We start from the raw sequence: 142,935 nt of genomic DNA, 5'->3' as shown, positions 1-142,935 counted from the left end.
TTCCCCCCACATACACGCACGTTCCTTTTTTAGTGCATATTTTTTGAGAGGATGACCATTCTTTCCCACATATTGTGAAGGTCACTTAACATATGCCAAATGAAACACTCTCCTTTCAGAGAGAAAGGTTTAGTTTTCCATTATTCACCCAGTTCAGGCTTCATGAGTTTTCATGTTTCCTCCTCAAACACAAGTACTTTCTTCCCTTCAAACTGCTTTTAGATAAACTGGGCATAAATTCTGTTATCTGCAAGTACTTGGAACACAGTCCCAAAGTTGCCTGCATATAATGGTCTTTCAAGCTTCAGAAATAATTGCAGGACACGAGTCATTTAAAAGACTTTTAGCAGCCAGGCATAAAATCATCAGCTGCAGGACTCAGCTCACATACCCAGCAGTAGCACAGACTGATTTATTTGACTCGTTATTATAAAACGAGTTATTATTAAACTCCCTAGAGAGGATATTCCACAACATCCCAGCTCCAACACATCACTTAATAAAGCATTTCCGTATTTCCTCCAGAGCATAAGTTTGGTTGACACCCCCTAAACACACACTGATCCAGACTGTATTTAGGGTTCAAGGAACTGCACGTAGGAACCACAAGAGGAGTCTACTTTTCTTGGGTCTTTCTGACAACAGCAGCGTGATCTTGGGATCTGTGCAGGGACACACTTTAAACGGCAGGGACAGAAACCCTAGGGAAGAAGGGGAGGAAGGAAACAGAACAGTTTTGTGAATTAAGTCAGCCACATTAGCACAGACACAGAGCTACTCCTCCACACAGACATCTCTTCCAACATGTTTATTTCCTTTTTTACCCTCCCATTTTTAAGTTTGCACACTGGTGCAATAGAGTAGGTTTCAAACACACACACACTAGTAATTTTATGAGGCTCATTTCATAAGAGATACAAAAGTGGATGAAGGAGAAGAGACAAAAATTCCCCCCAAACCAGCACCAAAGTTAAAAGTTAGTATTGGGAATACTAAACTGGCAGTATCGATTCCCTATCCATGGCACTTTGCACCATATGACCATTCACACTTCTCAAAACTGGAGGAAAAAACTGAATTCCACTGCCCAGCCCAATTGTCCCTGTTCCCAAAGAAGCTAGACACCAGCCCAGGAGTCCCACCTGCCCAAGTTTCACAAGTTTAGGGGAACTGATCCTTTAATTTCCAAGCCCACATTTACTCCTGGCCAGGAGAAATGGCTTGAAGCACATCTTTGCCTTCTGCCCTCCCCAAAGTAGTGAATTTCCCTGCTCTTCTTTTGGATACTACTGCTGTGACTGATGAGATCTATGGCCATAGCTACACTCTGGGATGTTTGTGAAACTTTCACAAGCACCAGCCAGCATTTCCTGATGTACGTGACAATGCAGAAACAAGGTCCAAGCGCCACAGTTTTCTGGGAATTCTCTCACCCCCCTCCCCCCCACCTCAGTTGTTTTCTCCACCAAAGAATGCTTGCAGGATTAGCCCCTACATGAAGGAGTGAGCCCAGCACAGGAGGCACGTACAGCCAAGCAACAAGTCATCAACAGCCTGCTGCGTGTGGCAGCCTTTTGCATGAAATCCACTCACAGCGAGCCAGCACTAGCCAAGCTTGCAAGTAGGGTGCATTTCTGGAGATCACAGGCCATTTACTGACCTCTGCATTAGCATCCAAGTCACCCACAGCAATTAGGCAAAGTAAGAACGCCTCGGTTTTGTGACTCAACAAGCTTTGGCAACCCTCTCCACGCCACAGCCCTGCTGCGGAAGGAGGGTTTTCTCCTACGTGCAGCATCCAACAGGTTTGGAGAAACAGCTCTTTCAAAGGGATGAGTTCTCAGGCCATTGGTCTGATACTCGCTGTGTGTTTATGGTTCTACCTCTGAGTTTTGGTTTTGCCCAAGAACACGCACACCACGACAGATTTCCCATTTAGATAGTCACTCTTGAAATAGTTTCAAACCCATCTACTGATGCTGTCATTTTGGAAGCCCCAGGTCTCCGATAGCCCATTTTGTAGAGCTCTTTCACCTATTTTCTTCCCTTTTATGCAAAATGAGAAAAAAAAAAAAAAAAAAGTTTCTTCAGTTTTAATCTTGTAAAACACATTATGCAAATTTATGGGTTTTATGTAAGATGATGGCCTGCGGCCATATCACCCCTGGCCCCAGCTGTGATCTCGTTAGATCTCCCAGCCCGAACAGGCCAGGGCCTGCTCGGCACTGGCTGCGAGACCTCCGGAGCAAGCCAGGTGCTGCCGAGGGCCGGGCGGTGCTTCAGTAGGTGGCCCCCGCCGCTGTGAGTCAGCACCCACGGGTGCCTCAGCACAGCCCGGCCACTCTGCAGCAGAGCACGCGGAGACCGAGGTGAACCCCAGGTCTGCTCACAGAGCATCCCCATGCATCGCAAGTCCAGGGGAAAAGCCTCAAGGTTTTTAGGAAAGCAACAAGGGAGAACAAACAGCTGATCACAATTGCCTTTTTGTGCTCACATCTTGAGCTACCTGGGGAAAGTGAATGGAAAGGAAATCTCATAGCTGATTTCACATGTTTCTCTCACCCTCAGACCTACATTTTAACCAGCACTCAACAACTCATTTTCATCTTAGCCCTTCTGATGCAATTTATTACCCAATACCTTGCCAGCAAATTAAAAGGAAAAAAAAAAAAATCATTTAAGCTGTAATGCTGTTGCTCTTTAACATCAGCATCAAACACTCAAAAGTATCAGGCAGAGATTGTTTTTACTTAAAATGTTAGCAAAGATCACTCTAATTTCTTTCCCTGGACTAGCAGTTTTTTTTCTGGAATGAATCCCTGGAAACACTGCAGTGAAGCTAACAAAGGCACCTCAAAACAGCCTTACCAGGATCTTATCAACTTTTATCTTCCACCAGACAAAGCCACTAACTACAGCTGTTTATTTACTGGGGCAACACAAAGATTTCATACTATTGGAACTAGAAAACAGTACTTGAGGCTCTGAAAAGGAGACCCTACCACTTATCTAGAAGCATACATAATCTTCCTCCTCCTCCATCATCCCAACGACCTCATACACATGCAGATGCACCCTGCCTACAGCCGCTGTACAATGCACCCTGTTACCAGACACCCACAGCAGACTTGAGACGTTACCTTTGCTGAAGCAGTGGTGCTGGTAAACTCTAAGGAAGGAGCTCAGCCTAAGAATACTCAGAAATAAACGTTTCAGGCTCTTGGCTGCAGCACTGCTGAAGTCAATAAACCCCAAACCCAGCTGATTCCCCACATTTAATCAGATGACCTCATAGCCTAATTTCTAAATGTGCTTTAGCTGGGCTCCTCTCACATGTGAGGTCTGGAAAACTGTAATCTCTGCAGTAAGGCAAAACGGTAGCTCTAAGTAATGCCTCCATTCACATTACACCCTTGCCTGAGTCACATTAACTGGTTACAGCCTAGTTAAAAGCTATAAATTTTTAACTTAATATAATAAGACCTTAACTGTGAAAGGGCTTTTTCCTCTTATGAGGGCAGGGCCAGAACCTGTCTGCACTGATGTTTTCAATAATATCCCCACTGGGGTTTCTTGCTTGAAGTTGTAAAGCACCAGAGCCTTGTCCAACGTGCTTTTGTGTTAAACCCAACCCAGGGTTTGAGTCCTAAAGGTTGCTTGGTTTTGGATCTCCAATGCAAGACCCCTCTGCTAAGAGGTTTGGTGGCCATTACTTTCTGAGAAATGAGCCCTTATAAGACACCCAAGGAGACGTGTCTGAATATTGGACAGTGACTTCTGGCAGTTCAGGACCTGCCCTGGGTCTCACTGACGCATTGAGCCATCTGGCTTCCCTTGCACCTACGTGCACCTTGATCTCAGAAAACGCACCTTTTCCTGGCATCTCCAGTCCTGAACATCCTCCAGCTTCTCTCATGTTTTCTCTGGGTTTCGCCACACCTTAGCCTTAAATATAAAGTACCATTTTGGGGTAATTAGAGATTCCTAATTAATTAGAGTTATAGATTTAAGGATTCAAAGCTTGACAAATGAGCTCAGGTAAATTTTGCAGCACGAGTTGGAGAAAATTACTGGCCCGAGCTACCTGCCCTGCCCCTGTGCTAGAGGTTAATTACCATTTCTCTTGTACAGCCAAAACCACGTGCGCATCCATCCCAGCCTGCTCCAGCTCACAGTCCAGCACACAGCTCGGCTCCAGCACCAGGCTGCGCCAGGGCACAGGCTGTGCTCTGCCCCTGCCCCTCTGTCCTCCAGCAGACAGAAGGGAGCAGTGGCTGAAGATGACCCCGTACCTGCAGCCCTGGCAGCATGGCCCACGGGTGCAGGTCTCTTCTTCACCCCTCATGGCTGTTCCAGGTCTGTAGACTTCCAGCAGCAAGCAGAGGTGCAACAGCCTGACACAACATAAAGGGCATCTTATTACCTTACAATGGGCAAAATTTCCATTTCACTCAGTATGCCTCAAAGCCTGCATGGCTCATGTTTTGTTCTGGTTTGTTTGTTTTTGTTTTATTTCTTTATTTCCTTTCTTTCTCTTTGGAGTTGATGTGATGCACAGGAGGAAGGACAGGATGAGGACTGGGCAATGGTAGCTCTGCTCCCAGATAGGCACCCTCACACCAGAGAATTACAAACACAGTTTCCATCCTTTCTGTTCAGCATATTTGTGTATATCAGGGGTGCTGGCATCATTTTAGGCCACTTTCTGATGTTATTGAAGAACTCTTTAACTAGGAATCTGGTTTGGATTACAACGGTCAGCTGAAGAACTACACCATTGAGCCCCACTTGGTATCAGTACAGCACTATCATGTATAGACACCTTAAGCTGCTTCTTTTCCCTTAGTTTTAGGCTATTTGACCTGGAAATACAAACTCTAAAGCTCATCTAAGAAATTAATTCTGTTATCTCATGTATTGCAGATCTCTGAACTTTCTGAGCTACTGGTAAACAAGAATTTGAATTTCATGGCAGAGGGAGGAAGCGCCAATATGATTACGTGGTTGGAATTTAAAATCACGGGCAAAAATATAGATCCATTGGAGTTCAGAGAATGTGTCACAGACCAGTAGGAGCCTGTGAGCAAGGCCCTCACAAAAGGGTTAAAAAGGGTTGTTTAGCTAACAGAGAGAAAAAATAGAATATTTGTGGCCAGACCTTACACAATAACGGCCCATGGAAACCATCTGGAACATCCATGTAAGACATGCAAGAACATCCAATAAATGCAAAAACGGTATCAGAAACTGGGAGAAAACTTATTTATATTTCCCTCTGAAAGTGAAAATGAAAGGAGAAGGCAGCCAATGGTACAGAACAGGATTTAATAATTTAATTATATGGTTCCAGGATAGGTCCAGTGTAATTTCTGCAGAGATGGTTATCCGTGCAGCTACGTGGATAGTGTGACGTTAGGTAATAGGCAGCAGCAACAGCCACGCACCATAGAAATGTTATAAGAGACCACAACTGGTTTGGATAACACACAGATTTTGCAAAGACACGGTGTATCTGGCTGTGGCCAGGGTTTAGGAGCAAATTCTCATTTGCATGGCTCCATCTGCACTCCCTGTGGCTCACCACCAGGCCTTGGGTCACACTCCCAAAGGGACCCCAGAGCACTCGGCAAAATTGGCTCCAGGTTCCCCTTACAGAAACCTGGGACTGTCACCAGACACACCCTGTAGTTTGGGAATTTCAGAAGAAAGAAACGAAGAAGAAAAGGGCTGCAACAAATATACGAAGCAGGCTCTCACAGCAAGAGAGACCCATTTGAAGATGCATTGCTGCATTTATTTGTAATGAAAAGGTCTGAGGGAGCAGAGGAGCAGTAGGGCTGCAGCAGAAGCAGGCAGGATGAGACAAACTGTTTGCAAACAGCAGTGAAACAAGTGAAGGGTAAAGCAAAAACTGAGCTGAAATTGAACTTAACTGAAATCAGTAACTAAATTATGCCAGGAGTTAAATCTTTTTGCTTGTTTTCTTCAGTACCAGTAGCTTTCCATCATTATTTCTCTCTGAAACCATGAAAACTAGAAAAAAAAATATAATAAGATGAAAGCAAGACAGCTGTGAGGTCAAATGATTTCAGAAGCTGGGGCCATGTATAATCATATTTGTAATTAATTATCAGCAACAGCGAGGCTGCCGCAGGTGAAAGCAAGCAGCTCCACTGCCTCCTGCAGCTCCAGCACTGCCTGGGCAGACCCCAACATCCTGCAGATTCACAGCTGCTGCTGCTGGACAGGCAAGAGCTGATTAATTTTTTTTTCTCCCACAAACATATTGTATATTGAGTGACATAAATTGAATTATTTTGTGGGTATGTATCAAAATACTTTTGTGGAAAGTTAGTACTTAAAATGGACCATTTTGACTTCATAATTTTTGTTTTTTAAGTTCTAATAGTTTAACATCATTTCCCCACATGAACACCAAATTAACCATCATTTCTCTGGGAGAAGGGCAAGGGACGAGATGAGGCATCAAAGTCATTTAGATATTCAGTTTTCAAAGGAAATGAAAAGCTTAACTCAGCAGAGTGCTGCATTCAGCCTTTTTGTTTTAGCCAGCTCAGGAGCAGCCTGGTAAAAGCAGTACCAAGCAGAGATTTGAAGATCAAGGAAGAACAAAACAAAACACTTTCTGTGTGTTCAGCTAACTACTTTTTAGCTTTCCCAAGAAGTTACTAACCTATTACACGTTCCTCAGATTAATCATTTCAGATGACAGACAAGTTCAGGTCAGAGTTTAGCTGTGAATGGAGCAGTAGACATTGTCCTTTCGTATTACTGGCATAGCGTTTGAGGTAGTTGAGTCTCAAAATAATGTACCATCTAAAACATACAGTAGAGGAAAAGCATTAAGGTAATGGAAACTCAGTATTTCTAGTGTTCCAAACATATAAATAGAACCCAAGTCAGTACATTAGACAATTGACTGGCTTTGCTTGAATGCACACAGGAATAAATGGAAACATCCTTATTTCCTATCCCAAGGGGCAATTATTTCAGAGCCTGGTTTTGTGCATTAATAAAAAAGCAAGATTCCATTGTCTGTTAGCTAAAATATCTTACTATATATGTGGTATAAGCAGTCCAATAACAGAAACGGAAAAATAAAAAAGAAACAAAAAACACCTAACATTGCATTGTCTAAACAACAGTTGTCCTTTAGCACTTATCATACCTTGCATGTTTCTGTATATATCACTGAAATATAATTATGTATTTGGGGTATACTTTAGAAGTTCTGTAAGCCATCACATGTCCTATGTACACCTGTGGCTACAAATTGTCCAAAATGCTCTTTTCTCAAATGCTACAATGGACCTAGCAAACGCAGACTGGAATTTCACACCCCTCTAGAAGAAAGCTGGATTACGACTCAAAAAAAGACACTTTTTTTTTTCCACAGCTCACCACTGATATAACAAATTCATTCATTTATTTGAGCTTTCCTATCTTTTCTTCTTCCTACATGCCTTCATTAGTTTGCCTTTAACTTTTAGAGGCAGAATACTAAGAATATGGAATTTATAAACAATGAATTTGAAAATGGTACATATTGCCCCTTCTCCACACCTGTGAAAGAAACAATGCTGTGATCTGAACCAAATTCTTACTCGCAGTTATATCCAGTGTGCCCATTTGTAGTGTTTGCCCTAGCCATGTGCCAGACAGATCGATCTGGTGTTGAAATGTTGAAAGCATAAAGCCCAAGTTCGTGTTCCTCCTGTTCTAGAGAGCACTGAATCATTTCTCGTTGGAAAGGTTTGGCTCTTTTGTATCCGAGACACTGAATGCCACTGCAAGCCTCAGATCCTGCCTCACCACCACCACCACACAGAGTATGTTGGAGATTTTCTGCAAAATGCTGTAAAATTCCTAACAGCAGTAACAGTGGGCTGAAACCAGATGGTAGATCTATCAAATTTCACATGCCAAGATTTTGCAAATATTTATCATTAGAGACAGATTATTCTAATAAAGTCAGATTCACTGGAAGACAAAGATGGTAAGATTGACTTTTATTTAGAGGAAGCCTTGCAGTTTGTGTTTAGATTTTAGTTTGTGTTTTATTTAAATAGGCAGCTAGCATGATAATGACATCTTAGGAAGAAAAAAAAAAAAAAGGATTCTTGGAGATACATAGCATGTTTAATTGAAACCATTAGTTTTACTGGCAAACAGCTCTATATTTCTGTTCTGTTAATCTGAACAAAGTGCTGCAATTATGACTCAATACATAATGTCCTCTAGTGCTACTCACCCCACATTCCCAAAGTATAGAAAGAAAACAAAACCGTTTTCAGTTAATAAAACATTCCATGCTTCTATCCAGAATATTTTTATTATATGGTTATCATATACATCAGAATTATATTGGGAACATTTACAAATATGTAAAGATAGTTCAGAACCTCCATTATTCACATACACACTAACTCACACACTCATTTTGCATGTCTAGTCAGTTATCAGGTGAATGATGCACAAAATTATTGCTTTGTGAACATACACCTCAGATTAGATTTAATCTTCAGTGGCAAGAATTGAGATATTTTTTAAAAAACAAGTCTTAAATACCCTGTATAACATACCTGTGCATAAACCTAAAGATATGTTTAGCTTACCCATTACCTTTGAAATACTTACCAAAATTAAAATTTGAAACCCATTTATAAAAAAAAAAAAAGTATTAAAAAGTTCACCATTATTTACAAATCCGATTAAATTACACATAAATAAATATTTACATTCAACACACTGCTTCCCTTAGTACACATAAAGCCTCCCTGGAAATATTTTTTGGCCTTAATAGGCAAAAAAAAAAGTTAAAAAAAAAAAAAAAGTTATGTGCCTATTCTTTCAAGTTTCCCCCCCAATTTAAAAACAAGACAATATAAATATGTCAATAAAGCTGCAATATCCTTAAACACAGAAAGTGAATTTTCTAAAAGCGTTTTCATTTTCATCTACTCCTTGTTAAAAAAACACCAAGATAATACCAACTGCAGCCAACATTACTGCAGTTTTTAAAAGCCTGAATATTTCCATAAAAATAAGCATGTCAAATGCCATCAGATAATTTTACGTTTACCAGGGTTTTAGTACTCTCCTATGGTAATCTGCAAGTAAAGGGAGGAAAAAAAAAATAATAATAATCTTACTATTTCCAGGTGTTTATAAAAAAAAAATTTAATGTACATAAATCTATATACCATTATTTAATACTGCTTTATTGTTACTGTTGCATTAAGAGAGACCTAAAACCCTGATATTTTTATCTGATAACAAATTGACTTCCATCTAAAATCCGTATCTTAAAAGCTATACACGAAGCTGGTCACCTCTAGATACTTAGATGTGGAAAAGAAATCTAAATATATCTTTTTGCATATTTCCATCCAAACCCTTATAGCACCACTTTTACAGCAAAGGATGTCAATACACCTGTACCAAGTACTTATCTTCTGGTAATTGCTTCCACAGATAAGGGATACTGCAGCTTTTAGAAAGACTTGTCTCATGGATCCAGGAGGAGTGAAGATCCTGAATAAGATGATTTTTTTTCCTCGTTTTCCCTTTCTTATTAAAAAAAAAAAAAAAGTACCCAAATTTCTACGTTCCCCCGGCAAGAAGATCCCAGTCTGTGTTAAGGAGGAAGAGTTTAAAGTCTGGTTTCTCTCCTTTTATTTCCTGTGCTTATCCATTTTATCGATGGTTTTGTTGGTTTCTGCAGGGCTCTGGTCGCCAGCGTTCATGTATGTTTTGTCTGCTATTTTTAATGCTTCATTTAGGTAGTTCTGGACGGATGTCATGGCAGCACAGATGGCAGCACTCCCAAAGCCATGTGTGATCAGGCTAAAATGAGTCAAACAACCCTGGATGCCAGGGTCCAAAATGGGACTAGGTCTTGTGTTTCCAAGAGGAGTTCTGTCCTGAGTGAGGAGGTCTGTGAATTCCTTACAAATCTGCCTGTAAGACACAAAGTGATCTTACTTTATACCGCAGTAGGAATTTGTGCACAAGCAAATAAAAATAATGGGAAAAAAAAAAAAATCCACATCAACTATTTGGCAGTTACGTGGGAATTAAAAGTTTTCAGAAATTCATTACTCCATCAACAGCAAGACAGCAGCGTTCACAGTCCAAAATTAAAGCTCATTTATTAGCATTAGCATCTGACAAACCTTCTGTTTTATCTGTGTCACACAAACACATCCTCACACTGCAGAATAATCTCTCCACCTCTGCTGTCTGGCTCGACATCATTTGCTCTAGATTTTCAGGCAGGGCTGGGATGTAGGGACTAGTTTCTGTGAGAACTTCCACAGCTGTAGTTATATGATTTAGAGAGACTAAAGCAGCTGAAGAGGAGATTCGATCTAGTTGTGCATGGTGTACGTACATCCCCTCTCTCATAGAGACCTAGGCCCTGATCCTGCAAACACGAACACATATGCCTGGCAAAACACGAATGGTTAATAACGCTCCAGCATATGTTGTTTGCTGCCTGTAAATCTGTTCCCTTGATGTGATTTCACTTGAGATGAGCAATCCTAACAGAATCATCACTTTATCAGAATTTCTCAAATCACAAACATCTTCCAAAAGATGCCTGCTATTAGGGTTAATAACAATACCAATAACAATCCTAAAGAGCCAAAGGGCTCATGCTCAGTAAGAAGCAAAAGGTTCAAGCTATGACAGAAATAATATATTACTACGAAATATAGTCTTGATAAAGGAGGTCTCTTTTTTCAGGGAAAGATGGATTAATTCAGCACCAGGAAGAATGTGGAACCCCTGCATGGGGCAGGATTTTGCTTGCCTAATCCAAGCATAAAGTCAAAACAACTCTTCTCATCAGTTTAACCAGGCTTTTCTCGGATCCTCTGCACAGTGACGGTGCTTTCAAAGGAAGAAACTGCACCAACCCAAACCAGAAAACACCTCAGACCAGGATGGATCATAATCTAAGGCCTTTGGTTAAACGTCAGTGTGGGAAGGGGACAGCGAGCTCTCCAGCCACTGGTGTAAGATAAGCACAGCTGAACACAGGTATTTCCTACCAGGGACCCATTCAGTACATGCTCTATATACAGGTACAGTGTCTGCAGAACAGCTCTAACAAAGCTTCTCCTTTAGCCTTCCCTCCCCTGTTCACCAGGATTTACAGTAAGAATTTTGTTAAGAACAGGGACTTCTCCCATCTACTAAACATTGCTTTTCACTGAACTAAAGATCTTCAGCTTTGATACCGAAATGGGACTACTCACACTTTGATCCCTAGAGTCCCATAGGGGAATGCTGTTGCCAAAAAAAGCAGCTACAAGGACTCAGTGGGCAAGCTTGCCTTGCACCCGCTGTGCCCACCAGTAACTCTCCGTGGAGGTGCACGTGCCCCTGCCTCTCTGGGCTGCACACACGCAGGCAGGGCAGCCACCAGCTCCCAGTCCCATCCCAGTTCACACTCCCCTGCCACACCTGGCCCCCAGGTCCTCAGCCCTGTCTCACCCTAGGGACATCTTTTTCCTAGAGATACCGCTACCCTGGTAAAAGGCTCAGATTCTTTTTTCTTTTTTTTACTACCGTTTAAAAGAAAAACAAACAAAACAACAAAAAAAAAAAGTGGTCCAAACTGCTTTAGAATTACCATACAGGGTTATTATTATTATTGGTTCAGACTAAAATAACTGCTGTCATAGTTGAATTCAAACCAAAACCAAGCAAGAATTGTTTCCTCTCCCTGATTAAAATTACACATGAAAATGTAGCAAACTGTCCACAACCACAGATACTCATGGTCAGACAAAACCACCTTTAAAAAAAGAGGGAAAAAAATGCAAAGCCAGAAAACTTACTTTGCAGCAAGAAGCATATTCTTCCTGTTTGCCATTTCGTTGCGGCCCATGTGTGGTCTAGTTAAATATTCGGCCACTGCTTTGGAAGGAAACTCTGTCTCGCATACATAACCGAAGTCACGGGCAAGATGTACAGCTTCACCTGGCATGGGCAGAGGGGAATAGTTATTAAATGTTGCAGTGCCTATTTATTATAAGGAGATCGGGGAAATTAAGCAAAGCAGAGGAATACACTTCAAGAATTTACTCTTTTAGAAAGGGACACTTATTTTCTACCATACCATTCACTACCATTTTCTAATCAATAGATCAGTGTTTCTTGATAAATTTGCATCAAGAAAAAAAAACAAAAAACAACACTACGTGATGACAGCTATGAAAAAGAATTCCCTTCCCTTTACTGGAAAAAGCTTTTCTTTTGTTTCTATGCAGATTCACTGCTTAGCAAGGACTAGAATTTAGCCTATAACAAATTTCCCACTGATATTTAAAAAAAACTTGCAACTAAATTCCACCCATGTAATGATTTTTAGTACATTTTCTAGCTCCTTTAAAACAACAATGTTCATATAAAAATAAAATTGGAAGTTTTATAACTACACAGCTTTTTTCATTAAGGCAATTCCATCATGCACAGAAACACTGGGCTGACATCATCAGGCTGTACCTGTAACACACACGTGTGCGTGCGCACGCACATAGCCTCTCGGGCAGCTCTTAAATCCAACTTCCAAAATAAGGTTTTAAATGGAAGTTGCTGTATTATTTCAGCTCATTCAGAAATGAAATAACAGCAAGGTATCATTGGATCATTTGTCATGTTTCAATTGCTGCTTCTACTTCTATTAAGTTGTACCACAACCAGGAGCTGCTTTCAACAGCAGCACAAAACATAACCCCACACAGCCACGTAAATACACCCTGCCGTCAGCTTAACTGAGAGGGTCCACATAGCATGTTACAGATTAAAGGGGCTCCAGTTTCCCATCAGGAAGTCAAAAGCTATAAATCTCACTTTATATGCTTGTTTATGAGAAAAGCTTCTGAGGATACCGCGGAGGTAAGGCCAGGCATCACAGGCAGCTGCCGTGGACTTCAGGTTTCCCAGTAGGGAACCAAACCCCGCGATGTGCCGGGTTTCACCCCTTTCACCTTCCCTTAACAAAACCCCAGACAACCTCAGGAAACAGACTGGACAACCGTTTCGCAGAGCCCGGTGCCCAGGAAGGATTGATTGCATCCCAGCCTGTGGCTGGTACTCAGCACAGCTGGGAGACCTGACCGACAGCAGGGGGGTGGAGGAGCCCCCCCAAAGGCACTTCGTCGGGTACCTGCTGCCCTGTCCCCAGCACGCTCACTGTTAACTATAAACACACAGAACCCCCTCAATCGAGTTCATCGACTTCCCAGCCCTTCCACGCTTTGCCTGGAGGACAAAAGCTGTACACAAGGGAAAGGAAGTTTATTTTTAAGACACGTTCAAGACTGACCTTCCACCAAAGATGTCAATAGTGTCACATTTGCAGCTTTCCTTCTACCAGCTGGAAGGTTCAAGCCAATTTTATCCAGTTTTTCCCTTAATGATCTGCCACCATTTTTAGATTTGGCTCTGTAATTAGGGGGGAAAAAAAAAAAGGCTTTATTTATCTTCAGGGGACTTTTTTTTGTTTTGTTTAAAAAGAAAAAAGAAAAAAAAAAAAAAGATGAGAAATTCCAGTTACTGACATTCAATAGGGTTCTACTGGGGGTAAGATAAAAGACAGGCTCTCTTTTCAAGTGACCTACTTTTAAAATGCTTTACTACAAACCAGCCAGGATGAAACACAGCAGAGGTCAAAATCAAAATGTTTCAGACTGCACCACCAAAACCAGCAGCTGTAGAATGATCACAAACCAAATTAAAAGTGTGTGCAAAAAAAAAGTACACGCAAAGTCTCCTTGTAATGATGCAACAAGATCATGAGATTTAATCCAAAAATCATTCCACGGGGAGACAGTTCGTCACAGGAACAAGAAAGCTCCACAAGCAGTTTTAAGAGACAAAAATCCGATTTTCAACAGCGAATGAGAATTGCTGTCAGAGCTGTTAATAGCACTTCTCCCCGAGAAGTGGCAGAAGTGCAAAGAAGTTTTATTTCCAAAGCCAATTAGGATTCAGTGTTGTTGGGCTTCTGAAAAATCTGAAGTTTGATAAAAGGCTTTTTCTTAGCTCGTCATTGTGCTAATCTGGCTGCAACCACACACACCAGGCGCAGGGGGAGGAAAAAAAAAGGATCGCGAACAACAGCCCCGGTGCGGCCGGCTGGGAGCAGGGGTCGCAGCCTACCTTCTGAGCACTCCTCCCAGCAGAGAGGCGTTGAGACACTCCGGGGGCGAGAGCCGTCTCTGAACCTCTGCTACTGTCACTTTGTATTTGGACGTGGAGCTGAGGAGGGAGAGCCTCCCCGGAACCGAACAGAACACTTCGTTGGGGTTTATGACCATTCCGATTAATCCATCCTTTTGGCAGGGGAGACTCAGAGCACTGTTTTTCGTTAAGGAAATGGGACCTGCAGGAGGGAAAGCAGGATTTTTAGGGAAGGGAAAAATAAATACGGAGTAGCAAGTGAATTTTCTTTGCACGAGGACAGACCGGGAGATGGGATTTCGTTTGGCACTAAACGCTCCCCACGACCCAGTCCCCAAACACCAGCAGTCCTCTCCACGCTCCCAGTCCAAGGAGCTGCTGAACACAACTAAACATACTTCTTAAAACAAAACCGGAAAAAAAAAAATAAACAAACAGGGCACCCACAAAAAATAATAAAAAAAAATGTGGCATGCAATTTAGCGGGTCCAGTCCTACAAAAAGCCCGGCAGAGCTGCACACAAACCCGCATCCTTCGGCTGCTGGCAGCAGCCTCCCGAGCCGGGGCGGGAGAAGCCTCCTAGCTACTGCCGAGCTCCCTCCTTCCACCTCACAGAAGGCGCCTGCGGAATTTAATCCCGGCAAATTCGTACCAGACAGCACAACAGGGCTGAAGAACTGAAAGCAAACGCCCGCTGGGGAACGGCTTCAGCGGCTGGGTGCATAGGGCCGGCAGGGGCTGGGCAGGGGGCACAGCCACGCACCCGTCCCGCAGCCGTCCCCCGCTCCTCCGTCGCCCACCCGCTGAGCCCCAGCCGGGGGCTGCTGGCGCCGGTGGGAAAGGGTTAAAAAGAGCCGAGGTTTGCCTTGGTCCCTGGAGGGGGCAAGGGCTTTGGTGCCGTATCTGACAGCGGAATAATTCTCCCATGAGCTAAACGCAGCAATCAGCGCTCTGCCAAACACTTCTGCTTTTCCTCAGTTAGGTTTTTGTTTGAAGTCTTCGGAAGAAACTTCCACTGATTTTTTTTTTTTTTTTTTCAAAGCACGAATTTGTTTAAAAACAAAAGCAGAAAAAAAAAAAAAAAAAAAAGCAACCCAACCCTACAACGACCGTGCGCCTAAATTGAGTCAATACGCCCTTCCTCCTCGGGACCCCGGCCACAAAACCGCTCCGGTTACGGGTTATCCGAGCAGCCTCACGCCGACCAAGTCCCTTCCCGAGGCTGGGGAAGAAGTTAAAGGGCAAAAAAAAAAAAGGAAAAAAAAAAAAGGAGCCCCCCGGGTGCTGCTCCCCCAGACCCCACGGGCACGCTGCGGTGGCCGCGGCAGAGCGGCCGGGATCCCCCCCCCGGGGGCTGCCCCAAGCCTCGGCCGCCCCGATCCCCGCGGGGACCCCCCCCCATAACCCGAGGGGGCGGCGCAGGGCCCCTCACTGACCTTTCCTAATGACCGTCTGGTCATGCATTAACAAGTGTTGGTCCTCCACGTTCTGCAAAGAGAAAGGGGAGAAAGTTGTACACACCTCGAGAGCTACAGGGCGGGGAGGGCACAGGGTTTGGGGCCGGACGGGCAGCGGCTGAGAGGCACCCCGAGGTGTGGGGCATGACTTTGGGGCCAGCAGGACGGATGAGGAGGGGGATAAGGCTCCGGCAGCCGGGGATAGAGAAGGGGGGGGGACGAGGCTTACCTGCACCTCCTCCATCTGATGGGCCATGTCGTGGAGGCCCAGGTTGTCGGCCAGGGCGGAGGCGTCGAGGCCGTGGCCGTGGGGCAGCAGCAGCTCGGAGCGGCGGTAGGTTTCTCGACGGCCCCCGGCCGAGCCGCTCTCCAGGGCCGAGAGGTGCGGGACGAGGCCGGGGCGACCGTGGGGGGCGAGGCCGGCCGGCTCCTGGCCCTGCCGGGGGGGCCAAGCGCCCTGCTGCTGGCTGGGGGGCGGCGGCGGCGGCTGGTGCAGGGGGTTGATGGAGAAAGGGTCCCCGAGGTGGGAGTAGGGGTCGCTGGACTGCGAGTAAGGCAGAGGCTGGTAGGGTGGGGGGAAGTAGGGGGGCTGGAAATCGGAGGCTCCCGAGTGGGAGAGCGGCGGGGCCGGGCTGTACAGGTGCTGGCTGACCGCCGAGAGGTGCGGGAGCCGCGGGTTGCCGTTGCTGCTGCCATCGTGGCGGTCCTGGAAGGCAGACGGGGAGGGGGAGAAGGGAGGCGGCGGTCAGTGAGGGGTGAGGGCTGCCGGGTCCCGGGGGGCACAGGGAAAGCCGCCCCGCTCCTAACCGGGGGCTCTTCCTTTTTTTTTTTTTTTTTTCCTCCCCATGCAGTTCGTGTAGGAAATGAGCCCGGCTCGCGGGGAAGGGGTTAGGGACCAGTTTCCACCGCTGTCCTCACCACGAGGCACTCAACTTCTCCAAAGAATCATTAAAAAAAAATAATAATCCCAGTCAGCGGCGGGGCCCGGTTTAGCCAGCCCCACGCTGCCCCCATGGGGTGGCGGCTCCGAGCCCCGGGCAGGGCCACCCCACGGCCGACGGCCCCGCTCCTCCCCTCGCCCCAAAGCCCGGCAGGCACACATTAAATGTCCACACGGACCCGATCCTGGGGTCCAGCGGCTTCTGGTCGGTAAAATATCACCGCTGGGTGATGAGAGGCGAACGAGGTCCCAGCGAGGCGTGAAGCGAGACCTATAGCTCGCCTGCCGGAGCCGAGGGGGGGGGGGCATGGCCGTGTCAGAGCCCAAAACCCGAGAGCAAACCCTACAGGGGGTAGGAGCCGCTCCCACCGGGGATAGAAACGTGGGGAGGGCGGCTCGGGACGGCTGCAGCCCTGCCTCGGCTCCTACCTGCCCCTGCTGCCCCGAGGGGGCTCTCCGGTTCAGCCGGGGCTCCCCCCTTCTGCTGGGGCTCCCTCCTTTTACACGGGCACCCCCGCTTCTGCCCGGGGCTCCCCACTTGCCCAACTTTTACTTTTCCGACTCGTTCCACAGGGCGCAGCCCTGCGCCTGCAGGCGCGGCTGTGTGCGTGCGGGGAAGGACAGGCTCCTTCCTCCCGGCTGGGGATGCCGGGGTTTTTCCCCTTTTTCCCCAGGATTCGAGGGGGGAAAATGGTTTAAAAAAATAAGCAGAGCAAAGAAAAGCAAAGCAGAGGCTCGGGGAATGGAGGAATCTCGGCTGGAGGCGAGCAGGGGGCGCGCAGCGGCCGGGGGGCTCGGGGCTGCCCCCACCGCCCCCCCCACGTTGCCCACCCGCCCCCCTCGCCGCTCTTCTCACCTCGCAATCCTCTTCATACTTGACATTATCTGCTAGTTTCCACAACATGGCGTCCAGCCTCCAACCCAGGTGTGCGGTGCCGAAAAAAAAAAAAAAAAAAAAAAAAAAAAAAAAAGCAGCCGAGAAGCTCAGCCCCCCCCCACGGGCGGTAAATCCACGTCGGCGCTGGGGAAGAGGAGCTGCCCCCCGGACGGAGCTCAGTTGTTGGCAGGCATGGAGGCTGCCGACGGACTAACCCGCCGCTCTAATGGTCACTCGGGTTTTTTTCCCTGCCCAGACGCCCTTAATGGCAATAGATTATCATAACTCCTCCCCAGGGATGGCTCGGCACCCGCGGCCGCCAGCCACTCAGGAGGGAGCGCGCAGCCCCCGGCCCCTCCTTCCGCGCTGCGCTGCGCCCCCGCGGGGGACGCGCGGGGCTGGGGGCACGCGTGGGCACCCCCCGCAGCAGCGGGGCCGCCCCCCGAAGTGCCCCCACGCTTCTTTTTATTATTATTTTTTTTTATTATTATTTGTATTTATTTTTTCGGGGGGGAGGTGTAATGGGTGTGGATTTATTTTTTCTCCACGCACACGCGTGGAAAGGATTTGTTGCGATCCACGCGGGAAGCTGCAGCGCCCGTACCCCCAAAAAGTGCCACGGGGCCGGCGGCTTCTGGGCGAAATAAATCGGGAAAAGTTCCTCGCCGGAGCGTCCGAGCGCCAGTCGGAGCGCAATTTGCATAATTGTCAAGAGTTTTGACTTACTGATTACAACTTGTAAGCTACCGATGTTTAAGGTATAATTTCCTTAATTAGCCGGCGAGATTATTGCAGCTGCCTTGGATCCCTCGTAGGTAAAGCAGCCCTGATTCAGCGTCCCCGATGCGAGGCGGTGCGAATCGCGGCGCTGCTCTCTCCTCGTTGTTATTTCAGCCCTTAACGAAAACCTCCCTGCCCGAACTTCTCGCCACAACTCGGGGCTGGGGAGCCAGGTGGGAGGCGAGCCGCGTTCTGGGGAGCTGGAAGCACGCTTTCATCTGTGCTCCCCAAATGCTGCCCTGCCAAATTGCCACCTTTCTGCAGCCATTTGATCTGCGCGCTTCTGTGTGTCAGACAAAATGAACATCGTTTGCAAAAGCAACGACTTCTCCCAGTGTTTTAAGGTGCATCCGGATCGCTGCTCATTTACATGAGAGGAGCAAGTGTTTGTTTATTGTGACAGGGACAAAGGCTGACGCTGGCCGGGGCTGGCTGCGGAGATGTCGGCTATCTGTGTGCCCGGGGAGCTGCTGGTAAAGGCCCGAGCAGAGCCACGGTTCACCCCTCAAACTACACCACCCCCCTCCTTTTTTTTTCCTGAGCATTACAGAAGAAAATAATAATAACAATAATATTAAAAAAAAAAAAAAAAAGAAAAAAAAAGAAAAAAAAAAGAAAAAAAAACACCTACCCACCTCCCTCCGACTAAATGAACGATCTAAAAATAAAGCGAGGAGGACGGGGGTGCTGCAAGTAACTGTTGGAGGTGTTATCTGCCTTATCTAGCACGCAGGTGCTGATTTGCAGCCCTCGCATTAAGCCCATCATCAGCAGGGACTCCGCATTATCATTTTTGGTGGAGTCTCTATTTATTTTTTTAACGACGGTGTTTTTCTTCCAGGGATGTTTCTTTGAAATGCAGTTCGCGACGATTATTAGCGAGTGTGCTCGCGCTGCTCCTGGCGTCATTAAGACTAGGAATCTAAATAATAAAAGACAGGGGGAGCTTAAAGTTCATTTGTATTAAAGGGACAAGATGGATTTAAACAGAAACGAAGAAGGGGGCCGTCGAGCTTCCCAGGTTTGGGAAGATCAGCTCTCCTCCTCCCAGAACCGTCCCGCACTGTGTGTAACAACGTCGGAGATTTTTGTCGGAACCTCGGATTTTCCTTCTGCTCGGAAACGTCGCGCTGATTTTCTCATTCCTGAGCATTTTCAAAGTCTGAACACCTCTGTTTTGTTTATTTTGGTGGCCAGGAGCGCGCCGATGAATCCAGTTTCTCCTTATTTGTTTACACACATATATCAAATACATATAAATAGAGGAGTGGAAGAGGATGAGGGGGTTAGAAGAAATTATCTAAACAAGGCGCCCGAAATAACCACTTGGCTTCCTCGAAAACAAACCAAGAAAGCAGACGAGGAGCTAAAAGCAGGGAAAGGCGCTACAAACTTTCCCAGACATCACTCCCTCCTCCGGCTCCCCTCGCAGCGCCTGGGGGTTCAGGGGCTCCCCCTGCACCCCCGGTGCTGCTGTCGAAGGATGCTCTGCGGCAACGCCAGCAAACGGCCCCCAGCCGGGCACCTCAGGCCCTTTTTTGGGGGATAGGAGAGGAAATAATGCTTTGTGAGCGCCCCCTCCCCGAAATGAATCCCCTGCATTGTTGCTGAGCCCGGGGTTGCGGCGGCCTCCCCGGGGCACTGGGAGCCGAGGAGCAGCCATGGAGGTGGCTCCTGGCAGGTGGCAGCTCAAAAAAATACAAGTAAATAAAAATAAGTGTCCGTGTTTTGCGGGCATCGCCTATTTCCGAGAAGAAGGGGCTTCTTACATCCCGGAGGCTGCCTGCTCCCGCACACCTCTCCTTTTACGAGGCTGCACGGTCCCGTGGGGGCCCATAAAGCACCCCAGGTGTGAACGCGCTCTCGGGAGGGGAGCCAGAGCCTGCTGCTGATCCCCTGTCGCTTTCAGTAGTTTTCCTATTTGGCAGCAATTACAGGAGAGCGTGGGGATGCTAATTAGCTCCATCCCTCTTCCTCTAAAAAAAAAAAAAAAAAAAATTATTTAAACGCATGCATATCTGGATCCCTAATGAGGCTGCAGCAACCTGTCCGGATTGTCGCCTCGGCTCCTGCAGAGCTTTACAAAGGGAGCCGCTGCCCCGGCCCCCGGAGACTTTCCTGTAACTTCCACACCGGGTCCGGGGGTGGGGGGGCAAGAAGGTGTCGTGTATCGTATGTCGTGTGTCATATGTCGTGTGTGTGTCCCCCTCTTTCCCCCCAGTACCCCGCAGGGCTGCCAGGGACAGGACCCCACTGCCCAAAGCCCCCCGGAGAGGGGAGCAAAGCCACCCCCAGCCCCGGGAGGATTTTTTTGGGGTCCCCCCCATCGTATATTCGCCCTATATTCGCGGTCCCCGCCCCGCAGGCCGGCTCCCCCCGGGCCGCGCCGCCGCCGGGATATTTTGGGGCGGTTTTGCGCCGCTCTGCTGTTTCCCCTCCCCTGTCCTCCCCCTGGGGGGGGGGCCAGGGAGGCATTCCCCGTGGGAGCTTCCCTGACCTGCAGCAGCCTCTTCCTCGCCCTTTGCCCCCCCCCCGAGGGAGGGCAGCGGCCGCCCGAAGGCTCCGGGCTCCACCGCCTGATCCCAGCGGTGCCCCGGGGCCCCCCCAGGAGCTGGCAGCGGTTTTAACCCCCCCCCCCCCCCTTCCACCCCAATCCCTCCCCGGGTGCGCAGCGCGGCTCTGGGCATCCGCCCCAGCACCACAGGGGCAGCCGGAGCCCCTCCGGCACCGGGAGCATCCCTCGGCCCCCGGCGACAGCAAAAAGCAGCCGGGGGGGGGGGTGACGGGGATGAGCCGTCGGCTGCCCTCGGCCTGCCCCCGCTTGTGCAGGAGGAGAGGAGAAAGTGTGCCCACGGCAGGGCTGCTGCCTTCCCTGGGCATTTCTCTGCACCTCGGGCTCCTCATCCTCACTTATGGGAAGAGGTAACGGTCCCTCGCCAGGCTCTGCCAGGGAAAAGGGGGGGGGATCAGCCCCAGGACCTTGCATCTCTGCCCAGGGATCCTGACAGACCTCCTGGAGCTGTGACATGTTGCCTGCAGTGGTGCGATCGCTCCTCGCTGGAGGGATATTCTGCTTTATTTTTTTCATTCCCTCCATTTTCCATCCAGCGGGAGCAGCAGTGGCATCGGCTCCACTGCTGTCAGCCAGAGCGCTGCTCCGAAGGAAGTTGTTGCTAGACCGTGTGTGTAATTGGGCTCAGGTCGTTAGAGCAGGAAGCAGACTCCACATTAAAAAATAAAATCAGGACACCACAATGCTGACTGTGAAATCAGGATACATATATTGAGTTATGCTCTTTTCTGAAAGCAGGAAGAAAAACAGCTTTTGGCACGATGCGCGTCATTCATACTTTAAAAACTAAAGCTGTGATGGGTTGTACATTCCTACAGCTAATTGCTTATACTACAAGAAGAATAAAAGCTCCAGTACCACAAAAAGAAAAAATCCCATAGGCAAAACCAGCAGAAAAGCAAATATTTCAAATACAAGCACAGAAACGAGCTGAAAAAAACATTGCTCAGCGCAATTCAGGCTGCAGCTGACACGATTCCTTCAATACAAGCCTGCCATTCCTTTTGCCCTTTCGGGAAAAGGAGCAGGCATTGTCACCAAGCTATATTTGCGCTGTAAAAAACATGTCATTAGATGCTCTCTTTACCCTTTCCTCTGCTTTCAGGGCATATGCAGACTACACGATCCCTTAAATGATGCACCATGTTTTAAGGAAACAACTGCTGAGGTGAAGGTTTGGGGAAGGTTTCTCCACTGATAGAGATGGGCACCAGTACCAGGGGTCTTTTCCATCTCATCTTGGAGGGTTCTGCAGCCTGGTACTCAGCAACTGTTGTTTTTAAATTATCCACCCCTACACACACGTGTGTATACACACACATCAGGTTTAAAATCCGAACAGATACACCAATTAAACTTTAAAAGTTGGTTCTGAAGACATACCAAAGGAGTTTAGCAGAGATTCAGCCAGTACCTGCGCATAAGAAAGGAATTTACAGAACAGCTCACCTTTTTTCTACTTACCTTTCACTCTGCAGTCATCTTAAAGGGATGATGAAATCAGAAAACTGACCTCGATGTCAAGAAAATGGGTCACGTGGGTTGAAGCTGAAGATTTTGCCCGTGGGCAATTTAAATAAGCAAAGAAAACAAATTCACTTACTCTTTTACTTCTGTAGTCTAGATTCCTGAAAACCTCTAATCCCTCTAAATAGCCAGCCTTCCTCAGAGTCCTCCACCCAAACCTGGCTGCATAAAATCTGAAATGTATTGCACACAGAGGAAAAGCATGGAGGGAAAAAAAAATAAACTTTTAGGGACAAATACAAAGAGCCCAAACCCTTTGACTTTTTTATTGCTTAGCAGCAAAGAAGAGCACAAGGCCACTCTTTTCCCTTGTATATCCCCATGAATAGATTACTGCAAGTGTTTGCTTAATTGTGATGCACTGGAAAACACAGAGGTTTTGCTGGCACCATGTTTCCTCCTTTGTGGTGTTTGCCCATTGCTGATAGCTGGTGAGCTGCAGCACTGCTACATGGCAAGGGGAAGCAGAGCTCTGTGGGAAAAAAAAAAAAAAAAAAAAAAAAAAAAAAAAAAAAAAAAAAAAACTGCTGGCAAAAATTACATCAGTCAAAACTCTACACCTAATGCACTCTGTCATTTATAATCACACTAATAAGGCACCAGTGAAAGGCTGTCAGCATTACAAAATATCAGGTGCCAGCAAAAGAACTCCAAATTCTTCCAAACCTGCTCCAAGCTGCATTCTCAAGGACTGGATTTTGCAGGTGTAGCTGCAGAGACAGGAGTCCGCAGCGACGTTGCATGGTAACTGTAGCAAACATCTGCACGGGAAGATTTTTTTTTTAATAGCTCTACTTTTTCCAAGCGAAATTATTTGCAAAACTTCATGCAGTACTGTTGCTGCAAAGACACAAAGGAGATACTGCAAGGTGTAAGCATTCACACCACTTAGAAGCCTCTTATCTCTGTTCCCCTAATTGCATGCAGGTATGATTGCAGAGGGACACAGATTTGGGATGTCCCTTCCACTAAAAACCTCCTTGCTATTCAGTAACACAATGGAGGCAACACTCTGTGGGTGCTTCAGTCCAACTCCAAATTCAGGCAGCCTTTCAGGCATCTTTGGCTTGGGATTCATCATCTTTTCTGTCATCCCCTTTCCTGCACACATGCACTCATGCTCCAAGATGTCCCATCCCTGCTTTTGTTACCGGAGTTTTGCACGGGAGCAGCACTGCAATCAGGGAGCCGTGGCTCTCGTGCCCAACTCCCGGCTCTCTCTTTGCCTACGCTAAATTTCTACCTGCTGGAGTAAAGTGCCCAGCACACAACAGTCTTGAGAAGCCTAAATGCAGTAAAAAAAAGGCGTTTGCTAGATTTCCAATCTCTGCCAAAAGTGTTTCAGGGGAGAGCCAGGTGTTCCTGTCCCGGTGGGTTTAGGAGCCCCTGTCCTGATGCCACCCAGCAGTACAGTTCCAGCAACTTTGGATCTTTTACCACTAGTACAAAAATCTGTCACTGCAAAGCACGCTGCTCGCACAAATTCACTCTCCCAGTACCAATGTATTAAAAAAGATGTGGATATTATCTTGGTACTGGCAGCTTTATGCCGCATGAGATGCCTTTTGCCCACATCTCTGCATCCAGATGTGGTCCACCATGCTGTCACCAAAACAAACTCCCCAAAATGGTGATACCAACATTGCCTGGAAGCACATGCATGGGCTAACTCAGCAGGAAGGCAGCCATGGGGAGTGCCTGGTCCAGATGAAACCTGTGCTGACAACAAAGTGGTCCAGGGCACCAAGATTAACAGCATGGTCTTGGACTGCAGCTGCAGGAAGGCAAGGAGGGGACGTGAAAGGAGCAGCTCCTTCCCTCTGGGCACAGGGGAGCCATGGGGAAAGAGCCTGTCGAGGAATGAGAGGGAACTCTGAGGGCAGGGAAGAGTTCTCACAATTGGTGGTGCAAGGCGGCCGGCTGCCTTGGAGTGCCAGCCCCGGTGCCGAGAGGCGAGGAGCAAGGCCACCACTTCCTTGTCCTCGGCTGCATTAGAATTGAAAACAATCACAGCAGCGAAACAAAACCAGCTCAGCTGAACAGATGCAAATCCAGTGGCAGACATGGGCTCAAACCAGGTCAAGCTGCACCCATGCAAATTACGGGTTACCCCGGAGCGCGCCGTGTCCGCACCGAGGGCGGTGCTGGGGCGCTGCCAGGCTGACCCAGCCGCAGCCCGCAGCGCCGGGCAGCGCCTGCCCCGGGCAGCAGCCTGGCAAAGAGCCCGTGTGGGCACCACCGGGCTCTCACAGCCCCTCAAATGCATCTCTCCTCAGAGGCTCTGCTGGTGCAGCCACCCAGCGAAGCTGCAGAGAAAAGACAAACTAGCCCGAGGGGAGATTTGCTAGTATAGCTAGACCGATAAAGCACTCCTCTTGTGTAAACACAGAATACACCAGCTAAAGTGCTCTTCTGTCAGCATAGCTTATCCCAGCATAGTTTTGCCAAAGGAATCCTTGCTTGTGTTTCAGCAAAACTGTAAATCTGTTGGAGCGTGGTTAGGAGCTGCTTGGAGCAACAGCATCACGAGCAGCACAGATCTCCACACTGGGTCAAGTTTGCTCCCAGGTTTCCAGAGCACAGTGCTGTTCTGGCAGGGCAGGTGTCACCTCCCCGTTCCCAGCCAGCACATAAAGCCACCGGAGGCACAGCAGAGGCCAGAGAAACGTGGCCAGGAGGCCAGAGCCCCACGGAGCCCCCAGCGTGCTGGGAGCACCCAGAGCCTGTCCATGCCCAGGGCACCAGCTGCCACTTATGCCTGTGGCTTCTTCCAGCAAAGAAAGCCAAACTTAATCAACCCCACCGTGCCTTCTGGAGACTAAACCTGGCCCTGTTTAATGGTGGTGGCATGTAAATAGTCACAGGGAGGCTTTGCAATGAGTGGGATGGAGGGATGGGTTTGCACTGCTGCTGCACAGCTGGTTGCCAGTGCCAGCTTCCCAGGGGACCATGTCAAAGAGCCGCAGTCCGCTGACTTGTCTGTATCAAGCTGCCTGCACTAACTGCCAAGGGGAAGGCTCCGAGTACTTGCTTTTTTAAACCCTGAGCCTTCCTTTCCTAAAAGTCATGCCCTGTCTTCTCTGTGTAATGTGTTGTGCCCCTAAGCCTGGTCAGTAGTGAGGACGAGGATGTGCCTGCACACAGGCATAAAAATGAACACCTTCAGGTGCCGCCTCAGACCGACTGAACGTCTGCCACACTCTGTTGGTCTTCACCAGTGCTGCACTACCCACACATGTAAGCACCATGCCGTCTTCCTGTCCCAAAAGTTTGGGGATGCACTATTTCCTTGTTTATAGTCAGGCGGCAGGAAACCCGGAAATGTAAAGCATATCTACAAGCTACAAACACCTCCAGTTCGCCCTGCCCCTGCCCCAAGCTGGCCAGATGTGATCTGGGAGCTCCCGGAGCCCTCGCAGCGCTTGAGACACCAATTCCTGACTGGAGCAGGCTCACTGGCTCCGGCAGAGCAATGGCTGGCGGCCTCCCAAACTCGCTGACACATCGAGCCAGTTCAGAGCAGGAACAGAGAAAGCTCCGGTCTCTGCAGACATGCCCCTAAGGGTCTTGCTCAACACAGGAAGTCTGTGATGGCGAAGAGGTGATGCCGGGTCTGCTGAGAGCCGGGCTGCCACCACCTCATCTCGTCCCTCTCTCCATCAGCTGCCCATCCAACATGGCAAGGCCCAGCCAGGGGCTGCTGGCACCATTGCCCCGCTGAAGCTGCAGGTGCGCGGTGGCACACAGCTCAGCACGCACGCACCCCATCGGCAGGCTTGGACCATGCCGGAGACCTCCAGGCTCCAGTCTCAGGACAGCCTACGTGAAGCATGCAATTGATGCTCCTTGTAATTTCACTGTAGCTGGTGCCATTGCAAATGCCATTCTTATCTACCTAAGTACAGATCCTCTCTTGAATTGTTAACAACCTAATGTAGTAATTTGTTACATAAGCTCATTAGGTTTTATAATGCATCTATGTTAATAGCAGCATAAATATGGAAATCTTTATTCCAAACCTGTTTCTAAAAGCATTAGCTGAGAAACTTGTCTGAGAAAAAGCAAACATGACCCAGGAATACCCAGGCACTTTTTCAGAGCTCAGATAGCACCATGATGGACAGAGCATGAACAGGGGTGTCAAGATGCCTGAGGTACTCTCCACTGATAATTTTTTAAAAGGATGCTCTCAACAACAACAAAAAATCAGTTACTTCGCACTGTTCTTCCTGTCTGTAGACATGCAACAGTCACAGGCTTTTCTTTCTATTATTTTTCCCTTACTGCAGATGGTTAACACAAATAAAAGCACTCTGGTTATCCAAAGGAAACAGTGACATCAACTGCAGCCCAATATGTACAATGAACAAACTAAAATCACAAAACACATTAAAACTGGGTTCAGCTCTATTGCATCCATCTGCATTTCAGCATCATTTATAGCAGTACATGCTCTTTTAGGTGTATTCATGTTTGGCTTGACCCTTTTGCTCTGGTGGTGTGATATGGCAGAACATTCACCCAACTGGTGATCCTACCACCAAAGAACCGGGTGGTTACAGAGCACTCAGCCCAGTGGTTCCTCCACAGCTCTACAAGGAGCAGCTCTATAAGCTGCACTCATTATATTGACACATGGCACACGTTTTTACTGTAAATACATCACAACTCTCAGTGCCTACAGATGGAAGTAACAACCAATTAAATTGACCACTCTGTATTAAACCTCGGTGTAAAGGTGTACTAACAGAAAATGAAAAATTCAGTTTGAAGCAATTCCATCTTCACAGTGAAGCAAGTTCCTTCTGTTGGTTTGGTTTTATTACACTTTTAAGGGGTGAATTTGCTGGGGCACTGGCAAAATCCCTGGTGGGGCAGGACAAAGCAGTGTGCTGGGGTATACACCATACTACTTGCTCCATCTCAGCAGACATACGTCTCCTTGCACTCCTGATGCTCAGCAGACGTGTGCTGCTGGACACTGGCAGGGAACAGGTTCGCTTATAATGAACATGGTTTCAGGCTGCTCCTCTGTGGCCAGCTGAACCAATTCGGCTCACCAGTGCCAAAAGACAAGGGGATTTCATCTTTTGCCTCTTCTTTCTCCCTTTTTAGGCAGGACCCAGCTCCTGGCATTTGCTGGACCCCTCCACGTGTTGCTTTTGTTGTGTGACTTTTCTGCCAGATTAGGGCCTTAAAGTGGCCCATGGAGGCCACCCTGACACCCAGTTTCCATCTCCGGCCTTCATGCCCACAGCATGTTCCTGCATTACTTCCCCCTGCCAGCCACTCAGGGCATTCCCTCTGCCCTTACCTTCCTCCTCACCTAGAGGGAAGCTGTTTCCCAAACCCTGCTCTCCTAACACCCCCTTCGATGTGCCACAAAAACTATGAAACCCCTTGGACTGGGATTATCCCTTGCAATATAGTGTATAGGGACCACGTCACTGGCAAACCCCAGGGGCTGACAGTCCTGGCTGGTGGCTGGAGGTGAGGAAGGCCCAGCCATAGCCCCTGCTCCCAAGGCCACCAGCATGCCATGGCTCGGGCCAGCCCGGTGTTGATTCAAGCCAAGAATTCCTCATCTGAGGGAGAGAAGGGACTGCTAAGGCCGGCCTCCTCGTTCCTGGCTTTTATAAGCCCTTTCTGGCACCGTGGCGGTGGTTGGAAATACCTGGCCTTAAAGCCAGTCATTCCTGGCCATTGTATTTGTGAAAACTTTCTTCGGAGGGTGAGGGAGGCTGGAAGCACCACTCCCGGGTGAGCAAGAGCTGAGGCATGCACTCGGCCCTCTGCATCTCACTGGGGGCTTTTAAATGCAAATGTTGCCAAGTGCTCTGCAGCCCCCACCCTCGAAATGGCCATCTTGTGTCGTTGAGATTTATTGTGAAATATTTCAAGTTGTTAATTAGGCAATAATGACCAATGGGAAGGGCATTTCCTGGCTGTTAACCGGAGGCTCCTGACCTCAAGGTCAGTTTCAGTCACCCAGGAATTATTAAAACACGGAGGAGGAGGAGGAGGAGGAAGAGGAGAAAGAGGAGAGAATTGGGCCCAGGCAGCAAACCCCTCACGTGTGGAGGTGGCCATGTTGTGCACTTTGCAGGCCATGGCTGCTTCGGCTCCCTCAGTTGCTTCATTCCCCAATTAATCTCGGTGGCCATGAAGAAATGGCACAGTGAATATTCAAGCATTACTTTTTTTTTTTTTTTTTTTTTTTTTTTTTAATAAAGTTACACCTGAACACGCAACTACCAATAAATTAGGCTGGTACTGGGCTTGTATGTCCTAATCCCTCCCCACTTTTTAAGAGACTGACACCTACTCTCTGCTTTAAAACTGGGGACTCTCCCCTGTACAGCCCTGGTGCTTGCTCTGCTCTCCCTTACAGGTGGCCTTGTTTTCACTACAGTGTCTTCCCGGGGTAAATTAAACCAATAGGAATTACTGTATTTCCTAAGGGGTGACCACACGGAATTCTGTGTCAGGTGTTCCCTCTGGAGAAACACAAAGTGCAGGCCCCTCCACGCTGCCCTTGGGCCACAGCTTGCAAGCTATGTCTGAAGGATGAGCAGTAACAAAAATTAACATCCCTGTGCCCTCCTTAGCCACACCGTACTGGGCAAAAAAACACTCCAAATATACTTTAAAAGTGAACAAAGAGCCAGAAGGGAGCGAGGAACCAGTCAGACAGAAACGGGGTGGCAACCCCCATCTTTTCCTTGCGGGGAGGTTGCTATTGCTGTCTGGGTGGTGGCACAGTCACTTTTACTGACACCTGAGTCACCAGCTCCATCAGCAGCAAAGGCCCAGAAGCCCGACACTGTGGCTGCTGACCCCAGGGCCTCTCCCTCCCTCCTCCAGATATGTTTCTCCAAAGGTTTCCAGGCAAATCCTGGAAATAATAGTGCAGTAAGTGGGCATGCAGAGGCTATTAAGGATTTGGTAGGGTGCTTTATATTCACATCCTTGACCCAAAGCAACTGTCATGGTCAAGATTAGCTTTTGGATAAAGAAACAGTGGTGAGGTAATGGATATAGAGGAAATTGTCAAGTTCAGAGCTTTAAACATTCAGTCTTCTGGGAAAAATAATGAACCTAAAAGTTCTGCACAGTTTGCAGTCTTTCTGGTTGACCTATCCTTGGCAGATCTGCAAACAGACAAGGCTTACCGTGCCCTGCTAGAAGCAGGTGGAGGGTGCAGTGCAGAGCGTCCATCCTCAGCAGCCTTGGAGAGAAGACAACAACCCCTGGATCCTGTGGCACCGACAGCTTTGGCCTGGAGTGACTTACAGTAGTCCCAAACAGTATCCACTCTCCCAAACCAGGAGACAATCTTAGAGACATGTGCACGGAGAAAGTTTCATTTCAGATCAAGCATGTTAGCACTGTGTGCTGCAGCAGCTCCCTACCTGTGGGACAATTCTCCCTAGAAAGTTTACCATTAACCAGTAGCCATGGTTCATTCAGCCATAATATTGAAAAATTGACCCATTCAAGCAAACAACATTTTTTTTACATAGCATTTCCTATTCTTCTTTGCCCGAGGGATGCTCTGAGCAGTGCTGTTTAATACGCACCGTATCCAAATGATCTGTCAGATCATCACACCTGGATGCGGGCACAAGTCAGGGTGTTGCTCTCCTTTCCTGTCCAGCTTCATCTCCCATTCCCAGAAAAAGCAGGTAAGTCCTGTTATCCTGTCTGATAAATCCTGATTATTTACTGTGATTTTTGAAGCCAATCATGATAAGTTGGCCCCAGAAGTACTAGAACATTAATGGCTTTTCTTGAACACTTCTTGAGGATCAAAATTCACTCACTTTTTTTCCCCGGGTGATATAATTCCCTTGGGTGGGTGTGTTAAACCAGCAACACCAGGAGGAGAATGAAAGGACCTGTTATGCTCTGTTGCAAGGTTTTCCTATTCTTCATGAAGAGCAAAAAGCCCTTGAAACATATTAAGAATCACACAAAGCAGGATTTATATGCAGCCTGGATTGATGAGCTATGTTATGCTACCTTTTAAAAAAATCACAAAGCAAGCCACACCTAGCACAAATCAGAGTGGAATAAAGGCTTTTAACAGACAGTTGCTGCTTGTGAATTCTTTAAAAAATATTCCATCCTGTCTGTACAAAAGGTTGGTGAGGAATTTACAAACGTCCTAATCCCCCTCTAATCCCTTAAAATGCCGAGCTGTGATCGCACATGCTGTTTTGTGATTATATGTCTTCAAGGGCTTGTTTGGATACATATTAAGAGATACCAACTCACTTCTGTCATAGAAAGCCAAAATTGCTTGATATGTTTTGGTTGCACATTACATTCTTCTGAGAAGAACCATCAGGTCTGCTTGGAAATGCAGGCTACCCTGCCTCATGCCACTGCCACAGCTTTCTGGAACAACCAGCAGCTCTCCTCCATGCAGGAGGCTGGGTACTACAAACCTGTTGAAGAGGTGAGCAGAGCCAGAAATCATCTGCAGCAGGAAGCAGTGTTACAGCTCTGAGATGCTGAGAAATAATTTTAAAAGGGAGAAGCTTCACTGTCCAAAGCTGCACATTCAGAGACCCAGTTCTAGTCCTCACACCTGGTTATGCACAAGTCAGTGAAATGCCCTTCTCGCTCTGCCACAGCTTCTCCTTTATAAGCGGGTCAGCAATGGCTCATCTCATTTTTCAAAACATTTTAGGACCTATATATAAAAAGCTCTAGAGAAGGACACAGCGTGTTATTACATTGCTTGGTGGTGCCTTTAGCAAGCACTTAATGGAGACTATGGCTGTTTTAAGTTGTGTGATATTTCTATGTGCACAGATAACCAGGGCAGAGCCGACTCTTAACTGCTCATATGTGTTTAATTAGAGCTGCATTTTTAATCCTTTTAATTTGTATCTCTTTCTTAATAACCTCAGCTTGGCAAAGGTTGAAAAGGAATAAGTTTCATTTGAATATTGGGTAAAACTTGGTAACAGCAGAGCAGATCGTTTAGCAAAAGGGTTACAGCATGTTCTTTAAAGACTACAGGTAACAGTTTGGCTCCGCAATGAGCTAAGCCTAGGTTTTTGCCCTTTGAAAATCATTTCAGAGAAGCTTAGTGAAAACATGCTGGAGCTCAGTATATCATCCAAGCTTGCTATGGAAAGTTTAACTGTACCAGCGGGGCGGTATTTGCCTGCAATCTCAAGGCAGGTAAGATCACAGCAACATTGATGAGTTTTTGCAGCATAGTTCTTAAATCTTAATGCAATCGCATTATGAATTCTTATTTAATTTTTGCCCAAAAGGTAAAAAGTCACTGCAGACTACTGCAATACCTGCTGGTGAAATCTCGTGAGATTAAGAACCTACAGGAATGCTCCAAGCTGAATTTGCAAAAATGGCTCTATAATCTTGAAATCTTGAATCCACAGTTTATAGAAAGGATTTAATCTACTTCCCAAACACTTGCTGCTTTGTTTTAGATAAATATTAAACCTTATTTCAGGAAAAAAAAAAAACTCTCAATAAATACATGTAAATTGTAACTTTATAAAGATTAGCAGACAAAATCAGCAGGTCTGAGTTGTAAATGCTGTCGTGGCTTTTACCCAACAGACTGGTGGACCTCAGCCCCAGTCAATGTCCCAGGAAGACAGAGCGGACTCCGCAGGCAGATGGCTGCTGGTTTGGAAGAAATAAGGCAAAGAGATCACATAAAAACACAGTGATTTCCAAAGTGATATTTCAGATGCATTTGGTGACATAATCTGTTTCTGGCACAGTTTTGCTGTGCCATCACAATTCCATGTTTTGATGTTAAAAATGACCACACCAGAGAATTGTCTGTGGCCTTCGGTCAGCAACCATTCACATTCCACCTAGAAGGCACAGTCTGATATTTGCTGATTTTGATGTACCTGACTAACTTCTACTGGAGGTCAGTTCTCCACATGGTTAATTTTGATGATCTCCAGACACCTTCCAGCAGATGCTAGGATCACTGTTTAGTGAACTTGTTTTTTTTTTCCTTTGCTATCATGCACGGGTCACTTGGGAGTAACCCATGAACCCCTGGAGGCTGCTGGAGCTGGCTGGAAAGCAGCAGTGTAGATTTTAAAAAAGGCTGGGTGTAAAAGGAATGATTTAATTTGCGCCCTGGCAAATCACAGCATCCTTATCCTCAGGACAACTACCTTGCAGACAGCAGCAATGCAAGTTTACAAATAACCTCATTTTCCATTCCTGAAGATGTAAGGAGATAGCCCAATTCATAGTTAATCCTCAACTGCTGCTGTTACTGCCTAAGTCACTGCAATGAAAGCACCTCTTGGGCTACCCACGACTCCTTCACTTTCAATATGATTCAATATGAATTTTTGTTCCAGATGCAGAAGGTTCAATATTACTTTCAGGCAGCATTCCTTCCCCTGTGAGTGCCAATGCCCATACTTAAATTAAATATAAAGGCATGTCTCTGCATGAAACTTGTTGCAGCTGTTGCATATCTGCATTAAGTGATCTTCAACAGTAGTTGTGCGAGCAGCACGTCTGCACCACTTTGATTCTCTCTGACTACTCCAATTTCGCCTCAGATTGTTGTGGCCACATAGCACTGGGGTGTTTTGAAATCAGTAATCGGTGCTCTGGTCAAACTTCTTGCTCAACATTGCTCCATGGCTGCGCTGTCCGTGTTTGATGGGTTATTTCATGCTGGGTATTATATTATACTTCCCAGAAGGCATCAGAGTTCTCAGACCAAATTATATAGTTTTCATAATTCCTTTTGTTTATCCCGTCACTCAGTTGTTTTCATATGGACCACTTTCTGACATTGTTGAAGAGCAAGGATAATATTTGTGATCACGAAATGCCAACATCCTAGAAAAGCACGCAGAGCTTACCACACCAGTGGAGGGCTGCAGTGTCTTTGTGCTGAGGGACAGAATACTGATGTTTGCAAATACATTACTTCCCCTTCTAAGAAAACAGCTAACTAATGTGGTCCTCAGTTTAGCTGTTGAAAACCTTTTATCAGGCTCAGAGAAGGATTTTCACAGTAAGATGTATAGGTACACACGGGTACGGGCTGGTCAGAGAGCGTACTTCCTCAAGAGTTTGCAGCTGGTGTAAACCTATCTGATGTCCTTGTGTTTGGGTTGCAAAATAGTGTATGACAGACACAGCATCTTCAAAATTACACATTTGCATGTGCATGGGGACAGAGTTGTGTCTTGCTTTTTGAAGTACAGATGGTGTATGACTGATTCTTCTGGAGTCAAACGGCAAAGGATTCCATCTTTCAGGTTGTTTGTCAGTGTAGAAGAGATCCATCTCCAGCACAGCTGCACTGTCAAATGTATCCCCAAGAGAAGAACCCAGTGCAGAGGTAAATTGACAGCAGCAGGGGCTCGATCTTTGTCGCAGCAGGCAGTTCCACCTATGGACCTGCCTGTGTCCTTTTTGCTGCTCTTCTCTTTTTCTGTACTTTCAAAATCTTTACTGCATCTATCAATCCTTGTTAGTTATACAGACAAATTCCTTGAAGACAGCCCTGCCTCGAATTCCTTTTCTAGCAATACTACTTGACTGGCATTCAAACCAACGCTCTCAACTACACCTCAGTCAGGGCATGATGGCAGCTGTTAGGGAAGAAATGTGAGAGGCTGACACCTGCTTGTTTTGCCCCAGCCAACAGTGCTAAAACACTGCCTTTTCTTTATTATTATTGTTATTATTTTCCTTGAAGTAAGCCAGTGTTGGGGTGCTGGCCTCTCTCAGACACAGGCTGGCTTCTCCTGGTACCAGGAAATTCTGCAGACTTCCCAAATTCTGACCCGGACCTGCGAAGGCCTGCCCTGGCTGTGCAGCACCTCTACCCGGTGCGGTGATGCTGCCTCGCAGATGCTGCAGAGCAGGGGCAGGCGCATGGCGTGCAAAGCAGCCAGAGCAACGGTGGGAAGGGACCCCCAGATGCTCATCCCCTCCCACAGGTACACCTGCTCCCACCATACTGCTCCACCAGCCTTGCTGAGGTCCATTTCCAAAGCAAGCTGTCACGTCCTCAGCTACAAAAGTTCACTTCAAGCATTGCTTCCAGGTGCAAACGTTTTCAGTTTGAGTGAGCACGAGGCAAGCTGCAATGATGCGTACAGAAGCTGGTCACCACTGTCTGCGAGAGGGACGGGCAGTCCTGCCAAAACTACAGCCTGCTTTCAGTGGCTTCTACCAGGCCGGCTCGCTGCTGGAGCACACTGCCCTTCCAGCACCGTGCCGACCTCTAACACCAAGGGAAGACAGAAGCAAATTTTGCCAGGCTCCGCCACGGTTGTATCATGTGGTTGAAACAGTCTGAACCCACGCTCTGATGCCACCAGCTTTAGTAGGATGTCAACCCTGCGAGCAAGACGGATCATTGTGCCATCTTCTCCAAAAATCGTTCTCTGCCTTTGATATGTTAATTCCGCATAAGGCAAATGCTCCCATTAGAATACAGTCCATGCTGGTCTCCGTGCAATCTGCACTATCCAGTTCAAAGTTAAATTAAAAATCCCAACCTGTGTGAATGTTGCAATCACATTATGAAATCTGTAAATCTATTTTTAATGTCTTAATGCTGCTCTAGTTGAACAAGGCAAATAGACTTGCTGCATTGCATTTGCTTTACACTTTTTTAGATTCTCATGCACTAGTTAAATATTCACTGTGCACTGTTTGCATTTCCAGTACTGCAAGACCCTAAAATAGAAGACAAGTTTTTCTTTCCCTCTTTTGTTTTTAAAATTTCAACTACAGACAACTTGACTTGGGGATCTCTCCAAATCAAATATGAAGTGCTAGACATGACAAGGAGAGCTGCTGAAAACTTTTCAAGGTATTAAAGATCTCAGAAAATGGGATTTAAACCCTGAACAGGCAGCTTTTTGCAGTGTTTTTAGAGGATGAGAGAACCAAATATTTTATTTCAGCTTTGAGATAAATGAAAATGTTAATTCTGTGAGCAGCTTGTTTTAAACAAAAAGAAAAATATTAGAACATAGCTGGAACAACACAAGCAATGGGCCCAGCTGAACCGTCCCAAATCAACGTTAGAGAACATTACTTCGGGGGGGTAGTTTGTGCTTTTCATTCTGATCTGGAATGGAAACAAGCTCTGAAGCACTGGAATTTTCTGCGGAACAAATACTCTCTTTTCTGACCAACTCTCTTTGAAAAATCAGCGTATTAAACAGTCAAATAAATCCTGCTGTTTTCACTTGGGAGCCCTCTGTTAAAAGCCGGGCACTGTTTCTCCACTGCCCTCTCCCTCTAGAGATGTTTTTCCCCCTCTTGCAGTCCATCTCCTTATTGCTATTGGTATTTCTCCACTCACAGACGAGATGCGTTCCCTGATATTAAGGGTTTTTAATCTGCATACATATGAAAACAACTGAGGGAGCAGGGAAGGACAGAGACGGCAGATTTACCCTGTGATCGCTGACTCTTCAGGGCAGGCACTTAGCAAACTCTGCTGCCCAGCTGGCACGCAGCAGCTCCTCCTGCACGCTGCACTCCTGTGCCAGGCTCCAACATCATCTGCTTGTTGCTCTACGGAGTTACAGGCACATTTCTGTAGGTGACTGAAGGGAAAGCCTTAGCAGGGCTGTTACCTCTAGCCGATTATTAAGGTTGAAAAAGAGATGACTTACAGCGCAGCTGGGGGAGTTTTGGAGACTTTGGGCAGCAGAGGAAGCAAACCAGAAGGTTTAGGGAGGAAGAAATTCAGCTCTGGATTTGTGAAGCTGTCGCACTGGGTTGGGAGCAGTGGGGAGAGGAAGAGAGAGGGGGAAGAAAGAGGGGGATGAAGGAAAAGAAAGAGAGAAGAGGGGGAAGAGCGCAGCCGGCGGCTGGGCCGTGCCTTTGGTGCCACCGCATGGACGACAGGGCCAAGTGCACCTCGTATGTGCTCGCCGTCGTATTTTGGCCCAAAGCCACAGAGAAGAAAAAAAGTCTCGGTGAATGGCCACAGAGGAGTGCCCCATTGCAGCGAAGTTTCACCCGAGCTGGCTTTGGGGCCGGTGGCTCCTGCAGCAGCAGCAGCTCTGCCTCCAGCCCTGGGTGCCGCGGCTGCGCCCCTGCCCGCTCTGTGCTCTGGGGACCGTGATCAGGGAGAGCAGCACCCGCCCACGTCCCCAGGTGCTGGTTTCCAAGCAGTTGGTGCTTGTGACCAAACCCTCACCATTTCAGCCCAATTCCAGCTCCCTTCCGTGGTTTGTAAGCGCAGGAGCGCTCAGGCGGCTCTGCCTATCTGCCTGGCCCTGCGCAGCTGGCCCGTCTGACAGCACCTTGGGACTGTTTAATGACTCCTTAAAGAATGGAAACATGCAAACCAAATGAGCTATGAGTAGCTTAAATCTCAATGGGGAAGTAAATGGCTGCAGCTTAAGAGATCCAACCAGCCCAGCATGCCCACTGCTGACCACAATTCAAAGGCAAGCAGATTCGGTTTCATTGAATTAAACAAGAGGGCTTGTTCAAATATTAGGAAAGCCAAGGGGAAAAAAAAAAAATCTTGGAGAAACAAATCCTGCTGTGCTGGATCAGCTCCATGGACTAACTAATCTGGGACTCTCTCCTAGGAGTTACCAGCCTCAAATCTCTCAGAAAGGTGCAAGGTGCAGACAGCTCACCCCTATCACCTCTGGCCCTAGAGGTAATAACTGCAGAAAACGCAGATACCTAACAACTAAATAGTCTCGTCAAAGTGGACATGGGTAAAGATTAGAGTTGAACTTCATAAGCTTGAACAGACAATGCAGCTTTAATGACGGGGTTTTCATCTTTGTTAGTGTAATTTATTGGTCTCAATCAGACCCTGGCAGGGAAGATGAGAGCCGGCCTCAAAGGACATTTACGGGCTTGCAGCAGACACATGGAACCACGTTAGGAGTGCGGCGTCCTCACAAGATGCAGCACAAAGCTCTGGCAGCTGCTGCCCATGCTTGGCTGCAGCCGGGACAGGAGCAAGGATGCAAGGACATGAGGACAGGGGCACCGGCACCAGTGGACGTGGAAGGGGAATTGCTGGGGGTGGGGGGGTGTGCAGAGCATATGCATGTACTGTGGCTGGCCTCAGTCAGTGCTCATAATCATTTCCATTCATAAGCATGTAAGAGTCAAGTATTCCCACTCCCCCATTGCCATTTAAAAAGTATCTGACCTAATTATTACTATCCCTGTTGTGTAAATTCAGCACTTTGTCAGTCTGAATAAATGTACATTAGCCTTAACATGAGTTAAACAAGTTTAAACAATGAAGCAAGCTTTATAAAGCTCCCTCGCTTTTTAACTTATTTGACACCACACTAAAGAGCCCATTTAGACTAAAGAGTTCAGCACATTTCGGGACCCATTAAATATCCAGGTTGAGACTAGATATTCCCTTTTTCTTTTTTTAATTTGTCCTACCGAGTTTGCTAAAGTCAGCATAATTGAGCAATAAGCTGCTTTGCATTTCTTTAGCTTTGTAGGCAAGTTGAAGAAAGCTACACCCATCCCGTTCAATGCAGCCCTTTCAAAGCTAACATGGCAAAAACCACTTATCGCTGCAAAGTGGATGCTGTGTGGTTCCACTGAATTACTTTTAATTAAAAAAAGGGAAACTCGTGGAATAAAAATATGACATTTATAACTGCAAGGAAAACTTACACTGTCAAATTGTTTCTGTTTTCATCTAACACCTAACAACATATTTCTTTCCAGAGTCAAGTCAGCCCACGGAAAAGCATTCCTCATGTCTTCTGTTTACAAATTACACTGTTTGCTAATACGGACATCTGGTGTCCCTGAACATAACAATTAAGTCTTCAGACAACCTCATACAGCGGGGAAATACATGGCAGAGGAGGGAGTGAAAGACTGGACATCCATCCAGCATCAGAGAAGGAGGAGGGAGACGTGTCCTTAGCAGTAACAAGGAAAGCAAGGACAGATTGAACACCTTGGTGTTCTCTACTGTGGAAACAACCCTGCTCTTTAAAAACTGCCCCATAAGTAGCAAAATAAGTAATCCATACAGCAACGAGACATGGCTCCTGAGTCTACCGTGACTCAAGATGCCATCAGATTTAGGACTTCGCCTGGAAGATGGAGAAAATTCAGCCTGATGAGGCAGCCTGACTGCCTAACAAATGCAAACCAGCCCAAACGAGCAATCAGGGACCCAAAGCCAGAGCCCCATCGCCCTGATCATTCCGTACTCCCCACTCTGCTGATAACCGTTAAGCAGAGCACTGGCCTGATTTCTGTAAGCAGCAGAAACAAAGGAGGCAAATGAGAGGGAAGGAGGGAACACTGGATGAAAAAGTAGTGGTGCAGTCTGACAGATGAATGCTTCTGCAAAGGAAAGGGGTTGTTTTTCACTAACTCGTGCCCTTGACTTTTGAGAAAAACTCTTAGAGATGTGATGCTGACAAAATACTACAAAAAGGCTGGATGCTTGCTGGATGCGGTATAAAGAGCTGCTAGGGTAACATTTTTAAAAGGGAATTTCATTTTACTTAATGTCATAGTGAAATCGGTTCTTCTCCCCAAAAAGACCTGTGGTCAATTTGCAAATTGAATTCTGTCACTGACCTGTAAGAGATATTTTAATCCACATGAAGCTAAATGCTTGACAAAACCACAGCTATGAAATTGTTAGCAGTACCTCCACAGTAACCGGGCAGTTGGATGGATATTTAGATGAAAATCCTGGCTTACAGGCAGAATTCCCATCAACTGCAGATGGATCAGGATTCCATCCTTCTTGCTCATTTTGAAGGTTGGTGAAGTTTAGAACACAGAAAAAACCCAACCCAATTATAATTTCTAGCTGTCAGGAAGGAATTATATCAGTTCCATCTTACAGAAGGAAATCTGCGCTGTCTAGCAGTAATCAGTTCCATATTTGTGAAGGCTTCCAACAAAACACTTTTTGTCTATGATTTGTATTCATCTTAGGACATACTGATTTCAGACCCTCTGTGGATTGTAATGTATAAACAGCCCTTTTATTTTTAAATGCAACTAAGAAACTATTTGGCAGGGTCACTGCAGTTCTGAATCTTGAACAAAGTATACCAACTGCAACTGGCGTCTAGGCTGCAAAGCAAGCAAGACGGGACACTTAAAGGCAGTTGTGTTCGTTCAGTTTAGCTAATAATAGGACATTAATAAGAAATATTTTAATCTAACAAACATCATGCTTAAAAGAGAAGAATACTTAAAGCTTTTTTTGGTCAATTTGATAGGCATGTGATGATCTCATGGCATGGAAGTTGGAGACTGACTCAGAGAAGCTCTGAGGTTCCAAGTAAAATCCCATCTTAGCGAATGGCATGCATTTTCCCACTGGACACCTCTCAAGCTTATTCCCATTAGATGGAGAATAATTCTACAATTACTTCTAAAAAAAGGGGTTGAGGGAAATACAATTTTAAATACCCTTACAGAATGAACTGTGTCCCTTTATTATTCACTTTTTTTTTTTTTTTTTTTTATCAGCAAGTCACTAAATTCTAATCTTTGCAGCACTCATTCCTCCTCTCATTCCTCCTCTTCCACTCTGCCTTCCTGATGGTCACTGGTCATGCGTGTGCATGCTTCTTCTCTGAAGGATTTTAATTTAATTTTCTAGAGATTTAAAGCAGTTACACCCTCCCTTCTTTCAGCAGTGTAAAAAATCATCGCCTGATTTCAACTAAGGCTCACAGAGATATAAAAACCTTGAAGATGCAGTTTTCTACCAAGGTCTCGCAGAAATAGATGGCTGGAGAGGCAAGGCCTCCAAGGGCAGTGCCCTTAGAGAGGGACAGGCTGCAGAGCTGGGCAGCTACCTGCCGGCAGGTGGATCAGCACATACCTCCAGCCCAACTGCCGGCAAACACGGAAGGGAAGGAGCTGTGGTCAGGTCAGGAGATGTGTAAGGAACGCAGGTACTGGAGATTTGGGAACAAAGGACAGAAATCACCTTCTACTACAAAGTGCAGGAACCAGGAGAGACAAACCCAGCTCAAACTCACCTCTTTTAGCTCTGAGATGCTCCATACGCAAAGCTCATTGTCCTCTACAAAGGCAAAAAGCACAGTGCCTGCCCCTCCGCTCCTCTTCCCAGATCTCCAAGTGCACGGGGGCCGCAAATTGGTTTATGAGCTGCAGGAGTGAATCGTAGCTGTGCCCCAGCATTGGAGGCTGCAGGCTGCCTCACAGCACCTGGTGCTGTTAAGGGTCACTGGGGACAAGGGGAAAAGGTTCACAGGATCTCCTGTAAGACAGCATGAAATACCACGTCTGATTTGGGGTGACTAGGGAATAAAGGTGCAGTATGGACGACTGATACCAGGCTGACCTCTACTGAGTCTCAAAACCCGAGGGCGTCCATACATTCAGTTTTAGAGGTTCAAATACTGAATGTACTGAATGCTATGTCAGCGTGCAGAAAGACAGATAGCTGACAGACTGCAGAACAGGATACAGAGCTTCACAGCCCCTTTCCACCGGTGTGTATCAGGCCAGGTTTCACTACCAGCATGTGACTGTTAGGCTACGTGAAGGAAATTGTTGAATTTCAGTCCAATTCTCAGTGGGCAGGTTCCACAACACTGACACAGAAATCTCCCCGTTATACAACTGACACTAATTGAATCCTTTTTAGGCTCTTCAGAAGAAAGACCAAGACTGGAACTTCATGGAAGCAGAACTAACAGTTCTGTGAACTCCTCAGAACAGAGGCACATGGATGCAATGCTGTGGCAGACTTATGTGGCATCTCAAAAAATATAGAAGGTTTTGGACTTCTGCTGTCTTCAACTTTCACCAACATTCAAATTCACCTACATTAAAAGAAAATTAAATTGCCCTCCCCCACAAAAAGAAAACCACAACAAAGCAAACATCCTCCAGCAAACTATTCGCTTGGATCTATTAAAACTTGCCAAGTCAACGTTCCAGTCTCAACTGCCTAACCCAGCCTGCCAACAACAGAAGTGTCAGTTTTTTCCTTCTCTATTTTACATTAACAAAAGTCAATTGTGGCGATGAATTGCATCACATGCCAACAATATATCACATTCCTTCACAGCTGCTTTTTGTAAAGGGAAGGAAAAGACCTCATCAGTCACTGACAACACTTCTATAAACCATAAACATTTTGAGAACTCCATCCACAAAGCCAGGATGGTAACCTACCACACAAAACCCTTCCTAATGAAGGGGCATAGGTTTATTTTCTGGAATTGATAGTTTGTGCTAAGTGTATACAAAGAATCGGTATACTAACCAAATCATGGTAGTTTTAAACTTATTTTAATAGATGAGCAGGTCAGATGGAAAAAAATGTGTCTGTTATGCCCCAAAGAGCAGGAAAGGTTTGTTACCAAGTCAGCAGGCAGGGCTTGCCCTAATATACTAGGGAGAAAAGGGAGGAAGCAATACTGCACATTATATTTTGCTCCTATTCTTTAGCTGAGTAACAGCTAAATCAAAAGCATTAAGGTAACTCTGTTAATTTGCCTCAAGATTTATAACTGATTTAAATGAAAGAAAAATAGACTCCTATAAAATACTAATAAGACTAACTTGTATTGTCAAAACTGAATTAGACTGCAAGTAAAGGGACAGCCATGGTATATATATTAGTGCATTAACTTCATTATCGTTAACTAACAAATAATGAAGGATAATAATGAACAGGAAAAGAATACAAAAGAGGGAGAACAAAGCTGATTATTAGACATGCATATAAAGTGTGTCTGTTTGCTTCCTGGAAGCTCAAGTGAACCTCAAACTGTTTGATGTGATGGATATATGCATTCACATCTTTGGAAAACAAAAATGCTCACTGCCATATAAATTCTACAACAAGCCAATAAACATTGGCTTCTTACACCTATCAAAATAATAAAGTCCAACCAGTTTCTTTCAATGCACTTGTATCACGAAGACCACCTATGCAAATATAAACACAGCGTTTTAATTCCTGATTAATTATTGCCAATTATAAACGGGGACAGTTTAAAAAAAATAAATTAGGAGGATAATTAACTATTTTCACATACAAAGGTAACAATGTAACATCATGCAGTGGTTTTAAAAGCCTCCTACTTTCTGCATTTCTATTCTGTTAGTTTGAGCCAAGATCATAAAAGCAGCTTTCATTTCTTTGAAGAGGAATACAGGTGAAAAGCATCTGTCCCTCTCCCTGGTCATTTCATCTCAATGGTACTGGATTCAAATATTCAACCGCTGATTGATATGGAACATGAACATTTTAGTAGGATTCCTGTGTTTGGAGAAAAGCTAAGAAGAAAAGGGCTAAATGAAAGCCTATGGCATTACACAATGGCTACCATTAAAAAGTTATGTTCTAACATTAACAAAATAAACATTTGTGTGTCTGTTCAACTGAACATGATGCGTTATGGTCATACGACAAGAGCAAGTTTTATTTATATCAAAGTCACAGGAATAAAAAGCACAGATACAAAAGCAAAACTCAGTGAAGTACTATAATGCTGTATTTTCCTGTAACCAGCAGTTAACAGTCAAATAGTCGTTTGTGGTGGAGAATTTTGTCAGAAAATAAAATAATGTGTACTACAGATGTTCTCAAAGTCACACGTTTCTGTTGCCCACAAAGTGAAAGAGAAATGTTCTCAAAGAGCAACTTCAGCCTTGAAGGGTTCCCTCCATCAGCTACCACCGGGTTTCTGATTTGCATGGCACATACCATATTTTCTCCCTAAAAATCCAGCTAAGATCTGTCCATTTCTATTATTTTACTAGGCATGCTTTTCTCTCTCCCTGTATAAATATTCATATTTTCAAGTAAGCTGCTGAATTTAATTCAGCCCAGAAAGGCAAATTCCTCCTCACAGATGACACAGAACCTTACTGTTTCAGCAGATGAGTAAGAAAACTCACACTTTTGTTCCACTCTATTCTGATCCTCTAACAGAAGAATCAAAGCTCAGATATACTGATACTTCTAGCTTTACAAACACCACCACTAAGAAACCTCCCAAGCCTTTTTGGAAAACCAAAAACTCATTATTACAGGCTCACCTTTATATCTAATGATTAACTATGAAAGTATGTTATTAAAAGCAGATTACAACACATACAATAAGAATATTGTACAGCTACTTTGCTGTTTGTACAAGCACTTGTACAAACATAATGCTTCCATATACACCAACAAAATGTATAGTACTTGAAAGTGCCTACAGGCCCCTTAAGAAACATAACAGTTCCACTGGGAGCAAAGATCGATACTTCAAAAGGAAAGCATTATTGCTTCTTTTACTGTCAGAAAGTCTCAAAAGGCTGAATTTCTGTACCAATACAATGAAAAATTCAAACACATTTGCAGCAGATTTCAACAGACGAGGACAGCAGGCATATCCTCTTATCCTTATTTCTAGTACTGAGACACTGTGACTGGGAACGACAGCATCCAGCTGAGGGAACAAAAAACCAGTTGTGTAAATAATCCATCATTTTAGAATGAGGTCTGCTGATACAACATGGACTCTGGTAATCTATTTCTTATTTAACAAAAGTTGCAACTAACACAAGTTCATTAGCTATTCATAAGTTTATAAACTACTTGCGAACTGAGTAATTCCAGATAACATCAGATTACAACAACTGTTCTGTATTAGAGTTGTACAGAAAAAGCCTTAGGGAAGGAAAGCAGTAATGAACATTAGGATCAGGCTCATCATTGTTTCAGAAACAGTATGCTGTGTGAGTAACCCAATTGGAACACTCTTCCTTTGAACGTTTTGCTGAGCTGTGTGATGTAAAAATAGATTTGTATGCCTCAGATTTCTCCTCGCTGTCTGCGATGGATCTCTTCGTGGTAGTAGAAGCCGCCTTATTGACTTTTCCTGGGACAGATGAACTTCCATTATCTCCTAGAGAAAAAGGAATAGAGTCAAACATACATTTTTCCAATTGTGAGCTGTTATTAAGGCTGTTTTTTTTTTTTTTTAGTTATGTGTACAGACATGGAGTATATACTTTTTTTCATGGCTATCACAAAAATATCCTATAATTGAACTCAATAGCAAGCATATCCTTAGCTTACAAAATTTATACTCAAAATGCATTTACAAACCTTGAAGAGAATAATTCCTTCCTACTTGTGCAAACCCCTGCACTGTAATTCAGTACTGACAACATTTATTCCTCCAGATGAAAAATGGCTCTGAACTCTAATCTTAAGAAACATTAAAGTATTCCATCACCCTGAAGTACTGTTTGAAAATTAGCTATCAAATGGCAAAAGCCAAACTTGTGACATACTATCCCCAGGGAATCTGCTCTCTTTATTCTGTGCAAAGTCATTCATGACCAACAACTTCACCTACTTTTTTTTTTTTTTTTTTTTTTTTTTAAATATCTGGGATAGGAAAGTGTCTATCCCTCCACTTCTCACACCATTTCTCTCAGTGTTATATCTCGTGTTACAAAAAAAGAACTCTTTCTTAATGACTACTCAGCCTTCTCTGAAGTAGGAGGACAGTGTTTTAAAAGCATGTGTCAAATCTCTCGTGCAAAGAAATGAACACAGAAAGGTCTGCAGAAACTCTACATATTTAGTATAATTTAGGCACAACTGCATGTAAATAATTAGCATGGAGCCTGTCTGAAAACGCACTTATCCAATTTCTGCATGTAGTCATAGGAATTTTATGTGCAATCTTAAGCATCATGTATCAGACCCTTTTTGTATTTGGAGAATGCTGCTTTTAATGCCACTAATAGTTGTCTGGAAAGAATTACTAAACACTGGATTTGAAAGACTGAATACATATGCTGGAAGTCCAGAAACCTTAGGGTGCCATGTTCACAAATTAATTCCTATGCTACTGGCATTCCTCACCCCACGTTTTTTCTTCATTTTCCCTCTCTCCTCTTATTCCCCTACTGGTCAATGTAACTGCTGTCAGAAACAAACCAATGACCTGACATTTCAAAAGGCATATTTTTCTTCTTTATGTTATTGGAAAAGAAAAATACATCATGTTATTAGCATTACTAAGTTCCTCAACAACTTAAAGCAATTACAATAGTCACAAATGAAACACGTCTAAAAGCTTAGCCCTTATAAAAGCAGAAAGTGGCAGGTTAGACATTTCTAATGGAAATTCTCACAGAATCACAGAATTTTCTAGGTTGGAAGAGACCTCAAGGTCATCGAGTCCAACCTCTGACCTAACGCTAACAGCCCTCCACTAAACCATATCCCTGAGCTCTACATCTAAACGTCTTTTAAAGACCTCCAGGGATGGTGACTCCACCACTTCCCTGGGCAGCCTGTTCCAATGCCTCACAACCCTTTCAGTGAAGAAGTTCTTCCTAACATCTAGCCTAAAACTCCCCTGGCTCAACTTAAACCCATTCCCCCTCGTCCTGTCACCAGGCACGTGGGAGAACAGGCCAACCCCCACCTCGCTACAGCCTCCCTTGAGGTACCTAAAAAGAGCGATAAGGTCGCCCCTGAGCCTCCTCTTCTCCAGGCTGAACAAGCCCAGCTCCCTCAGCCGCTCCTCGTAGGACTTGTTCTCCAGGCCCCTCACCAGCTTCGTCGCCCTTCTCTGCACCCGCTCAAGCACCTCGATGTCCTTCTTGTAGCGAGGGGCCCAAAACTGAACACAGTACTCGAGGTGCGGCCTCACCAGAGCTGAGTACAGGGGGACGATCACCTCCCTAGCCCTGCTGGTCACACTGTTCTCTCAGCTTATTACATAGAATAATTAAACAATGAAGTGTAGATAAATTTAGATTCTTCAAACAAATGATTCTGACTTTTCCTGTGGCTGTAATATACACAGTTTAATACTTCACCTTAAAACCTCAGACAGCCTTTAAACACACACCCATTCTTATATTTCTGTATTAACACATCAGTATGAATTGGAGACATTAAATAGCATAATATATATTACCTAAAGAGAGTCACCAAAGGACAGGCAATTTTATTCATACCTTCGTAACTACTGTAGATACACCAGTACATCCTGAAGTTATATTTCAATGCTCCCAGTGAAGCATAACAAATTAATAGCTAAAACGGAGGACTAAAATTCATCAGCTTGGGACTTTTTAATAAACTTCACTGAAATAAATCACCATAGAAGACTTTTTGACTGCTTGAACTTCAGGATAACTACTAATTCTCCTCACACTATCTCTTCAAAAAAAAAAAAAAAAAAAAAAAAAGAAAAAGAAAAAAAAAAGATACACCAAACCCTTGACTATATAACTGTGTGAATAAGAATCTCTCATCATATTTGTTTAAGTCGGTTCCCACCAACTTAAAGCACAGCAACATTGGAATGACATAAACAAGCAAATCTGCCTTGTTTTCATGGCAAAAAATGCAGAAATGCAGTATAGTTAACAGCGTATATTATTTTCGTTAGTTATCACAGCACTTGCCAGTTTTGTAGATTTGGCAGATGGTACAGCAAAACTCCATTTTAAGAAAAAGTTGACTACAGTTTCTGTTGAACAAGAAACTTTGTTAAACTTCAAGAGGAAGCTTCCTACTCCAGCTTGAAAAGACAGCCTTTAGGATATATGTTCAAAACACTAGGTTCTTTGAAAAAAGAACAACATCATGGCTCATTCGAAGACCGGAGTTGACCTTTTATTACCAAGAAAGACAATAAATTAAGATAGGCTGTGAAGAAATTTGTATTCTCAGTTCTCCCTGTTCTGCCTTTCAAAGTAGTATGGGGCAGCTAACGAATACACTAGGACTAGTGATGTGGTTAAAATAACAGATTTTTTTTTTAAATGAGAGGGACTAAATTAAATTATTTTAAAAATTGTTTATCTTCTCTAATTTTTAACTGATAGTGTGTAATCAGTTTCAGAATGAAGTTATATAAATCAGTAAAGAAAAAGCCCAAAGAAAATTCCTTCCGTTCACTCAAACCTGGGCTCACATGTACAAGAGACTAAAACACACGCATTTGGAAAAGCTCTAGCTTAAGAAATTCTTCATGCAAACTGAGTGCAATAACCTACTGGTCAGAAAAGAAGTGACCAGGTAGCTTCTGAAAACTCTGGTACAAAAATACAAAGAAGGATCTCTCCTGCAATATTTTTCTAAGCAGAACTATTCACTTTTTTCAACATTTAGTTCAAAGCATTATCACCAACCTGAACTTTTGGTGAAGATGATCTGCCTCTTTTCCCCAGAACTGGAACTGATACAATCCTTTCTATTCTTGACTTTTGAAGGACCTGGAGCTTCTATGAATTAAAAAAAAATAAATGAAATCATCAACCTATTTCACAACTCCTAAGAGTAAACATAATTAATAGCTGTGACATTACCTTCGGTGGTATCTTGCTGAGAAGCTGTTTCTGCTGACTTACATTTCTTTGATTTCTGAAACAACACAAATAGAAATCTAATGATTTACTGAAGAGTATGCAATTCCTAATTTGCATTTGATAGACACACAACAAGAACAGTGGAACTGTTCCCAACATAATTTTTCAATATTTTCACATTTTCAAAAAACTTCAAACCATATTTTCAATACTATTTCTATAGGGGAAAAATAATAATATCAGAAACCTTAAAGGAACCTTGAAGAAAGACATAGAGGCCAAAATTCAACCGTCTAGATCTGATATTTTGGTTTGTATACTTTGCAGGGGAAGGAGGTATAATCATTAAGGTAATTCAAAACTGAACTCACATGGCAGGATAATAAACTGAAGGACTTTAAACAGGACACAGCTAACCATAATCAGTACAGACATTTTTCAATATAAAATTCAGAGTAATCCCACATCTTATATCTACTTCTTTTTATTTAGTTAATAAAAAAAAATACCTTCTGGGTAACTTTCAGTAAGTGGGCTCTTGGATGCAAATCGCTTGGGAAGCAAAGGTGTGAAGAGCTAACCCATTTTTTTTAAAAGCATCTGTGGACCAGATTTTCCTAGTTAATTCATAATTGTCAAGATTAAAAAAAAACACCACAAGGAAAAAAAAAAAAAAAAAAAACAACACAAAACCAAACAGCAGCAACAGCAAGAGTTTCATTACTGGCTTTGATTATATAAAATGTCAAACTGAAAAAGAAAGATATATTAAAACAGCTGTTGGCAGCGTTATCAAAAAAGCTGACTCCATATACACTCAGAATGGGGTACATATTTCAAAGAAGTTATACAACCCCCAAAAAAACAAATTCCTTTCAATATGTTGTAAGAATTAGGAGAACCCATGCTGTCAAGAATACAATTAATGCTTGGGGAAAAAAAAAAAAACAAAACTATACCACATGCTGCTGCAAAACTTAGCCAGAAGGTGGTGGCAGAGCGTAACTATTCCAAAAGCAGACTTGGCTCTCCTGTCCTCCTCCACTGTACACAAAAATATTCTTTTCAAGGTGCTTCAGATTTTGTTATTACGAATGGATTTAAAATGAGTTACCTCCTAGTATATGGTATCTGAATTATGAGATGTTTGTCAATATATGCTATACATGAGTGTATACTATACATATTTCAGCATGGGCACATATGACACACTTAAACTTGAATTATTATTATTATTTTTTAGTACTAGTGCTAGCTGCATCTTCCTTATGATTTGTCTTATGGGTATAAAGAAAAGTAGATTATGGTTTTTGTTCCAACTACAGTTGGTACACTCAGACTGCTCCCCTAGATAGCAGGAACCGAGTAACAGCAGTGCATACAGGCTCTAAGCCAGTAACTGTTCACTGACACCAGAGCCGGAGCTCACAGATCTCAGGTTATAACCAGTGGAGCCAATGACAGCAGAGAAGAGTGATTCTAGCTGCAAAAATTCATCTGGCAACAGGGCAAGGAAGTGTTGTGAAACTCATCAGTAACTGAGGACAAAACACAAGAGGCCTGCTGAGAGATCTGCAAATACTGCACCAGCCTGTGATGCACATCTCTTCTAAAACAGAAATACTGGCACACTCAAATGCCCACACAGTGCTCAAGACCAAAGCATAATTTTTTGTCTGCTGCCAAGAGCAACTGTGCTGACACCGTAAGAGAGAGAACTGCTCAGTACACCTTGGTGGTACTTCTCTTGTGTAGAAGTTAAGGCTAGCATCAGCTTCCAGTCTATTTGAACCAAAGCTACAGGTGCTTCACTTACAAAAAGAGACACCTTCCTAATGAAAATTGAGTGCAAATGACCGCTTTTGGGAATGATTGCGCATCTGTTGGGATCTATAATACTTTATCCTCAACTGTCTTTAAAGTCCTTTTAAAACCATGCTTTTAACACATGCCCGGGCTAACCCAGGCCCATGCCCTGTGGTGCTGTACTGGCACATGTGAGTGACTCCAATGAAAAGGAATTACATGCTTGCTGGTAACTAAACTAGCATTCAGTCCAACAGAATCTAGGAAAACGTTTGTATGCCATCTAATCTTAGATGCAGACAAAATCAAGCACAGAAATAAGGGTCAAGTGATTAACATCTCCGTAAAGTCTTGGCTGCTGGAAGCATCAGGCAATGATGATTCACACACTCAAGATTCCCCTAAACACGTATCACTTAATTCCATGATTTTCTGAGCACCACACAGTGTCTGCTAGTTAAAAGAGTTTCAGTAGACACAATTTCAAATTGCTGTTAACAGAATATGCACACAGAATCTCACAAGTTTTACATCTTCGAGTGGGTATAAAGACCAGGAGACCAAGCTATGTGGTCTGATCAAAATTTGCATTACAGAGAATAACTTATTTTAAGCAATATATAAAAATATTACCTTTTCTAATTTACTTTTGAGCTTTCTTTCCTCCATTCTTTTCTTCAACACTTCCACATCTTCTTTATTACCATTAAGGATAATCACATCTTCCTCTTGAAAGGGAACACCACACTTTAAAAAAAAAGACGACAAAAATCACAGTTTCTTCAGGATCTTTATGCTGGTGAACCTTTGTTAGAATTAACAGTTCTGTGTTTACCATTTCCAAAGTGTTCCCTAACTCTTCCCTTTACCACTGTGTCTTTTCTGATAGTTCTTCTCTTCTAACACAGTCTAAAACAGCTTTTCACTTAAAACATCAAAGGGAAAATCTCCGTAGTTTTTACTACTGAGCAAAATAATACTGACTGACAGCATCCCTCTTCATCAAAAGGAAGATAAATATTCATCTTCACTGTGAATCATGAACTGGTGATAACCACATTTAAAAGCAGCTCCCATGTCAATTTGTACAGGAAATTCTAAAATAATTTTGGAAGTATTAAAATATTTTGTTCTTCAAAGCTGTAGTTTTTTTTTTTTTTTAATTTATGAATGCATTTGATTAAGATCAAAGTATTATGACACAATGCTCTAAGATGTCTTTCAACTTACTTATAGTCACACAAGCAATAACGCCTGAGCAGCAGTTCCTTTATACTGACCAGGAACAGCACCAGAGAACGTTTCTCCCCAGCAGCTACAACAGGAAAACTTTTTTATTTTATTTTAAATGATTATGGAGATAAAAAGGGGGGTCATGAAAGTGGCATTATTCATTAACCTTGCCTGGCCATCTCACTGTCCTTTACTTGATTTATTGAACACTATCAAGTTTTACATTTTCAAAGTGTACTTATTAATTTACCTGTATGTGATCTGCTTCATGTAATTTCACATTTATTTTCTGATTGAGTATACAGATGTTTCACTGCACAATTTTTAATCATCTAGTAAATCCAGGACATCGAATATGATGTTTTACTGTTTTAGGATCTCATTTTTTTATTTTTTATAAGTTCTTTTGGTAAATCCAGAACCTTTCTCCTTGTCTGCAAGATTAGTTTATAATTCTGTCTCTGCTGCTACTCTTATGTTTTCTGAACAAAGGATTAGAAAGGTTATTCAGGCATTTGTAGCAGGGATTGTAGTACTGTACATACCTCCTTTCATTTGTTTAACTACAGTATACTCAAGTGATGAACAATAAAAAAAATTGATCTGAGTACAAGTGTTCAGAATGACAACAAAGGAGAATATTCACGTAAGTCAGGCGCAATAGTAAATCTCACACAGGAAATGGGTGAGTAGCTCACATTTTTCCATAGTTACTCAATAAGCTACCGCTAGAAATACCAGCTCAGTATGACCTCAGACACTGGTGAGAGAGAAGTCTAGATAAGCAAGACAGACCATTAATCTTTCTACTAAAGTGAAAATGACTGGAGCTGTACTGAGTCTAAAGAAGCCCTACACATACATTCCCAGTCGGATGTTTTCTGAATACAGCCTGAAAGACAGCACCCACCTACACGCTACTGGTTTGAAAAGTAATTTCTGCAATATTTTAAAGCATAACCTATTAATACAAAAATATGAGGCTATTTCCTGCAAGTAAAAGTTTACGTAAAAAGACTCCAATCTGAATAAATGTTGCATTTTTAAAAAAAAAAAGCAAAGAAATACAGGGTTCTCATCTGGAAAACACAGGTGGAACTGTTCTAAAATGAAAAATATTTACAATAAATGGGGAAAAGACTGTGTCCTGTTTTCATACACTGAAACAGATAACTTCTTGCCATGACAACAACCAGATTGTATTACAGAGACCAAACTGTTCCAAACACACTTTAAGTACAGCAAGTTACATGCGTAGAACCAACTCCACCTTCCCAGGTTTCACTTACTCCAGTAGATACTATTTGTTGTTTGGATGTGCATCACATTTTTTTTAATTGTCATCATTGGTCGATGCAAAGTTTTAATTTTTTTTTTTTTTGGGCTATCTTTTCATATAAAAAATAAAAGGACTTTATCCCAACAATCTGAAACGCTGAGATAAAAAACAGAAAGAAATTTCAGTTTTGCAAACTCAGGAAGGTTGTTCCTTCCACCTAAGGTGTTCTGTGGCAGATATTTGTCTTACGATATCACAAGGTCCCCTTTGCTGTACCTTGTTTATACTGGGATTTAAAATACATATGAAGGTGCCTAGTGTAGTTCCTTAACGTCTTTGCAGCACCTTGAACAGGAGACATTCACGGATGAGACTGAATTTGTGCACTATTCTGGAGTGGACAAAAGCATTAGAACAGCAGCTTGTAGATGTGAATGTGAGATTCAAAGGTTAATTGAAGGTTGGGATAAGGCAGGGATGTTAGCTGAAGGACATGCTGGATAAACTGCATAGTCTTTGTCTAAATGTCCTTTCAGGATCCAATTATAAAAAACATATTCATAACTGTTTATACTAAAATGGTTTAACATGCTTGCAACAAGGATTTATTTAAAGGGTCTGCAAGTAATAATAATTTCTTCAAAATCTTTTATTCACTTATTTATGTACTCTACATACTCTACATGTTCACACACCAGCTTAACAAAAAAAATGCACCCTAAAGACTTTAAATCATTAGAACAATAAAGGTATTAAGAGTTGTCAGAAGATGAATAAAAAAAAGCTGTATTTTAAAAAAAACCAAACAACAACACACCAGTAACAGTCAGACTACTTTTTAGAATAATGAAGACCTTTTAATTTGCAAGTGTTTTCTTTGGTTTCGTTTTCAGTAGTAACAGAATCTTAATTCAAGATCATTTCTTGCAACACGTTTCAGCTACAGAAGACATTTGTACCTTGCTTCTTGCTGTAAGCTACTTTCATTTTTTTTTGTGTGTGTGTGTAAAGCATCTCACATGTAGTTCCATCCCAGACTACTCCAGTCATCTTTGCCTGTTACGCAATTGCATTATGTTTCCACAGCTAGATATTTACATCAATGTTACAGTTCAATATCCTATGGAGACCTGAAACCCCCTTCCCAAACTATAAACACCAAGTTCATTCCTGCAGCCCTCCTAAATACAACCCCTAGGAGGAAGGCAAAAGGACATGAACAGTTTTCCAAAAGAAATTCTCACCCACATAGGGGCTATGTCACCGCATCCTGACCGCCCCTCTTGAGGTAGGATTGAGACCTATTTAGAAACCAGCCTGAGCAGACATCCTACTCAGCCATGGACCAAGTCAGTATTCATTTACCAGCTATGTAAGCTGACGCATTAACAGTTAGAGAAGACAATAATCTTTAACTAAAAACACGGAGTGGGAGAGGGCGTTTTCCAGCAGCTCGTTCCCTAGGAGGCCAGTAGGGCATGAGCAGCCGAACACCACCTCTGGCACTTGTCCGAGGGGCCGAGGAGAGTGGCAATGGGGCAAAGAGATGGGGAAAAGGTAACTCGGGAAGAGTGGAAGAAGCCTCCTTCATACTAAGTCAGTGATCATGAACTTCACTCAGAAATTGTAGCATCTGCTACAAAAACAGTGTCCAAGCTGAAGCCTCTGTTCACAGAGCTGCCCTTAAAGGCTGTACCTGCAGCTGTGCCTTAGTTTACTTCCAGGTTTTCTCCCTATTTATTTCTGAGTAATACACTATTTTAATCTGTAAGTATCCAAAATATGCCAGCCTTCTTATTTCTAGAGCCCCAAAGCTTTGTAATTCCAGTAAACTTATTTTTTTCGCTTAAGACTCCACCCCCCAAAAAATCTCAGTAAAAGCGGTAATGCAGTGACCGCTCAGGAGGAACACATCTCATTCAGTATCTTTAAGCTTCAGACCCTAGAAGTGACCAGGTACAATTCTTTCCTATACTTGTGTGCTGCAAATCGGAAAGTTTCAGCAGGCAAACAGTTAAGAACCAGGGGGGGAGGAGGAGGAGGAGGAGAGAAAGAGTTACCCCTGCAGTTCTCATCGCCCAGCACCGAGGTTAGAGCCTGTGGTAAAGCAATGCAATTCACAACCACCAGCAATGTACTCCACGGATCTGAAAGCCGGCTTTCAGTCCTTTAAAGGCTGTCTCCGAACAGTGGCAACAGAAATTTGGAAAAGCTCAAGTTTTCTCTCATTATAGAGAAGCTGAGGACGTTTCTTCCGAGGCTAACCAGCATTACTGCAGAATAAATATGCTAAGCATTGCGGGAAGCCAGATGAAGCCTTAAATGAAAACATGCACGTTAATGTTTAACCCCTTTTCACTTATGTTGAGACTTCCACACGAGCAACAGAATGAAGAATGCTGTCTGAATTTTGCTGAAGGACAATGGGACTATTTAATTTTATTATGTTGCCTTCTCCTGGATAATTCTGGGCAAGGTAAGACTAAATAATTTAGATTTTAGGACTTTGGGTTTTTGCTTTTTCTTTATTAAAGCACAGAATATTGTAATTTTTATAAAGTGCCATATCTGCATTTCAGAAAGACCACTTCACTTTAACAAAATACTCAAATCTGCAGTAAAGCTTTCTTTAAATTTTGTTAGAGATGTACAAGAAGGTCATTGCTGCACGTATTGTTTGTATCAATAAACTCAGAATTTAACAAGTATTTATAAAAAATGGTCCAACCAAATTAGTACCTTACAACCATATAACGTAACAGTTTAAATAGCTATCACAGCGTTTGTTTTAGATTGTTACAAGATCAAACATTCTGAAAAAAATATAACAAAATAGGAAAAAATTAAGGATAAGAAGGTACACCTCCATAAATCTGTTTATATTTATCAGCAAACACTGATGCAATATGTTTAAGTGAGAACAGTTTTAGATTTATAAGATAGTTAACTGGGATGTATGAATAAGTTTTTCTTTTACGTGACACAGAGGCAGCCTCAGCACACTCACCTGGCCTTAATGAAAAAAAGGTAGAATCCATTGAAAGTGCTGATTTTAACATTAAACTTTTAGAGGACTGAATTAGTATTCACTTGCTTATGAAATGTCTACACTAAGGCCTGCATGAATAATCTTTCACCTTTCAGACAAAAAAAGGCATAAAAAGATTTGGAAATACAGGAGCTAATGCCTTTTGCCCATTTAATTAGTACAAGACAAAGTATTCCTAAACCATTTGTTTCATTGGATTATTGCCATACAAACTAAATTTTATCTAACCATTAATATTAACCAGTACAAAGAGTACGGACAGAATAGGAAAATTTGACATGCAATGATGCAGTCCAAAATCTTATGGCAGGAAGGAACAATGAACTATAAAACAATTCATTACTAACTATGAAATACACTGCAAGTTGTAATGGGGTTTTTATAAACTGAGATGATATTTTACAGGCCTATTTTCAGGTACAAGCATACTTCCATTTTTCTCTACAGTTGACATTTAATTGAGATGGATTAAGATGACAATTTTCCGTTAGGTAATACCCATAAAAGCAGCCACAAAGATGCGTGAAAATCCCTACAGTGTGCTATTTTTTTTGAAGAATGCCAAGCACTGCTAAAGATTAAGACAACTTCATACTCCAGATTTAGAAAACCTATCCATGTAAGGTCGGATTTCAGAGATGTTTTGATAACAATAAACACCTATAGGGGCACTCTAGCATGATAAAATTAACGTAAGGCAAGACAGTTTGGCTTGTGCCTGGACAGTGGATCTTAACAGAAAGATCCCTTGCTCTTCAAGGGCAGGAGTGAGTATGGTAGCAGAGTCCTTGACAGCAGGTAACAGAATAGAGGTTAGATGAATCTCGTCAGTTACAAATTTCCAACACAATGGGACCAAGAGCTACAGTTTCAGCTCTAGACCTGCTAAAACACTAGCAGAAAGCCAATGCTGGCATTCTGTGAACATATCCTGAGGTTGAGTGACGTCAAATTCTGCTCTCTTAGGCAAGGCTTCATCATTTGGTCAACCCCCAGAAACATTTTTACTGTTATGAAAGGTATTGTTTCCTCTTACCTGACACCGGATTGTTTGTGTACATTTATGCTGCTATAGTAATTCAATAGGAAGAATTCAGAGTAAATACTTAACAAGCTGAAACATCCCTGGTAGCTATTATTTGATGGGTAATAAAAACGTAAGTGTACAAAACAAACTGGTTATAGCTTGGTTCCCTTGGGAACTAACTTTTGCAACCCATCCACAAAATTGTGTTCAATTAAAACAACCAAACAAGCAACCAAACACCATGAAGCGCGTACTGGTCATATACAGACAGATGCTCTCTTTTCTAAGCAAATACGAAGTCCCAAAGATTTCTTTAACTGCTCTATGTCTCCAGTGTAACTTTTATGTGCAGAGTGGTCTTTCCACGTGCTGGATCACAGAGATCTCATCATGTTCCCTAATTCAGAGCAACCTCAATGCCCCCCCCCCCATCATTTTCTAAGAATAAAACATTTTTTCTGGCTCCAGGTCCATAAAAAACAGTGTTTCCTAACAAACACTCCCTCTCCCTAGCTTCTGCTATTGGGCACATAATGGCTCTTACGCAAATCTATTCTTGGCTCTGGTAGTCAGCTGGTAGCAGGCTACAGCACTGGCATATTTCATTTTTACTGGAAAAATTCTGGCTTCTACCTTTTAATGGCATTCTTGTTCTCCTCCTTTCTGCACAATATTAAAAGATTGATGTGGACTTGATTTGCTTAAGTTTTTCACGCAAACGGCCGAAAGACAATCAAGCTTGTTTACACGGTAAATGTATCCCTCAGGAGCTGATGAAAAAAAATCTTCTGGGACCTGACTTCCTAATGTTTTTCTTTGGCCTATGCATTCAATGCAGGCTGAGGAGCACTGTTGACAGAACACTGAAACAAAATGGATGAATCCTCCACTTAACACACAAAGTCACTTTCTGAAATGCTAAGTGCAAAAGAGGCATTCTTTCAGCATGAAATTCAGTGCATACCAGTAAGGATAACAAGATAAATACATTCCTTCCCAACAGCCTAATAGATATCAAAATTTTAGTGTTTTACGGGATCTGTACTCTTGCTTAAAATCCTGTATTTTTAATGCTTTTAAAATTCTGTTTCTTTCCAACTTTGACTCCAATGACCTCTATTTTTGAGCTTCTAAGACTGCCATATACTGGTTTTTCATTTTAATAAGTCCACTGATTTTCTAACAAATACCTAGATCCTTCTAACCACAACAGTGGTCACAAAGAAACTACAAAACTATGCTTGTTCTTACATAATAGCAAATATGTTGCGATGCTGACAGCTGCAAAACATAGAATACTTAGAGGTGAAAATAACAGAAAGCATTAAAAACAAATTCACTGAATAAGGTACAGGAGCATATGAATTTTCTTTAAAAGACATAAAATATTTCTTAACTATTAAGCTTAATGACAGCTGATGGACTCTTCCTCCCCTCCCTGGAACATTCTCTAGGTAGCTCTGTACCAAATGTTTCAAGGACAAAACTTCACGTAATAGCTGTGGGATTTGGGACTGCTGCACTATCATGCTTCGGACATTTCAACAAGAGAGGTATAAGTAAGAAAAAGAAAAACTCCTATGTCAACAGCAATGTAAATTACAGTTATCTATGAATGCTAATGGAGGCAGGAGCATACTTTATCTCAGGATACGTACACATGCTAAAAATAAGGGATGACTGTTGTCCACATGTGCTGTTTTCCAAAGCACTAATGCAAAGATGTGTGTGTGTGTGTGGGGGGGAAGGTCCAAAATGAATTAGAAAGAAACATTTGCTGACTTTATAAGGATAAGGAATGACGCATTTTGTAGAATGCATTTTCATCTTCCCCTTTTGTTTATTTAATAAATTTTTTGCTGACTTAATTCACTGAATTAAATTCTGTTCCTCCAACAGAAGCTAAGGTTTCCCAGGCCTTAAGGAAATCTCGTCAATGGCTGAGATTACACGCTGTCCCATACAGAGCTTGCCCACCGTTCCTGTGGGGGGGACTGGACTTCGACCAACCTACTGCACTGCTCACCTGCTGGAGCACACGTTGCTTCAAAGTAGGATCAACTTCTCGCTTATGAGCTAGACCCTCACACGATCTGAAGACAGTCTCCGGATAATAAAAGATGAACCCACTTGATGCAACAAAATCAGGATTTTTAGCATGCATTGCAGTCTGTACCTTCATCTACACCTTCATCTACCTAAAGGATACACTTCTCGAAGATCCAAATGAACAGAAATTTAGTGGAAATACAGCAGAGTGTGGTTTTTACCCGGATGAACTTTGTTCAGCTCTTTTTATGGGGAAAACTGCTGCTTTTAAAATTGGAAACGTTTGCCAGAATACCTACCGACCTGAAACATTCAACTGCATTCAGACTCCATGCAACTGCTCCACGGTCTTGAAGAATCTACACTTTATAACAAGACCACTGTCAGCTGAAGAAGGAAGCTTCTCACTGGCATACATTATCACAATTCACAAGGAGTTGGAAATGTTTGTAAAGCTACTAAGAGCTATTTATATGCCTCAGAATATTTACTGCATACATGTCGATGAAAAATCATCAGAGGATTATAAAGCTGCTGTACAAAATATTGTTAATTGCTTTGAAAATATTTTTATTTCCTCAAAAAGAGAAAATGTTGTTTATGCCGGATTTTCAAGATTACAAGCTGATATTAATTGCATGAGAGATCTAGTTCAATCCAAAATTCAGTGGAATTACGTTATTAATCTGTGTGGCCAAGATTATCCCATTAAAACAAACAAAGACATTATCAAATACATCAAAAGTAAATGGAATGGTAAAAATATGACTCCTGGGGTAGTCCAACCCCTTCATATGAAACACAGAACACAGTTTAGTTACAGAGAATACGTGCGTTCTGGAACGTCATACGTGTATCCAACCAAGAACATAAAATCTAAACCTCCGTATAATTTGACTATATATTTTGGTAGTGCCTATTACATTCTCACTAAAGAATTTGTGGAGTTTACACTGACTGATGCACGTGCAAAAGACTTGCTTGAATGGTCAAGAGACACATACAGTCCGGACGAACACTACTGGGTCACACTGAATCGTTTAAATGGTAAGATTTATGCAATTTTTACTGTGGATAACTCCTGCACCAATACTGCAGGGTCTATGAAACAGAGAGCTAGTGAGCTCCATTTTGGGGCTTAATGCCACCTTGCTCGAATTGTGTTGCATAAATATGGTAATTTCTTCAGTCCTGGTGCTGTTCCTTCAAACCCCATCTCCTGATGGTAAAATGAAGCCTAACTCCAGGAAGTACTACTTATGCTGTAGTAGACCATTAGCTACAAGGCTACAAAAACGTTGATTAAAAAAGTAATTTTTTAAACTACATAAAAGCTTATGCTCTCACAAAAAAAAAAAAAAAAAAAGAATAAATGAAACAGAGAACAAAATAATTTTCTTATGATGTAAGTAACTGTAAATAAATACTTGACAAGGCTATGCTTAAAAAGTCTACAGCAGTGAAAATTATCCCTCTTAGTAGAAATAAGTAGAAAGGAATCTTATCAGAACATTGTTTTTAAAGATGCTCCAGGTGCTACACCAAATGCAGACTGGGAAGGAAACATACGAGCCATTAAATGGAAAGATCAAGAAGGCACCACACACAAGGGCTGCAAAGGTAATGTGAAATGTGAACTAGAATTTGATTCACTGACTAGCATTCATTGCACATTACGTATTACGTGTTAAGCTAGCTATTAAATGTGTCTCACTAGCCATATATATTTTATTTTGGAAGTGTGGAATAAAAGAGCAATCCATCCTCCTCCACTGTATCTAATTTAAATATGTTCTGACAGATTCTTGCAAAGATTTTCACAGTAACCACATACTGACAACCATTCTTTCAACCTCCAGTTACAATAATTCAATAATTCAAGGGGGGCAACGGCAGGATTGCATCTATTTTATATTTCGGTGGCTAAGGTTTGTAAGCTTTTGTTTATTTGATTGCCTTCTTCTATTACATTTACCAATGCATTAACTTGGCTTATCAGTTTTCAGTGAGAAGTGTGAAGGGATTTACTCGACAAGCACGACTGTCGGATACTCACATCAGCTCTGGGTTAAATCTCCTCATGTGCTGACCACACACACAAAAAAGTTTAAAATACAAAACCATAAAACTCAGCTTAGTAAAACATTGCATGATTAAATAGGCACTCAAAAAGAAATAGGATATGAGAAAAACTTCAGCATGCCCCACTACAAGATACGGTGTGTCATTGAAGCAGTTGGAGATACAAAATCAAGTTTCAAATCTAGTATTAAAAAAAAAATCTACTGTTAAAAAACATCTAGTATTAAAACCTAGAGTAATAATGCTCTGTGAGAACTCAAAAGGTAATTTTTATTAATAACAGCACAGAGTCAAAATATTTTCAAGTGATTCAGGTCAGCTTTCTGCTGCTTTCAGATGCTTCTGTTTGTCTTTGCAGGTCATTACATCAGAGACATTTGCGTCTATGGACTGGGGGATTTACAGTGGATTATTGAATCACCTCACTTGTTTGCAAACAAGTTTGAGCCTGCAACATATCCCCTTGTTACGGACTGCCTAGAGAGACGCCACAGACTTAAAGTACTGCACCAGGCAGAAGTCCCAATTGAAGATCACTGGCGTTTTCAGGAAGATAACTACTTCAACATGAAGCTGAACATTTGAGTTAACCAACAGCTAAAAAAATACTCAAAATATTGACAGAACCCATCAAGATTTTTAGCCACAGACTTCACTCACTTGGTGTATTGTGCTTACCCTCATGCTTTAATGCTGTACTACTGTTTCACCAGTGAAATAAGCAGTTTTATATATTACAGTAAAAGAAAGCAACAACTGCTAAGGGATCAGTTTAAAGAAAATGACATATCTAAATCTGCAACTTACAGAACACAAGGGTGACATTCATAATCCTTTACGTGACTTATTCAAGTGGAAAATACATGTTCCCCATGTGTGTCTACAGCTGAAAAAATGGTATGAAAGTAATAAAATGGAAGTAATGACTGAACAAAGGTGAAATATGAAGAACACAAGTTATGTCTGCTGTATGTTTTATGAACTACATCACATTGATTAACAAAGATGACACAAACTGCAGAGCTTGTAGAGAAACAGGTGCCAGCCAGCTTCAGACACAGTCCATTTCACTGTTTTTTCATGGCCATCTGCATCTCTAATTTCATTGTGTAGCATGGCAACACCACTCTTGCACTATTCATGCTTTGCTCCTAATGACGAGGGTGTCTGTAGCAGTAACATTAGCAGGGGTCCTGAAATGCATGTTTACCTCTAAGTCCCTGGTTCTGATTCTCTGCAGGAGCTCATGGCAATGAGACGTGGGAAATCTGAGGCCAGGGAACAATGGAAAAACTGAGTGAAGAGCTTTCAGTCCCAGGGTAGGGAAACAAAACTTCCCTGAATCTTGCAACAGTCTGCGACAAGTGGCGTTAACATCTACCACCATCTAGGACAAAGATCTTATTTTCCAGATCCTTTGCAGACCAAGCGTAGTTCTCACTAGCCTACAGCAAGGAAGTAGATTTTTGAACTCAGCACCAGGAAAACTAACTTAAAGACTGCACATTCTTCCGAAAATTCAAATGAATCAAGAAATGACCCAACAATAGAACACAAAATTTTCTTATTACAAACTTACTCCTAGGTTCTTGGAACTGTAGTGCTCCTTTTCCCACACAATTTTCTTGGAAACAATTTCTTTCAAGTGAACTTTAACCTAGAGGAGGACCATCTGGTCTATATTTATTTACAGAAACTTAAAAAGCTCAACCCTGTACTCAGTCTCATGTAGAACCCATGGCCTATCTTATGGCTAATTATTGATGAAGATTTTTTTTATGGATAGGAAGGAAAAAAGCCATACACCATGCTCACACTGGGCATTTTGAGAGTCCCTCTGAAAGCCATTACTGAAGCTAATGGGTCCCAGACATGTATTAACCATAACAATATTCAGACTGAATTTCTCTCCAAACCACACCCAATCCACTGTAAGGCACTCCCAGTGTTTATCTACTCTGTGTTGCTTTTTAAAACATGGATGTAATGTTCCTCATTACTGTCTTTGGAGACAATCCAGCACCTAGGTTTTTTTACCTTTCATCACCCTCATATGGAACAACTGTTTCACCTCTGAGTTGACTGAAAAGGTGAAATTCAATAGCAAGGCACTTAGTTAAACTGGCTTGGTTTGCAGCAACTGACCAGAAAAATAAGGAAAAAATGTAGATCTCTAAATCCCTCTTAGAAATATAATTTATGTCTTACTTTAGCCATGTTAATCCAGGAAAAACATTGAGGAGTGACTCTCCTTTCCTAAAGAAATTAATATTTTAAACACAAAATTCTACGCCTATAAAAACCCTATGCAAAATCTTAAACAAGCCACCCCATTCTCAATTATTGAGAAATATTATTTTACCCATTACTGAGTGATCACAACTTCATTAAATTGTTGAAATGTTTTTTTTACTTCTAACAACAATTAAAAGAGTAAGTTATAAAATTGTGAAAGCTGAAAGCATTCAACATGCATAGACAAGCATTCATTAAAGTCCTGTATGTGCTACTGTGAAACAAGTAGATAGATCACTACTCTTGGATCTCAGCAACCAATGTTTACTAACTTTTGGAAACTGTTGATCTAAGAGCATAAATTGTCAATGTGACCGTGTTCTAGGAAACACTACGCTGCATAACATACTGTACACACCTTAACTCTATCTGAAAGATGTATGCATAATTTCTGCTTTAAAAAGCTGAAGGCACACGTTCAATAGCTCTGTATCTAAGTTAAACATTTGATTAAGTGTTCTATATGGCATAAGCTTTAATAGTTAAGGTATTATTTCAAGTGTGCATTGAAATCTGTTGAACCTGGAATCACCTCCAAAAGAAGCTGTAAAGACATGCAAGAGATTACACTTCAAAAAGCTGGTTAAGAAACAGGTTTGTAGGATGATCATCAGCCAGAAATTAATTATACAAAGTACAGGAAATATTATAATAAGGAATTCGTGCTTCTCCCCTGCCTCCTGCCCCCTTCATACAGGGGGAGCTTCATGAAACTCTGAAGCTGGTCATCCCTTTTGGTTATGCCAGACCCGTGGAATTTTCAACACTGAGTGATATGAGAGCTCCTTCTCACTGCTGCTCTTTATCCTAATCATTCAATTACGTTTAGCCTCAACAGAACGTACACACTGGTACCGGTCTTGCTCAAGAAACCATCAAATACAAACACAGTGATTGGAAACTATATGACTTGGTCTTTTAATTTTAGTGCTCTGACAAAGAATCAAAACCAATAGTAGGTGGATAGTTCCAATTTAGAAGTGTATAATTTAAATTGATATTTTTTACATCACATAAAACCCTTCCTGAAGAACTGCAGGCAGGAAGGAGGCAGCAGAGAACTGCTATTATTCAGGATTTCCTCCTACAGAATACTCATAACCAGCAAACTCCAGTATCTTAAACAAAGCTGTTTCCCTTCCTGCCTACTGGGAGTCATATCCTGCACATTTGAGCCTACAACTTCCTACTGATTAAGTTTTCTCAACTTGTTCTACAAAACCTCAAAAATACGGCCCAGAAAAAATATGTCTCTGTAAAAAGGTACTACAAGTTATTTGCATTCACAAGTTACTATTTTTTTTTAACCCTTTTCAGCCTAAGTAGTTAAAATCTTCAAAATTTGTCCCAAATACTTCAGCACAGCATTTTGTGATAAGTATCTTTATAGCATGTAAATATGTTAATTATCTAATTCAGTTTATCTAGTTTAAAGCAAATGAGTAGGAAGATGAGGACTGCAGAATTACCGTTCAGGCTGTCGGATATCTGTATTCTTTGGCGAATGTTTTTACTGCATCATTAATGCATCTGTTTGGTAGAGTCCTCTGGGGAACTGTTGTTTACAAATTAGCAGACCATCAAGATTGCTCTCTAGGCTCATAGGTGAGACTAACGCACAAGAATAGTTTGTTTTGCAAGAGCTTTCTTGAATTTCACAGTAGTGGAGAAAAGAGCTGCTAAACATCTAGACTGACACTTCCCCAGTTTGCATCCATATTAGAAATCTCATCCCCTGGGATGAAATGAAAACAGCATACGTACAACACACAACATTTTTTTTTTTTCTTTTTCATTACTTTCATCTCATTTTACTATATTGCAATATAAAAACAAAGTGTGCTGGGTCAATGAAGCTAGTTAGGGCTATGGATACTAAAACTGTTAGCCACCAGAAAGCATGGCGATCAGTTCCTCATGATCCTTTCAATAAAAGGTACAGTCCCTCTTCCTGATTCGGAGCACAGAATGAGAGCATTACCATCGTGTATCTAAAAATCTACTGAATCACTCTTAATCAAAGGGAAGACTAAAACATCCTCATGGCTGGTTACCATTGCCTTGTTGAATAAAAATCCAGTAATGAAAGGAAGACAGACTAAGCTGTATTATATTCACTTCATTATTTCCAGAAGCATCCTTCTGTATATAGTGAAGTCACATACATGTAAAAACACTTGCACGCAAATAATGAAATTATGATAAATACTTCCTAATTATTAATAAAATTACATAAAACATGTGGGACTAATTTAGTTTTTTATAAGATTACTAGGCTGGCCAAACCATGGAAAAAACATCCGGTTTCTGCATCTACTAATCCCATTACATCCATCTATCAAAAACAAACTTAGAAACAGAGAAAAAACACATTAAAAATAAAGCAGCATCTGGCAACAGGAAAGCAGAGCCATTATCTAAAGGGCTATAGCAGCATTCTATAGAACAAAATTAACACTGAATGCAGCAAAATGAGGCTAAAGCTGATTAATTCTATTTCACATCACATACAACACCGTACTGAGAAAGTATTTGGTTCACAGGTCTTGTTTATTGTAAGTACACGGTACAGCTTATCAAATATCAGGGTATTTGGTGAAAAATAACTGTGGCAAGTGTCACCACAAATCAAATGCAAATAAAAGTAGTGATATGAAAATGAGAGCATTTGCAACATGAATCATTGCCTTCATCTCCAAAGAGACCTTCATAAGGAGATCACTCCACTATTGTGAAAATGAAACGCGGCCAGTATTTTCAACAACAATCCATGAAATTGCTGAAAATGATTTTTTTTTTTTTTGCCTCCAAAAAAAGACAATGGCCCTTCAAAATACAGGGATCAAAACGTAATTTGGAAATGTAATCATTTTAAACAAATATAGCAGACACTGATAAATACAAACCAGACAAAGAAATCACCCTCTTTTAAACAAACTATAACCAAATATTTGAAAAATGATGTTTTGAAAGTAATTATTGCAACACCAAACTGTTTTTGAGAGCAAAAACATTCATTTTGACAACTACGTAAAGACTTATTTCAGGCCACCATAAAACAGAACTTATACACATTTCAATGTGCATATTCTGATTAAAAAGCCGCCTTACAATAGTGGATGTGAACATAATTGTTCATATATATCTACATCTATCTCTGCGGGTTACGTGTAAACCCATTGCTACTAAAGTTGAAGGAAAAACTCACCTTGTGACAAACTTCTGTTTTAATCTCTTTGAGAGCACGTTCCGAGAACACACAGCCACAGTTCCTCAAGAAGCAAAACCTTTAAACAAAGGCATAAGATCACTTTTAAAAAACCCTGTGCGTCTGAAGCATGTACCTGCAGTGCCAAATTAACACAAAACAAATACTGCAAACAGCTGGTAGGACACAGCTAACTTTCTCTTTATATATGCTTGCAGCTAAACAAGGTATCTGCACATTTTGGATGTGCGAATTAATACGTACCTAATGTAAGTAGTGATGGAAAAATACAGGCTAATCGTTCACTGAACAAAGAAATACTTTGAAACTATCAAGCTGTGAACCAAACCTCTCTCATCTATCAGGTTTAATATGTACAGAAAAAGAAATTTGTAATTTGCCTAAACCAGAATGCAAAGGAAAATCCTTCTTCAGCAACATAAAAAATAGATGCTAGCACAGGATTTTAATAGACATACACCTTCCCTTCATTCTTATCCTAGCACAGGGCAAAGTGGAATTCCTTGTTGCAATTTATCCCACTGCAAAAGGTCTCAGTTGACCTTCCTCCACTTGCCCATGTCAGTCTCCACTTTAGCCCCAGACAACTTTAAGTCACTTTTTTGCTGCAAACATTGCTCTCTACTCCTTTATTACAGACATAATTTGATTTAGGAAACAGGTAACAATTCATCTTTCCTCTTAAACATGGGATGAATGAAGGACACGCGGTCCCCACAAAGGCTCAAGTGTGTACATGAGTTGCAATGCTACTGATTTAAAACTTTTAACCCGCTGCATATTTAACATAGTACTTACTTTTATAATCTACAAACAGTAACTAAAATACTGACCTATGCCTTCCATTCATTTCCAGTCCCACCACAGGGCATATAAAGCGTGCTGACTGGATGTCATCGTACGTGTCACCTTTCTTGCTTTCTTTATCACCACTCCAAGCTGGATTATCTGCAAGGTTTAGTTCTGTTACGTTCTGAAAGATGAATAAAAATAAAATAAATATAATAAAATAATAAAAATAATAAAAATAAAAAGCCTTAGGCTTTTTACAGCTGACTTTTGAGCCACGGCAACATGTCCAGAGATGTTTTTCATTGAGGGTTGCTATTTTTAACGATTTTAATATACAGTGAGAAGACAAACCAACTGAACTTTTGCAGCACATTTTAAATTTTGTGGCACGCTTTGGCGTTAAACACAACCTTTTTACCTTAATGCTCTTGATATGTGAGGCAGCTTCCACAGGCGTTTTATCAGCTGACTTGTCCAACAAAAATTCAATGACAGCATCTTTGTTATACAACCTGTAACATAAAATTTTCAGTAATAACGTTTGATGCTCAAAATATTCTTTTATTTACAAATTAGTACCTTTCAATATAGAAATCTGTATAGAAAGTCGTACCTGCCTAGCTCACAGGCTACAATCGGTCGACAAAGCTTCTCTTGACTCAGAGTGCAGTAGTACCACCTTGCCACCAATTCAGCAGTTTTGTCAACCTGAATGAAAATATATCCATGATTTTAAAATAGCTTTTCTATTCACAAATTATTTAAATATCAATTCAAACAACACTTGAAATATTTATCAAATCCCCATGCACCTTACCAAACCCGCATCTTTACATTTAAAGCTACCCCATAAAATAACAAAAACTTGTGGTGAAAGTTCATAATTAGTTTTTAGCTACTGAGCTCATTTCTGCATCTTGGGAGCTACTTTTTCAGTCAGTTTTCTTCCATTTTGTCACCTGCGCTTAACCGCTGCCCTCAGCACTGTCACTATCTCTCCACACCTTACCCACCGCCCTTTTCTCCCTAATCCTGGATCTCACCCCTCCCACCTCACCAGCTCGAGCTAACTACCGGGGCCATTCCTATAACGAGAGGAAAAGCAACAACTGTATCAGGGGACGTCAGCTGTAAAAACAAACTCCAGAATCTCACTTTAAAACGCGGGTTTTGTGGCAAATTCGGCCATAAAAGGCAGCCTGATATTCAAAGCGACTTTGACCGACACACGGAGCAGTATGACCACACCGGAGAGGGAACGGAAGCGTTTTTATTAACTTATTCCCATTTACTTGTTTATTTTTCCGCCCCTTCCCGTGCCCCTCTCCCCGCCTCCCCCCCCCACTCCCACCAGTGACCCCCCCCCGCACGCCCCGCACCCTGCGGCTCCCCGAGGCAGAGGCAGAGGCAGAGCCCGAGCCGCTCCGAACGCCCCCCGGGGCCCTCCCCGAGCCCTCCCCGCCCCGCCCGGACCTTCTGGGCCTTGGGGGGCCCCTTGACCAGCTCGTGCCGCTTGGGGATGGTGCCGCCATCGCACCCCATCGCCCCGCCGCGCTTCCGGGTTCTTCTCCCTTCTCCCCACACGCGACGCGCTTCCGGCGGCGGGAAGCACTTCCGGCGCGCGCGGAGAGGGGCGCGGCAGCCACCGGCCGCTTGGGGGCGTGGTTTCTTGAAAAGGGGGGCGTGGCTACTCGGGAGGGGGCGGGGGCACCCGGGAGAGCCCATCCGGAGGCCGTCGGAAGCTACCACAGCGCCCAGCGGGGGGGCGCCCCAACCGCGGTTGCCTTCACTCCCCCTCTTAGCGCAGCAGCAACTGTCTTTTTCTATTTATTTATTCTTTTATTTAATTAATTAGTGAGCAAATGCAGGCAGAACGCCCGCTCCGGAGGATTTACGGCCACAGCAGGCGTTTCCAAACTCGTAACACCCCCCCCCCCCGGTGCTGAGAGGACGCTTCCCGCGCCGCTGTGAGGGGTCGGGCTGAGGGGGGCAGAGCCCCGCAAAATGGCGGCGCTGCGGGGCGGGGCGAGGGGGTGGGGGCGGTGCCGTGAGGGACTGGCTCTGCCCCGCGGGCACGAGTGGAGGCTGGAGGCAGCTGTAGAAACACAGGGCTTGAGCCCGCGTCAGGGCAAACGTGCAGATAGACCCGAAAGGCCCGGCCTTCACATTTCAGATAGAACTTCACAATAAATTAATCAGGAAAAATAAAAAGGAGCCGGGCACAGAAGCGGTCCGCAGGGGCAGTTACTGGGCGTACAGCACGGCGCAGCGCTGAGGCGCCACACCAGCTCTGCCCAAGTGTGAGGTGTGCGCCCACAGCACGACCCAAACACCATCAGCATTGCCCGTGTGCTGGAGGTGCTCGTCCAAAGCTTCAGTATTTACCGACCGAAACCACCTTGCTCCATATTTACTGACTGAAACCACCTTGCTCTGAGGCAGAGCAGCAGGAACAGCTCCTTGTGTCTGTACCCGGCAAGGCAGAGCCCCCAGCTTCCTGTCAGTGCTCAGACAGCCCGCTGGAACATTTCTGATTAATATCTATACCATACAGATCTCATCCTGTAACACACATTTTTACATTAAACAGCTGCAAAGCTAATTCTTCGGATACTTTTTTCCACCCCAATTTTTTGGGGTGGAAATTACAAGATCTGAGTCAAGTGCTCTAGAAACGATGATGGGTACACATAGCAATATGACAACTTACACAACAGTGTGTTTAAATTTAAAGACAGACTTTACATACCCAAATAGAAAAACAAAAAAAGTAGGAAAATATATTTATCTGTATAGAAAAAAAAATAATAATAAAAAAAAATCAGATAATAAAATTTGCTCGAATACACAGCAAACATCTCTGCCCCAACAGTAAGATAACACTTCTAGACAGTGTCTGAACAGCGGAGGAGAAAGTACAAATTCAATATTACAAATCCTCTCTGTCTGCTATTGTGTGGGTCTTCACCTGCTAAATGAGCATCAGTACCTGAGAGAGGACAACCTGGTAGGAATACTTGGGGAGGACAAAGTTGGCAGCACTGAGCTTCTTGCACTCCCCTTGGTTCCTACACAAAGGGAGCAAGGAGAACTCTAATAATGAAGAGATTCAAGTTTTCACCACTGTTCTAAAAAATAAAAAATAAAATCATGAAGCATCTTTCATTCCATCATTGCTCTAAACTGCTGTGTATATTTATACAGCTCATCATTTTGATTCTGAAGTTCCCTCATTGCATCTGCATTTGGATATTGTATTGCAGCGTTTTTGGTGGCAAGAGCCAGGTTCTTCAAGAGGCTGCAAAACCGGCTGCTGCTATGGAGAATGTCATTCCGAGCATCTCTTTCTTGAGTTTCCTGGCAGAGAGAATCCACTATCTTCTGACCTACCATGATGATCAATTTGCTGTGGGATATAAAGACTTCAGGTGGCTGGTTATTGCTCAGACTATTATTAAATACAGCAATTGCCTTTTGAAGTGCACCAAAACACAGCCTACAATGTTCTGGAAGAGCTATTTTCTTTGCAGGCTCTTGCTTGCTTTGAATTACATTCTTTTTTGAAGATGGCAAGACCTAGAAAAGGGATAAAAAAAGTAATTAGAGTCAGTTTGGGGTCACACTGGTTATTTCTTTATTTGTTCTAGTCTGTATTCGTTGCATGTTTCTTCACGTACAAGTTCTTTTAGTTAACGGGCTCCAAATTGCCCCATCCCCAGCCCAGAATATTTTTGGAATAATTTTTCTTTCTACAAAGTACTGTGCTTCATAATGCTGTTTTCTCCCAATTACCTGTTCCCTAAACAGATTTCACTGAACGCAATTTTAGTAATGGATAGCACACAAAGTACTGTAGTTAAATATCAATCCTTTGTAGAGTCTGGACTTCAAGCTCTTGGGCAAAACACAGACTTGATTTTTAATGGTACTGTCTTCATGAGGGTTATGAATAATTAAAAATGTACTATAATGGGAATCAGTCTTTATAACAGTGCATTACAAGATATTTTGAAGTACAACCTTTCACAGCCTTATCCCAAATGATGTGCACAGGCAAATAGATAAAGAACAGTATGACTTTAGTTCATTATATTTGAGGAAAATATTTTGCATAGTTTTTCAGCACTTATTTGAAGAACTAGTTATGGGAAAATGAACTATGAGAAAATAACTAGATCTTTATGTATAGATATGTGCTTCCAAACACAAATTATTTTGAATTTTAGCAAGCACAGAAATAAAGAACTACAAGTCCTTTTATGTAATAGTTTTGAAAGTCAGAAATACCTTTGGTTTTGAATCTGTACTCTTCTTTGACACTTCTTTACCTGAAATGATTTTCTGTGCCTGTTAAAAATCAAAGTGAAAGCAAAATTGAAATAGTTTGCATAAAATATGTGAGTATAAATATGTTTTTCCACTTACTTCAGGAGAAGTAACATGAAATCTGTTTGCTTCATGTTATGGACTACAATGATAAATGTATTGGAACCAACTGCAGTTTTTTCTACTAAAATATTAGTGTCAGGATCCTGCAAGGTCTAAGACTGAAATCAGCTTCAACAAAACAAAACATTTCTTATATTCCAAGGACAAGTCAGCATTTCTTTGTAAAACCAATAAAGAGGAAGATTCTTAGCAGGCATTTCAGTAATTATAAGAAAAATAATTCTAACAAATGACCATTTCTATTCTAAGAAGCTTGATAATTTAGAGTTTAGTTTGGTGAGTCAAAATTTTCTACAAAAGCCTAATACATTTCAAGTTAGAAAGTCAGCATTTCTCGTATAATGATTTTCAGAGCCAACAAATGGAATGTACAGGCAAGAAAGCAACCACTAGTCTAAAGAGAAGAAAAAAGTTGTGAACTCCTAGCTAAATATATATATATATATATATATATATATATATATATATATATATATATATATTAAGTCTCTCAAATTTATTTAAACAGACAAGCTAAAAATCTCCTCTCACTGTTGTCTTTCTATGTGGGCAAATTCCCTAATGCCAGTTCTCTTCATTACTTAAAATTATTGGTCACTGCACCTGTGCCATCAAAAAGTAGTTGTGCAAACTGAAGTTTGCTCTGATGCAAAGATAAAATAGTGCTAATGACTTAATGCCTATAAAAAATCAAGAATATGTGTAAAATCGTATCATGCTAACCTGTAGTTGAACATATTCACAGTCCTCAATATCATCGTCTTTTGTTTTCTCTTGGGAGACCTGACTTTGGCTCGGCTTGTCGTGAGCATTTCTTTGAAGCGATTCTATTTCTATTCTTCTTGGCACTGGGATTTGTTTTGCCATTTTATATTCTGGGCTCACATTTGATTGCTTCATTTCTTGCTCCTTCTCACTCTTTCTGAAGAGAAGTTTTCCATTGGCAATGATGATGGATACAAATCGCTTGATATCATCTGGAATTGTGCGAGCTACCATAACAAAGCGATCAAGATCATCTGGGCTGTTCTGAGGCTTCCTGAGGACCAAAGCCTCCAGTGACCAGTTGCAGTTGTTTAGAGCTTCTCTTGTTTCTGTTAAGATTTTGAATGAGTTGATAAGAATTTCCAGCTGTTTTTTAATTCTGGTCTGAAGATTATTATCAGTGATGTAGGAGGCATTTACCTTTATGCCTCGAGCAAAGGCCAAGAATTCTCTGAGTGATACTTTTATGTGATCAACTGCCCTATGAATTTCTTCAATGTTTTTCTCCAGGTGTTCTTGTAATCTCCACTTACTACTCACAAAAATCATTAAGCTAGCAACTGAGCTGGATACACCATGCTGCAGTCTAGTCAGTGTCTCTATGGCTACATCAAGATCCAGTTTAATTTCTTTGACAGGCTCTTCTGATGATGACATAAACTCAGCAGAAGAGTCTGAGAACTTAGAGACAGTGCTGCTTCTGCTGTCCGCATTAGGAACAGATAATCTGTCGTGTTCTAGTTTGGTGTCTCTTGAGCTTTGGACTGGAACACGGTATGCCTGGTTTCCAGAACTGTTGTTGGGTTTTTCCCTCTCTTTATTGGACTGCAAAGTGTTGGGCAAACCTTTAGGAATATCATAAACGTTCTCTTCAGAAGTCTGGTTCTCTGCCTTTGGATCCAGGTGACTTGGGGGTGCCTCACAGCTACCGTTTTGTGGCAAAAGGAGCATGTCCCTTGGGGGTGGAATATCATAAAGAGGGGCATCTGGAAACACTAATTTCCGTTGTGTTGGTGGAATATCGTATAATTGTGGATTCACACCTTTGGCTTCAGTACTTGTTGGTGCCTTGTACCTGGCTGGGGGTATATCGTATAGCACCTGGTTCTCCAAGGAAGGGCCAGAAGGGCTGTGTTCTAATCCCATTTTTTCAGGTGAAACTGGAATATCATAAATCCATTGTGACTTTCGAGGGTTTGGCAACGTATTGTAGTGGCCCCAGCACTTTTTCTGAGATCCCTTCCCTGAAGCATCGGTTTCTCTTTTGGGAGGCACATCATACAACTGCAACAGAGCACACAGGATTTATAAGCATTTTTTTTAAACAAAACAAAACAAAACCAAAACAAACAACAATAACAACAACAATAAAAAAAAGAATTATTGGAGTGTGCAAATGTATGTGACTCCAGTAATGTCAATGGAATCGTACCATAAAAAGTCTAACCCATAGTATTTATTTCCTTTCTAAAATGCACAGGCTGCACATGTGGAGGTTAAAATATTTCGAGCACTACTGATTAAGTCACACAGCAGTATCCCCAGCCAGTGAAATCTGTGGTATCTTCCTTGGCGTGGGACACTTTCATTTCATAATTTTCTGAAATGACTATAAGAAAAGCTAAATATTAGCTTATTAGTAGGAAACATTAGACACTCAGCTTTACAGAGTGAAGCAGGTAACATTTTATTAACCTCTGTATAAGAAAACACTTGATTTTTCAGTATCCCCACCCACATTCGTATGCATACATTGACAAACAGAAGCCACCAATAGGCAGAACTAACCATTGTCAAAAAGCTTCAGTGAGTTTAATTTTTTTTACTTGATGGGTTTTACTAAGATGTCTATAGATCTCATTCAATGCCTTAAAAAGATGCGTGCACAGCTGAAATCTGTGAAATTGAAAATGCACACATAAGGCCACTTCTTGTGTGAGAACATCCAAACTAATACTAAGAGACACTTTGGAATAGATCATATGTAAATGCCTTACAAGCACAAAGCACAAGTGGGAAGGAGTGGAGGAGCTACAGGTGTGTGTCACAACAAGAAACAACTGAAGGTACCACTACATAATAAAAACTTTAGAAAGAACTGGCCAGGTCCTCTGCAGAAAATGTGCATGAGAAAGGGAGCGCAGACAAGGGTGTTTTAGACCAAAGCCAGCATTTTTTAAGTTTCCCCATGAAGAAGAATTCTAAGAAAAAATTCATTTTGGAAGCAATGATAAACTGCGTCTCCAAAAGGAAATCTGCTCCAGGCTGTTGCAGCTGGTTGGCATGGTTGTTAATAGCCATGAAGATGCCAGGAATGCCAGCTTCAATGAGCACTTGCTCATATGCCAAGGTCTCCATTTTATTTTCACTGGGGAAACCACACTCTCTTCAAGTCTGGCTTCTCCAGCTGCGGTGCAGCCATGAACCTATGGCACTTCTCTTTAAGCCCACAAAACGATGAAGCCTCCAGTTTCCTGTCCTGGGCTGGTCTGCCCTGGAACCCTTCGCCAACCCTAGAAGTGTCCATGCACACGTGCTAGGGAACCTGTCAAAATTGTCTCGGATCCTAAAACTGTTCAGGAAAACTGAAATATTTGGCATTCAGCTAATAAAGAGTTTCCATTGAGGCATTTCCTGTTGTGAAATTTCAGATCAGCCCTTTCTTCAAGGAGGGTGCTCCTCAAACAGTGAGGAGGAGACAGGATGCTTGCCCTACACCTCAATACCGCCCCCAAAACCAAGGGTGCTGCTCTCCCAGATGGAATGGCAGGAGTGCCGCATGCAAGGGGAAGAGTTTGTTTCTCTCTGCTTGAATACTACAAATAATCCGACACTCGCTAATGCACAGTATTGAATTTGCTTTTCACACTGTCATAAAAAGAAGAGGTAGTCCTTGTCCTGGTAGGCATCCTGACTATCCAGGAGTCAGGCTGTATTCGTCCTTTTGATATGAAGGACAAAGGACTGCACTGAAGATGTGGTCTTATCCCCATTACCCTCACCTACAAACATGCTCAGGGGGAAGTTTAGCACACACACCCTATATCCCAGTAGTAAAAGAAGACTGTTCTCTCATGCCCAATGAACCTTACTTACATTGGCCACTGGCGAGTCTCTGTGATTAACACCTCCTGTCTTTTCTGGGCTGGATGGGATGTTGTAAAGCTGCTGCTCTTCTTGGAAGCACTCGGTGGATCTGAGCAGCACAGAGCCCTTTCGTACTGTGGGCGGAGTGGCAGCGCTCTGGCCAAAGGGAAAAGCAAAGAGGTTGGCTTCAATCCTCGCTAGAGCCCACTGAAGACTCTGCTGGTATCCAAAGGCTTTCAGATCATACAGTTTGGATCAAGGCTTGATCTGCTGGAGAGCTGCTGAAGTGCTTGTCTGCAGAGCTGGACAGGACGGGGATGAGCACTAGGTGGTGCAAGGCAGCTGTCACCTGCAGCCTGGTGCTGGTGCTGAGCAGGGATCACCTCATTAATACAAAGCGGGTAAAACAAACCCACTTTGTTACAGCTTGGTACTAAGTGAATTCAGGTGAGCTGAACCCTGCACTGCCAGCTGGTACCAGGGGGTGTGAGGTTCCTGTGACTTGCTGCGATCCTGCACGCCCCGCTTTGCATGGTGGGCAGCGAGATGGGGCTGGGACACACTGCAGAGATGCAGGGGGAATGGTGACATTTGCTCTCCACAGAGACAGGTTATCAAGAGGAAGATCATGAACCAGGATGCTCCAGTGGAAGACCTGATCAGCATGTTGTCTTTCCTCTGAATGAACTGGGGTTACATGATCTCATCCCTTGTATTTCGCTGCCCAGAGGGTGGGTGGTGTGGGTGACATTTAGGCTTTTTGTACATGCACCACAGACATTTTGCAAACATCCTGAAATCTTCCTAGGCAAGAGACACAAAGACAAAGCCCCTTTCCTGATGGATAAACCAAAGCAGAGAGGCTGGCCGCTCTGGTACTGGGAATTCACCTGTGGAAGAGTACCCTAGAACTCAGTGACAGTAAAACTAAAAGTGTTTGTTAGAAACATAACCATGTTTAAGATGCATTAATCTAAAGTGTTTAACAGATTCAAAAGAGAACTGCTTTATGCTTTGAACTTCCCCAAAAATACATGGTTTTCTGCCAAATTTTGCAAAAAGCCAACAGGGAAATTCTAGAATTGAACCTTAAACCTTCAGCTATGTTTCTGAGAGGAGGGAGGCAGAACAAGGTCCCAGCTGCATGGGGGGACCACAGCAGGACTTACCTGTGTGAACAGGGACTCACGGCGCTGCGTGGAGGGAACGTTGTACACCTCACTTCTGATGTTTGGGACTGAAGCCCGGGATGCTCTTGGGAGAGTAAACAGGTGCTTAGAAGGGAAGAAAAACAAATAATGAGGGAACTGCAGTCAGCAGTAGGCTCAGGACATCTTTGAAAACTCAACTAGCTGAATAGGCCGCTTATAGAGAGCTCTTAAGTGATTAAAAACCTTCCAGCTTTTCACTTATGGTGATAGAGAGGAGCTAAACTTACAAGCAGGCCTCATACTTTTTCCTTCACCTTCATTTCTGCTTTCTTTCAAATAAGTACGGGCACATACAATTCAAAGAATCTGCGTGATTAGCCAAGGGAGGGGAAGGATTTGGAGAAAAATCAAGCTTCTGCTATCACTTAAATCTTACTGCCCAAAAGCAGAACCACTAAAAAAAGAAAGCAAGGGAATTTCTACTTCTTCACTCTCAGAGAGCCATTAGGTCAGGCCGTATTTAGCAGGAGTAATGGCAGCAAAAAGATACAAGCTGAGGTGCATTATTCTGTAATTTCAAGGGATTTATTCATTTGGAAGGAGAAAACATAATTACCTTGATGTCCTGTCCAGCTCTTTAAACAGAAGTCTGATATGGGAATTACATTATTGAGGCCAATTACAAACTAATTCCCCTGTTTGCTTAAAACACTGTTTTAAGAGCTATGACCAGGTCTGTGGGACAATTAGTTAAGATGCCAAAATATGAATGATGGGAAAGATCTTTTCATCAGCCTCAGAAACAGAGTTTTGTTCATTCAGCATGGTTTAGCCTGGGTCTCCATGCCTGCTTTACAGAGAGGATTACAAACTACTGACCCACAGAAACGCTGCTGGAGATGAGGCATTAAAACAAACTGTGTAATATCAGAATTAATGTAATATTCTCCATCATATAATAGTCGCAGCAACTAAATCTAGGGGAAACGTGGTAGGGCAACAAGACTCCAGGTTCATAGCTGCTTGTTCTGTCTTTGTGAAAGCTCTTTGCTCCTATCTAAAGAAAAGGTGAACACGGATCCCCTCAGTGCTCTACAGCATGAGCCACCTTGCTTGCAAAACAGCACTAACTGGCATTTTCATGTGGAAAAAGTCTATTCAGTATACAGTAGAGGAAACATCTTACTATAAAATGATTTGTTCTCCTTAACTGATAACACTTTTAGTCACATGGAAGAAGATGCCCTAAGCTCTGGGAAACATTTTTGTATAGAGTGAAAGCATACAGCCTTTGAGAGGTTTTGTTTTGTTTTATTGCTTTCAATCATCTCCCTCAAAGACTTACAGTGGCTTTACCCAGCTGTTCAGGGAACAGCTGAGTATGCCAGGAGCTTTGCCAGTTGTCCTGTAGGATCTACCCAGGGCAGTCCAGGATGCTGTGGTGCATCTGTGTGCAGCTTGTGACCGCCAAGGTACAGTTGTTGTAACAACAGCTGTGATGCTGTGCAGGAGACAGCTCAGGCAAAGCTGAACTTCTAGATAATAAAAGCAGGTTAGGGCTTTTCTTTTCCCTTTCTCCTTTCCCTGGTAGGGTAAGCAAGGCACGTATAATGAAATTACAGATATAGGAAAAGCCAACGATCTCTAATATTGGGCCATGCACTTGAATAGAGAAAAAGATGACAACTTCAGGGCCTGATTTGCTGGTACAATGTGGAAAACCTGGACTGATCTCACTTCAGTTTGCAAATGTCTTGCCTTCTTTAGGGTTATGAACACAGAGAAATCAGACCACAGCAACCACACAAGGGTCTTTTGGAGCCATTTCCCTGTTTGAGCTTGCCTTTATGGTAGGTGTGTATGAGGTCTGGGTGTGCAGCTGAAGTACTGAAAATGGAGATTTCAGTCACTAGAGATGCACTGAATTTGTCCATTTTCCAGCACCCATTTGCTACAAAGAAGAGACCAGCACCTCTGGTCCTGTAGCTTGCCTCCAACACAGCAGGAGGAAAGCTGGCCAGCTGAGTCCCATAATCAGATGCTCATTAAACAGCCTGAAAGGCTATACAGTTCAGGGCTGAACGTCTTTCCTTTGCCAATTAACATTTCTAATGTGGTTTTCACACACAGAATAAAGAACTACCCTGGGCTGAAGAGCTCATGGGACCCAACAAAAGCTTGCACTTGAACTCCCTCCACACCTGCTCTATTTATCTTTTATTATAGAAGACTCCCAATTAATTTTATGCTGAAGAAAGCTCAAGTTTTTGATGTTAAGATGCTTTATGTGACATTTAACAAAATTTCACTTTAACAAAACTTACATGTTTCATCTGAATGCCAAATGAAAGAAACAGGGAGAAAGAAAAAGCCAGGCCAGCAGTTGTAATGAAATCCTGGAAAAATGGGTTGCAGTTCCCCCTAACCAGGGGTGCTGGTAACTGCTCTCATCCCACATACCCTGGTCACTGTCTCAGCAGCAGTAAAAACAGGCTGGGAGAGAAACTGATTGAGGCCCCATTCACTGTTGAACAACCCCGTGTTCTTCAGCATGTCTAAAGTAGGCGCTTCTGCTTTGTGCAAGGGTAATGACAACCTTGAACAGCCAAAAAGAGAGACAGCAGCACTCTGAGAAACTACATCAAAGCCAGCAGTCTCAAACGACAATTTGTTTATTAGGAATCATCTTCCTGTGCAGATGATTGCAAAGACCCCTTCATGTGCCAGAGGACACTGGATAGATGCATGCTGTATACAGCCAGGGGAGAAAGCTCTGTGTCTTGTTTAACTTTGGGACGGGTTTGTAAATCATTTCTAGATTCCCCCAAACAAACTGTATATTCTGTACTTCCTGCTGTACTTTACAGCTGCCTTAAACTGTCAAAAACAGTGAGACACTACAGAATATGGAGACTCATATACTGCCCAGATCAGCCTTTCTCCCATAATGCTATAAATTGTGAGACTTTATGGGAATTTCCTAAACACCATTTATTTGAACGACTTCGCTGCAAATTCCCCTGGATTTTTCAGGCCAATAGCCATTATTATTTCCCTTCGCCTAGGATTACTTTAATTACAACAACCTTTACTACTTTACTAGCCACTGATACTCTTACCTGGCGCGTTGAGCTTTGGGTCCGTTCATTGAGCAGCTGCGCAGCCAAGGCCGGTACCTGATATATCCCTTGGGCAGGCAGAGTGCAGGCCCTAGCTGGTGGTTTCACCCACCCCTCCATCTTCTCGTACGTAGAGGATGCCACAGGAAGCTTGGGGACTGAGGGGACTTGGTAGATGTTCTGTTGGCCTGCTGGTGGCTCTGGGACATCGCCGTGGGTGGAAGGAGGCAGTGGAAGGGCCTGAGTGCCAGGCAGGAGCTGGAGGCGGTTGGCAGGAGCCAGGCCCTGCCTGCCATGGAGGGAACATTTCCACCAGCCCTCACTGCCGATGACATTTTGGTCAAGAACTGTCAGGATGTCTCCTTTGCGGAAGGCCAGCTCATCCGAGCACTCCGCTTTGTTGTCATAAAGCGCCTTTGCCAAGGTGTTCTGGAGAGAGAAAGCCATGGCGTTGTGCTGTTATGTTACGCTGATAGAAACGTTGTGCTAGTTCCCAGTTTGGTGTTCATCTCCGCTTTAATTTCAATTAAGTATAAAAACTGGTGGGCTGCAATTAAAGAATGTTTCTCAGCATTGGTTTCAGAGTGTTAAATGTTTTCTAGCATCTGTCTACTATGTTGTGCAGCAATAGCATAATGCTGCTATGCGCTTCTTCATCACTGTGCCTACCGAGGCTCTTGAAAGCAGAGCCAACATTTATTGCTTGGATTTTATGAACACCATGCTATGAAAAATAGGTGGTTTCCCCCCACTGGCATTCTGTGGATTCTTTGTCAGAAGTCAGAGGAAATGCATCACCCAACTAAAAATAAAACTTGCCCTCCCTGACCGCTACCTCATTTATCTGAAGCCTTCAGATGCACATGAAAAAGGTTAACTGTTTCTTACCTGAAAAAAGAAGCAAACACACACACTACTTATTTTCCCTCAAACTTATTTTTTCTTTTCAAAGCCTTATGAAGACAGACCTCTCACTAACATCAACGCTGAGGAGTTTAATACATGTCCATTGGTAATGCCAGTGGCAGGAAAGCTGCCGCAGACGCAACCTCCAGCTGGATCCTTGTCAACCCCAACCTGGGGAGCTGGATTCTACCAATTCAGAGAATCCCAGGCTAACAATTTATGTGACACTTTAGCTAAGGGAGAAAAATCCAACTTTGTGCAGGTGACACCAAATGAATTGATCTCCCTGATAGCTGGTAAGTCTTTGAGGCAGAGCAGTGCATCCATAAACTTATCTTCAGGCAAGAACACCTGAAACAGTGACCATGCTCCTCTCCATCACACAGACATCACCGTACATTGAAGACCAAAGTATTTAGTATTTTTCAACATCTTCAGACAGCGCTTTTATTGTTTATTTGTTAAATATAGAGGAATCCGAGGAAGAATAGTATAAGCAGCTTGCCTAAGATCACAGAAATGAGGCAGCAAATACTCCTATTTTTTAAGTTTCTTCACCACAGGACTGCCATATCCATCTCAGCTGAAGCCTATATATGTGATGATTGTGTTTTATTTTTAGCATATTTATATTGGGTATGTTTACTCATTACAAGACAGGAGAGTGAAAGCAGTTGCAAGAGGTAGCTTTATTAGCCAGGTGCATTTGTGCAGTGGGTAGAAAGAACGGTGATGTAGTGCTTTTTAATACAACATACCATTTGTTTGCAGCTTTAAAATGCGACTGACTGCTTCCCACTGGCTGTTCCAGCATTAATTTCTTATCAGAAAGTGCAAGTAATGTCCAAAAAGATAGTACCCAAATAGGAAACATGATGCCTTGTATTTTTATGCAGAGCATTTGCTGTAAAGAAACAGCTGGTTTGGAGCAGCAGCAGAAAGCCCATTTGCCAGCTCAGCTGATGAAAGTATCTTGTTGTTAGCAGCACACATTTCTTTGTGAGAATGACCATGAACAATGGTCTTTTCACGATACATGGACTGGTCCATCAGCAGCTGTCAGAGACAGACAACTGTCCCATTTTCCTTGTGGTGTAGTCTGATTAAAGTAGTTTTGCCATGAACACGGTAGCCCACTTTCTATTTGGGCAGTGCCAAATGCTCTGAACCACCCATGCTGAAGCCAGGCTGTCAGAAATCTCATCACAGAGTGCAGCCCAGGGTGGGCTTGGGCTTCACATGCTGTTACAAGTGAAAGGAGAATAAAAACAAAACAAATGGAAAACAAAAACAAACACAACCACACTTGACCCCCCTTCCCCTGCCTCATCTGACTTTTCCTACTGTTCAACAACACTTCTAGACGTGGCTTGACATTTAGCCTCTTTTTGCTGGGCACTCTACAGATGCTGAAGGACAGAGCCTCTTAATAATGTGCCAAGAAGATGCGTATAGGAACAGAGGAATTCCATCCCCTTTGTGCAGACAGACAGCTGAAGTACAAAGAACTTTATCCAAGGTCAGGCAGGACACTGGTGGCAGAGCCAGGGCATCTGAACTCAGGAACTGATCTCCTCTCTAATGCATTATTCAACAAAACCTTTCTTCCAAGTTCCACTGAAACAAAGAGGAAATTTGGATTGCAGTATAGTTTTAGAAGTCCAAATGTCAACATTTTCCAACTAGTTCTTTCTTGTGGAAGTAGCATACTGAGCCCAATTCATTAATTAACCTGTGTGTGAAGTTACTCAAGTCTAATTTCAAATTGTGTTTCTTTTACAGTAAGCGTGCTGATTTTTACTAGGTCAGAATTTGGCCCGTACACACCAGTGAGAATTTCTGTTTGCATCTAGGCTGCAACCTAGGTTATGAGAGTGAGGAGGTACTCTTCCCATCAGTGACACTTCAACAACATTCAAACATGACTGCAACAAATATTAGCAAGAGCAATTATTCCAACTGTCCTCTTATCTCTCTTCCTAGACATTGCCAAGTCTGCTTCCGTTGCCAAATGAATGAATCAAGAGAACAGCCCGGTCAGCATGAGCAACACGGGAGTCTGAACTCCATTCAACAGCAAAGGTGTTCCACAGAAGCATCACAACTCAGCTGACCAACACTTCATTTAGCAAAGTCAGATGAATATATTCAGTAACAACCCCAGTGAATGAGGAGTTACATTTTAAACTTACTGCATGGAAATCAAACCTTTTCAACACAGGGATCTCTTTACTTGAAGCACACTGCCCACTCCTTTGATTTTGTCAACAGACAATGTGCAAACACCCAAGATGAGACACAGTTCAGAACAGAACAGAGTGGTTCAAATTTTGAAAGCCAGCCCTTGATTTGTAGAGATCAAATTAGGGAGTACAGGCTCACATCAGTTGGCAACATGGATTTCAAAGGCTCCTGGGCATTATCTCAATTGCAAGCCAACCAGGAGACTGGAAGAAGAAAGAAAAAAAAAAAAAAAAAAAAAAAAAAAAAAAAAGTAGAAGGAAGCTTTGGAAACATCCAACTGAGCTGGAACAACAAGCCTGTTCTCTTAGATCTCCTTGTATCCCATCCACAAGGCTGGAACCTGGGAAAATTAAGACTTTGAATAGAGAATCAATGGAGACAAGCACCAAGCTCTAGACTATAGAACATGATTGATTTGGGTGACTGTCAGACTTCTGCTGGCCAGCTGAGTTGTCAGAGATGAAAATGAAATGGAAAAGCTCTTTCACCTAAGGCAATGCAAAATCAAATTTCACATTTCATGGTATAGGTTCAGTGTGATAGTTTGAGAGCAAGTCTTCTCCATTCATTCTCAGTTTCAGTATAAGTGCATATATTGTATAACTCTATTTCAAGAAGGGCAGAGAAACTCAGGTATTTTAATGAATATTTCTTCTCCTTTTGCCTTGGAACTAGTCTCTGAAGGAGTTTTATAAAAGATAAAGATAGGTAAGAATATTAGTAATTTGTAACCACCAAACTAAAGGAAGGTCCTAGGCAAAACTCTTTCAAAGTAATCTTCTATTTGCATCTTCATCTCACACTGCAATAGCAAAAACAAGAAAACCAAACCACAAAACACACAACCACCTTCTTCCTTTAAGCAGACTCTTCTGCCTGCTCTGTGTCCACAACCTGGCATAAAGCTACTGCAACATGTAGTAAATCCAACCCAAGCAGCACCACACCATGCCACTGAAGTAACATAATTTCTGCTGAACACTCACCACCAAGAAATCAGAAGAAGGAACAACTTCACAATGTGAAAAACCAACAGGTCAAACAGGTCTGCCTTCATATCTTGCCCTTTGTTGCCCTTTGCTCCTCTGCTTACAGGAGTAGTAAGTCCCCTTTATTGCTTCCTTTCTGAATGTTCTGGTTACTTACCAGCCTCTCAGGATCTGGTGGTATGGAAACTGTGTAAGCTTTGTAAGCTCTTTGGAGTCCCAGCTATGGCTTCAATGTGTATGAGCCCAGGATGCTGAAACAACTGCTGTAGATCAGCCTAATATTGGCAAAATAAAATGCAACAAGCTCCCAGCAATGCCTAGCATCACAGGTGCTGATGTGTTTAACTGTTTTATGGGATATGCATACAGGAAAGCATTGAGCTAGCTCACTTGGGTCCTGGAAAGTGCTGTAGCTCTGGCAGCAGAGAGCACGCTAAGCATTAGCTGCTTTTCCTTGGAGCTTGAGGCGGTGCTGAACTCCTCAGCACTAGAAAAACTTACAACAGCAGCTAAGCTGGGTCAGTTATTAAAGCCAAACTGTTTCTGCACATGTTCCACTGAATTTAAATCCTCAGCAATGCTCCCACAGGGAAGGTACAGTCACACCAAGTAAACCAAAGCTCTGCAAGGCTGGGTAAGGAACTTGCCCTCGCCGTTCCCTTCCCAGTGCCCAGGCCCCAGCCAGCCCCGCAGCTCAGCATCCTTCGGGCTCCATCTGCTCACATTATGACACAGAGGGAGTTACTGAGCAGCTGCTGGATGCCAGAATTCTTCCAAATCGCTCATTTATTGAGACACTTATTATTGAGAAGCTGTCCTAGCCAATTGATTTTGTGATTGCAATAACAGTGGGAGCAATTCCATGGATAAAAGTTAAGGTTATGTTTATAGCAGGTGAGCGTCTGATCCAACAGCACATCTAGCAAAGTATAACAAGCATGTCCAGGGTTTTGTGGAATGAGGTCATTTGTAGTGCAGGCTCTGCCTTATCTAATGCGAGGTTATTTCTCAGAAATCAGGCCCTATCTGCACTTTCAGCTGCCTAGGACATATGTGCAGAATCACTGTGGCAGCCCCTTTCTGTCATGTAAGCAGAAACATTTCTGACCTGCCATTAACTATAAACAAGCCTCGCATTCCCAGGATCACAGAGACCTTATGGGATGCTTAGATAGGAGGAAGCTGTGCTTCGGGGCCAGTGGGATCTGCATTTTTTCTGTATTACCAGAGGAGCGGAAATGGGCTGTCTAACACTGTCATCCACAAAATGCCATCTCGGGCCAGCTGTGTGTAGTTCTTCGTTATTTTATGAAGTCTCGTTAATGTGCCCTTGCAGTGCCCAGCATGTAATAAGCTCTAAAGCAATGTAGATGAGATCAAAGTGTTTTTCTTCTTCAGCGTTTGTTGCTTCTTCCCCATCATCCCATAACCAGCCCCAAAAAAACACCCACAGACCTACTGTAAGATAAAGAACATCTTAAAAACCAGTGTATCACCACATGAGAAAGCACCTTGGCAGACAGCGCTGCTACTCTTCCTGCTCACTAAGCACGTTTTAACAAGATGACGGTAGAGCACAGATCTAGAAAACAGAGCTTGCATCCTCTGCAACCTTTTCTAAGTTGTTGCTCTCCCCCATACGGAGCCTGTGACCTTGTAACTGCAACGCGGATCAGTCACGTATATTGAGCCAACTGTAGTGAATAACTTTGCTGTATAACACCTCTGGTGACATGGGTTCGGCTAAATTAGGTGTGAAGAAAAATTCTTGTGTACCTGGAAGTGCACCTACTTCTACTGAATTTCTGATCAATTCATCTAATTCAAGATTGCAGTAGGAACTCTCCCTTCTAGTTGGATTTTTTGCATCTCTATAGTTTGTATGTCCTTATCCCGCTCCCACTACAGAACAACACTTGAGAGCCTTCAGAATGAAAACTGTTAACTCCTGCTTGTTAATACAGAAAGGGAAAAAAATGAAGAGCCAGTAAAGCTGGTAATTGTACAAAATTGTACAGTTCTATGGGAAACAATTCCTATAGCCTCAGAATTGGAGTACTCACATAGGCTGGCATCTGTGCTCTATATATAGGATGAATGTCTGTGCTAAGGCAAAAAAAAAAAAAAAAAAAAAAAAAACCCAACCCACAATGTGAGAACATCATAAAATATTTACTGTTACTAAGCAATCCTGACCGCCTTCTTACCCCAGTCTGTACCTTCAGCCGATAGCAATATGAAACACAGAACACATGCAAACATTGCTGGAAAAAATCCTTCACAATTATCAAACAGTCATTTTAGCTGCTTACCTGCAGGTCTGCTAAAATCATTTCTGTACTCCCTTCCCCCTCAGTTCTCATTTGGAAACTCCAGTACTACTACATAGTGTTTTCTGTGATCCATAGGTACTACAGTCCTGATGGTATTTTCATCTTCAATTAAAAAAAAAGAAAATTTTCATCTATTTTCTTAAATTTGCCTCTTAAAAAAAAACCTATTGAGATAATTTAAACAAAATAATTTTTATTGTGGAAGCTTCTCTTGTGGATGAACACAAACATTTTTCCAACTTCTGTAGCTGCATTTTACACTTCAAAAAGTCTGTAAGTTCTTTTACTGCAGAAAAAAGGGACTTAAGTATTTGAGGAGAAGGAAGAGACCATTCAAGGCAGTGGGCTGTGTTTGCTATACAGCTATGTTCATGCCTCAGTGACACCCTCTGACATGTTTACAGAACCATTTCCAGTTAATCTCTTCACCTCTGAACAAAGCTGAAGAAATAAACATTCCCCTTGCCCTGCTAGCTGGGAACGTGCTTCCCAAATAAGTCCCTTTCAAAGGGTAGGCCAATTTAGTCAATTTAAGTTTTACCCAAGTCAGTTAATTGCAGACAGAGCTCACATGTTCAACATATGCAGGAGAAGCACTTGCATTAAGCATTCACATCTCTCTTTACATGCACAAGGCCTCCTTCTGGGTGCGGGGTTTGTATGGCCCTGTTGATGGGCAACATCATCTGCGGCTTGCAGAACCCGCTTCTACCTTTGTTTATTTCAGAAAATAAGACTGTTCTTGTTATGCAGAGTTTCAGATCTTTTTGTATGAGCAAGGAATGAATCAATATCAGGGCTTGCTTTTATTGCCTGTTCAACGGGTTACTTGATTTTTGGAGGGTGGAAACATACTGATCATCAGGTTTTAAGTCCTGAATGGTCAAATCAGTTTTTGATAAAATAAAGAACTGATTTTTTAGAAATGTAGATGGAAACTTCTGCAGAGTCACATTTAATCAGTCAAGCAGTGGTGGGAATTAAAGGCCAGCTCTGTTAATTTCCCCCAACCACTCTTTCCTCCACAAGTGTTGCTAATCAAAGCCTGGCTGTATTAAAACCAACTGACACACGCCCACCCTCTTGCATGCAATCAGGACTTCATTCCCACTCAGTGTTTTCACATGGGCTCTCATGCCCACATTAAAGGAAAAACAAACTGCTGTTTCCTGATATTTCAAAAAGTGTGTATATATCTGGTTTTTGTTTCCTCCTACTATCCAAAGGCTTTTGCTCCAGTTAATATACTTTTTGTGCTTTTCTAAACCTTTTAGTATCCTAACTCATTTTACTACAGGATTTATTTCCAAACATGGGCTTAAAAACATAGCAAGTACTTCTAAGCAAAGAGCAGCTTAACAGCAATTCTTTGGAGCTGGGTCCATGCTGTTCTCTGCCCTCCCAGGGAACAGGCAAGAAATTCCTAAGATAAGTTGTCTGGAACAAAAGAAAAATTATTCATTTGCAGGGACTGTTGTATTTCCTTCCTCCTGAGTGCACAAGGGTGATGGGATGCCACCCCTGCACCCTGCATGACTTTCAGCAGGTTCTGGGATTCTAGTGATGCCATGAAGGCAGCAGAAGTGATGGAGGCTCCAGGAGGCTGCTCTCAGTGATTCTTAATGCAACACTGCAACTCCCAAGTGCTCCGGCTTCCTCCATCTCCCTCATCGAAATGATCTGCCCCAAAATTACAATTCCTCTTGTTTTTCTGATCCGAAACAACCCTTTTGGACAAAATTTAATTTCTCTGAAGTTTTAACTTTCCTCCGCGAAGAGAAGAGGTGGATTTCCACCAGCCCTGATGACTGGGGCACAGCACCACTCCCGTGCAGCAGCTGCACGTTGCTGCCACGCTGTCATTAACTTGGGGCATGTGGGGACCGCGGAGGTCCCTGCCCTGAGTCGCAGCTGCCAGGGATCAGCTGTAACATCAGACTGAAAGATTCATTTAGCCTCACAGCCAAATAAATTTTGCTTAGCACAAAGGAAGCTAAAGCTGTCTGCATGTGCACGGCTCTGAAGTCTGGGACAAAACACTTACATATAATTGTGAATGGGATTCGTTCCATCCACTTACTCCCCCATTCTCCCAGAACAAAGCAGTATTTCCTAAAAATGAATACAACCACCATCCCTTTCCTCTTCTGAGCTTCAGTTCTCTTTGCAGAAGATCTGTAGGACGTGGTCAATCCCAGTCCTAGAGAGCACAGCCTTTCCCATACTCACATGACAGGCATTCAAATGACCTTACATTTCTTCATCTGAGTGACTCAAGCTGTTAAAATATTTTCTTTATTCATATCCTAGTAATTGGTATCAGATTGACATCAAGAATACAGCATCCTCTTTCTTGGGGGGTAAAACTGAAACTGTTGTTATTTATACACGTTATTTCCAATCAAATGAGGAAGGCAAAGGGCATCCTCATAGCCAACCAGTGTCACTCACTATAACTTTATAGTAAGGCACATTACTGCCTAATATTCGTGGTACAAAACCTCACCCTTCTGAGACATACTGTTCTTTAAAAAAAAAGAAAAAAAAAGGTTTTTTTCCTCATTTAAATTCAGATTGTGTTTTAAAATATAAGACCTTGTATTTTGTTAGTAACTCATTTACAAGATCAACAGCGTGCTTTGAGAAGCAGCCCAGGCAGATCCAGGTCTAATGCCAGACACACATTCGTTACAACTGAGATAAACAACGCAGTTAAATTCATTGCAACAGAAATAAAATAATCTAGTACTTACGTTGACCTTCATTCTGTTGTCTCCTATTTCCCTGTTACTCCATCACCTAAAACAGGAGGCTGTGATCTCTCCCAGCCCTTTCTCTCCCCGTCCAGCTTGGCAGAGCAGGCGGGAGTCCTCTGGGGGCTGGCTGGAAGCCTGGAAAGCAAATGCTCAGCCTCCCTCCACCTACCGCTGCCTTTGCTGGGAGCTCAGGAGGAGAGCAGCTATTGGGAATGAAGGGAGTTAATTACGTAGCAAAATTATCTCCGTGGTGCAATTGGCTTGCAGCTGCTGATGTTAATGAGGGCCTGCTACAGGACACCCAGATGTCCCTCTTGCAGAGTCCCCCTGGAATTACCTTTTCTGTTTTACGAGGGCGGTGGAGATGAACCAGAAAGTGATTTTATGGAATTTTGCAGCATCATTTTTTACTGCTGTTGTATTGTATTAAAAAAATAAATAAATTATGAACCTTGCAATATTAATGTTTCTCACAAACTGAACAGATCTTCTTTGTAGTTATGGAAATCACTGCAAAACAATCACTTTCTCACAAAGCACAAAACCTGAGGAGGAGAGCTAAACATTAACTGTGGGTGAAAGGTTTTGTTTATTTGATTACTAAAAATTGTTTAATGTTGTTCAACAATATTTGCTATATACAATTTTTCATAGTTGCTATTTGCTTAGCAGGAGCTCCGTCCAGGTTATTCTCATGCAAATGAGCAGATTTCATTGATTTGTGCTTGTTAATATCTTTCTGAGCTTCAAAGCTTTTCACACTTTTACTAATTTTGCTTTGTGTTCACTGCTTTTTCTCTGGCTACAGCCTTTTCCTTCCTCTTTCCACATCAGCTTTAAGATGAAATTAGATACTCACTCCCACATCCACAATCACTGAGCTCAGACGCAATGCATCTTACACGCTAAATGTTGAATTGAAAATGCTTTCTCAACAAAATCCACACCTTTGGGCTCAGGCTTGGAACAGACAAGCTGTTGTCCAAATGAGAGAGAATTGTCAACACAACTCATTTGAATGCTTTCGGGGTCTTTCTTTCCTCCTTTCCTTCTTGCCGCCAGCCTTTTTATTAGCCTGAACACCCCACTTCATGCAGAAGATAAAGAACAGGCGCTCATTTTCTACCCAGGAATTTCCAAGGTGCCACCAGCGTTTGAGGTGTTCCAGAAACACAAGTAACAGCACTGCCACAAAACTGCCTTCACGTACGATTAACTGTTCTCTTGAGTTAATCCCAGGCAGGATCCTCGGTGTGCTGGGACAGGGATACCCCAAGGGACTGTGGCTGCGGGTGACCCACGCTGGGGCAGTCGGGGAGCAGAGGCAGGGACCACCGCACCCCAGCCCCAACCTCCTGCGCTGAGAGGGGCTGGGGGAACAAATCTGCCAAAAACAAGGCACTTTGAGATTGAGAAGGGGGAGAAGAGGTGTTTACGTAAGTGCTTGCTTAATTGTCTGTGGGTTTTGTCTTTCCCAATACCCAGCCAAATCTGTGATTAGAAGTGTGGCTAATTGGCAATAAATTAAATGATGCAAAAATTCCCTGTGTTGAAGCTGTTTTGCCCATGGCAGAACTAAAGTTTTACCTCTAGGATTTCCCCCAGGAAGGCGGGCATTGAGTCCTCCTCCTCCTGACTGCTTCCCTGAGAGTAGCCCAAAATGTACTACCCCAGGCCCAGAAAAATGGAGACTTTACCATTCTCTCTTGTATTTCCTCTTGGCTGTTTAAATAACTCCCTGCTCAATGTATTAGCTGTGGCCTGAAGCATGTCTTTGCTCCATGATGGAGTCCAGGTGGGTGGCAGCAGGCATCTTAGGGGCTGGGGGTATCCCTGTTCCCAGGTGCAGAGGAGCTCGCAGAAACAAGCATTCACTCATGCGCTTGTTTGTGGGAAAGACAGGAATATATAAACTGAGTGTTTTGGAAGGAGAGGAAAATATCAGATCAACTTAATGCATGCTAAAGAAATGCTCCTGTTTTTCTTTTGGCAGCAGCACAGAAAACGTTGTCCAGCAGTGAGAGAGCTATTTCCCAAGCACAGGCTGTCATGCTAATGTGCTTTAAATTGCACCAAGATGTGCAACATTTCCTGTGCGGACTGTCACAGGTGCAACAAGGAAGAAATAACATCATTTCTCTGGGTGTGAACTTAGACTGAACTCATTTTCAGAAGCGGTTTTCCATGTGGAGATGGAAGAGCTGGGGCACAGCAGTAATGGCAAAGCATCGCCTGTCATGGGAAAGCTACTGATGGGACTTCAAGAAATCCAGGTAGTAGGAAAAACATCTTTTGATTTTCAGTACTGAGCATAGCATTCAGATATTATTACGAGCGGTACAGGGAGGATACTCCCTCCTAAATGATTCATAAATGATACAGCAGAAAGAAATTTGTCTTTTTCTAGTTACTATTGTCCCTGAATTTGGCTGGGCATAGTGTTGCTGTTTCTAAGGTCCTTGGACTAGAACTGGAAACCAGCTTGCTACCATTAAATTTATTTAGCCATCAGCAAGCCATTTAGAAAACCCGAAAATAGCATTCCCCGAAATAGACGCTCTCTTTATATAGATGTCCTGCATCAGGTTCTGATGATGAGGATTGCCCTCTTACATTTACATGTCTCAATGGAAAATTTGGAGTGCCACAAATGGCTCATCGAGATAGTACTAACCTCCCCCACACAGCCAGTTTTGTATCAAATTTCCAGGCAGCAGTTTCTTTACAGTAAATATTGAGACCAGGGTGAAAAGAGTAATTCCATTACAGTGCTTATTAGACTCACAGACAGTAGGATAATCAAGGCATTGAATTAGGAATTGAGACTTCTGCATTCTCTAACCTTTACAGCTGCAGCAGGCTGTTTTATCTCTCTATACATGTATAAAAATATATATGTTAGGTACAATTTGAATATATAAGTAAATATGGAAAACCTCATAAACTAGCTTCAGTCTTTCAAAAGAAACAGAGATATTTTAAACCTTTTCCTGTTTTACATGTAATGTAGGGAAATTATCTATCATGCAATTGTTCATCTGGAGTATCCCCATAAGTCTCAAACAACATAACAGCGTACCAAACTTTATTACAGAACAACAAGAAGACAGATGGAACCTTGTGGTTATATATTTATTATTTCACAAGTGAGCTTATTTACAGGTATTTGCTGTTGGGAATCCTGCTTTATGTGGAGTGCTCCTCAAGAAGACAATTCTTCCAGTTAATGGTTTTGTCACAACAAAAAGCACAGAGACATTAGGTACGTTATCATCCTAAGAGCCCTCCCTTGTCCCTCAGGATGAGAATACCAAACACATCCAACATCACCTAGCATAACGTTGAATTCAAATGTCAAACCCTACTCTAGAACACATATATTTTAATTATGTGCTTTACTCAAATAAAAACCAAAAACAACAACAACAAACAAAACAAAACAACAACAAAAACAAAACAGACATACCTTTGCAGTTCTGTTGCTGCTGATGTTTTTATCCATAGTTGTCATTCACCAGCAGTGTCACTTGGAGCAATACAGATAATTACCGCGGGGAGAAGAGCCGTCAGCTTTGCTCAGTCACTGTGTGCCAGGAACTACATCTCAAGAAAAGACATCTGACAGCTCTACCCTTAAAAGCACTTAGGAATGTGTGCAAAAGATTCTTGTCAAAGACAGTTTTTGCCACAGCAGATAAGATTGAAAAGAAGAAAACAGAGCAGAAAAACCCTATTAGCGCTCAGAACTGAGAGACAAGTCTGTCTGCAAGTGGAATTTTCCTTGATCACTCTGTCACCAACTTGTCGCAATTAACCACAGTCAGAAGTCTCACCCTTCTTTTTTGCTACATGTTCCTGTATTTCCTCTTTTAGAAATGCAATGAATACAAGAGTACTACGTACCACAAGAGGCTGCACAGTGCTGGATGGAAATAAGACTGCCACAGTCCTATCAATCCAGGATTTCTAAGCCAGTATTTTACATGCTTTCCGAAGCTGTCTTGTCATCTAAGGCACCGTTTTTGATATCTATGAAGGAGCTTGTGAAAATCGTATATATTCCCATACATACTAGGGGGTGAATTATATGTGGAAGACTTCTCCTAGCTGCACTAAGGCTTAAATATACACAGAAAGCAAATGCACAGGCTTCAGCTCGTCCCGATGCCTTGGTCAGCGAGCAGAGCAGTTTTGCTGCAGCATTTGTAGGGCCTGTTCCAGCCACACGGACAACTTCCTATCCCAAGCTGCAATTTTCTCAACTAATTCTCCTTAATTACATTTTGTCATTTTTCTCCTGGGATTCAGTCTCTCACGGCAGCCTCTGTGTCCAGGAAATGAGGGATATTTCTCTGAGACCACTCTGCCCTCTTAAGCAGAAAGTTTGAAATCTGTCTTAATGGGTAGCAAGTGAGCCAAATTCCAGCAGTGCCCCTTTAGGAACAAGCTTCCCTGGATCCCTGGGCCAGTTACTGACTGCCAAGTCAGGGTGCCAAGGAGTGCTGGCAGGCCAAGCTACAAACCCACGATTAAGATCTGTCTCCAGAGCTGCTTGGCTTCTGGCTAGGCACAGCTCACTGGCCTAACGCATTAGCTGCGGCATTACCTCACCACGTTTTCACGATGAATTCTTCTGAGCCACTTACACACCAGATGCATCCAACTGACTTTCAGGCAGGTGACGGAGACTTCCTTGAGAAAACAAATCCCGAGCATGACCGTGCTTCTGTGAGCGGAGGAGCGCCGCGGGATGTAGCTACTGGGAGTACAGACCGCGAAACTGGGGGAGGGCAAGCAGCTTCTCTGGAATTTGTTGATTAATAGAGGAACTGATATTCATTTCAAGCCACTCCTGTGTGAAGAGTAGGTGAATTCTGGTTGTATTTCCCTGCCTACTTTCAAGCCAGTGCTCCAACTGTCACAGGCAGTTTGAAGCTCCCCCTTTCTAAGGGCTTCCCAAGTGAAACAGACTGTCATCAGCTAGCAGCACTGCCTCCTGCCTCAGCTGGGCTGCTACGATTATGATTAGAGATTACCTCCTGTAATGCAAGGATTAAAGAGATCAAACCCTGAATGCATGGTAAGGCATTCCTTTGCCAAAGGAGGATTGCCTAAACTGTGAGAATGAGGAAACTGATGTTTGCTGGTCAACGAGTCTCACCAGTGGAGTCTAAGTTGCCTTCCAATGGAAGATCCCTTTTTCCTGGAAGGGCATGAGGTCACTGCTGCCTCTTTGGCATGTGCTTGAACCCATGGCAACTCATAATCTTGAGCAAGCATCTGGTTTTGCAAAAGCTTGTTTATACATTTGCTTCCTCTTTTTTTCCTGGAAGCAAAGCTGCCTTTAAGCTTTAAGGAGCAAAGAGCTTAAACTGGGATAATTACCCAGTTTGTTAGCCTCAGATAGACTCTGGAAGGTCCTAAAAACAGAGCTTCTGAAAAACAAAGGTGCAGGGTTAGCTCGTTACTGTACTTGCGCAGGCAGCTGTCTCTTCACTTTCTACAGAATACTAAGGAGCACTTAGCTGTACCAGGAGAAAGCTTCCTACAGTCCCCAAGTCCTTTCCCACCATATCTCATGGTACCCCCCTATGGAATCCCACTGAGCTGCTTAAGAAAGAAATGCAGACAGTGGAAGAGATGTTTTGGTAAAACAGCCAGAAATAGATGTTTTCTTCCATACAAGAGGTGTACCAAGCTTGCTATCTATTACCATGGACAAAACAGTGGCAAGGATGCTCCCTTCACCAGCTGCGTTAGTCCGAAAGCATGAGACTCGCTTAACACTAGTTTGACTATATCAAGGAAAAACAATTCCAAAACAGGCCCCCAGGAAATCAAACATAGTTGCAAGGCTGGGTTGTAACCTTCATTAAGATAAACAGCTGTTCTGAAGCTGTTAGTAATATGCATGATTGACACCATCACATCTGTCTACTCTTGAGAGCAGTGGTGAGTTCAGCAAAAAACACTTGTATGATTATATCACTTAAGAGTAGGCAGAGCTTTAGAAACTGTCTTCCTAAAGCTCATCCTGAAAACAACCCAAATATTGGAACATATAATTTTTTTTTTTCCTCCCAGCTGCATTAACAGAAGCATAGAACACAAGGATAACAACAAACAGCATCTTTGAGAAGGTAGTTTCTCTGGATACAGCTCTGAACAAGTCTGCTTGTAGGCAAGCTTAATTTGCCTCATCAATTTTACTCAAATTTCAGTACACTAAAAACAATCCTCTCCTTGCATTAGAGAAAATATTCCAGTAGGCAAGAGAAGGTAGATGTGTTATCCTCCCTAACCTACATTCTCTGTACCCTCACTACCCCTGAACTTTTGATAGTGGTTCCTCAGGCTAAACATGCTTAACCTTACTTCCTTGCTATTGGTTCAGCTGCTCACAGGCTCCCCAAACTCGAATTAGGTTCAGGTCACCTGCCTTTTCATATAGTTATACTGTGCATTCATGACTCCAATTATCTGAAGATAAAAAAAAAAACAAACTTATTTTTATTCAGGTAGAGGACATCCTATTTCCTCTAAAGCCTGTACATTTTTTTTCTTTGTATTTTGTCATCCTAGATCTACATTGCTCTCTGAACCCCTTCAAAATCTCTTGTATTTTTCAAACCATCTTCATAAGTAATGGAACAAGGTAACTAATTTGGCAAAGAATTTACTATTCTTACTGTGAAAAACATGGCCTCTTACTCTAATTACCTACAGAAATCAAGCTATTTAAAGTAAATCAATAAACATCCTGCAGCTTCATTTTTCTCTCTCCAACAACCATCAAAATTCTTATAAAAAGTAGTGCTGAAAGACAAAAATCAAAGGGGCTTATTTCAGGATGTTTTTAACAGATTAAATCTCTAAATGGAATTAAGGAAGCTCAAAGTGAAAGCTAGCATGCTAACTTATCAACTTCAGAAGTGGTTTAGTATCTAAAACACCAAAATATCGTTTTAAAAATAAGAGAGTCTAAAGACCAGTAACGAGTTGCTTACAGACAACTTCTTTAACAGAATAGGAACAAATGCTGCACTCCAATAAAGAATTATCACTAACAATTTAGCTGACTGGTTTTAATGTCGGAGGGCTGTTGCTGCTGAGATAGTATAGCACGCGCTTGCAACTGCGTCAAGACTTCCCTTTTCCTGCCCACCAAGCTCCAGTCCTCCTTGTTCCTCCAACAAAAAGCCACCAGAACCACCATCTTATGCCTCCCATGTTTCTAAAGTTTTAGAAACTTGAAGGGAGGCAGAGGAAGGAAGAGGATTGCTCAGCCTAAGCAAATTTGTTTTGTGGAGCTGAAGCATTCAAGAACATTAAATTTCATTCTCTACTTTTTGAAAATGAAACACCCCGTATTCAGTACTGAACATCTATGATTATGCCTGATCCAAATGTAGTACAATAGATTAATTCATCAAGCTGTAACACGACCCTAGATCATATCCTTCCGGCGTTTGATTTGTCCTTTGTTACATAGAAAATAAAACTACGTTTCCTTCTTTATATATTAAACAACTTTTAAAAAAGGTAATCTTTATTTAAATACAGACAAAACCTGTAACCCTCATCAGCCCTTAAACAAGACACTTAATCAGTGGCAATGCTTAATCCAGCAGTAACAAAATAACCTTACATTTAAAGATCCTAATGAAAGCAAGTGCTGAGCTTATGGCCAAAGGAAGGTTCTCACACATGAAGCTCAGAAGTACTGTTTCACTAAGCTGCAGGCAGAATACTTGAATGAACACGCTTAAAACTGCACAGGCCAGATAATAACGTATCTGTAAGAATACGTAGTGAATTTTCAAACTTACAGAAGGTTTAAGCTCAGATTTTTTTAAGGATCTGTACTTCTATTGAATATGGGTCTGGGAAACTTGCATTGTTAGAGATAAGAAATAGTGAGTCTGGGTTTTTGAACTAAAAAAAAAAATAATAATTCAAGTGCTATATAACAAAATTTCTAAGTAAAATGAAGCAAAGTGACATTTCTGAAGTACATATATGAAAATTAATATGCACAAGTTTCTTTTTTTTGAGGGGTTACTGAAGGTGTCTATATCAAATTATTCTCATTTTCATGTGCTGCAGCACCGCCCCATTTTATAGTTGCAATGTAGATATTCCTTGAATTTGAGATTACACTTGTTAAGATAAATTCCAAAGAAGACAAGATTTCAATTCTGAGTTTTAATATCAGAACTAGAACACCATTGCTTCAATTCATCTAAACAGTTTAAAATTGTGTTTCAAATTCTTATAGCACAAGACTGGCTCAGAATCAAAGGTCCACTTGTCCAACTGGAGGAAAAAAGAAGACTAAAAGATACAAAACAGAGCTTTACTGAAGACGGCTTAAGGCTTCATTAAAATATTTGCCAAGTTCTGCTGTTACTTGTGTAATCCATTCTTTAAACAGACTTCAGTGGGATTGCACAGATACAATGCAGAGCAAAACTGGCTCTTACTGCCCAGTTTGAGCAAGATCTAGTCACATTATCTTTTGCAGGATTCAGAAAGACGGGAGAATACAATCCTTCCTGCAAGGATCATTTTATTCCGCACCCCAACTCCTTGAGTAAAATTAGAGATGACTTACAAAAATTAATGTCCCACACACTAATAAAAAATTAGCATGGGGCAAAACTTCATCCTGGTGTTCCAAGATTTTTCTGCCACGTTTGACAGAATTAAAAAAACGACAAGAAAACAGACACAGCGTGGCTCTCATCTAGGCATCTGTTGGCAGTACAATCAATACAAGATGATATAATGAATCTGGATAATCACTGTTTTGTAAGTGTGTCCTTAGTCTGTTGTTGACCTTCTGTACCAAAATCTAGCCCTGTAGTCATCGCTGCAGGTCATGAAGCCAGGATTGGTAGGAGAATGGACAATACAGCGAACAATGCTGTTATGCCCAAGAGAAAGAAGATTTCTCCGTTCAGCAGTTCTTGAATCCCAGCAGCAGAGACTTATGGTCCTTTCATCTGGAAGCAGCACGTAGTCTTCTGTGTGGTTGAAGACAGCTTGTGTTCTGTGTACTTGCCGTCCACTCAAACCAGCTCCTAAATATATGCAGAAAAATATTAACTCAAATATGATCTCTTTTAGGAAATTTGCAAACCTCCTGTATCTACTAATTGCTGCAGACTATTAAAAGAAGCCTTATTTTCTCTGTTATTATACAACTTCCATGTAGAACAACTGAATCAATTACAGATATTCTTTTGTACCTATATACAGTGTGTATGCTAGAATTTAGAGTACGGAAGGATTAAGCACTCCAGCTGTGGCAATCAAGTCCAACCACTCAGTATGAGTGCAAACAGTAAGCTTTAAAAAGCAGTTTTACCTTACATCTTTTGTATGAGGCTTACAATTGTAACTAGCCAGAAAGACCACAGGTAGCAGGAGACAGAGATCCTCATTATCAATAATTTTCCTTTTGAATATCATATGGCATATTGTGTGACCTACCTTGGCCATACCTTTGCCCCCCCTTCATATAAAACGTGTTTCATATGCAGGCATTTATTTTCCAAGGAATAGACCTACTTTCTACCTTGTATTTTGCAAGGGTTTATTAAGGAGGTGCTGCACCCTGCTGGTTGAGAGCAAAAATACTGCTAGTGTACAAGGACTGCACAGATCCCAAAAGCTGAAACAAAAATTTTTCAGCATCCACTCCTCTGTCATGGTTCAACTCCCAATACTTAAGCACACTGCTGCTTCACCCTAAAGCTTCCCCAGTCACGTAACTGCTATTGCATGCAGTTTCCATCTTTCATAATTTCCCAAGTCCTGCTGAGATCAAAGCGTGGTATTGTCAGCATGCTGGAAGTGTGGCTACCTCGTGCATAATTTCATCCTGCAAAAAAGTACAGCTGCAAACATTTTTCAGAATATTGCCATGGTTTACTTGAACCATTTATTTACCCAAGAGTCTAATTGTTAACTGCCCCAATGTGGATTTTATTCCCCTGCAGTCCATGGTACTCTTCGGGCAAGAGGCCTACTCTATCCCAAAAAGGATTATGCATTACTTTTGATCCTTCGTTTTTATATATATGTATTTTTTTTTGCTAGACCAAGGGTGCAGTATAAACTGACAAGCCCAAGAATAAAGATGATCATCGGCAAGAAAAGCAATGAGGTCTTCCACCTTCCCTCCGAATACTCATCATTTCTAAAACACATTAAAGAAAAAATAAGGAACAAAACCTTCTGCACAAGTGTTCTAAACTTTAGGGGATTCACATTCCTATTTCCTTTTCCCTAGCTTAGCAATCGCTTCCCTCCAAAAGCAATGGCATAATGCTGGTAGAGAAGCCTCCAAAATTCTACTTAAGACTCAGCAGGTTGAAAGTGACACAGCTTTGACACAGCTTTTCTTCTTGATGTAGTTTACATGAAACGTTTTAAAAAATATGGGGCAATTTATCTTCAAAGAAGCTGTCTCCCCTTACCTTTAAGGATTAGTATTCACCAATAACAGACTTAATCTTTCAGACAACACTACCCCTGCCCCCCCTTGGTCAGTAGCTGAAAAAGAAGGTACTTGGAAGGTCACCTGCCACATACATACCTGTGTATTTGACCAGTGTTCGACCAGTGGATATCTCCCATAGTTTAGCTACAGAGTCTTTTCCACTTGACAAGATATACTTTGAATTTTTGGAAAAAATAGCTGAACAGACTTCAGCTCCATCATGCGCCTTCTCAAAAGTAGTGATACAGCGATTTGAAACACCGTCCCACAGTTTGATGCATCCATCCTTACTTCCTGTCACATACATGTTTGCACTTGCATTGTAATTTACAGAACAAATCGCATCTGTGTGCTGATCTTGAGGATTGCAAGACACAAAACACTGGAAAGTATTGATATCATAAAGTCGTAAAGTTGGGTGCTGGGTACCAACAAGAATGAAATCTCCCGAAGGGTGAAAAGAGATTGAGCGTAACATCTCTGCTTCCTGTTTGATCAAAAATACATAATTGGTGTAAGTTTATTAAAAAAATAAAAATAAAAAGCTAAAATGTGTCAGTTTTGGTGGCATTAAAGTGCTAAAAATTAGTTACACTATCAATTCGCATGACATGATGTATTTCAGCAAAATGGAAAATGCTCTACATAGCATTAAAAAGCCTGTGACAGACTACACTTAAATATACCACAATTTTTTTCCTAGAGCAGCTTGCTGTGCCCATTTATTTTTGGGATATTGCACAACAGTAGCAGAAGGTTTTGTCAGCCAGTCAAACCACCACATAATCCCAAACTCGTCTCTAGAACCATGATAACATAACTGACTTCAAAGTCACCCATATTAGATTAGGTCTGGATTAACAAAAAGCAAACAGACATGAGAGTCAAAGACTGTAAGTATACGTATCCGTTATGCACTCTTAACACAGAAATTGGCACGTCTGCAAATTTTGTTAGCTACATCCTCCTACACACCTAACCACCTACATACTCGGATGCAATTCAGCTCACTGATAGCTCAGTAATCACACACAAGCTTTGGTTGTTCTGAACTGGATGACAGTATCTAACCTGTATATATTTGAAGGCTCTTTTGGCAGAAGGCTTTGAATAGTCAAACAATTTAAGTGTGTAGTCCCTTGAACCAGATGCAAGGATCTGTTCTGTTGGGTGAAAAGCTAAACATGTAACTTCATCCACATGATCATACAGAGTCCGAATAACAGGATGATTTTCCATGTTTTGCTGTGCTGTCTCATTCATCATGACCTGCAACATGGAACAAGTTAGCGTAAGAAGGGAGAACATGCTTTTGACAGGTAATGCAGATTTTATACTTGATAAATTATCAGATAACATCCCCATATCTTTACAAAGGTCAATGGACTTGCTCAAGAATGAACTAGTAGCAGCAGCAGTAAACTGATGCAAGAAAATGTATCACCTTCTTCAGGAAGGGTCCAAATCAAAATATTATATTGCCAAAAGAATTAAGGGAAGGTGTACCAACAGGGAAAATGGCAACTTTCACTCATATAGACTACTACTGAGAATGTTGTGTATATTCTGAAAAACTACACTTTTGAATTGTTGCCTGATAAGTGTTATCGGGAGAAAAAATAAAGCAAATAAATATGCGTTCTGGGAACCAGTACTGAAACAGCCACTGGATGCTGCAGAGGCCAGAAGAGGGTTCAAAGACAAGCTGTGTTTACACAGCACAGCAATTATCAACAACTATGAGAAGCTATTTCTGGCTCAGATCTCCAGGCTGCTCCAAGAAGTCACACAAGTATATTTGCCCTACATCTTCTTTCTTTTCTTCAAGGGTACTTTATGAACCACTGCTGGAAAGGAAATACAGTGAGACAGACATTAAGTCCAACTCACTGAGCCAGCCACAAGGCACAGATGTTGCATGAAAACCAGACAGCAGCTCAAGAATTCACAAAGTGGCTACGATTCAAGTCACATTTTACCTCAATAGGCATAGCACTTTTGGCCAGCATTCTCTCCGTATCAAGAATTTTTATTGAGGCATCGGCAGATCCTGTAGCTATTAACTGCCCATCTCTGCTATACGTAGCCACACGACATGGTCCCTTATGAGATGTGACGTAACAAGTCTCATATTCAGAAGCCTCAGGAGACATGGTCTGTACATCTGCATCAAATTCTAAGTCGATTCCTGTGCCCGGAGCTACTGTGTCCGACCGTCCAATTGCGTACTGAACAGCACTGTCATCATTCTCCATTCCTGAAAAGAGAATTTGACACTCGTAAACCAGGTTCACCTCCTCTTTAGACAGATAGGCTATGTCCAGATCTATGCTATAGACTTTAACAGCTACAGCAGTCAGGCTTTAAGAGACAGCCCATGCTGAACAAGGCTAAGCTAGTGGAACAGGTTTAGTTGTATAGCAATATTCATGATGAAAGCAAGGTAGTTTGGCTATATCAAAGCTGACTGCAGATCTGTTAAACTTAACTGTGAAAATACAACCATGAACATCGTATGTGTACCTAACTACTTAATACCAATCACTTACAGAAGTCATAGACTGGACTATAGTCAACTTTTTACAGAAGCGAGAAGCAAGCCCCAATGCTATTACGTGACATTTAAAATAAAAAATAGAAGCATTTACCAATTACTCTTCTTTCCATTTTACTGCATCAAAGGAGAAAACTCCACCCCACAAACTACTATCCTAGCATTGCTAATGGAAATTATTACTTCACACCCACTCAACAGATTTTTTTTGTTTTGCATGATGCTTCTACAGGACAAAGACAGTTCAGCATTGGAATTTGTACAACACAGGACATGCAATTTTTCAGCTACGTGCCTAACTGCTGTTACCAACTTCAACAGAAAAGTCGTTGCTGCTTTCATCTACAATCTGCGAGTCTAGCATGATTATTTCAGACAGACACAACGCTTCACCTATTTATACTCATGTAAATCAACTAGTTGAAGCAGCAGAACCAGTTCAGTTACAATACAGAGAAGACATGCTGTCATGGCTAGGCCTCTTCCAATAACCTAGACAGCTTGTTTCTACAGCAGCTCAGGAATTCTGACTACTGCGTGCTGCACAGATGTACTTTCAGAGAGAAAGGTATAGGGAGAGAAAAGGCAATACCTTTGCTGAGACCCCAGACCGTGAAACTTATTTTCTTGAGAGTGGTATATAGAAGCTAATGAAGATGGCCAGTGAAAAGACTTGGTCCCTCTCCAACACTTTCAGGAACAATCACAGAGAGCTGCAATTTAGTAATAGATCTAACTTCCTATTAGATCTGTGGAGTTGGTGATCTTGTTTACTTGAGCATATTTTTAGAAGGTTGTCAGTCACCCAGAGGACCCTTGGCAGGTATTCTAACACGTTAAAAAAAGTTGAAACAAACATTCTGACAACGTTCAGTGACCTGTTTTGCTTTCAATGCACACAAGAATGAAACACAGAACTGGAATGCACCATAAAAAAGTAAAACACGGAGACAAAGGCTGCATCTAAATATATAAAAACTTTGTGGTATTACTAGAAATAAGCTGAAATACTGAAATGTATTGTCAGTAACACTAAACCCTTAATTCACACGGATTTAATCTAAGGATTTAGATACTGGACTTTTATGCTCATTTTTTCCCCCACCTTACCTAATTTAATCAGGTGCAGCAGTTGTTCAGATGGTGCACAAACTGATTGTGGTTTTATCTCATTTATTAAGCCATTAGCAATATTTATGTATCCATCATATAGTAGCTGACTAATTATCAATTTATAAAGTTGCTGACGGTCTTTCAAGCTGACTTTTGTTCTATACATTGTGAGCAAGGAGTGCCTCGGAGGGGCCTGAAATAAAAAAGAACAAGAAAAATTATATATGATAGAGACGCATGACACAATTAAAAGCTTTAAATAAAACGCATCTGATGAATTGTGGTGCATAGATATTTAGTATTTGCTTAGTTCAGGTTAGATTCAGAGACTGAGAAATGAAAGAAAATGGGAGAAAACCGGTGAGCTCATTTACTGCAGAAATGAAAATCTGGCCAATAAACGGAATGTGAGCTGCACTAAGGAGCAACAACAAAAATAACGTTGTGGAGGGAAAAGATAGGGTATTAGTTCGAATTCATTCTGCGGGTATCCCTCGTGCTGGCACGGGCGGGCAGGTGGAGCCGGGCGGGCGGAGCTCGGGAGGCGATCACGGAGGGCCATGCAGGGCAGTCACAGCGCCGAGCCCGGCACCCCCTGGAGATTCCCGGCCCGCAGCCGCTGCCCGCCCGGCCAGCCCCGAGCCCCGGCCCCGGGGGGGCGATACCCGGCCCTGGAGGGGGCGTGGGGCAGCGGCTCTGAATGAGGGCGGGGAGGGCGCTGAGCCCCGGCGGGGCTGCAAGGGCCGGGCGGCTTCTAGGGTGGGTGGGGGGCAACACAACCCGGTGTGTGCGCGTGTGTGTGTGTGTGTGTGTGCAGGGGAGCGGCCCGGTACCTACCGACCCTTCCTTCTGCCTCCCTCGCTCTGCCCCTAAGATGGCGACCGGAGCGCGGAGCGCATCGATGGGCGGCGGCGGTAGGGGAGGAGGCGGCGGCGGCGGCCGGGCCCGCAGGACGCTGCGGCGCGAGGGCTGCTGCATCGAGCGCCCGCACATCGATGGGAGGCGGCTCTGCGGCGAGACAAGCGCGGCGGCGTCACGGCGCGCCCCCCCCCCCCCCCCCCGGTCACGTGACGCGTGACGCGCGCAGGGAGCCCCCGAGCGGCGGGGAGGGGCCGGGCGCGGAGCTCCGGGGGGACCCCCAGCACCCCCCCCACACCCCCTTCCTCCATCCCCAACCCTTCCCCATAGGGCCCGTGCAGCCCCCGGCCCGCCCTGGAGGTCATAGGAAGCGGCTGGCAGCCGGGATTCTTTTGTGCCCCGGCCCCGGGAAGCGTCGAGGTGGTGCTTCACCGGGTGTGCGGGCACTGGGGGCGAGTAACGGGGCTGTGGAGCTGGCTGGCAGCGCTGCTGCTCCGTGCTGCCCGCCTCCCCGCTGTGCTCACTGCCACGCTTCCTGGTCGGGGCAGGCTGAGAGCCCGTCCCGACAGCACGCCGCCACCCGCCCCAAAGTCCTACTCACGTCAGCCTCAAGAAACGGCAGTCGAAGCGGACGCGGGTCGAGGAGGGGCGCTGCCATGCTGCCCATGCCCCTTGGCAGCTGCCGCCTGTCACATGCCGCGGCGACACGACGACCTGACATCTTCTTTTTCCCTATCCTGTACCGCTTGTAAACACCAACACAACGGGGCGGCCTTCGCACTTGTTCCTAGCGATGTGGAGCCGGTTAAGAGTTGCCTTCGATTATGGTTCTTCAGAGACCTGACAAACTGAACCTCGTCCTGGCCGCTGCTCGCCGGCCAAGGTCCTCCTCACAGGTGTGAGCAAGACCTCGCAGCTGCCTGGTCACTGAGCCACCAGCGCAGCCCCTCGCTCCTTGTCGCGCTTGTCCTCACGAGCAGCGCCGCTCACCCGCTGCCGGTGCTGTCCGGGCTCCGCTCCTCGATGACCCGCAGGCTTTTAGAAGCTGCCACCGGCCTCAGCTCAGCACCGCTCACCTCACGGCGAAGCCAACCTGCGGGCCGAGCGTCCCCTTGGCGCGGCGCAGCAGGGCAAGGCGTCCCCTTCGCACTTGTCCTCAAGAGCCGAGGGCACGTGGAGCGCTGCCCCGGGGGCGAGCGTGAGGCGGCGAGGCCTGCTTCACCCCGGCCCTCCCGGCTCCGCGCGGAGCTGCCACCCGCGGGGCACCTACCTCGCGGCCACCGCCACCACACAAAGGCAGGCGGCCGGCCCCACTCGCGCCCGGCTTCACGCGAGGTGGCAGCACCGCGGGTGTGTGCGTGCGTGTGTGTGTGTGTGTGTGGAGGCAGCGAGGGCGGAGGCCGGCGCCTCGCAGGCTGCGGGACTAACCTGGGGCCCTTCCCCCGGCCGCCGTCGGGGCGCTGCGAGGCCTGGGTGCCCGCGGGGAGGGGGCGGCAGTTGTAGCGTTGCCACAGGTGGGTGGTCTGGACATACGCGATTTGCGTAAGGCGGGAGGCGGCCGGGCAGACTTTGCGGAGCGCCGTGCGTTAGCGGGGCGCCGCGCCGCGCACTTGGAGTACGGAAGGAGCCGGCGGCGGGGCAGGCGCTACGTAAAATACGCATGGAGCGCAAACACCGCCCCCGGGGCGGGCGGTCCGGCCCGACGCGGGATACGCAGACGGGCCGCCGTTGCGCCTGCGCGGTAGAGGGGAGGGGGGGGGAAGCGACGAGGCTCGGGCCTGACAACGAGCGGCGCGTTGAGGAGACGCCAACCGGTGGGCGGGGCGCTGGGAAAGCAGCCAATCAGCGGCGGCGGGCGGCGGGAGGGCGGCCAATGGCGAGGGGCGGTGGTTTAAAGGGTATTTAAGGGAGGGCCGTTTGAATTCAAACAGCCTGAGCGGCCGCGGCCTGAGGTGAGCGCCTGAGGGGCCGGCGGAGCGGGCCCAGAGTCGGGCCCTCCCCGCTCAGAGGCGGCCTGAGGGGCTGTGGGGCCGGGGGTGAGGCGTCTGTGGGGGAGGGAGGCTGGGCCCCGGCGGGCAGGAGGTGGGAGAGGGCCTGAGGTGAGGCTCTGCCGTGGAGCTGCCCGCCATCGCCGTGTTCTCGCCGTAGGTGAGGCTGTACGCGGGCCCTGCCCTCCTCAGGTGCCATGGACAAGAATACAAAAGAGAACCGTTCTGGGAACCCTGCTCGCGTCCCTAAGGTAATTCCTAGGCTGGTAGATGCGTTCCTCTTGATCACGCAGTTTGAGGCTCTTGTGACCGTTACTATTAAACTTACTAAATAACAGAGGGGGAGGAACACAAAACAGTGTCTTCTGTGTCTAGTAAGCCACAGTAAACTTTGTCTGGCAGTCTTTCTGTTGGAGAGCAATGCCCAAGGCTCATTATTTTCTATTACTACTATTTTTATTACTACTATTATTATGTGACCCTTGAACTGGGGAGCTCTCAAAATGATGAGGTGATTGAGGTGTAATGTAGCATCCTTTAGCTAGGGAGTAAATGTAAGTAGGTTCATTACTTGAGAAATGGCTTCCGCAGGAAAGCACTGTTAACGTTTGCATGCCTGTGTGGGAGTACTCAAGATCTCTGTGACTGAAAGTGTTTATATACAGAATTACAGATGTTCCTATTCTTTTAACTTAAAAACAAGCATGCCATTGTAAAGATTTAAGACAACAAAAGCAAAACCTCTTCTTAATCGTTTGTCTGTGAGTTGAACAAAAAACCAAAAATATATGTATCAGAGGTGTTGATGTGAGATGCCAATCATTAGTGTTTGAACTTAATTCTAGCTAAATTATGCTAGAACAGTTAAAGATTTCTTAAATATAAACGTGAACTGCCTTCACCTACTGAAAGCAAAAGTTTAAAAGCAGTCAACTGAACCTTACTAAATAAACTCTTTTGTTCTGCTGAACTTCTGTTGCGGTGCAAGGCATCTTAAAATGCACACCATTCAAGGGAGTAGTAGCTTAAAACTGTATATCAGTTGAAAATATTTTCTATAGTAAAGGTCTGATGGCTTACGAGTTTTTACTGCTATTCAGGCTTGTGTGGAAAAGTTCTATAGCCAGCTATAAATAAACATGCTGTTAACAAGTTGGCAGCTCTCTACAGGTAAACTTAATTCTTAAAATATAAGATGAGAATTCCCTAATATTTCATTTTTAACTACTTAATGTTTTTCCACCTCTGTACCTTACTCAAGTACAACCCACACCCAACTCTATGGTATGGGATCGTAAGGGCTATATAGTGTTATTCTATTACTAATGTACAATTGTTTCTTTCTGAAGACTGCAAATGCTGTTGTAGATGGCCCAAAACGTGTTCCTGTGTCTCAACATTCTGCCCAGAGCCGGGTATTGAACAGTGGAGGTCAAGCACAACGTGTTCTCTGTCCCTCAAACCTTGCCCAGCGAGTTCCTGTGCAATCACAGAAGTCTGTACCGTCAAACCAAAAACTGTCTAACAACCAGACAACACAGCAGCCCCGACCCAAGTTTCCAGTCCAGCCAATGGCTAGACCCCAGGTTCCAAGCAAGACCAATGAAAAACCTCAACAGGCTCCAGCACCTGGTAATTCTAAGGATGATGTACACATATTTATCAGTCTGTGATGACTGGGATATGTCCATGAAGCAGAGTGCAGTGAAGAAAGTGTAAAACTCATGCGGATGATGCGGGGGACAGTAATGTAGAGAAATAAGTGGTTGCACCCAGAAACAGAACAGCAGCATGTACTATAACTTAGATGTTACTGTACTATTTGTGTTGCCAGAATCAGGTATTTAGAGCCAACATAAGTGTTTCTTTCCTCTGGAAAGCTTACAGATGCTCATCAGTCAGCTGTGAATGAATAGAATTGGCACTCCTGCATTAGTTTCTCCAGTATGCATGCTAATCTGATACACAAAGATATTGTATGGGTGGGGGGAAGCTTGTTTAATTTCAAGAAGACTTGGAATTATACTTTGATGCAATTCTAACTATGTTGCTTTGCCAATAGTAAACTACACTAGCTTAGTTTTAACTATCGAATATAGTTGAATTGTAGATATTGCACAGAGGTTATACTTGTTCCTCGTGTGAGTTTGTGTTGTGTTGATTGGTCTATCTCATAAAGTTGTTTTACTTATCTACTTTATGCAGCAAAAAGTTCTGAGGCAGAAAGCAGCTCTAAACAGAAAAATGAAGAGCCTACGAAAAAGAAAAACGAAGAGAATAAAAAGTAAGTTGCATGCTGAAATTTTTCCAGCTGACTGAGTCCTGTTGGGTTAGGCTTGCTTTTAACTTCCAGAACTTTATGCTGCAACTAAACTTGCTGTGTTGTGCCAGTAGCTGCTGGCTACTCCAGTCTTTGATTGCTAAAAACAGAGGCCAAACGCTTCATAGAGGTAACATTTCAAAATGAAACCTTAGGAAAGTTTACTTGGACCTGATAATCCTCAGGAACAAGAATTTACTGTAATCTGAAGAAAAGCTTTTGTTTAATGCTTTTCCCATGAGAGAATTCTGATAACCACCACTCTAATCACAGCATGTACTCCTGGGAAAATATTCCTCCTTTATATGTGCAGGAGGCTGGAGTCTGTGTATGAAGTTAACTTGTATTAGGGCTAGCTTTAAAACAATTCTGACAATGCAAAATACAGAAGTGTATTGAAATGTGCCTGACTTAGTACACACAGTTCTGTTATTCTTGTAAGGTGTGACTGATGACAGTATTTCTCTGCATAAGCTTTATGAAGCCAGAGAGTAGCTTTCAGGATCTTGTCAGAGGTCTCAACACATCGTCTGTTTGGCGGTGTTTCATTAAATCCCAAAATCTAGCTGAGATCACCAAGTATCTACTGAACAGGAACATTGTTTGTACATGCAGGTATCAGCTTTTGTAACTTAACTATCTCTCCTTTTGCAGAAGACAGTGGTCTCTTGATGATTTTGAAATTGGTCGTCCTCTGGGGAAAGGGAAATTTGGAAATGTGTACCTAGCACGTGAAAAGCAGAGTAAATTTATTCTTGCACTGAAAGTACTATTTAAAACACAACTTGAAGAAGCTGGTGTAGAACATCAACTACGAAGAGAAGTTGAAATACAGTCTCATCTTAGGTAAAGCTTAGTGAGCTATTTCTCTTTGCTTAGTTTATGCTCAAAAAAAAAAAAGAGCTTGTTCTTGATAACATGACAGTGAAAACAGCAATTTATTTTTAAACACATGACAACTTGAAACTAAGATTCTTACTATATTGCATAAAGAAGCAAGTCTTACCTCTGCTTCATTTGCAATGAAGCAAGCAATACATGGCAATCAGGACTGTACTGTTTTGTGTGGCATTTATATTAAATCATATGTCCTGTACCTATAAGTATTATAGTTGTACAAATACCTTGTTCAGAAAAATCTTTAAATCTTCTTGCAGGCATCCCAATATTCTCAGACTATATGGCTACTTCCATGATGTTACAAGAGTCTATCTTATTCTAGAGTATGCACCCCGTGGAGAAGTCTACAAAGAACTTCAGAAGCTTACCAAGTTTGATGAACAAAGAACTGCAACTGTAGGTCATTCTAGCTGCTTGTACATCACCTGTTCTTATCTGGAGTACCTGAAGCATAAAGCTATCCAGATGAAATTCTGTCAGTTGTGTGAAGCTGACTCATGAGATGCTTGTTTGTTGATGCACTTGTAATCTATTTCTCAATATGTTGAGAAGACAAATTACTGCACAGCATTACTTAAACTTAACAACATTCAGTGTTGCCCAATGCTACAAGCTCTTGGTCATTTCAGGCAGAGCCTGTATTATTTTACTTCAAGGGTGTAAGGAATCATTGCTTAAATTCAAACCATTAATTATGCTTAGGATATACTATGCTCTAGACAGCAAAGCTAGAATGCTGGTGTCTTCATGCTTGACAGATTTGTTTTCTTTCTATTTGCAGTATATCACAGAACTAGCAGATGCCCTATCATACTGCCACTCAAAGAATGTGATTCATAGGGACATCAAACCAGAAAACCTGCTGCTTGGCTCAAATGGAGAATTAAAAATTGCTGACTTTGGATGGTCTGTGCATGCTCCATCTTCTAGGTAAGAATGCAATACATAAGTTATACAGTGAAATACTTATGTGGTGAAAATGAAAATGCTAGATTTCTTGTTAAACTTCTAGTTATGGAATGGAGGCAAATGTGAGCTTCCTAAAATACTGGGGGAAAATATCCTTTAAGAACTGGGTTACTGCAGTGAGGGTCTTAACTGGTGTGGCAAAGTGGGACAATATTCCCTCTGCTTTTTGTGTATTTCAAAACATGCTGAACCAGAAACAAGAGGGTTGGGGCAGTGTACTGGTGGAGGCTTGTAGTGGTTCCTGAGGTGACAGATGAGAACTTCCATTGAAATACCACACACCCAGAATATACTTAGGGTATATTTAACTAAACTGAAAAAGGAAGCCTGTCTGACCTGTGAGCTGGTGGGAGGGGAAAAAGAAGGGCAAGACTGGCTGCAGTGATTTTAAATGCTTTGAAGCAAAAGTTTTTTAAAAAAACAAACCAAAAAAAAAACAACACATACAAACAAAAACAAACCTATTGCTGGAATGTCAGTGCTGCTGAGTCCATCTGGGGTAGACTGCACTGAGGTATAGATAACTTAACTGCTGGCATTAACATCTTGATTTTTCCTAGAACAGATATTAATTGCTATAAAGGGTAAATGATAAACTGTAACTTTTTTTTCAGGAGAACAACTCTGTGTGGGACACTTGACTACTTGCCTCCTGAAATGATTGAGGGAAGAACACATGATGAAAAGGTGGATATTTGGAGCTTGGGGGTTCTGTGTTATGAATTCCTTGTAGGGAAGCCACCTTTTGAAGCAGCAACATACCAGGAAACCTACAGAGCTATTTCTAGGGTACGTGCCACAACTTACTTAGACTAGCTGAATTTTGCTTTCAGTTCTTCTCTTAAAGCTTAACTACAAGTTGCCTTGAGGAAGGGCATGTAGAACTAGAACTATAGTAAGATATAATGAGATGTGCACAAAACTAGGCTGCTAAAACTGTCCTCAGTCACTCCAGAATTACCTGAAGAGATTTAAGACTTTGCCTGGCTTCTTGTTTCTGTCCTGTTTCTGCCTGCATCTGAATATCCACCTCTTCATAAAGCAACTAGTCTTTTCCACCTTTAATTTTTCTGGCTTATAAAATTTAACATTCAAGGTATTAAACTTGATTTTTTTTTTCCTGTTCTGTGCTCTAGAAAGGTTCCAGCAAACTAGTCTTGTATTTGAAATACACTGAAAAGTACACTAGCACTAGCTTAACATCTACATGCAGCAAGAACTTTGTTTTCATCATAACCCTGTTGAAATTAAATAGGCACAGTGCACATCCCACAAGGCTGACAACTTTTCTTCCTATCTGTGCCTTGGAGGGTGGAGCCCTGTGGCTCTTTAATTTTGATTAGTACCCAAGAACTTTGCATAATCTTTTGTTTCCTTTTACCAGGTGGAGTTCAAGTATCCTGCATTTGTAACAGAAGGTGCAAAGGATTTAATTTCAAGGCTCCTGAAGCATAACCCATTCCATCGGATGCCGTTGAAGGATGTACTTGTTCATCCCTGGATTACAGCAAACTCTACGAAGTTGCCCAACAGCAGAAAGAGTGATGTTACTGCCCCACCCAGAACGCAGTCTTAACAAGGATAATCTTATTGGATCAATGAGAGGAGTTTTGTACTGTGACTGCTGTAATATAATAAGAAAAGCAGGTCTTGGAATCCAGTGGCAATAAGGAACACAAGTCTTTAGGTTGGTTGTCAGCTTGAACTTATCTCAAATTTCAGTGTAAATCTATTTGAAATCTATTTGACTTCTAGCTGGAGGTTGTGGAATACTTAATATACTTGAAATATAACTACATGTGGGCCAGGTTTAAGTATTATGCTGTTCAAGGCCTTTATGATGTGGTCTGTCATGGTTATAGATCATTGTTCCAGTACCAAGAGGCAGTTGTGATTCTGTCTTATTGAACAGTGCAATATCCCAGAGATGCCTGCCTATGAACTCATTGGGCTGCTAAGGGTATCGTACCTGTGGTGTAATCTGAAACTGAGTCAGGTGAATGCATTTGTGTCCTGAATGATGTATGGATTTTGTCTCTAATTTTGCCTTAAATGTGAGCACTCAACGTTTAAAATAAAGACTTGTTATATATTGTTACCAGCATGGTACTCTTATTGCTTCTGCTGCCTCCACCTAAATCACTTGTCTTTACTGTCATACTACAGTACAGCTTGGCTTCACATCCATGATTACAGAGCAAGGTTTTTTCTTGGTTGAAAAGTAAGCTGATATCAAAGTGCTGATATTCTTGAAAGATGTGTGGCTACTTTTCTTCACTCACCACACAGTACTAAAAGGTAGGAAATAAATGGCATAGCATTAAGAAGCTTCTTAAGACACTAAAAGATGTTTGCAATTTTGAAAAGATAGAGATTTTTAAAAGAAAGCGACTTAAATTGTGGTGCAACTTGTTTGTAGACAAGGAAAGACATTGAGAAACAAAACATGCAAACCACCTCTTTTCTAGTAAAACACTTCAAGCAAATGCTATGAGAAAGCAATTTATTGTATTTTTATTAACATAAGACCTTAAGGTCTCCTTCACTATTTTACAAACCATTTAAAAAATGTTTTTTTTACAAGCAAGGATTCTAGATTTTAAAATATATTCTCAAATTAATTTAAAATATACTTTGCAGAAACTTATCTAAACAAATTGTCAGTTTATACAACTATCTTATTAGTAGGTAAGCTGAAGTCTGGTCCCAACTTAATGAAGCCCTCTTTCTTTACTGAAAGAAAAGCTCTAGTGCTGATGCCTTTTTAATAACTTCTAGGTGCATTTGCTTTAAACAATTCCCATTTTAGAGCAATACTTTTTGGAAAAGGAAAAGAAGCCTGTATCCTACTTCTCTAACTTTAGGACAAAACACCTATTTTGTTTAAAACTAATTGATCAGATAAAAAACAAGAATCTCATCACTTAACTATCCTGAAATCATTGTTACCCTTAGCTAAGAGAACAGTGACCTGAACAGCTAGAGGATATATAGAAAAGAACATGTTTCTTAGATCAGGGGCAACAGAGCTCATTATGTTTACTCTTAAGATACACTGTCTGTCTACTTGACACTTGGTATCTCCACTCACTCCAGAAGGCAGCAGGTCCTGGAAAGCTAGGGAAGTGTTGGTTGCATGTAACAACACAGTAACCCTTCACTTGTTTATCCTGCAGGTTTTTACTCACTAAACATCCAGCAATAAACTTTCATTTAAGTAACAATATAATATACTGTTTTATCAAGGGTAGAAGGCAGAGCTTCCTTCAGGGACAAGCTGATATGAAACATTCTAATTATGGTTTAGATAGCAGCAAGGTAGTTAGCTCGTAGAGGGTGCTGTCAGCTTCAGCAGCCATGCAGCAAAGCAGGCATAGAGTGGGACAAATCCTGTCTTTTTAATTTTTTAAATAAGCTAGTCAAAATGGATCTGACTGCTATTCCTTGTACACACCAAACAGCAGAGCATTGGCTCTGTATCCTAACAACCAGCTGTGCACAACAAGCTGTGCCAGAGGATTGAGCATATAGCTCCCAGGGAAGCAGGCCATACTGCAAGGCTGAGTTGGTATGTCCTGTCAAAGGTTAGTATTTTGAGAAGTGTTTATCTATGTAACATGTCTTTGTGTGTATGCTACACATTAGAGATCAAGTCGGTGTACCTGCTCACTGGCAGCAGTTTCCATTTTAAGACATGGGGCTAACAGCACACCCTATCTGTGACAAAGCCATTGCCAAGGTTTTCAGGAGGTAGGCTCTAATAACAGCTTGCTTCCACAGGACAAAGGAAGGAAATGTCTCTTCATATTTCCCCGTTCTCTGATGAACCAAGGGGTAGAAATAGTACAGAGGTGTAAGTACATATGTAGCTACAATTTATCTTTCTAGAGTGTGACCTCTCCTTTCTCACTTGTGATCTCAAGAATCCTCAGAGCACCCAACCAGTCTCTGGGTTGGACTTTCTGAATGGTAAAGGTGTTAGAGTGTAATTTAACATGTCTGAGCTGCATTAACAGCTTGCTGACAAGAAGAGAAATGACTTGCTCCTTCTCCTCTAGGGCCTTCAGCACTATTCCTTCTTCACGATTCACTAACATGGCAAAAAACAAACAATTTTAATGGCCCAGGTAGTTTTCTGCCATTTTAGTTCAGTCAGATTCCTGTACAAAGAGCTCTGTGCCAGAGCCACCTTGGTACAAATGACAAGCATAAAGACGGAGGCAGACACTGTAAAAAGAACAGACCTGGAAGGAGGAGCAGATCTAAAAGATTCTTGGATCTGGCTTCAGTCATCTCACAGAAGCATAGTCCTAAGTCTGAAACTCAGGTTTACCATGGAATGTTAAGCCAAGTAGCTAGTTTTGAGATCCAGTCTTCGGTTAACAGAGTAGTATGTATTACACCTCTAACTGGTACATTCAGCAGACAAAAGCATAACAACATTCTGACAGAATGTCATAATATTCTGTCATATTATTCTGTCATAATAATATTCTGACAGAATAACATTCTGTCAGACAAAAGCATAATAATTACTCTTGATATCTGAATTGTAGTGTCTGGACGTCAGTCCCAGATCTGAGATTCATCCACAGGAGCAGGAAGCAGTTGTGGTCAGTTTTCAGAAAAAAAAAAAAAAGCGTCCCCAGTACAAAAGTTAGGCCTCAGTACATGAAAAACCCATAGATACCTTGCATCTGACTTGGTCTTTGGAATATGTTCACACAGGAGGTAATTCTGGTTACACTGATTTCGCTAAACTCAGGATCTCTTAGTTTATAGCATTAAAAAAACAAAAAACAAAAAACAAACAAAAAACAACCAACCTTAGAAAGGCCAGAAAAGCATATTTTCAAACAACAAAATCTTGAAACATGGAAGCAACACAAAGAAGCTGTAGCTTCAGAGAAGTACATGAAGTACATTACCAATTCTAGCTAAAACAATTATCACTGTGCAATAATTAAGCATATGGGTACTCACTAAAATTAGCTTGGCATGGGTGTTGGATTGGAAGACCAGGATCATAACGTCTTTTATAACAAGAACTCCTACATACTGCCTAAGATCCCAATATATATTTGCTTACCAAAAGACCTATTCATATAGTAGGATATTGTTTAATCCACAGACTATTAGGAAAATAAGATTATTTCCCAGTAATATCTATGCAGTAATAAACTACTGCTGCAGCTGTATTTTGATATGAAAAAAGTTATAGTCCAAAAAACTAGATTATAAAGACCCAGAACTGTGTGTTCAAAAGACTGTTCATTGTCAAGCATTTATATTACCACTTGCAGTGGAAAACAGATATTTTAACAGCTATTTCTGAGGGAAAAAAAAAAAAAGAGGTGGCAAAGGGAAAAAAGATAAGGGCAGCACTTTTCACTGCATTACATTTACCTGAAAGAACAAGTGAGAAATGCAAGAGAAGGTCATCATTAACATGAACCCAAATAAGTATTTTAAAGAAATTTATCAATCTGAAAAGCTACATGAATATTGAACATTAAAATAATAATAATAAAAATAGTAAAAAACAAGAAGTTATCATGGATTTGGGGTAGGTGGTTTGAAGAAACCAATCTTCCGGCAGTATCGGACAATAAATGGCACAGAAACTATAGTAATGCTGATTCGTACCGGAGCAAACAATTTGTGAATAGCATATGCCAACACAAAAGTGCTTGTACCAGCAGCCATTTTAGATTGCAGCGAGGATTCACTGAAACCAAGTTTGAAGAGAACTGCAGTCATATCCACACCACTGTGGAAAAAGAAAATAAGAATTCTTAGCTTATTTTAAAATTGCACAATAAAGAAGATTTAAATTAAGAGTATTGTTTACTCAGGGAATTTAACATGATGTACTTCCAACTCTGGAATTTGTTTAATTTTACATGTTAAATAACAAAAAACAATGAACTCTTCCAGCAGTAACAGCCAAATTATTTCTATAACAATAGTACATATAATATATTGAGATGCACTTCTTTGTTGTTGTTTTTTACACTGGCCAGGTCCCTATGAAGTCAAACATCCTCTTAGCTATACAGCTGTACAGATACAGCATGGAGAATGTTCAGCACCATCCTCAGCATTTCCTACGCGTCTCTGTTATCTGGCATTTTATTTTTTAACCTGATCCTCTGTTTTAGTGGCTGTTGCCTTCTGCAGTTTGAATGGAGTTCAGCACCCAGAAAAATAAACTTATCTCTAAGCTCCAGCACTTTCATACAGCTCTATCTCTACAGGCCATGCTACTGCTTGAGAACAAAAGATATCTCTGCAAAACAAAATAAATTCTTCTTTAGTTACTCTTGCACAGTCTCTACTCTGTTGTTTTCACCAGCCCACCACAGTCAATGAACTTATATAGAATGACCAAGCAAGTTTATATTCACTCATACCTGATTGGAAATTAGATCCATTTATGCATCAATCAATACCCAAAATTCAGAAGATTCCTGTATATAGCTCAAACAAGCACAGAGCACATCTCTTTCCAGAAATAAGCACAATGGTAGAATATTTTTCTTGTCTAAACCATTACCTAGAGGCTATACAGTCAAACCGTACCTTGACACAGCCAGGTAGAAGATTCCTAGAGATACTAATGAAATTCCAACATGGAATGAAACCCCTACGGCACCATATTCTTTGAAAACTTTTTTCAGCTGCTGGGATTTATTGAGTTTCTTGTTTTCACTGCTGAGATCTGTGGCTGCTTTGTCAGGGGATCCACCCACATCCTAAAGAGAAAACAAAACATTAATTAGCATTAAGTACAATATTATATTCTAGTCAGTTGAGCAGATTTGAAAGAATGAAGCAATTGGCTTGTGTACAGTGCTACTTGGAAGGCTTTGGGAAAGACAGTAACATGCTTTTGCATTTTCATTTCAGGATAGTTGATGCCTGTAGGCCGAGTCCATACAAGTTCCCATTTTCCAACTATTCACATCAAACAGGTGCGCTGAGCGTGGTGCAAGTTCTTACATAATGCAGGTTCAATCATTAAAAGAATTGTTACGGTCCCAGCCTTCCATCTGATCCAAACAGGTGCCGCGGCACACTCATGCAGCTTTTGAGGTGAGACTGAGGTGCCAAAGAGATTTTTGATTTAGCTTTGTACAACGAATTCTCATTAACACAGCTTGGCAATTGATGGCACTGGAAGCCTACATGATGGCACACTGATTCCAGCCTACTAACAACCTACTGATAGAAGAGGTCCAGCATTCAGGCTCCTACAAAGAACCCTCTGTAGGTTGGCTGACAAAAGGAAGAACAAGGGGAGTGCTACTGCTTTTGGCTCATTCTTGGACTTGGCAAGATTGTCAGCTAGGACTTATTCTGATTCTTGTATTTTTAAAATTTCCAAACATAATGAATAATGTTAGATGTTTTTATTTTTATTCTTTTACTTTGGCTTATGAACCAAGACAATACGTGAACAGAACTGAAACTTGACTAAGAAAGAAAAAAAAAAAACAACAAACAAACACAATACAACAAAAACTACCAACAAAAACTCACCTAACCTCTTTTTTGTTAAAACCAGATTTAATACTAGACAGTAAATGAAGAAACAAGATTCAAATACTTATTTTTAAAACAAGCTCATTAAGCAGAAGACATGGTTCACAGGTAAATAACCTTAGTACTTCCAGCCACGTAACACTGTGGCTGTACTACACTGCTGCAACTTTACCACGTACAGCAGTGTTTCTGAAGTCATTCTCACTCTTCAGTTTTATTACAGGGAAGGAGAAGTAGTTCTGATTTTAAATTCTGTTCCATAAAATTTAGATACTGAATTACGAACTGGGACTACTTGAATTAACCAAGCAGAACAGTCTCATAACACCTACTGCCAAAAGCAGCACCACCTGCCTAGCCAAGCACACTCAGTTATTCAACAGCATGATTTTCCTAAAAGCCGGGCATGGTTCGAATGGCATTTTAGCTTTTAACACAGTGGTTTTGTCATCCAAAGAAAGATGGGCACGATCTATTTAAGAGCCCAATATGAGGACTGATTTCAGAGGAAAACATTTCATTTCAGGTGCCAGGGAAACAGGAGCTGACTGCCCACGGAGGTAGGTGCACCCCGGGCCGGTGCAGCACAGACACGTTCCACAAATGGTTCTTAGGAACCAAAACCCAGCTCCTTCTCCCTTCACCCGTGCTCCGAGCCCCCCACAGCTGGCAGTGTCTGGGTGGTGCCGAAGCAGGATGCTGAATAAGCCAAGCGCTACCTGGACTGCCCCGCACGGCCCCATCCAGCTGGGCGAGGAGCGCAGCCCACCAGCCACACAACCTCCACCCCCATCACCCCAAATCCCCTCTTCTCACCCCAAAACAGCCCCCGACCCCCCCTCCCCAGCCCTGTGGTGCCACCTCCAGGCAGCTCGCAGGGTGCGGAGGGGCCGTCCCCGCCGCCTACCTTGGCCGAGCTGCTAGCGGCAGCCCGCAGCGCTACGAGAGGGGCCGGCGGCGGGCTGAGGGGAGCCCGGCCCGGGGCAGGGGGCGGGCAGCAGCGGCGGCGGCGGGCGGCGGAGGCGAGGGGGGGCCCGCGGGGCGGCGGCGGCCCCGTGCGCAGCAGCAGGCGGAACATGGCAGCGCCCGGGGCGTGCGGGCGGGCGCTCAAACCTGAGAAACGCCGCGGCCGGCGGTGGCGCGGGCGGGCGGGTTCCCGGAGCTGACAGCGGGGAGGGTGGTGGCGGGCGGGCTCCTTCTTAAAGGGGCAGCGCCCGCCTGGGGAAGGGGGAGTGTTGGGGAGGGGTGCTCGCTGAGGTGGGCGAGGCCCTGAGGTGGGACGGGGCAGGGTGAGCTTGTTTTGGTGTCCTGAGGGGTGTCCCGTGGCACCCCGGGGCGCAGAGGAAGCCTGCTGACAGGGAGAGGCATCACGTGTGAAGCCTTGTTGGCAGACCACAACCCTAACGTGCAGAATAAGAATTAAAGACACCAATAAGGCACAACCCCTGTGGGACAAGCATGGGAGGTGGTGGGGAGGTGGCCCTGGCAGAGGGCTCCCTGTGTCCCCATGAGATCCATTTTTAACTTCAGTTGATGGGAAAGATCCATCCATGGCGGACTGGGACAAGCCCGTAGCGATTCCTGGACATTTGTCATGTAATTCCTGGAAATTTGCATTTTCATTCCAGCACATTTGTGGAATTTGTGGTGTTTCAGCCATTTAACTTTCCAGGAGGGCCCAGGATGTACCCTGGGGTGCATCAGTTAAGGCACTGCTAGCCAGTCAAGGGAAGGGATTCTCTTGTCATTGTCACGCAGTCATCAGTGCTGGTGCAGCCTCACCTCGAGCACTGTGTGCAGTTTTGGGCAACACAATGCAAGAAAGAGGTAAAACTGTTAGAGAGACTCCAAAGAAGGGTATGCAAGATACTATTCAGAAAAATAGAGAGAAAATATTCAGGAGTGTCTGAAATCACTTGGTTTGAACGCTTGGCCTAGAGAAGTGGAGGCCAAGGGGAAGCCTCATGGTGGCCTGCAGCTCCCTCACGAGGGGAGCGGAGGGGCAGGTGCTGAGCTCTGCTCTCTGGGGACAGCAACAGGACCCGAGGGGACGGCATGGAGCTGGGACAGGGGAGGGTCAGGCTGGGGGTTAGGGAAAGGTTCTGCACTGGTCAGGCACTGGGACAGGCTCCCCAGGGCAGTGGTCACGGCACCGAGCCTGCCAGAGTTCAAGAAGCACTTGACCAACACTCTCAGACACATGGTCTGATTTTTGTGTGGTGCTGTGTGGTGCTAGGAGTTGGACTCAATGATCCTAGTGGGTCCCTTCCAACTCGGTATATTCTATGATTCTATGCTAGTGAAAGTGGCTTCATGCCTGCTTGTTGACCACTACCCTGCACAATACCAGGGCTTTCACAACCCCACTGACCGCAGCTTCCCCAAATGGTGGCTCCTTGCCATCACCAAAACGTCTTACTACTAGCAGAGGGTAAAAGTTGTGTAACCGTATTGCTGTGCAGACATAATGCATCAGCCTGCTAAGTTCTGGCAATAAAATACTCTTTTTTTTTTTTTCCTAGTTATTCAGCATTTCCTCTTCAGGCCAGTTGTAGTTTTTACAGTGGTGTAAGCACATAGAGCAGTACAATAGGGGGACTGTGTCAGATAAATAGGAGGTTCTCCCTCCGGAAGAGCTTGCAGTTTAGGAGTACAAGCTGAAACGGCACAGGACAGCACTGAATGGCACAATGCTGAAACAGCCTGGTGCACAGCTCTCGTTAAGTAGGATGCACCACAGAACAGATGGGTTTCGAGCAGTGTCTTGCAGGAAGAGAGGGAGAGAGCTTTGCATGCATTAAAATAGTCTGTTCAGGGCAAAACAAAGAGCACTGCCAGTTCTAGGGTTTTGCGCTTTCTTTAGTTCTTGTTTCATAAATCTAGTCTCTCTCTGAATGCTTTGCAGAGGAATAATTTCTCAGAACATGGTTTCACATATTTATTATGTTTTTCTATTACAGTTCCAAAGCAGTTCGCTAATGTGTTTTCTGTGACTATACACTAGCACCACCTGAGCAGAAAGAAGACATTAGCATGGCAGGGCTGTAATCATAGCACACTACAATTTGGGCAAAGGTTTGTTTCCTGAATTATATCAAATCCTGTGAGTAATGTCACTCAGCATAGGAGTTGCCAGTTAAGTTCCACTGGCATGGAGTACCACTGGGCTCTTTGCTTAGTAGCTTTCAGCTCCTTTCAAATCAGATCTAGGAACTTGGAATCATAGCTGCAAGTTTTGATGAAGAAAGTACTGAGAGCCATGTTTCTGCCTGAGATTATCCTGAAATAAATTTGTAAGCAGGTGCAACAAAATGCAAGTGTTATAGTCCAATACGTTCGGGATTGCCAGTGCAAGTGATGTAGAGGTGGTCTGTCCATATGCACTGCAGACTTCCCTCTGTCTGGCAGATGCTTCAGATCCATTGCCTGGTAGATAACACAGAACTACTCTCCTGTGGCATATGTTTTATGCTGTGGAAGGAAATCTAGAAATCCTGGGAAAGTGGAGAAAAGAGCAATAGGTCAGTTAATGAGGCATAAAAGCAGAAGAGTTGGCAGTTTTAAACACTCTGTCTGGCTGTCTGCTGCCTCAAAAATCTCAGTGGGAGATTTTGCTTAGAAACAGGAAGCAGCAATACCAGAAACATCAAATGATAGATGCTCATTGAAAAGCAAGCAAACACCCTGGCTTAAGATACTTTAATATAGACATAGTTTGCAAGCACAGAGAAAGGAACTAAGAGATTGCCAAATACAGTATTTAAAATGTAAGCAGAAGATGCATTTCAATTTCACTGAGGCAAACTTTTTTCTGTAATGGCCATTCTCACATAATTTGTCTCAGAATTGTTTGTCATGCTTTTATCAGAAATTTTGTAATGAAGTAACATAAGGATATCCTTTATCAAGGTATCTATTATAAAGCCCTTACACTTTTCCTCCCATAATTTGACTTTTTGAAGGAAAGATTTCTCCCGACAGTTTTACAACTCAGTAGAAACAATGGAAGAATTGAAGTATTCCATGACACCAATTTCTGTAACTGGAAATCCACCCTGAAAAAAAATAATCCAGGGTGCAAATCCATTGGTCAGTCTGTGGTTTGCCAACAGCGCAAGCTAAGTAATGCCATTGATACTTGTGGGACCCTGCAGTGAGCTTATTCAGGAGTGAAGTTCATTTGTAAGGATAAATGTGATTAATAATTCAGTAACTGCTAACTTTTAATAATGTCTCAGTCAAACCACAATGATATTTTGATGACGAGGAAACCTTAGAAGTCTTCTAAGTTTTATAAATTGTATGACAGCAAATTTGTTATATGTTTTTCAAATCTTTCCACCTCCTAATAATCTAGGGATAGTGAATGTGATAGCTCCTAAATATAATGCCTTCTAATGGGCATGTAAGAATTGGTTCCTGTGTGAGAGTGGGAGGCAATTGCGTATGCGTGATGGAAGCTGTATCTTTTAGTATTATTATAAATGTAGTAATGCCATGTACCACAAATATAATGAGACAAGTTGGGATCAGATCACGAACCTCATTCAGAAAAGAAGCTAAAGTAAATTTTTTTATATTATAGTAAATTAAGGGCATGGCATGTGAAGTAGAGTTTTAAGAGGCTCAGTTCTTTAATACATTGGCTTTTTCACATCATGTTCCAAGGTTGCTTAAATTATGAAAATGAGGTAATGTGGGTGGTGGATAAAATTAACCTAAATTTGAATTATATAAGTAAAACTTTTTTTTTTTTTTTTTTTACTGAAATAAAGAAAATTATCTGTGAAAAATATACCAAGTTTCCTGTATAATATTTGATGAACCAAATATAGTTTACAAACACATTTAGTAGGAAATTTCTAGTTCCATGAACACCTCAGTACATGGAGTTGGCTCTCAGGGACAGGCCATCTTCTTTCTTAAGCAAAACCAGTGGAAAATCATTAAACTTGCTATCTTTTATTCAAATGGGAGAACACTATCCTGCTAGGGTAGCTAAAGCCAAAGGAAGCCAGTCCAGGTATATTCATCTGTAAGACAGGAATTTGGGGCAAAAGTTCTCCAAACACGAAAGCAAAGAAAAGCCAATTCATCTGCAAATCCTTGAAGAATGTGGCTGTAAGGTCCTGTTTCATTCCAGTTCCCAGGAAAAATGTGGGACCCTGCACTGCAGAACATTGATTAACCAAGCAAAGGGAAATGTGACTTCAACCCAAATCACTCTAAAAGCTAATCTGACCAAGGGATGTTTTTTGTGGAAACCTCTGCACAAATATGAATTTCAGGTACGAGGCAGATCTTGCTCTTTGCCCACTGACCCCCTTGTCTTGATGAGAAAAAGGGACGTAAAGTAAGATGAAAATAGAACTGAAAACATCCAAGTTGCTTGTATTTATGTGACCTGCTGCTGATTTCATGTGCCCATCTACATCACGCATGTGGGTGAGCAGACACTGTCATTGTGGAGCAGCAGATCCCTCTCTTTCTCATAGAGGAAGCATATTTTTTTCAGGATTTTTGTGCCTTAGTTGATACAACAGGTCAGTGGCATTAATTCTGCTCTCCACAAGTGTCCTATCCAGTCATCTTCTGATGAGATACTTTCTCATTTGGATGGTGTGATGTACAGTCATTTGGATGTGTGTGATTGAAAATCACATTCAATGTCTCCTGCTAGGTGAGGGATTGATAGCCCCAGCAAAGGAGGAAGATTGTTTTTTCACAGAACAGATAAACTACAGGGAATTGCAGCACAAGCAGCCTCCTTGGCACCCACTGATGGGTTTCACCCTGAGGAGGAAGGTAACTCAGTCTTCTTGTCCAAACAGCTCTTGGCCTTTTTGCCCTGCCTCTATGTAATAATGCTGCCACTAAAGACACACACAACTTGCTTCAGAGAAGTCACCTGCCGTTCTCACGTTTTAGTAACTATAAACCTGGCTTAGACTTGATGCAGCAATAATTACTATACCCACTGCTGGTTCCTTGAGATGTGGTATTAAGTATCCATTCAGTTTGGAAAACAGACTTTTTCATTTATTTATTTTTTAAAAATTTTTAAATTTTTATACTTGGCAAAGTTTCTGTTCCTGAAGAATTTACAGTCTGTGGAGAAGTTATCATCTTCCACCCTTAGACTGATGTTTACATTGCAGTGAAGTGCAAACTATTCAGGAACCTGGGGTTTGGCATTGGGGTAATATTTCCACTGGCTGTTTAATCATTCAGTGATAATTCCACTTCCTTTATTTATGAATATAACACAGAGAGGGATGCAAAATGGTGCTATTTACTGATGAATTTCTTTGAATTTCTGCTTCCATTATAATGGGTTAAATGGTATTTTGTGAAGTCAAACTGTATGATGACAGATTTGGAAGCTGAATGTCTGAATTGCTTTGCTGTCTGTGTCAGACCCCCTCAAAGCTGTTTTGCAGCTCTTCTCTCTGATTCCCATGGACACTCAAATTTCCACAGACTCCTGTAGATTTACTTTTGGATTTGACTCACAAATGAACTGATCATAATTTAGCTACATAAGAACTTAGGAAAAAATAGGCAAGAGACATATTTTCTGTTTGTTTTACTAAATGTTCAACAATTTCAACTTGTTTTCACAAACACAAAAGCCAGTTGTCCTCTTTCCCTTCAGGCATAAAAGCTCTGTGAATAGTTGATAACATTCTGCTGTTGCAGCCCATGATTTAGATTTTCAAGTGCAGATTTCCTGCCCTTTGCTCCTCACCAGTATTGCTATAAAGCAAATTGTTAGCTTATTTAGACAAAACAAGTAACAGTCAAGGCCAGATACCCTCTTTTCTACCTCTCCCTTCGTAATACCATAATGAGTTTCTGGCCAAACAACTCAGTGCAATGCAATATTCAATCTGCAGCATACTCAGAAAAGGCTGATATGAATTACTAAACACAGTCATTAGCCCTTATTTGTACGAGGTTACTGGAAATTCTTCCCCCATCTTTCAGCTGGTTATATGTTGTTGCTCTAGGACAGAGCCTTTCAAAGTGAGTGACAGCCAAAATTGTATCTGCATATAATGTCAAAACCTAAAAGAAAAATAGTATTACTTGCATTGATGCAAGCATTTAATAGATGTGAGGAGTCCATAATACAAGCTAAAGAGCATTAAAGGTTACAAACCACAGTTGTTAACATCCTGATCTGCTGGACTTTCTAGCAATCCCTAAAATTGAGGAATATTCTTTTAAAGCCTGTAATCTATTACTTATGAAAGATTTGTGTCATGTTTTCAGGTGCTGTTTTGTAAAGGGACCACTATAAAAGCATCATTCTGTATAGGGCTGTCAGCTTTGAGATCCTACAAAATAAGGAGCCTGTTCTTGGCCCTGGGCATGTGACCACCCTGTGACTTGTCATGTTCTTCTTGTGACACTAGACGAAGACACAGCTGGCACAAGCACCCATCTATCATGAGTCAACAAGTGTGAACGCAGATATTCTGCCACTATGAGTGAAGTCTTTTAACGTGTCTGGCAGCTGTTGCTTGAGAGCAGGCATTGTAAGAACTTGTTTGGGACCAGAGCCTGATGCAGAAAGACTTTGGCAAATTATCTCCAGCAGCAATGAGGCAGAATGATTCACTGGTAGATATTTTTCCCGTGCCCAGCACATGCCTTACAAAGTTCTGTCAATGGATGGCACTGCTGGCTTTTCACAGCTGGGCTAGTTTTGGGAACAAGCTTCTGCAATGCATTTATGATTCATCGTTCAGTTTAAACCATGAAAAGTTGCTGTCGCAAAGTGGTTATTTCTATAAGAGTTATGCAGCTAACTCCCCTGGATTGAAGATGGGGCAGATGTGGGCCATTGAGGAGCTCTGTTAGAGCAATGTAGCTGCGTCTCCAGCCAGCTCCTGTGCATCACTCCCTAGTTCTCATTAGGAAAAGGCTGGCTGTGCCTCTTTCTGTGTCAGCACAGAAAAGAGAGCGAGTTTTTCTTTTTCACTGCGAAGGCCTATGGCACATTTTACTGATAGGAGCTCAACCTGCTTGAGCTCCAAGATAACCAGAAGTCATGTAGCTGTTTTGTATTGTGCTGAGCTAATGAGCTCTGCTGAGAAAAAAGCTGTATTCTTTCAGGCCTGATACCGTGCTAATGTGGTTACGTGGCTTCTACTAAAACTTGGAGCAGCTGCCAAATGTGAGCATATCTGCTGGGAATATGGACAGATACCAGCTCAATTGCTGAAGGTTTTCTGCTGCTGCACAAGGTTTTTTCCACGTCCTTCAGACGTGCAGCCAGTTGCCAAAATGCACTTTTAAGAACCACAGTGTAAAATCTGCTACAGTAGCAAGTCTGGAGGAAGGAGGGCTCAGAAGGTAACCTCTGAGCTAGGAAAAGGGGGAGGAAAGTGATTTTGCTGCATTATTTCCCATTTTCTTCAATATTGTTATCCTCTGGAATAGTACATGATAATTCACTTATTATTCATGGATTTAACAAATTATCTGTTTATTCTGGGCTACTTCTCAGTTGATTGAACTAAGGGAAGTTATTCTCAACTGCACTGTCATAAACCCAGAGTTGGTGTCTGAAATGGTAGAGAACAAAAGGGGAATCAGAAAGGAGAGATGACAGAATTGAAACCAATAAGAATCTTTGATTTTGTACAAAGTTTACTAAGCATTCAAAGAAAAGAAGAAACAGGAAAAAATAAAATAAAATTGGGGTCAGAAGAAAAGCTGTCTGTGAAAAAGATCTTGTTTCAGCAGCCTGGATGAGCTTTGAAAAATAAGCTGATTCCTAAAGCCCCTAAAGAAACTCAGCCTGAAAATACTCTTTGTTTAGCTGGATGCAGTTAAATGAAGTTAATAGTGATGCAATTGCATAAAACTGATGTTATCCAGTTATCCATCAGAGATCTATGCCTTAACTACCAGTCTGCCATAACAGCAGGTTCAGTCCTATGGAAACCCTAGATGTTTCCCTGGTACATCACCTCCCACATACTGACTGCTCATTTGCCTTCTGGAAATGCCTTTAAGATAATTAAGAAAAATAATAGATTAGTAGACCATTTTGTTTCTAATTGGGTTCAGAATTTCTGAACCCTTGATGATCTGAGAGTTTGCTAATAATCAGAAATGATCGACATCCCACAGGGCCGCCTGCTTTGTTCTTGGTTGTTTGTGAAGTGTCCAATTTCTAATGGATGTTTGCCACAGATAACCCAAAGAGGATGATTTAGGGGAAGATGCTTTGCTGCCAGAGTAGAACTGAATTTTGCTGACCTGAAGATAAGATATTTTAGTCTCGAGTTTGGGGTTACAAAATCTAATTTTGCCTATGTAATTGAGAAACCTTCAGCAGCCTCTGACAGGACTGCAGGCAGAGGAATGATACTGGAGAAGAAGGTCTAACAGGACACTTTGTGTGCTATAAACTTCACTAGGTTAAGCAGTTCTGTTCTGTACTGACTCGCAAAGTAAATAAACATCAGTGTTTATCAATTGCTGATCATGGTCCACGTGAATTCAGCTTTTTCGTACAGCTCTTTGAGTCTGGAGTTGTTGCTGGATAATGCCTGAACCCACAAACATTAGGCATGTGGTTGTAAGCACGGTTTCCATGGGAATTGCATTAGAAGCTATTTAAAGAATGGAAGGGAAATAAACATATTTTTTGGATTTTTTTTGATAATGCCAAAGTAATTGATGCAAAAAGCTAGTGTGAAGCAGTTCACACACTGCCAAAACGATGCACAGAGATGTTTAATTCTGCCTTTGTTAGGTATGAAGTACTTGTGACAGAAAACCACTATGCAGACAGAAGTTGTACAAGCATTTGTAATTCTGCTCTCTATTCACTCTCTGTGCCCACGAACTGTACTGATAAGCACTGCAGCCTTTCCTCACTAGTATTTAATGTTAGGATTTAATCCTCAATGAACAGAAAAAGCTCGGGCTTAGATCAGAGGGAGCAGAAACAATTTTGTCCTGAAATACTGCCCTTTCTCCTACTAATTTTTTATAAAAGAATATGGTAGTGGATATCATCATTTTACTGGAAAACAACAGTTCATCCAAAGGACAGAATTTATTCTATTTGGTTTGATTTATTTGTCTTTTACCTTCATGTTTTAATTAAAGTAGTTTTAAGTATGTGATAGCATTAACATTATTATTATTTTTTTCCTTCAGTTATTAATTGAAAATTTGGACAAGTTCTTTTTCCAAAATATGTATAGAAGTCAAAGGGAGGGAGTTTAAAAAAATACTGTCATCAACTCCCTTCTCTTCCCTTCAAAAAAAAAAAAAAAAGGCTCCTGTTCTTGTCACTGGAGTAGGATGTAAAGAAACAACATTTTGTAACATCTGGAAGGGAAAATGAGCAGTTTACATTGGTCTGTTCTCTAAATATCGTCCACTGCATCTGAAAGCCTTTTAGAAAGTTAATCACAGTTTCTAATTTTCTGTTATAAGGCTGATTGTTTTTGTGACATCTAGGTTGCCTTATTATTTGTCTTGGATTTATAGCATGTTGATGGACTCCTCTTTGTTTTTATTTTATAGAAGATGGAAGGGCATTGGGTATCAGCCTTGCAAACTATGTAGGGAAATGGCTCGGCTATGACAAGTTCTGTTTATTTGACTTGCTTTGTGCTCTCTGTTGTCTTTCTTTAAAAGCAGAGTGTTTAAGTTAGCTGGGACTTTCTAAGCTAACCCAGTTAAGTATGCTCGGGGGAAAGATGCTTCCACAGCACAGTGGTGCATGTAGAAGAACGACTGAAGCTACTGCAGGGAACACAAGCAGAGGGCAGGGCAATAGTTCTGCGTATTCCTGAGAGAGCTGAGGGAAGGGTGCTGAGGCTTCCTGTTCAGAAAGAGAGACACCTGAGTTAGAATGGGAAGCCTTCATCCTGCAGCAAGGATGGCAGTGCCAAAGGAGTTTCTCTTTCCTTTATACTAACATTGTAAAATACGTGCAGTTTTTTGAAAAGCAAGTTGCTGGCCTGGGATATTGAGTTTAGAAAATGGCAGAACAGGAATCAGGACCCACAGCATTTGGCCTTAAATAAAACTTCCTGAGCTCCTTTTCATAAGAAAAGTACAATCATTTTAATTTTCAATTCAGATCAAACAGCTACTTTTATTTTCCAATTCAGCCAGCAGCTGAGCTAAATGCAGGCTTGCACAGCCCCGCTCCATGCTTCTTGGCGGTTACCTCCTAGAGGACGGTTGTTTCCCGGGTACCTGTTAGAAATCACAGAATCACTGAATCACAGAATTGAAGGGGTTGGAAGGGACCTCAAAAGATCGCTGGGTCCAACCCCCCTGCCAAAGCAGGTTCCTTTGAGCAGGCTGCCTAGATAGGCATCCAGACAGGCTTTGAATATCTCCAGAGATGGAGAGCTACCTGAGCATATCAACCTGGGAAGGGGGGTGGTCTCCAGAGCGACCCTGTCAGCCCCTCCAGCTGGTCACTGGGTCTGAGGCCAGGAGAGAAGGTGACACTATCTGCCCCGCAGTCATTTTGGGGACATAAGAACAGAAATGGTCTCTTTGTCTTTGGGCTCTGCAGGATGGCCATGAATTTCTGATCTTGTCTCAGAAGAAGGTATTCTAAGACAAGGTTCTGGCCAATAGTCCTGTCCTTTGCCATGTGAACCTCTCAGATTATTTCCTTCTTTTTTGCTGTCAGAATAAAGTCAGGAAGTTAGGAGGAAAACAAAAGGTAAACCCTTTGGTCCTTTCTGCAGCTCTGAGGAGATGGCATATCCTCATAGTAACAAATCAGGGCATTCAGCACTCACAAATGCTCCGGGATAATAAAGCAGCTTGCAAAGAGATAACGAACAAAACCAGCCTGTGCAGTGCCTCTGAGTAACTCTGCGTTTACAGCGGGTAACCATGAGGTGCAAGGCAGAGAAAGAAGGGTTTGGGAACAGGGGGCAGAATTGATTCAAGAACCAGAATCTCATTCCCGGCTGCCAGGGAAGAGTGGTTAACAGTGAATATAAATGACGAATTCAACAAGATCTGCAAAATGCCTTGTCTGTGTCATTTTGAATCAGGTCGCTGTTGCTCAGTGCTGGAATACCACCATCAGTGCTGAATATGATGAAACTAATAGCAACTAGGAATGTTAATTAAGAACTGGGTCAGCTGTCCTTTACGATTAGTGACAGTGTTACCCTGCTGTGATACCTAAATAGACTTTCTCACACATCATTGTCACACATTAATTTTTCAGAGCGTACGGATGCCAGATCAATAGTTTATCTAGTACATTTTCTGAGCCACCTATAAGCAACTTTACACATGTGAGATTGGAAAGAAATCGTCTTGACTTTATGATAACCCATTCTCTTAGAGCAATTTCCCTTGGAATAGGATCTTCACACTAGGTGCCAGAGGATGCGTTTCCAGGACAGGCTCTGCAGAGGTGCAGCTTCGGCTGTGCCTGGCTACCACGCTTCCAGCCCTGCAGGCAGCATCTCCTGCGTGCTCGTTGGAACTGCTCTGAACAGATCACCACCATCTGGAATGGGGGAACTGCAACAGGGAAAATGCACTCATTTCAGAAACTTTCCCTTTTCCTGTGGAGCAGATATAAAATAGTGATGGTGGTAGCACATGCCAACATTTGCCTTGGTACAGGTTGCCAAACAGGGCAATTAGGGCCTGACCTTGTGGCAAACTGAGCATGTGCTGCAAGAAATGCTTAAAAAATCCTTGGGACTTTTCAGATCTTTATATAGAGGAATGAGGAGATAATCAGTTCACAGAATGTACTTTAGGGGACAATACCAATCAAATTGAAATTCTAAGCTGTATATTCATGCTTGGCAATTCTTTTAAATGATGTAAAATGCTAGGTAGAAAAATGGTTCCCATCTAGGTTAACAATACCTGCTGTTGCATAAGCCACTGGAGCTAAAAAAAAAATGCTTAAAAATTGCTTCCAGAAATCTAAATGGGACTGAAGATAAAAATTGGACTAATTTCCTCTGGAACCTATATTATGTGGAGCTTGTTGTTATCAACATCTGAATGGCATTTCTGAAGCAGCAACCGTATGCGGTCACAAATTCGGACCCATATTGTAGGCTTGTATTTTTGTAGTTAGAAAAGCTCCAAATGAAGGAAGAAACCTTTGTTATTAGGAAAACTGCTTGATGATAATTGAGAAAACAACCTTGTCTGACTTGCTCTTTCCTGCTGTAAGCTACCAGGTGCTAGCTTTGTATTTTTCTTCTGTAGCTGTAAAATTTGTGTATTAGTAGGGCACAATAATGTCCTTCAGAGAAAATGTTTGGCTTCCTGGGAATTTGTTGAAGATCACAGACCAGACCCAAACATTTTTCTCTTCTAAAATATAGTTGTTCATTTAATAAATATTACTGAACTTGTAGCATTACCATCCCCATATCTGCCTTAATATGAAAGGACTTAAAGGTTGCACATTTCCATGTTCAAAGATTAAGGCAACTTGAAAAGAAAACTAGATGAATAGTCTGTAATGAATACTGGGGTTTGTGTGTGTGTGAGTATGACTATGGGAGAAAGTCTGATTAGCAGATTTGTCCCCTTCTGATTCCAAAGGGTTTCAGAATTATTTGCTTTCTTTCATAAGCCATATGGTAAGACTACTATGTGCTTGCAGGTATATATTTTGTTGTAGCCCAGAGTTTCCGTTTTATTAGTTGTATCCTGAATAAAATGACACAGACCATCTTCTGATGTTCACTGGAACTTCAATTTTGTAAAATCTCTTGGTATTTAAAATTCAATAAAGCATGAAGCTGAGAAAGCTAGTAGCCTGAGTGCTGAACATAGTTAGGGAAATCTGTGGACCAGTACAACAGCTTTAATTGGAAATCACTACACTTTATGTGGTTTGGGACCTTGACATTTATATTCAAGGATTTCTTACTAATAAGGTTTTTGCTGCTTTCCCTTTTGGCTTTAAATAAAAATGCTTTATTTAATGCATTTGTAAGTTTTTCCATCCTCTCAGAAATCAGACAAACAGACACTCATTTAATAACGGAATAAGTAAGGTGAAGAAGTGGTTTATGTATTGATGTTCTGTGCACCCAAAATGTCTTGAGGGAGGAAACAAGTGTCTGATCCTGCAACTCTCTTCACAGCAAAGCTCATATTTAGTCCCAAGTTTTCCATGAAGTTGTCATAGTCTTGCAGAGTATTAATGAATAAATCATCTCTTCCTCTTACAGAGCTGACATTAGTGTACAAAATGTTTCATGTTTCACTTGATATACCTGCACGAGAGTGTAGCCTGGAAAGTGTTTGTAAAACTACATCTATTTCCTTGCTTTGCATATTGCTGAAGGTAATTTTTATCATCACAATTATTTTTGTATTTGTAAAAGAATATGTTGATGAGAAACATCTGTATATGATTTTTTCCATTAACTTGACATCTATCTTTTACATATTCTGGATCTGAATCACCCTCAATCTGCAGTTAAATATTGCTGATGAATTCTTTGTATCACTCTAAGATCATTTGCTTCTTTGTCTATAGTGCTTGCATTGATGACAACTTGCAGTAGCTCTCGAAGTGTGCCTACCCCTCTAGCAAAGTAACATAAGCAGAATACGCTTCTTACTTCACATATTTGCCTTTTTTTTTTTTTTAAGTAGACATAAAAGAACAGACAAGTGGGCCATAACTGTCAAATGATGACTCCCTGCCTCCTCCACATCCATTTTTTTTGTACCTTTCTTCCATTTTATATTCTACCTGTACTTTTGTACCCTGCGATGACAAAACTGATCTCAGCATGTTGCTAGCTTTGGAAGAGCGTTTAACAATTACTTGCATGAGTGACTTGAGTGAAAGTTATGCCACTGAGTCCTTGATTACCAGCACAGCACAACAGCCTCTTGATGCTGGAGGACACTGAGGTTCTGTGCCTAGACACAGCAGGGAAGAATCAGAAGAGGTTTTGAAGAGGGACTCTTCCTATGAAGAGAGACCAGTCCACGGCCATGGAGAGAGAAGGCAGGAAGGAACTTTGCTGGGCTTTAAATGATTACTGTTCCTTTGATTCAAGGGGTGAAGGTGCCATAAAAGAGAAAGAGAAAATGAACCCATCGACCCTGACCCATCACCAACCCCCCCCAAGCAGGCTTTTTTTTTTTATTTTATTTCCTCTTTTTTTTTTTTTAAACTTAATTATCTGTGTTTAAAAACAAAACAGCAACAAAAACCACACGACAAAACTCCTTCTGCTTAAGCACTCACCTTCTTGTCATTACGCCTTTCTGGAGCTGAGATTAACCATGCATGGGGGGTCTGGGAGTATGGAGGGCTGAACTGCCCAAACCTTCAGATAGGAATCTGCTTAAAATAGTGTACCTGAAGGACTTGAAACCATGTCCAGGCTCTGCCCAGGACACACCAGGGCTGTTTACAGCATCCAGAGACCATCTGAAGAGAACTGAGCCAAGTGGTGACAGATGTGGGTGAAAGGAATGGAAGACATAGCTCCTAAATGATTCCAAGCTGCACAAGGCACTGGGCATCGCCTTGTTTTAATAATACAAATAACTCTGCAATCCTCTGATGATTATATATATAATGGCACAGGGAGCTGAGCACCAAGACTAAGTTAGTACCTTAATGTAGAGGTCTGCAAGTTACACGAGTATTTTATCTTGCGTTTCCCTCTGTCAATCTGCAAGGTAGATAGATAAGCAAGAAAATCTCCAATGCTGGAAAGAAAGAGCCCCTTTCCAGAGCTGCAGCCAGATACGGCCGTCGCTCTCTTCTCTTCCAGCAGGTGGAGAAGCTCACCGGTGCAACTGAGAGAGAGGGTGCTAAGCCAGCTGCGCAAACCAAGACTGTTCCTGATCGAGAAGCCCTTTGTTTTACCGTGAGCACAAACACTTGCCTATTTTTTTTTTTTCCTTAAAAAACAGAATTGGTACACAAAAAGTTTCAAATATAACATGTTATTTTCTAAGGGAGGAAGATGACATTCACATCCAAAGCAAGTACAATTTCACAGCCCCCTCCCAACAGTAATATTGCTTATTACCAACACTCAATAGCCTTAATTAGCTGTAGGGTAGGTTTTGCTACCACGCCTTGCAGTAGTTCAGCTGGATATTTTAAGGATTAAGTGAAGTGAAGGACTGAGAGATAGATGAAGCAAGTGATCCATAAGAATTTTGTCTTTTAAGGTATATTTCTGCATTTTGATATAGGTTGGCTCAAACTTCAAAAGCTTTGTTCTGGGAAACTGGACCTTAAACCTACTCACAGACTTTCTGAATGTGCCCTATGTCTTGAAGGTCTAAATTCCCTCAGCACTCTTGTCTAAATATCTCCTTCTGCGCAAATCTTGAGAACTGAGGGTATGATAGTTAGAGCATGATAATTTTAGGCTGTATCAAGATGAACTCTGTACTTGCAATCTATTAGAATGTTTGATGTTTCTGACCCCAAATAAAAGCTATTTTCTGAAACATTGCCATGGTGATGCACAACGCAGTGCATTATCATTGCTCTTGCTCTTTATTGAAATGCTTTGGGGCTGAATAGAAAGATGTATATGAAATGCTGGTACATTATGTTGGAGATTGATTTACAAGGCTATGTAAATAACATGGTTATGGATTTAATGGATTATCTAAAATGATATAAAGAAAAGTTACCAGAAAATTAAAAATACATAAGCATATAGCATTGCAAAAATACACATATTGGTGTGTAAGTACAGCCAACTTCTCCTACCAGAGCACTGAAAGAAGAAATGTTTGCTAGCAAATCGAGTAATTGTTTCTGAAAATTGTCAGCTATCTAGTTTCTAGGTAAGTGTTCCATGTTACCTATTCCTAAGAAACATCTTCGGATTCATAGAGTGCTTACTATTGTGAAGCTAATAGATATGTTTTTGATGAATACATTTTTCTGTTTGAATTGTGAAAGTGGTAACCTTTAGTCGTACACAGACAAGATCATTTCAATTCTAGGCTGAGCCCAGCAAAATTGATTAATTCAGAATCTGATGTGCACATAAGCTTAATTTTTTCTTTCTCCATTCTGATGATTCTGATGAGTCTTATTTGATGATCAGATTGTGAAATATATTTTATGTATATTTATCTTAGATTTGATGAACTTCTGTTCTCCTCTGCTCTTAAAAATATGCTGGATTCCTTTTATTGCTTTTTACAGCACACTTTGTAATCATCATATCCTGTAGATCCAATCCAGTCTTCTCTGAAAAGAGTAAGACCTGCAACAGGTGTGTCATGGTTTAACCTGGCAGGCAGCTAAGCACCACACAGACGGTCACATACTCCTCTTAGTTGGGATGGGAGAGGGAATCAGACTCCACTCAGGGCAACTGAGGACCAAACCCATTCATTTTCCCTAGGTTAAGCAAGAGTCCTAAAGCTCTGTGGCTGAAGTGTGCGAGAGCTGACTGGTCTTGCTTGACTCTGTTTGCCCTGATTTAGGCTGGTAAAAGTGCAGTCACCGCCATGTATTTTACCTTGCATATCAGTAATTTTAACGTATTTTGCCATTTCCTCTCAACATTCATTAATGAGAATAGAATCATTATATTTGCATAAATCAATGACTAAGCACTTGTGTTAGCTAGATTGTTAGAAACATGAGTATTATTTGAAAGTAGGTCTAATTATACGATACTTCACATATTGGGTGTTGTTTCTGTCAGAACTGTAATGTGGCTAAATTATTATTTTGATTAAGCTGATGAGTTCATTCTCATTTATCTCCCTTTATCTACTTCATTCTGATTAATCTCATTCAGCAAAAAAATCAATATGCAAAGCTGTCCCACTGTGAGAAACTTCCCACTAAGGTTCAAGTGATACAGGGCTATTCTTCATGAGGGCAGAATTATTGGAAACTGGGAGGAGGAAGGGAATGGGACAGGAGATTTTAAATCTTTGGATTGAACTTCTTGAAGGAATTTGGGAATTACTCGAGAAGTCTAAGTTAATGTAAATAGTTCAGTTTTGCATCCAGAAGCCCAATGAATGGGTTGAACTAGCAGGCTTTAGCTTGCTCATGCTAACAATTGCCCTGATTAGCTGCATCTTCTGGCAGGTTCTTAGCAAGCCTGGGTTATTCTTTTCCCAAGGATTTTTATTTTCCATTATATGTGTCATTTCCTGAGATGCTCTGCTACTAGCTGCTGCCTCTCCTAAAGGAGGCACCTGCCATATTCACTAGGCATCGCCTAAATAATGGGAAAGATTGCACAAGTTCTTTCAGAATCAACTATAACTCTCAGGGGCAGACTCTTGCCACAGAAGCAGCAGGGCTGACAAGGTGCTCCAGCTAGTTCTTGTCCTCTCCCCTGTCACAGAAATAAGGGCTTCGTGTGGCAGGCAGGGAGCAGTGGATGAAGCTGAGTGCCCGAAGCCTGCAGTCTGCAGCGGCGTGTTTGTCTTTGAGGAAGTGACTCAGCTCTTCATTTCCAGCTCCATCTATAAGGCTCATTAACAAATTGTCTGCTAAGTAATAATAAAAATGGACACACAACAACCAAAAGAATGTTTTGGGAATCATGGGAATTAAGGCTGAGCATTAGAGCTCACTTTTGTCACTTAGAGCGTACCCAGTCACCTCCCCATGCTGCACACCCTCCGGTAGGCTGCAGTGCTGTAACCGTGCTCATTAGCTACAGCTCTGCTCACAGCTCTTGTACGGAGCAGCTCCTTGGGCCACACAGAGCTTCCTGGGCTACATCTGGGGCAGGTTAGCAGAGAGGGTGCTGGGTGGCATGCCTGTGAGACAACTGCAGAATAAAAGGCAGTGGCTCTCCTTTGTAACACCAACAAAATGTCTCAAACATTATTAATTGCTTCTGAGCTTTGCCAAAGCTCTCTTTTTTTTTTTTTTTTTCCCCTGGCTGTGATGTCCAAAACATGCACTAACAACATACTACAGAAAAGTAGCACAGCTATACTGACTAGCCCTTCCACACTCCATGTCTGACCTTTGCACAACAGACAGAAAAAAAAAAAAAAAGAAAAGAAAAAAAAAAAAAAAAGAGGGGAAATGTGTTTAGCAATTAACTTCTCTGTTCTGGGTGAACTGCTAGATTAAAGGTTAACTACCAGCAACAACATCAGGTTAAATAAACCAATAAAAGGATGGAAACATTACATTGCACCTATGTGAAACAAACCAAACCAAAACCAAACCAAACCTTCAGATAAGCAAATATATTTTTGTTTTTGTCTGGAAATCCCTAGCACCATCCTGCTCCCAGTGTTGTCAGTGTTTAGTTGTAGCCAGATACTCTGTGCTTGGAGGTTTTCTATTTGCACAGGAAGACCTGTGCCTACAGCATGGGGGTTACACCATTCTCCAGCCAGACTTTTCTGGCTTCCTCCTTGCTCAAATGCAAGCTGTGTGCTAGCTCTAGCTCCCCGTCCCTTTGCAGTCTGTATACAACACAGAGTAATTTAATTAAGGATGCTCTGTGGGGAAAATGTTGAAAAGAGAAGGCTGCAGCAGCCAGGGGACAGCACATAAAAGCAGAGCATCAGATGCAGCTAAATGATCAATTCTGTTGCAAAAAGAATAACAAACACTGTGGAAAGCTGGCAAAGCAGTAGTTTGTACAAAACAACATGGATGCTATGTTGTGCTCAGAATTAAGACAACATGCATTTCCTTCTGAGCTGTTGCTGCACACAGTGTGTTGTATCTTTGCCTATTGCTTCATTTTTCTAACTGGGCTATGACACTTATGAAAGTCTGATTTTTTCCTTAATAGTAATGCAAAATATTTAAATGGCAGCTAGCTCTACTCCTAGAAGCCGTGCTGTAACTTTTATTGCTCCTACAGGACTGGTTAGCCTCAGTAAGAGAAGGATGGTCTGATCATTTCTGTGTGAATCTAGAAGCTGCAGGGCTCCTGTTGAAGGATCTATACTCCTGTTTAGGGACCTAATTTTCCTACAAGTTGTACGAGGAGTTTTGCTATCTTGCCAGCAGTGGTCAGCATCCGGGGTGCAGAGTCACTTCAAAGGAAACCTCAGGTAGAAATGCCCAGAAGATGTGCACATATGTTCCACTTCAAAACGTATTAATGCTTTTTCTTAAGACTTTTATCTGTGTGTGTGGCACAGAGTAGTGGGACCGAGGATTAACAAGTCACTACTTTGTTGCATCGCTTCTTTAGTAAAGCTTCCTCATCTTCAGGGATGAGGCTTTCAGAGGGAGAAATACCCTTGGTTTCAAATAAAGACAGAAAAACAAAGATCCCCATTTTTCTCCCTACACTTGATAGCATCAGGGCAACTATAATTGCAATGATGCTAGTGGCAAGAAACCTACCTCAGAGCTTTCCCATTGCAAGGGGAATTTTGAGAGTATTGTAGTGCTTAAACTGCTCTAAAAGTGTACATGCTGCTTCCAGAGCTGGCTTAAAAAACTGTAAAACCAAACACATTCTAATGTTAATTGCACTAAACTACATACTCGGCTAATTGCAAAGCTTTTAGCTGTGTCGGTTGTCCATGCACTCCCTACTTCCCTGCCTAGGAGTCCCAAATTACATATAATGGAAAAAATTAAAGCATTAAATGGTTACTGCAAGTGGCTTAGATTTTAGTCTGCCGTAACATCTCTTACGTCAGCTGCACAGGAAACAAAAAATGTTATTGTCTGGAACGTTTCCATTCATCTAAAAGATATCAGGAAGGCTTACCACTTGACTTTTATATGAAAAATTCTCTTTGGATGAAAAAGGAAAAGAGTTTTTTCTTAGAATGCTTTTGTGATTTTGAAAGACCTTGAAAACCTCTACTTAAGCATTGCGTAGATTAGCGAGTAAAAGGCAGCAAAATAACAGGGATTCCTCAGTTTTGGTGGCTAACTTCTTAACTGTTTTGAAATACAGTGTAGTGTGGTGTAATATAGTATAGTATAGTATCACTTTATGGTGAGGGGTCTTGTAGTGGAGGAGAACAAGGACAAGGGTTCCTCCCTGCTCCTGGTCTCTGTCCTCAAAGGAGGGGACTCACATAAACGACAGGGCCACAAAGTTATTTCTTGTTGAGGGAAGGTTTCTGTTAATGTGAGTGAAGCTGAACATTTTTCACATCAATAGGAAGCCTCTAACCACCTCTCTTTTTCTTTGGTGCACAGGCTGCTTATACGCAGCCTGCTAAATTGCTCTGGCGCATTCCAAAGCTCCACCTGCAGTTGGCCAGGCTGGAACTTCTTCAGTAGGTTTCTTTTGCACTTCTCACTCTCATTTTCTTGTTGTGGAGAGCAATTACTTGTGTTGTGCAACAGAACTCAATGGCTGTCAATATTTACCCATCTGTAGTTTTTCCGTGATTAGTGAAGTAGTGCTTGATTTGAAGCTTGAATGGAGAATTTTGCTTTCACCACAATGAAAAGCAATCTGCACAAATGATTTTCATTGCTTGTTTCTGTTTCCTACATGCTGGTAACGAGCTGTGCAATCTGGCACCAGGTGGACACTCCAAACCATTTTTTTTTCTGGGACTGCAGCAACCAGAAATGTTTGCTAGTGAATTATATTCCAAGATGATAAAATCACCCTCAGGTCTGTGCTTGACCGAGTGCCTCAACATAACCAGAATGAGTATGTGCATGGTGCTCAGCAAGTACCTGAAAACAGGTTTTCCTTGAAAACACTGCTTGACATTAAATCCTCCAATTACTTCCTATCACTGCAACTTCTGGGAGAAAGATCCTTGCTGCTGATAGCAGAGGTGTTAAAATCAAACACATTCTCCAGGGCTTTGCTTTATTAGGTCCTAAAAGAGAAGGGAAGTGGATCTGCATGATTCTTTGAATTTTTTGCCTTTTCTGACTGTGCCACTCTGAGTCATGTCCTCATCATAAAAATTTGAGTTTAGCCCTTGGGTGAGAAGTAAAGAGAGTGAGAAGAAAGGGGGGCATTAAGAAGGCTACTCCAGGAAAGCATATGTGCTGGTCTTTAACAGATCAGTGTACCGATGTCACTAGAAGTGTTACAAAAAAAACAACAGACAAACCAGACAAACCCACAAAACAAACACTGCCCCCCAGTATTTTTGAAATATTGGGGATACATTGAGATATTTTGCAAGATTGTGGAAAACAGATCTCTTGAAACAAATTCAGCATGAAATATTTGCCAGTTAAGTCACAGTCCTTCTTTCAAATTACCAGTGTCCTGAACGTCCTGCAGGTTAGATCCCTCACATTAATTTGACAGTTCTGCTGATCTCCCATTCTGTAGTGTTGTCCCATTACTGTTTGGTAGCAGTAATTTTTAGTGTCATACAATTTTGGAGAGTGTAGGAAGCCTGCTTTTGTTTACAGAGATGGCAGTATCGTCATAGTCTTCTTTTAGTTGTCTGGAACAAACAAACAAACAAACAAACAAATCCTTTCAAGTGCATGATGGCATGCCTTAAGCAACAACATCTCTGAGATGAGCAGGTTTTTAGGTTAGCACAGTCTGAGTAAATTGGAGCAAGCTTGGATGACCTCTTCCTGTTGTTCAGAAACAACACTGTGAGGCTCACAGCATCTGTTTTACTTTTCATTTTTTTCTTGCTTCGCAGGAGCACCCCAGAGAGAAGATGATCATCTATTGTCCAAAAGTAACACCTCTTCTAACAAGAACAGTAGAATTAGAAGCATGAACCTGGAATTCTGTCAGCATGTTATAAATGAGAGCAGTCGGGAGACAACAAATGCACAGATCGTTGCTTCCTGAAGTAAGTATGGGAAAGGTACAGCTGATATGCACCTGACTGAGTTTTCAAAGTCCTTGTTGAAAAATATTTTTTGGCAATGGGATGGAGAGCCCCTGGCAGTGGGGCACATTTGTCACATGATTGTGACAATTTTTCAGCAGAGGATTTTTAATGATCAGGATTTTTCCCTCCATTAATAATTCACTCTATTGGGATTGGGAATCCTCAGACATTTTAGTTACTGTTACTGAAAGTTATTTGAAGGTCTGAAGCTAACCAGTGTAATGAGTCAGGACTTGAAATATTTGCTAATGCAGAATAGAAAAAAAACCCTGCCGGTATTTCACAGCATGGTGTCAAGAAACCCTTAATTTCCATGTGCTTGACAGTAAGAGGTAATTGATTCTTTTTATTTATTTATTTATTTATTTATTTTACTTTTTAATAAGAAACTTCTCTAGTTGTAATTTAGTGTACAGTGTTGCATCCAATGATTATCCTACCTACTTGAGCTATCATTTCCCATGGTGGTGTCTGACTGTCCAAAACTGGGGGCACGATGGCTCCATAACCTTCCTCTCTTGAAAAGAAGCAATTAACCAACCAAAATATACACACTTTGGTTATTATGTCAACATACCCACTTCCTGCTCAGTATTAAACTCTTTTATTCCTGGACTGTGGACCAGGAATATGACTAATAACAGGCTCTGATACAGAAGATAGCAAATGAAGGCAGAGTAATAGTAATTTTTCATTTAAATCACAGACAAATTGGTTGTTTTGCAGTACATGTCTATGGCAATTACCTGTTGTTTTGCTTTGTAATGCTGATTTGCTTCCACAGTTTATTAGCATGAATGTCAGGGAAACTCTAGCATATTGGTTTTGTCTATAAACACTTCAGGCCAGGTGGAGCAGACAGCCCTGTCCGCACTGCTGATTAGATCTGTTTGAGTTCAACACTTCTGCGAGACAGCACTTCTGCTGAGTGCCCCTGATCCTGCCATGGTGTGGCACAGCAAGTTGCTCACAGCATCAGCGTGCCTGTGGTGGCTATCTGTGAGTGGCCTGATTTGTGACAATCTGGGGGGAAAAAAGCACAAACCTTTGAAGGACACACTGTGTATTGTCAGTCATCATCTTTGCCACGCTTGCACAAAGAGCCTCGCAGAGCTTAAACTGCAGGTTTGTGCTCTGCCGTGGAGCTGTGCCAGGCTGCTTGAAAGGCTTGCCACTCTTTTTGTTATTCCAAAATAGGATGTTGAGCTCTTCAGAAATGTTGACCTGCTGGGTTAGATTTGCAATCAAACTGCAGGCTGCGTTTGCCCAGGGGATACTCAGCAGTTCAAGTGTTGTGCTGCTCATGGTTAGGTTCCTATTTCTTTCAGGACTCAGAGATCCCAGCTCTCTGAAGAAATTTGGCACCCATATGCCTTCAAATACACACAGGGGCTAAAACAGAGAAAAATCAAAGAGGAGATTGCTTTGGTATTCTAATTTCTCTACTAGAGATGTTGTATTTTGTAGATCCACAAAATAAGATGATAAAAATTGAAACAGCAGTTGGATTAACAGAGGCTCTAGAAAAGAACAGTTGAGATTTAAGCTTCCACAAACACTAGGTAGTGTTAATCTAAGTAAATTGTAGTTTGCCTTGTGCCACTTTGTCTTAAAATGACATTATAAATCTGTGGATCTCATTTGTTTTTCACATTTTAATTCAAACTAGCTAGACGTAACTGATGGCAGCAGAACAGAGGATGTTTAAATTCTTACTAGCAGAACACAAACAAATTACACTTTCATACATGTGAAGAACAAACCTGACTGTGTAAAAGCCAGTACATTCCAGATTTTCTATGAATTGTCAGTGATAGATTCAAAGTATGACTTCGTGATGAAAATGAGTGTATGGGCTTATATGTGTATGTGTATAAAGGCACACGTATAAGGTAAATGTGTACACATTACATAACTCATGATGACAGGAAAGTTCCTAAGTTCTGTTTTTAACTGGGAATTGCTTATTGTAGGATGTGAAAGAGCATGTTTTAGGTACTTAAACACCATGAATATATACAGCTAGTGTGGATCTGACTACATAAGTACTGACACAACGGGCAAGATGCTGTTGGATTTACAATATGAACAAAAAGACCTTTGAAAATGACATTGTTACAACATTAAGACAATCCTGTAACTTTTAAATGATTAAAAACCAACGACATATTTTGTAATGACTGTTTCTCATTAAGATAAGGCTTGTTCAAATTCCAACACCTTCTTCCCTCTAAGAAAAGATTTTTTTCTTTTAAATACATGCTCGCTCACTATGCAGATGTCTTAATGATCTGGTATACACTGCTGCACAAAAGTGGAAAGTATATACTTAGTTATGTTAATTCCATATTTTCCTTTATTCAGAAAATCTGATTGCTTAAAGTTCTTTGAAGTGGTGGCTTTGAGTATGAAAAACTTTCACTGTTTACAGAGCTGCCTTGTTTTACTTATCTCTTCAGAAAAAGAAGTGTTAAAAGATGTTGTTACATGTTGTTCTCTTACCAGATTCCAGTAAACCAAAAAAATGGGCAGTGTATTAGTGAAATAATTTTCTAAATAGCAATATTTGTGCATATGCCTAGGAAGATATTTGGCTTTCCTAACGAGTAATTATACAGCAAATTGGGAGTAACTGTCACATTAGAAGTAAAGTATTACTTCCATATATCAGAATAATTTTTAATTAAGGCAAACTTCCACAGGGAGTGTATTTAAGAAAACAAAACGCAAAACATAGCTGCAGCTATCCTAGACTTTTTTTTTTTTTTTTTCTTTTTTCTTTTTTTCTTTTCTTCCCTGAGCTGTTCCTGTTAGTATCTGGAAAATTCTCTTCCCTGAACAAAATATCCTTCCTGCCAACTCTGCCAGCTTCACTATTTCACATTAATTAACAAATGCTCCCCTACATCTTTTCCTACCTCTTCCCTACGCTTTACAGAACCCTGAAAGATGGAAACCTGTGATCAGTATGTTTTGGTGGCTAAAGAAGAAATTCAATTCATTTAGGAGTGGGCAACAGCAGGGAAGTA

At 42.5% G+C, this 142,935-nt stretch overlaps 7 protein-coding genes across 7 annotated transcripts; 2 read left to right on the top strand and 5 right to left on the bottom strand.

The window, feature by feature from the left end:
• Positions 1–9,695: 9,695 nt before the first annotated feature.
• On the bottom strand, positions 9,696–17,519 carry TFAP2C (transcription factor AP-2 gamma). The gene is made up of 7 exons (XM_032198481.1): positions 17,472–17,519; positions 15,905–16,381; positions 15,655–15,706; positions 14,197–14,419; positions 13,361–13,479; positions 11,871–12,012; positions 9,696–9,981 (listed from the first exon to the last, which is right to left on the bottom strand). Exons 1-7 carry the CDS (start codon positions 17,517–17,519, stop codon positions 9,696–9,698), a joined length of 1,347 nt encoding a protein of 448 aa, XP_032054372.1.
• A 24,810-nt stretch (positions 17,520–42,329) lies between these two features.
• Positions 42,330–68,158, bottom strand: RTF2 (replication termination factor 2). Its single transcript, XM_032198228.1, has 9 exons — positions 68,039–68,158; positions 67,179–67,273; positions 66,984–67,077; positions 66,607–66,746; positions 65,753–65,831; positions 50,164–50,277; positions 47,725–47,779; positions 47,548–47,640; positions 42,330–44,288 (listed from the first exon to the last, which is right to left on the bottom strand). The coding sequence occupies exons 1-9, from the start codon at positions 68,105–68,107 to the stop codon at positions 44,101–44,103; spliced, it is 927 nt and encodes a 308-aa protein (XP_032054119.1). The 5' UTR covers positions 68,108–68,158; the 3' UTR covers positions 42,330–44,100.
• Positions 54,121–62,195, top strand: LOC116495607 (beta-1,3-galactosyl-O-glycosyl-glycoprotein beta-1,6-N-acetylglucosaminyltransferase 7-like). The gene is made up of 4 exons (XM_032198227.1): positions 54,121–54,518; positions 58,018–59,214; positions 59,692–59,787; positions 60,608–62,195. The coding sequence occupies exons 2-4, from the start codon at positions 58,239–58,241 to the stop codon at positions 60,832–60,834; spliced, it is 1,299 nt and encodes a 432-aa protein (XP_032054118.1). The 5' UTR covers positions 54,121–54,518; positions 58,018–58,238; the 3' UTR covers positions 60,835–62,195.
• Positions 68,159–69,373: 1,215 nt separating the features above from the next.
• On the bottom strand, positions 69,374–79,661 carry CASS4 (Cas scaffold protein family member 4). Its single transcript, XM_032198526.1, has 6 exons — positions 79,137–79,661; positions 76,036–76,140; positions 74,876–75,022; positions 71,738–73,063; positions 70,853–70,912; positions 69,374–70,141 (listed from the first exon to the last, which is right to left on the bottom strand). The coding sequence occupies exons 1-6, from the start codon at positions 79,581–79,583 to the stop codon at positions 69,728–69,730; spliced, it is 2,499 nt and encodes an 832-aa protein (XP_032054417.1). The 5' UTR covers positions 79,584–79,661; the 3' UTR covers positions 69,374–69,727.
• A 15,833-nt stretch (positions 79,662–95,494) lies between these two features.
• On the bottom strand, positions 95,495–104,605 carry CSTF1 (cleavage stimulation factor subunit 1). Its single transcript, XM_032198606.1, has 7 exons — positions 103,998–104,605; positions 103,376–103,546; positions 102,536–102,731; positions 100,851–101,128; positions 99,943–100,140; positions 98,968–99,358; positions 95,495–97,447 (listed from the first exon to the last, which is right to left on the bottom strand). The coding sequence occupies exons 1-7, from the start codon at positions 104,115–104,117 to the stop codon at positions 97,188–97,190; spliced, it is 1,614 nt and encodes a 537-aa protein (XP_032054497.1). The 5' UTR covers positions 104,118–104,605; the 3' UTR covers positions 95,495–97,187.
• Positions 104,606–105,522: 917 nt separating this feature from the next.
• AURKA (aurora kinase A) lies at positions 105,523–111,647 on the top strand. The gene is made up of 8 exons (XM_032198068.1): positions 105,523–105,635; positions 106,734–107,016; positions 107,590–107,668; positions 108,359–108,550; positions 108,862–109,000; positions 109,386–109,534; positions 110,188–110,362; positions 110,958–111,647. Exons 1-8 carry the CDS (start codon positions 105,582–105,584, stop codon positions 111,147–111,149), a joined length of 1,263 nt encoding a protein of 420 aa, XP_032053959.1. The 5' UTR covers positions 105,523–105,581; the 3' UTR covers positions 111,150–111,647.
• A 3,262-nt stretch (positions 111,648–114,909) lies between these two features.
• Positions 114,910–132,385, bottom strand: FAM210B (family with sequence similarity 210 member B). Its single transcript, XM_032198525.1, has 5 exons — positions 132,375–132,385; positions 128,325–128,353; positions 118,026–118,093; positions 116,156–116,328; positions 114,910–115,343 (listed from the first exon to the last, which is right to left on the bottom strand). The coding sequence occupies exons 1-5, from the start codon at positions 132,383–132,385 to the stop codon at positions 115,127–115,129; spliced, it is 498 nt and encodes a 165-aa protein (XP_032054416.1). The 3' UTR covers positions 114,910–115,126.
• Positions 132,386–142,935: the final 10,550 nt, after the last annotated feature.

The sequence above is a fragment of the Aythya fuligula genome, chromosome 16 (assembly GCF_009819795.1).
Source record: "Aythya fuligula isolate bAytFul2 chromosome 16, bAytFul2.pri, whole genome shotgun sequence".
Classification (NCBI taxonomy): Eukaryota; Metazoa; Chordata; class Aves; order Anseriformes; family Anatidae; genus Aythya; species Aythya fuligula.
The sequence above is the reverse complement of the archived record's forward strand: the minus strand, read 5'-3'. Positions and strand labels throughout refer to the sequence as shown.

Bases quoted from the DNA above. Each gene is read 5' to 3' on its own strand.
- CASS4 (XM_032198526.1), bottom strand. From the start codon at position 79,583: ATGGCTTTCTCTCTCCAGAACACCTTGGCAAAGGCGCTTTATGACAAC. The intron at 76,141-79,136 runs GTAAGAGTATCA...TTCCCTTCTAAG, and splicing joins CCCAAAGCTCAACGCGCCAG to CACCTGTTTACTCTCCCAAG. The intron at 73,064-74,875 runs GTAAGTAAGGTT...GCTCTGTTGCAG, and splicing joins GAGACTCGCCAGTGGCCAAT to TTGTATGATGTGCCTCCCAA.
- CSTF1 (XM_032198606.1), bottom strand. From the start codon at position 104,117: ATGTCAGGTCGTCGTGTCGCCGCGGCATGTGACAGGCGGCAGCTGCCA. The intron at 103,547-103,997 runs GTGAGTAGGACT...GTCTCGCCGCAG, and splicing joins TGCCGTTTCTTGAGGCTGAC to AGCCGCCTCCCATCGATGTG. The intron at 100,141-100,850 runs GTAAAATGTGAC...TCCATGTTGCAG, and splicing joins AAAGTGCTATGCCTATTGAG to GTCATGATGAATGAGACAGC.
- FAM210B (XM_032198525.1), bottom strand. The intron at 118,094-128,324 runs GTAACCGCCAAG...CTGCCCCGGGCC, and splicing joins AAACAACCGTCCTCTAGGAG to GGGCTCCCCTCAGCCCGCCG. The intron at 115,344-116,155 runs GTACGGTTTGAC...CTTTTTCCACAG, and splicing joins TTCTACCTGGCTGTGTCAAG to TGGTGTGGATATGACTGCAG.
- AURKA (XM_032198068.1), top strand. From the start codon at position 105,582: ATGGACAAGAATACAAAAGAGAACCGTTCTGGGAACCCTGCTCGCGTC. The intron at 108,551-108,861 runs GTAAAGCTTAGT...ATCTTCTTGCAG, and splicing joins GAAATACAGTCTCATCTTAG to GCATCCCAATATTCTCAGAC. The intron at 110,363-110,957 runs GTACGTGCCACA...TCCTTTTACCAG, and splicing joins CCTACAGAGCTATTTCTAGG to GTGGAGTTCAAGTATCCTGC.
- RTF2 (XM_032198228.1), bottom strand. From the start codon at position 68,107: ATGGGGTGCGATGGCGGCACCATCCCCAAGCGGCACGAGCTGGTCAAG. The intron at 47,641-47,724 runs GTAATGTCACAG...TTTAATTCATAG, and splicing joins TCAGCAAGATACCACCGAAG to AAGCTCCAGGTCCTTCAAAA. The intron at 44,289-47,547 runs GTTGGTGATAAT...CTTTTTCTCTAG, and splicing joins CATCTTCACCAAAAGTTCAG to GAGATAATGGAAGTTCATCT.
- LOC116495607 (XM_032198227.1), top strand. From the start codon at position 58,239: ATGAACCCACTTGATGCAACAAAATCAGGATTTTTAGCATGCATTGCA. The intron at 59,215-59,691 runs GTAAGATTTATG...TTGTTTTTAAAG, and splicing joins CACACTGAATCGTTTAAATG to ATGCTCCAGGTGCTACACCA. The intron at 59,788-60,607 runs GTAATGTGAAAT...TTGTCTTTGCAG, and splicing joins CACACACAAGGGCTGCAAAG to GTCATTACATCAGAGACATT.
- TFAP2C (XM_032198481.1), bottom strand. From the start codon at position 17,519: ATGTTGTGGAAACTAGCAGATAATGTCAAGTATGAAGAGGATTGCGAG. The intron at 15,707-15,904 runs GTAAGCCTCGTC...TTCTCTTTGCAG, and splicing joins ATCAGATGGAGGAGGTGCAG to AACGTGGAGGACCAACACTT. The intron at 13,480-14,196 runs GTAGGCTGCGAC...CCCTAATTACAG, and splicing joins CTGGGAGGAGTGCTCAGAAG to AGCCAAATCTAAAAATGGTG.